The sequence below is a fragment of the Nelumbo lutea genome, chromosome 8, assembly GCF_056320005.1.
Source record: "Nelumbo lutea isolate HS-2025 chromosome 8, American lotus-T2T, whole genome shotgun sequence".
Taxonomy (NCBI): Eukaryota; Viridiplantae; Streptophyta; class Magnoliopsida; order Proteales; family Nelumbonaceae; genus Nelumbo; species Nelumbo lutea.
In genome coordinates, this window is record NC_142691.1 from 10700054 (window position 1) to 10844232 (window position 144179).

General features: G+C 39.3%; 6 protein-coding genes and 2 pseudogenes across 10 annotated transcripts; 5 read left to right on the top strand and 3 right to left on the bottom strand.

Annotated features, from left to right (window-relative positions):
* Positions 1-3664: 3664 nt before the first annotated feature.
* LOC148842674 (protein CfxQ homolog) lies at positions 3665-5699 on the top strand (annotated as a pseudogene). The gene is made up of 5 exons (XR_016103256.1): positions 3665-3757; positions 3853-3963; positions 4056-4359; positions 4844-4983; positions 5044-5699. The product of XR_016103256.1 is annotated as a protein CfxQ homolog (transcript).
* A 5531-nt stretch (positions 5700-11230) lies between these two features.
* On the top strand, positions 11231-32172 carry LOC148842675 (uncharacterized). 2 transcript variants are annotated; one of them, XM_088957723.1, is made up of 9 exons: positions 11231-11337; positions 11445-11621; positions 20675-21124; positions 29540-29650; positions 29732-29830; positions 29926-30036; positions 30129-30432; positions 30917-31056; positions 31141-32172. In XM_088957723.1, the coding sequence occupies exons 3-9, from the start codon at positions 20684-20686 to the stop codon at positions 31675-31677; spliced, it is 1743 nt and encodes a 580-aa protein (XP_088813849.1). In that variant the 5' UTR covers positions 11231-11337; positions 11445-11621; positions 20675-20683; the 3' UTR covers positions 31678-32172. The 2 variants fall into 2 exon arrangements, with proteins under 2 accessions (XP_088813849.1, XP_088813848.1); XM_088957722.1 differs by lacking the exons at positions 11231-11337; positions 11445-11621; positions 20675-21124 and adding an exon at positions 27445-27793.
* On the bottom strand, positions 24144-24758 carry LOC148842676 (protein CfxQ homolog; annotated as a pseudogene).
* A 6141-nt stretch (positions 32173-38313) lies between the features above and the next one.
* Positions 38314-86850, bottom strand: LOC148842677 (beta-adaptin-like protein A). Its single transcript, XM_088957724.1, has 11 exons — positions 86576-86850; positions 85969-86485; positions 77057-77181; positions 65496-65694; positions 54953-55181; positions 54624-54790; positions 54233-54442; positions 43724-43834; positions 43440-43616; positions 39621-40070; positions 38314-38823 (listed from the first exon to the last, which is right to left on the bottom strand). The coding sequence occupies exons 1-11, from the start codon at positions 86626-86628 to the stop codon at positions 38530-38532; spliced, it is 2532 nt and encodes an 843-aa protein (XP_088813850.1). The 5' UTR covers positions 86629-86850; the 3' UTR covers positions 38314-38529.
* Positions 86851-98745: 11895 nt separating this feature from the next.
* Positions 98746-118456, top strand: LOC148842678 (phox (PX) domain-containing protein). Of its 2 annotated transcripts, XM_088957426.1 has the most exons (15): positions 98746-99445; positions 104585-104981; positions 105067-105244; positions 105407-105546; positions 105639-106878; positions 106964-107064; positions 107140-107284; positions 107752-107820; positions 107960-108005; positions 108118-108476; positions 108691-108770; positions 108904-109039; positions 115676-115904; positions 117235-117317; positions 117985-118456. In XM_088957426.1, the coding sequence occupies exons 1-15, from the start codon at positions 99343-99345 to the stop codon at positions 118117-118119; spliced, it is 3441 nt and encodes a 1146-aa protein (XP_088813552.1). In that variant the 5' UTR covers positions 98746-99342; the 3' UTR covers positions 118120-118456. The 2 variants fall into 2 exon arrangements, 1 of the variants encoding a protein (XP_088813552.1); XR_016103194.1 differs by lacking the exon at positions 108691-108770.
* Positions 118457-119242: 786 nt separating this feature from the next.
* LOC148842679 (uncharacterized) lies at positions 119243-122876 on the top strand. 2 transcript variants are annotated; one of them, XM_088957427.1, is made up of 5 exons: positions 119243-119853; positions 120176-120213; positions 120677-120947; positions 121530-121816; positions 122261-122876. In XM_088957427.1, the coding sequence occupies exons 1-5, from the start codon at positions 119479-119481 to the stop codon at positions 122700-122702; spliced, it is 1413 nt and encodes a 470-aa protein (XP_088813553.1). In that variant the 5' UTR covers positions 119243-119478; the 3' UTR covers positions 122703-122876. The 2 variants fall into 2 exon arrangements, with proteins under 2 accessions (XP_088813553.1, XP_088813554.1); XM_088957428.1 differs by having other exon boundaries at positions 119248-119853; positions 120670-120947.
* Positions 122877-123030: 154 nt separating this feature from the next.
* Positions 123031-131846, top strand: LOC148842680 (P-loop containing nucleoside triphosphate hydrolases superfamily protein). Its single transcript, XM_088957429.1, has 4 exons — positions 123031-124149; positions 126788-126857; positions 127364-127526; positions 131269-131846. The coding sequence occupies exons 1-4, from the start codon at positions 123612-123614 to the stop codon at positions 131485-131487; spliced, it is 990 nt and encodes a 329-aa protein (XP_088813555.1). The 5' UTR covers positions 123031-123611; the 3' UTR covers positions 131488-131846.
* A 2962-nt stretch (positions 131847-134808) lies between these two features.
* Positions 134809-135732, bottom strand: LOC148842681 (large ribosomal subunit protein eL37z-like). Its single transcript, XM_088957430.1, has 4 exons — positions 135696-135732; positions 135422-135557; positions 135178-135279; positions 134809-135070 (listed from the first exon to the last, which is right to left on the bottom strand). The coding sequence occupies exons 1-4, from the start codon at positions 135696-135698 to the stop codon at positions 135027-135029; spliced, it is 285 nt and encodes a 94-aa protein (XP_088813556.1). The 5' UTR covers positions 135699-135732; the 3' UTR covers positions 134809-135026.
* Positions 135733-144179: the final 8447 nt, after the last annotated feature.

Here is a 144179-nt window from a genome sequence, read left to right on the forward strand (position 1 = left end):
GGTCAAAGTCGAGAATAGTATCTGTGCTATCTGACTTTGACATTTGAACTTAGAAGACTGCAAGTAGCTCTAGCAGTTTATTACCTGTATTTATTAGAAGCTTAGAACTATTGCCGTAATATTTTCTACAATAAGGCTTAATAAGAAATTGACTAAAGGTGCAACTTGGGCGGGCTGAGCCTACTTCGATTCAACCCGCATTTTTGAAGTGGCTGAGCAAAGCCCAAATTCCGAGATTTTCCATTTTTATGATTGAGCTTGAGCCTAGCCTTAGTTAGCTCGAGACCGGCTTGAATTCGGCCAATTATTCATGTTGAATTGTATATATACACACATATATGTATATGTATATGTATGCATACACATATGTATACACATACATGTATATTTATAAGTAAAACATATAAAATTTTTATTTAAGCTCTTTTCGGTATTATTTATCCAGGTAAATGTAGTTATCTATGTAATTGTATTTATTCATGTTCTTTTATTTCTCATGTAAATAAGGCAATGACCATTTTATCCATAAAAATCCATTATTAAAAAGGGTATTTTTGTCCCATTCAAGTGTTGGTAACTTCCCTCTAAGTGGGAATGTTATTTACCCACCTAGGAGGTGGGTATCCCTTACCTGGATAAGCAGTACCCAGGAAAATAAACTATCCCTAATCCCCACATAAATCTGAAAAAAGAACATGAGATTCTTGGTCAATGAGAACCGAAATTCCATTGACCAACCTTCCCCCCTCTCAAAATCCGAAAAAAGAACACCCCCCTTAAAGTTTTAAAGTAATGATAGTAAACAAGTTTAAGTTCATGCAACATTTTAGTATATTGGTCCTAATAGGTCCACTTGAGCCTAATTGACCAGCCTGAATATGTCAATTTTCAGTTCGGGCTGGTCCTGGGTTAGACAGGTTGGACTTGAATTTGGGCCCGGTCTGGGCTTGGGCTTTTTGTAGAGTAACGAATGAAATGATTCCATCTGACAAACTCTCAGGTACAGTTAGCGGTAGGGTGCAAGTTGGGCAATTTGGGGCGAGTTTATGGTTAACTCAGGCTCAATCCTAAAATTTGGGCTTAAGATCCGAGTCCAGATTAAGGTCAAGCCCAATCTCCCCAAGACCTCAACCCGAGTCTAATCCACACTGTAATTTTATGTTCTTGGGTTGGGATCGGGCCCGGGTTGGCCAATGAACACGCTCTACATACATACATATGTATGTAGAATAGATATTGTTGAACCGAGTTTCGGCTACCTAAAGGCTCAACAAGTCCGACTTATTGGGCCAAACCCAGCCCGAGGACTAAATTCAGCCCGTGTAAAATTTCGGGCTGGGCCCGCCCTACTTGCAGTCTTGCACCCCTAGTTAGCGGCCCTGAACAGAGAAGAGAAGAGCCTCTGACCCTCACATCTTGGTCCGGTTTTTAGGATTTCAGTAGCAGTTGGGAAATGCCGCCAGAACGCGGGAGACGGTTTTTAAGACTTATAAGACACCCTGCAACTCGGGGGTCGTCGTCGTCTTGAAAGTATGACCACGTTACGACCCGACACCAGAAAAAGAAAACTTGCTGACCAACATCACTCTCCCTCTCTTGCTTCTTGTTCTTCTTCTTCTCCCAGAGAGATGCGGTCGCCTCAAGATCAAAGCTTTGCATCTGCCAAACCTACAGCCATCCGTAGGTGTGCGCAGTCGGGTGATCTTCTCGCCTTTCAGACTAAGCTTCAAGAAAACCCGTCAATTATCAACGCCCCAAATGCCGTCGTAAGCTCTCTGCTCCCTCTCTCCTCCTCACACACATGGCATACATTCTCTCCCTAACATCATTAGGCGTTCCTTTTCTTATTTCTTGAATTTCTTTCTTTTCGGTTCTTGTGTATTTGTTATAGGCGATGATCTAATATGGGTTTTTATGTCGCCGTCGCCTCTGCTGCTTTTCTTTGAGTTTTTGGGGATGTTATGGTTTTGATTAATTATTATGCATTCGTTGTTTTGTGTTTCTTTAAAGAGGGTTCATGTTTTATTGTTTTACTCTGAAGGTCTTATGACTATAGATTCTAATATTTGGACGCATTCTGTAGGTTTGATGTTTCAGTTTCGTCTTTGAATTTTAGGTTCCTTATAGGTTTTCTTTGCTGTGTTGAACATCATAGAGAAAAGATCTGAAGGGCATATCGTTTGCATTGGTCTATTCGGTTTTCTTTTGTTTCTCTTTTTATCGTTTTTGAACTGTGATTCGAGGGATATTCTGAACTGCTTGTTTTCTTTTGCGTTCTGGATTTATGTAGTTTCCTAGGTTCATTCTTCTTCAGAAATTAGTTGCCATCATTTTCCCATTTCTTTTAAATACGCATCATTCTTTATTATTATTATTATTATTTTCATTTTCAAGCAGTAATGTCTTCTTTAAAGCAATGATTATTTGATTCATCTTTCACTTCTCTCCACCCTTAAGTGATTCTTTTATCTGAATTAGACAAAACTCTTATTCCTATTTGTCTTTCATTAGTAGGATCTAGTTTTGCTCACCAATTAAGTCCTCGAATGTACTCAATTTGGTTTTGTCTCTTTGTGTTTTGGAAATTACATATGATTTTCAGTTTCCATTTTTTCCCCTGCACAAGATAATGCAGATGAATCTCACGTTCTTTGAGCTTGATTTTAACTTAAATGTTTCAACTAAATCTCAAAGCTTCAGTACTTATCTGTCCCCATTGTCTTTATCTTTGACATAATAAATTAGAAACACATAGCTGTGAACCGAAAGGGTGGGTCCTTCCTTTAGATCATTGAAGCTTATGCCTCATAAGTTTCAATTCCTCAAGAAATGCATGGAATTAAAATGAGGAAAAGTATAGAAATACGAAAAAGATATTTATATTTTTATATAGGGAGATCATATATAATGATAATGATTGCTTAAACATGGATTGCAAGAATGTAAGGAGCACTAGAGAAACTCATCATATACTTACAAACCATTTAATAAGAAATTAAAATGCTTTAAATGTAAAATAAACAAGTACTAATATGTTGAAAACACATACACACAAATATAGCATCTGAAGATGTGACCACTGACCACCTTCAGCTGTGAAGAGGAAAGTCGATCCTCGAGGCATTTTTTTGATTCATCATTCATCACCTCTGATTGCCTCAATGCATTTAAAACATTGATTGCTCTGTAATCACAACTCACAAGTTGCACAAACAACAAAACAGGTCATAATTCACAAGCTAACATATTTTCTGGTTGTGTACCACTCCAGATTTTCTGTTTGTTAGGTTTTAAATTCTGCTAAGAAATTTTGATATGCCAATTTTGGATCTGGCTTGAAAAAAATCCACATTGAATCCACAGTTTTTCCTATGGTTTTATTCTTCTAGGTGAATCTTTGAATGAATAGGACAGCTAATTCCTCCTTTTGGATTCTCTTCTTAGTTATTTCTATTTCATATGCAGATAATGCAGACTCCATTTCATGTATCTGCTGGTTACAATAATGTTGAGATAGTTAATTTTTTTGCTCAATTGGCAAGGACCTGAAAAGGTCAAGTTGGAAGCTAAGAATATGGTCGGTAACTGCTTCCAGAAATCAACTACAGTGACTTTTCTCTGAATTTTGATCTCATGGTTCGAGATGTGGCTTTCTCAGTGTGGGGAAACTCCATTGCACATGGCAGCAAAGAATGGATGCAGTGAAGCAGCAAGGTTACTTCTTCATCATGGTGCTACTGTGGAGGCTAAAGCTAATATACATTTCCTTATTATTTTCCCTATTTGCTCTGTTTCAATGAATGTGAAAGTGTGCCAAAATTTGCTTCTTCTATTCATATTTTATTAATGCAGAATGGTATGACCCCTTTGCATCTTGCTGTATGGTCCTCACTCATGTTTGACAATTGTTTAACTGTGAAGATGCTTCTTGATTACAATGCTGATTGCAGTGTTGAGGACAATGTATGCTCAATTTATATTACATATCAAATTTAGAACTATCAACCAGCTTATGTTCAAACAGACTTAGTAAGAACTGGTTAAACATGCTACAGGAGGGAATGACTCCTCTAAATTACCTCTCACAAGGCCCAGAAAGTGAGAATTTGCGAGAACTCCTGCATGGGCATCTTGAAGAGCAGCAGAAGCACAGAACCATTGAAGCATGCAGTGAAACAAAAACTAAGATGGCTGAACTTGAACAGGAATTGTTGAACATCGTGGGGTTGAATGAACTTAAGCAACAACTACTTAAATGGGCAAAGGGAATGCTCATGGATGAGAAGCATAGAGCTCTAGGGCTTAAGGTTGCTGCACGGAAGGTCTCTCACATGGCATTCCTTGGCAATCCAGGAACAGGTAATTCGGTGGACAAGACATATATGGATATGATACATATAAGATTATGAGAGAGGCGTGTAGCATTCTGCAAATCTTAGTAATCCTCCTGCTCAATGGAGTCTTCTGGAATACATTTTAATCTCAAATCGAATTGTTAGAAAAAGGAAAAAATATAGATGGATGGTTAGGATTTTATGATTTTTTGTTTTAATTTGCATTCTTGTCATATCATATTAACTGAATTGCAGGTACCATCTCATGACTGGCATGCTGTACTGGGTCAGTAATGTATGGCATCTATTACTGAACATGGCATAAAATGTTATATTTGAATGATGGTCCTTGTGTATATTGTGCTCTGAATTTATTGACATTGTAACCTTCTTTTTAATTAATAGTTAATGATCTGATCTGGTAATTCATCATTGATATATGGGAAGACTTGAGCAACAAAATTGTCGTCACTGCTACAAAGTACTGAGAGCACTATTATATCTGTCAGGTAAAACCATGGTAGCTAGACTCCTTGGAAAAATGCACCATATGGTGGGAATTTTACCTACTGACAAGGTTACAGAAGTGCGAAGAACTGAACTGGTTGGAGAATTTGTGTGGCAAACAGGACCAAAGACCAGGAGAAAGGTATGCCATTTATGCCATCAAATTTTGTGATTTGAATTCTTTAATAGTCAAATGGATAAGTTGTAAAATCTCAATTGGTAAATAAAAGAAGCAGAAGGAGGAATTCTTTTTGTGGATGAAGCCTATCGGTTGATACCCTTGCAAAAAACTGATGACAAGGACTATGGATTGGAGGCTTTAGAGGAGATCATGTCTATGATGGATGTGGAAAGAAGGTTGTTATATTTGCTGGCTACAGTGAGCCAGTGAAACGTGTAATCTCCTCTAATGAAGGTTTCTGTACAAGTTCTTCTACTTCCGTGACTTCAGCTCTGAAGTATAGCTCAGATCCTTCATCTTAAAATGAAAAATCAAGCAGAGGAGAGCCCACTTTATTGTTTCAAATTACATCAATCATGTAGCGTGGACGCAATCACAGAACTAATAGAGAGAGGAACAACAGTAAAACAGCGGCAAGAGATGAACGGGGGTTTAGTGGATCCAATGCTTGTCGATGTCAGAGAGAATTTGGATCTTAGGCTTGATTTTGATTGTAGTGACACAGATGGTTTACCCACTATTACCTTGGAAGATTTAGAGGCAGGCCTTAAATCATTATCACAATGAGATGGGATCAATTCTCGAATTTACAAAGATGCTTGAAATGATTTCATTAACATCTTGTCACAATCTTCATAATTCAAGAATAACAGGGCACATCTACATAAGTCCATTTTCATTGCATCTCCAAATGATCTGTTTGCATTATTCTACACAATCTTTTATCTCTTGGCATTGTGCAGCCAGCCGTTTTCTTTTCTGTATGGACTTGGTTACAATCACAGCAGAAATGGAACCTGGACTATTTAGGTGGGGTCCTGTTACTTTAGGAGCTTTTTGTTTTAGGTGGTGCTTACAAATTCAACAATCTATTGAGTCCTTTGGAACCATTTTTGTCTTCGAAATTTATAATTTTGAGGTCCAGAAGCGGTCTTCTGCAGCAGCTGTTAGGACATTTCTTTCCAAATTTGTTCCCATTTTCTGTACACAACAGAGACATGAATAATAAGCAAATTGTTTAGTATTCTTCATTTTACATATTCAAACTCCTTTCCTTGTGCTTTTCTTTCTCTGTTTAATCAGGTTGATTACACTCTTCTGGAAACCAGAACAATGGTAATGTAACAAGGCTGCTCTTTTTTTTTATTTCTCTTTGCTAGCATCTCAGGGAAATGTTCACAAATGTTTTTAGAAATTAATTTGAAAACGATGCCTGACATGAAGTATTTAGCCTTAAAAAAGCAGGCGGTCATGTAAACATGATTGCATCTAGATTCTAGAGTATTGAACTGCAAGCTCATGTTGATTTCTTGATACTAAAAAAATTGATGGCCGAACTTAAAAAGTTAAAGCAACCAGTCTTGTGACAATAATTTCCGGCGGAGGTGCATGCTGGTACAAGCAACCAGTATTGAACTGCGATTACAATAATTTCCGGCGGAGGCATTCCTTTGTAGTTTATAAGGTTCACAGACGCTTACAAGCCCAAATGACCATGGACCAGTGATGGCAAACCAAGAAACAACCAGATAAGAGTTAAGGACAAGAAAATGCGATTACCTAAGATGCCCCATCCCCATAGAAAAATCAAGAATCCTCATCAACCATCAATAAAATAAAAGCAAAAACCCAGAAAAAATGATAAGACAGAGAAGTTTCTTCTGTGTTTTGTCCCCCAAAAGAGAGAAGCTTTGCCTATGCTGCAACCCTCATTTGGATCATGGCTTACAATAACTTCTGTTTTGTCCTTTGTGCATCGCGAGGGAAGGCAAACCATAGAGGCCAGATATCAGTTTGGAAGGAGTATAAACAGGGGCGGACCAGAAATTTTTTATTAGGGGGCCAAAACTTATGAATGGGCCATAGAGGACGAACCATTGGGTAGGAAGTGAAGGGGGTGGGGGGGGGGGGGGGGGGGAATCATGACTCCCCTGGTACTCTATACGAGGACCTGCATAGAGTACTCTATACTTCCCTGCGTCTCAATGCTTGATCACATTAGAATTAGATGCAGAAACCACAACCAAGAAAAAAAAAAAAGGAAGATAACTTGCAGAATGCAGTCTCAAATAGCTTCAGTTTCGCATCGCGGCACGATGCCCGGATGCCGTTGGACATATTAGTTAGTGAGCTCCAGTTATAACGGAAAGGCGGAGAATTCTAGCACGTAAACCATTTCTTAACACCATAGCTCTGTTACTTGTGGCCTTTTTTATACTCTCGCCCATGTCCTTTTTGGCTTTTCCCTCTACTTTCAAATTCTCTGAATTTACCAAAAGCCCTCGTCACTGCAGTCGCTATCTTTGTTTCACAAACCCAAAAGCTGCCTCAGATACAAACCTCTTCCTCTGCAGGAATTGATCTAAAAGTGTCGTTTCCAAAGAATAACATTTTATTGATATTTTCAAAGAATAACATTTAACAAGGAGAATTTTAGTGCTTCATTGGTCAAGGCTTCGCAAGGAAAACAAATATTCAGTTGCTAGGTTAGTCTACTTGCATATTTATCCAAACTAAGCCCAAAATATAATGCAACCAACAAAGAGAAATACCCGTTTTTTATTATGGATCTTGACGAAAAAACGTATTCTACAAAAAAATGTCCATCTTTTCTCTTCTTTTCTTCCAAGGGGCTCTGGGTTTCTTTGAATGAGGCAAATTGCATCAAGACTTCAAGTAATGCAAGAAAACAAAACTAGCAGCTGACCAAGGAAAAAGATGAGAGAATAAAAAACTCTATCCTCAATTGAGCCCATGGTGAGGAGAAAAAGGAATCATTACAACATACCAAACTTGGATAATGCAGATTGGAACAAAGCTGAGAAAGCCTGAGAAGTACTTTGATCCTCAGCTTTGATTTTTATCTGTGCCTTTGATGATGATGTATTAAAAATACATTCTACAAGAAAGAAACCTGCTGATTCCTCTGCTTTCTGTGCAAAAAAGAAGAACTTGAAGTTTGAAGTTTGACCACCTGAGGCAATGCAATGGATAGAATGACCTTGCATGTGCCGGATGAGGACTGGAGGAGTCGTCAATGCTGCAGCTCCTTGAGGGCTTATGGAGCATTCCTGCATGAATGGTAAATTGTTTTGACAAGATATCAATGTATGGAATGACTTGAACAAATTATTTTTTGGATGAATGGTTCCCTCAAAGACGAATTAGTACAGAAGTACGAGTAGAACAAATTAACAGAACCAAGACCAAGATAAAGGAAATACATCTCTGAAGTGAGGGATATCATGGCTAAATAATAAACAAATGCTTCTATAAGAAAGAAGAGAACAAAACAGCCCTGTTAGCGTGCACTAGGCACTGCAGTTTCCACTTTTTAGAAGGATAGACAAGAATTTGGTAAACTTCAGGTTTTAGCTATAAACAATCGATAAAAATATTATAGAAGTGTTGACTAGATACTTGAGGATCACAAAGAACGGTGGACTGATGATTAATTTGGTTGATCACAGAGTTATTCTAAACTTTTATTTTTCTGTGTTAACCAAAGCACTAATAGACAATAGATGACCTGACTATACGTGCTAATCATTGGTTGCATGGGAATCTTATTCTAAACCCTGGTACAGCTAATCATTGGAACATCCCAAAGATGGGAATCTTAAGTTCTTACAAAAAACAAAAACACATGCAACCAAACATGGAGCTTGGAAAGACATCCATCATGCACGCTATAAAAAAAATGGCAAAAATTTATCTATATTTAACAACATAGTTATAATGTTTCCTAAGAAGACCACCTGAAACTCAGAAAGCCTTGGGAGCTGCATTGGCTGCTGGTTTTGCAGATTCTCACCAGGTGCTTTTTGGCCAATCCATCAAGAAGTTGAAAATGTGCCCAATTATTTTAAGAAGTTATAGAATTTTTTTTTACAAGAGCGTTCTACTAAATGGTCATTTAACTGCAGGATGTCCATGATTGAGCCTTATTCTACTATAGGCTTTTACATTACAATGTATCTGTCGCAGAGCGTGTGGTGAATCCTCCCAAGCAAGCAGTTTCAGTCTTTGCTGAAACTCAGAGCGGTGAAATCAAAGATCGTATATTTGATGAATTGCAAACACTTTTTTTGAGAAGTAAAGATTGTGGAAATATTTGTTGCATGTTACATGTGAAACTACATTTTTTTGGTTATTATGTCAGAATTTCGTGCATGGAATTGTTTTCTTGGAACGATGTTTTTGTTTTTTAATTAGAGATTCTGTACTCTTCTCACACTCAGTATGCTGATCTTGAAAGAAATTTATTAGAGATTATATACTCTTCCCACACTGAAAATCAGCCTAGTCACCTCCTCACTCTTAGGCCAGTGCTAGATTTCTTCCTGATGTTTAATGACAGCTTCAGATCATTATCTGGTCAGCCTCCTGCGGCTGGCATTGGGGGAGTTATTCTAAACAGAGGGGGCTATGTGATTTGGGCTTACAGCGGTCCTGTTTGTGCTGTGGATGAGTCTGAAGCTGAAGTCAAGGCATTAGTGACTCGTCTGAGAATTGTTAGATCCCTTTAGGTGAACTCTATTCTCATCAAGGGGGACTCTAGGAGTGTTATTAATTGGGCCAAACATGCGGATAAGTGCCCTTGGAGGCTGGGTCACTTATTGAGATTTCTGAAATTTCTTCTCTCTTTTGTGGTTTTAGATGGATTCCAAGGGAGCTGAACTCAATTGCGGGCCTTTTTGCTAAATTTGGGGTGGATAGGAATTTTTTGTATAGTGAAAGCACTTTGCCCCCTTAAGTTGGGTGGTTTTTAATTGCTTTGTTTTGTTTGTGCTGTTTGTACATCCTCTCATGTACATCCCCCTCCACCTTTTTGCCTCTTTGAACAAAACAGCTACCTCTCAAAAAAAAAGAAAAAAAGAAAAAAAAACTAACATACTTGCACAACAACTGTTTGTGTTCAATTTCACAAATATGGGCCAGTGTTGCTAGCTCACCTTCCTAGAAAATTCCTCACCCTCAATAGAAATGCCCAATAACTTGCTTACCTCAACTTCCATGTTAACTACCTCTTCCCAAGTCTAGTTCACTCTGCACAGCATGAGTAACATCCATGATCAACTCCTTATCTTTAAAGGAATTAGTTGAGATCTCCTCACCTCTTCTATCTGTTTCATGTAAAGGCTTTGTCCTATATTTTCTGATTCCAAAAGCCTGGCTTAAAAGGTCTTTTGAACCCCCTCCAGCATCAAAATGTGGAAATTTACCAGCATGGTGGGATATCTACTTTTGGTCGTTTAAAGATGCTTAGTCCATAAAGCCTGTGTATATTCCTTGTATACTTTGGCTTGTTCTTAGTTGGTTGGATATTTCTTAGTTTTCTCCTTTTTGAGTCCACCTAATGTTTATATTTATTGGGCGGTGTATTTTTACTCATCTCTTCGAGTCATTACTGGAGGAGAAAAATTAGAAAGCCCTCTATTGAATTGAAGATTTTTTTTTTTGCATGTGTGATTCTTTACTCAATCTTGATCATGATATACCATTAAGGCCTAGTTTTCTTCTACTTTAATTTGATTATCTGGGAGTATTCAAGGCCTATCCAAAACTTCACGCGTCATAGTTCAAAGCTAGCAACTCTGTTGAGAATCTTTGGTGTTTCTTTTTATGGTCTTGCAAGCACAATGTGTAGTTGTAGGTTGTCTTGCATCAAATATAATCATGGATTGGTGCTTCAACCATAAAATCCAGCTACATATAACCTGATTTGTACATTTTCCTGATCACCCCAGATTGTACTACATCAATTACACTAGAAGGTTCTTCAGGAGTGAAAGAACAAATCCGATTTATGCTGATTTAGATATGCATTCAGTAGATTGAGTTTCTTGTTAAATAAGATGAAGATGCATCTTTTTCAAACTAGGAGCTATTTGGAGGTGGCCTTTGCTAGCAAGGCTTCTTTACCAGAGTTAATGCTAATCACTCTTTTGCATTTATTTTTATCACCAGAACTGTTTCATAAATCTTTTCTCTAATCATATTACAATTCATAAACAAGCCATGAGTTCATATTCTTGATATTCAATTTCATTGATATCTTCCTCCAAGAGAAAAAAAAAACTACTTTTGATTTTTTGATTTTTGATTTTTAGCTTTCCACACCTTCATTTTACCAGCACCAATCTCCAATTTATTGCATTGTTTACTTAATTTACTGTCTGAATAATTATGTTCTTGTTACAGGTTCGTTTGCATCTTCTCACTGCAGTATTGAAATGTTTCCTAAGAAGACCACCTGAAACTCAGAAAGCCTTGGGAGCTGCATTGGCTGCTAGTCTTGCAGATTCTCACCAGGTGCTTTTTGGCCTATCCATCAAGAAGTTGAAAATGTGCCCAATTATTTTAAGAAGTTTTAGAATTTCTCTACAGGAGTATTCTACTATATGGTCATTTGACTGCAGGATGTTCATGATAGAGCCTTATTCTACTATAGGCTTTTACAATACAATGTATCTGTCGCTGTGCGTGTGGTGAATCCTCCCAAGCAAGCAGTTTCAGTCTTTGCTGATACTCAGAGCAGTGAAATCAAAGATCGTATATTTGATGAATTTAACAGCTTATCCGTTTTATATCAAAAGGTGCTCTCTCTCTGAAAAAATTGCAAACACTTTTTTTGAGAAGTAAAGATTGTGGAAATATTTGTTGCATGTTACATGTGAAACTACATTTTTTTGGTTATTATGTCAGAATTTCGTGCATGGAATTGTTTTCTTGGAAAAATGTTTTTGTTTTTTTATGGAAAATGGTAACTTTCATTAAAAATAATGGATAAAGATTACAACTGCTACCATCCAAGGGCGGGATGGGGGATCCTTTGATAAAAATTCTCATAAACAGGCCCAAAACAACTCCCGCCTATTGACTCCTTGCTTAGCTAAAGCATCAGCCGTATCATTTGCTGATCTTCTTGCCCAATTAAACCTCACCCCAATCTCCCTTGCTAAGCTCAAGATTTCTCTTAGCTGTTGTCTGAAAAGCCGGGTGACCAAGCTTCTAGTTTGCAACCAGCCTATTACCAGTTCGGAGTCTCCCTCCACTTGTAACTGTTGCATTCCCCATTGCTTTGCCAATCTGAGACCTTGGAGTAAAGCAAAAACTTCTTCCCTTAAGGAGTCTCACACTCCTATAGGGCCTGAATATCGGGCCAGCACTCTACCCCCCTCTGAAAGCATCCCCTACACACCCGAGGGGCCTGAGTTGCCTAGAGAGATTCCGTCGAAATTCAGTTTCCCTCTAAAGCAAGGTGGCGGGCTCTAACTTTCCTAAACTGAAGGAAAGAAAGATGAGGAACCAGCTATGACATTCCATTCTCTAGTGAAGTCAGTAAGGGAAAAATCTTTAAAAGCTCCGAAGCTTTCAGCCAATGTATGATCCTGGTGGTGATGCCCTCTATAAGTGCTTCTTTGGATCTTTCCTGCCCTTGGAAGATCCTATTATTTCTCTCCTCCCACATTGACCATATAACAACTGCTCTTGTTGTTTTCCACATCACCATGCCTCTTTTCTTTGGTAACTGGAAGAAGCTAGAGTCAAAATGATTCCGCACACATGAAGGAGGAGTCCGCCAGCAACCAAAGAGAGAGGTGAACCAACCCAAATAGAAGAAGTAAAAGGACATGAAATAAATAGATGAGCTACTGTCTCACCACTCATCAAGCAAAGGCAACAAACATGTGGTGAAAGGCACCAATCTTTCCTTTTTCTTTGAAGTACGTCCAAAGTGTTAACCTTTTGGAGAACCACTTCCCAGCAAAAGGCCCTAACCTTTGGTGGGACAGGAGTATCTCACACTTATTTTGTAGGGAAAGGGGTAGGAACAACAACAAAACTAAGTAAAGCATTGAAAAATGAAGAGCAACAAAATAACCCTAAGGAGGACTATGACCATATTCTATTATTTGGGTAAGGCTGGTCTAGAAAAGCAGCACCCAACAAAGAGAAGAGCTCATCTGCAAAGGCCACTACTGTGTCCCTCAACCCTCTCCTCAGACCTAAGTCACAAGAACCCTCATTCACACGAATAGAGGAAATACCTTTAATTTGTTTAAAGAAAGAGAATACATAACCGGGAACCTATCCTTAAGAGTAGCGTCCCAACCTGAGTGTCTTCCCAAAACAAAATTTTGTTACATGGGCAAGCATCATACCTTTTTAAAGGTTGAAAAGATGGTAGGACTCCAACTATTGCTTTCCAGGGGGATAAATGAGAGGCCTTGGGGTTGACACCAGCATCCCATCCATTTGTTGCCATACCATGAATGCTCACAAACACATAATGCCACAAGCTATCTTGCTCTATGGGAAATCTCCATAACCACTTTCCTAACAAGGCCAGGTTTCTTAACCTAATATTACCAATGCCTAAACCCCCATCCTCCTGCTTCCTAGTGACAATCCCCCACTTCACTAGATGATCGTTTTTTGAATCACACGGTTCCCAAACAATGTCTCTCATCAGTTTTTCAATTTGACTTGCTACCTTAATAGGAATCTTGAAAGTGACAAGAAATATACCAGTAGGTTGGACAAAGTAGAGTTGATTGGAGTGATTCTATGTCTACCCCCTAGTGAAATGTAATTTCTCTTCCAACCTGCTAATTTCTTTGTGATTCTTTCCAAAACTGGGTGCCAAAAACTCTCTAACCTAGGATTACCCCCTAGAGGCAAACCCAAATATACCATAGGCCAATCACTTACCCCATAGCCTTGAATGTTGCCATAGGTAGCACCTCTTCTTCTTTCCTATTTATTCCCGCTACACAGCTCTTATTCCAATTGTCTTTTGTTAGAGCTAGCCGAATAAGGGTAAAGTCATTTTATTTCTGTTAAGTTATGTGCTTATGTGGCAGTCTTAATAGGACTTCCTGTCCCATACTTAAGCGGGGGCAGTTTAGTCTTTGTACTACTAATTAGAGGCTAATCCATATTAAGGGTCGATTGATAGGGTTTATTCTATCAAGTTCGACTATTCTCTTCATCTTCATCTTCTTCTTCTTCTTCTTCTTCTTCTTCTTCTCTTCTCCTGGTTCGAACTAGAGCAGGACGTTGCTCTCTAAATCTCCTCACAGATTCGTGACCTCATTTTTTTTCTTCTTTCTGGGCTGAAAAATGGAGAACACAGATTTGACCTAGGTCTGAGAACACCTCAGTTCTTCTTTCTCTACGCAGAACCTGACTGTTTTTTCAAGAGAACAACTTCAGAAGTGGATGGTTGACTGAAATCTCTCCATCGAAGGTCGGTTAGCTCTTTTTTTTGTGTTATTGGTATTTCTAGGTTGAAAGCCTTCAAAACCTGTGGGGACTTATCAGAACCTAGAGAACTAGGTTCTTTGTAGCCTTGGTTCTTGGAAAAAGGTCCAAGAACAAGCTGTATTTACAGTGGCCGAATGGTGTAAGGGTATGTTTGACCCCTTTTTTTTGTTGGTTTGTAGTTGTTTTGAAGCCCTTGTTGGTCACAAGTGACCTGAATTGAATGACAGGTTACTGCAGTGGCAGTAGTTGATGTTTTCTTTGGACTTGTAGTACCCTCTGGAAAGGTCAGACAGATCTGTACCATGTGTGACAGCTATGGTTGTGCGGTGGTGCTTGTGATGCTCAATCTTTATTGAACAGCTTCAAGAGGGCTTGTATGCAGTCAATGAGTTGCTGAATTAATGTCAGTGTGATTCATGATTTTGTGAAATCAGTAGTGGTGTGAACAAGAACAAAAGTTTGTGTACCTATCAGCTGTGTTTGGGGACTGCTGTAGTGTCTGGAACATCAACCTCCTAACAGCAGTACTTAGTTGGCTACTGGGAATTCAGATTAGAAGTAGCATTGTTAGAGCATCATGGCAGCAACTGGAGATGGTCGTAGTGATCAGAAACCTAGTGGTGATTCCCTCTAACTATCTGGGTGTACAGATGACTTCAATTAAACTTAATGGTGAGAACTATATACCATGGGCCAAGTCAGTGGAAGTTTTTCTCAAGGCAAAGAGGAAAGTGAAGCATGTGAAGGAAGATAAACCACATGCTGACTCTTCAGGGTTTGATGACTCAGAACAGGAAGATGCCCAAATCATGACATGGTTATGGAATAATATGGAACCCAAAATAAGTGCCAAGTTTATGTTCTTAGATACAGATAAGGACATATGGGAACATGCCAAGAAGCTTTATTCTGGGCAGCATAATACTACAAGGGTATATCAGCTCTATCAGGAGTATTTCGATCTGCAGCAAGGGAATAAAACCCTAGAAGAATACTATGTCAGTATGAAGTGCCTCAGAAATGAACTCAATGTCTATCATCCCCTCACTCCAGATGTTAAGGTTCGGTAACAACAGAGGGAACAACTAGATGTCACTAGGTTCTTAGTGGGGTTGAAATCAAAATATGAACCAGTTAAGGCCCAAATATTAGGGGGCTCTACTCTTCCTACACTTGAGGAAGTGTTTGCACGACTTCGTAGGATTTCTTTGGGGCCTATAGAGAACCCCACACAGTCTGACAGATCGGCATTTGTGATATAGCAAGAGGAGGTGGACGTGGTACTAAAGGGGGAGGATATGCCTCCCGAGGTGGTTGTGGTCGTTCCGTATTTGGTCGTGGTGGTGGTCGTGACTCAGGGGGAGGCCGTAGTAAAGGAAAAAGTAAGTCCACAAGGAAGTGTACCCATTGTGGCATGGACGGACATTTAGTGAATTTCTGTTATAATCTCTATGGCCCTCCTTCTACATGGGTCAATCATGCAGTAGCTGGTGGGGTTGATGTCAGTGATAACCAATAGGTAGATCTAACTCCCTCCACATCTACATCTATTTCCGGGAAGGAGATGGTGAGTGTACCACGTGATGAGTATGAGCAGTTCCTCCAGACTACTTCACAACATACTACTGCCACCCTTGCCCAATCAGGTATAGCTTGTCTGTCATCCAAACCCTCTCCTTGGATTATTGACTCCGGAGCCTCTGATCACATGATCGGGACTCCAGGTGTGTTCTCTTTCCTCTCTAAAACTTCCACATCTTAAACTGTTACCCTTGCCAATGGTTCCTCTTCTCCCATCTGTGGTGTTCGTAATGTTGACACGACTTCTCTTTCTTTATCATTTGTTCTATATGTCCCTAAGTTTCCATTCAATCTTATGTCTGTTAGTAAATTAACCAAAACTCTTAATTGCTCTATTACATTTTTCCCTTCCTTTTGTGTTTTTCAGGATCTCAAGATTGGGAAGAAGATTGGCGGGGGCATGAGGCTGGTGGATTGTATTACCTTGACAGTGGTGGTTCGTCAGTTGCACTTCAGACTTCACTCACTCCTCTACAGTGGCATTGTCAACTAGGACATCCATCTCTCAAGGCACTCAAGATACTGGTTCCGTCTTTGAGTCATTTGTTGTCTTTACAGTGTGAGCCATGTCAGTATGGGAAACATCGCCGTGTTCCCTTCAGTCCTAGAGTTGAAAGTCGTATGTTGAGTCATTTTGCTTTGGTTCATTTAGATGTTTGGGGCCCGATTAAAATAGAGTCTTATAACGGTTACAAGTATTTTGTCACTTTTATTGATGATTGTTCAAGGATGACATGGATTTATTTAATGAAAGAAAAGAGTGAATTATTTTCCATTTTTCAAAAATTCCATGCTGAAATACGTACACAATTTGGTGTTCCAATCAAAGTTCTTCATTCAGATAACGGCCATGAATACTTTCTTACTTCCTTTCAACAGTATTTAGAACAGCATGGCATCATTCATCAAACTTCATGTGCATCCACTCCCCAACAAAATGGGGTGGCTGAACGAAAGAACCGTCATCTCCTTGAAACTGCTTGGTCTATTCTTCATCATATGAGTGTTCCTAAACGATTTTGGAGTGATGTTGTACTTACTGCGTGTTTCCTTATTAATCGGATGCCCTCCTTCATTCTTCATGGTCGGTCTCCTTTCTCTATCTTGTTCCCCACCTTGTCTCCCTTTCCATTAACACCTCGTATCTTTGGTTGTGTGTACTTTGTTCACAATCTGAGTCCTGGAATAGACAAGCTGGATGCACGCTCTATTAAGTGTGTCTTTCTTGGCTACTCTCGGACTCAAAAAGGGTACAAGTGTTATAATCCCATTACTCGGAAGTGCTATGTTTGTCCTGATGTCACCTTTTTTTAGTCTTTCCCCTTCTTCTCGGGACCTGAAGTATCCGTGTCTTCACCTTTGCTTCCTCTTCCAGTCAGTGATCCCGTTCCGAGTGTTCCAGTTGGGGTTGACCCTTCACCTCCTCCAGTGTAGATCCCAACTGAACGACCACCGATTCGGCACGTGTATACTCATCGACAGACACCGGCTCCTCCAGCTTCTACCTTGTCTACGGATCTTGTTGTTGCTCCTGTCCCTGAACCTTCAGGACTTGATCTTCCCATTGCTTTATGAAAAGGTAAACGTAGTTGTACCCTCCATCCCATTTCCAATTTTGTTTCAGTATCTCGCCTTTCTGCTTCACATCGCCAGTTTGTTTCACTATTGTCATATATTTCTATACCTAAGAATGTCCGAGAGGCTCTTAGCTTACCTGGGTAGCGGCAGGCGATGGAGGAGGAACTCTCTGCCCTTCAGCATACTCACACGTGGGAACTCACTACTCTTCCACCTGGTAAGCATGTTGTGGGTTGTAAATGGGTGTACATAAATACTTGTCAGATGGTAGTGTGGAGCGTCTGAAGGCCAGACTTGTTGCTAAAAGTTTTTCACAGTTGTATGGAGTGGACTATATGGAAACCTTCTCAACAGTGGCTAAGATTGGCTCTGTCCATGTCTTAATTTCCCTGGCAGTTATGTATGATTGGCCCTTGTTTCAACTTGATATTAAAAATGCCTTCCTTCATGATGACCTTATGGAGGAGGTATATATGGAGCAACCACTTGGGTTTGTTTCTCAGGGGAGGATGGTAAGGTGTGCAGACTGAAAAAGGCAATTTATGGGTTGAAACAATCGCCTCGTGCTTGGTTTGGGAAGTTTAGTGAAGTGGTGAAGAATTTTGGAATGAAACAATGCCAGGTTGACCACTCAGTGTTCAGCTATGATTCAGAAGCCAGAAAGATTTTATTAGTGGTCTATGTGGATGATATTGTCATAACTAGTAGTGACAAATTGGGGATCGATAAACTAAAGGTCTTTCTGCAAAATCATTTTCAAACAAAAGACCTTGGGACATTGAAGTATTTCTTGGGTATAGAAGTTGCTAGATCAAGACAATTTGTAAACCTGTGCCAAAGAAAATATGTTCTTGATCTGCTGGATGAAACATGACTGTTAGGTGCAAAACCGGCTGAAACTCCCATGGAACCAAATGCTAAGTTGAGCAATGATACAAGGGAAATATTTGATGATCCTGGAAGGTATAGATAGCTAGTGGGGAAGCTGAACTATTTGACTATCACGAGACCAGACATCTCCTTTGCAGTCAGTGTGGTGAGCCAATTTATGCAGAACCCTCATATACCTCACTGGGATGCAGTTCTTAGAATTGTAAGGCACCTGAAGGGAGCTCCAGGCCGTGGGTTATTGTACAAACTAGGAGGAAAACTTGAAGTAATTGGGTATACAGAAGCAGATTGGGCAGGCTCTATGTCTGATAGAAGATCTACTACAGGTTATTGCACATTTCTTGGAGGAAATCTTGTGACATGGAAGAGTAAGAAGCAGATGGTTGTGACAAGAAGCTGTGCTGAAGCCAAATACAGAGCCATGGCACACACTACATGTGAATTAGTATGGTTGAGGAATCTCCTACAAGAAATTGAATTCTCCATGGATAGACCTATTAAATTGTACTGTGACAATCAAGTTGCACTCCACATCTCATCCAACTCGGTTTTTCATGAGAGGACAAAGCACATAGAGATTGATTGCCACTTTGTGAGGGAGAAGGTCTTTACTGGAGAGATAAGCACAGAACATGTGGGCTCAGGTGATCAGTGGGTAGATTTGTTTACAAAAGGCTTAAGCTTAGGGAGAGTGAACTATATATGTAACAAGCTGGGATTATATGACATATATTCTCCAGCTTGAGGGGGTGTGTTAGAGTTAGTCGAGTAAGGGTAGATTAGTCAATTTATTTCTGTTAAGTATGTGCTTATGTGGCAGTCTTAATAGGACTTCCTGTCCCATACTTAAGTAGGGGCAGTTTAGTCCTTGTACTACTAATTAGAGGCTAATGCATATTAAGGGTCGATTGATAGGGTTTAATCTATCAAGTTCGACTGTTCTCTTCATCTTCATCTTCTTCTTCATCTTCATCTTCTTCTTCTTCTTCTTCTTCTTCTTCTTCTTCTTCTTCTTCTTTTTTTCTCTTATCCTGGTTCGAACTACTGTAGCTATAGAACAAACAACTTTCAAATTAGAGACTAGGAATGGCAATTTTCCCCATCCCCGACAGGGACCTGACTTCCCTGACCCCATTAGGTCGGGGATGGGATTGTTTTGGTGGGGTGGGGACAGGGACGGGGATCAATAGGAATCCCTAATCGAGGTCGGGGTCAGGTATGGGGATTGAGGTCCCCACCCCACCCAGCCCCGATTATATATATTAAATATATATTATTATATTATTTGTATATATACATATATCAAAACATATTTAAAACATTATTTTTATTTTAAAATATTTATTTATTTTAAGTAAATTTATTTTTCAAATAAAAATTGTTATCTAAAAAAATTTTGGGGATTTGGGTCCCCATGGGGAACCCATCCCCGTCGGGGATCAGGGATGAAGGACAAGTTTTACCCCCAACGAGGATCGGGGATGGGGACGGGGAATATGATCCCAACCTTGAACCCGCTCCATTGCCACTCCTATTAGAGACCCTCTCGAAGTGTGTCACTAAATGTTTCAAATTCTCCATCTCCATTGGTTTCCCTTCACAAAATAGAATGATGCCATCTGCAAGGTGTACTATTTCTCAGTATCAGGCCTTCTAGTATTCCCGTGAGAAGAGCAAGTATTTTGTAATGTAAAGTCTTTCTATAATCTAGAGGATTTTTCACTAGTGCAGAAATCACAAATGACTTTAGGCATTTGTCCTCGGTGTATGATCAAGATGACAAAATTTAATGTTTCTTATTAGGGCGGTTCCTGATAAAAGATGCCCTTGTTAATAATAGTTGATATTTCTTAAAGAGTTCCCATTTCATCAGAGTGTAATTTGGCCATAAATGGTGGGTGTGCTCCATTTGTCACATAATGGGTTTGCCTAAATTATTACCCAAATATAAACTTCTAACCAGTTACAGGTTTAAATGTATTTTTTTCTTTATATTGGTTCTTCGTTCTGTGTTATAGCTATCTTCATCCATATTTTTTTGATAGATAAGTTATCTTCGTCCATATTTAAATGTATAAAGGATTTTAGGTAACAGACTCCATATCTTACAATCATTCCAACTTCCAAAAATACTCAATTAGTGGCTTTTGGCATTCTCGGTGTTTGAGCCAGACGACAAAATATAAACCTGTTTCTAAATTGAATATTACCATATGTTTCATTGTATATTCTTTCTTCTACTAGCTTATATCCTGGTTTTCCTTCTTTTTTTTTTGAATGCAAAGGGTTGCAAGAAAAATTACTGTCTGACTGGTTTAAGATCTTGCAGCCTTCTTACATGTTTAGTGATAAGGAACACCGGGGATCATTTGAGTTTTCGGAAGAACTTGGAAGTTTGTCTGTTGGAGAATCTGCAGAAAATGTAATTCCAGCCCAGAGGGTGGATGCAGATGACAATGATCTGCTGCTTAGCACCTCTGAGAAGGAAGAAAACAGAGCTCCTAGTAATAGTGGTTCTGCATACAGTGCTCCTGTATATGATGGTTCCATTTATCTTCCTGCTTCACAGACACAACCAGAACCAACATATCCCAGCCCAGCTTTACCAACTCCTGCTTCACAGTCTATCTTAGCCATTGATGACTCACTTGGTTTAGGTCTACCACCTGCACCTGCACCTGTACCACTGCCACCACCTTTAATGCTTAATCCAAAATCTGCATTAGATCCAACCACCTTCCAGCGAAAATGGGGCCAATTATCATTATCTCTGGCACAGGTTTGCTTCACTTCAATATTCTTAATTATAACTATGTTGTTAAATATAGATAAATTTTAGCCATTTTTTTAAAGCATGCATGATGGATGTCTTTCCGAGCTCCATGTTTGGTTGCATGGGTTTTTGTTTTTGTAAGAACTTAAGATTCCCATCTTTGGGATGTTCCAATGATTAGCTATGCCAGGGTTGATGAATTTGTCATCTTTAACTTTTTGTCATCATTGTTTTGGTTCTGTTATAAAATGATTTGTTCTTGTTTTGACAGCTGTGTTTAAGTAGTTCGAACCAGTAGAGAGTAAGGGAGAAAGAAGAAGAAAAAGGAAAAAGAAGAACAGTCGAATCTCATAGCCTAAACCCTATCAGTCGATCCTAATATGAATTAACCTCTAATTAGTTGTACAAAGACTAAACTGCCCCCACTTAAGTATGGGACAGGAAGTCTCTATTAAAACTGCCAATTAAGCACATAACTTAACAGAAATAAAATGACTAATCTACCCTTATTCGGCTAACTCTAACACACCCCCTCAAGCTGGAGAATATATGTCATATAATCCCAGCTTGTTACAAATATAGTTCACTCTCCCTAAGCTTAAGCTTTTTGTAAACAAATCTGCCCATTGATCACTTGATCCCACGTGCTCTGTGCTTATCTCTCCAGTAAGGACCTTCTCCCTCGCAAAGTGGCAAACAATCTCTATGTGCTTTGTTCTCTCATGAAAAACAGGGTTAGATGAGATGTGGAGTGCAACTCGATTGTCACAGTACAATTTCATAGGTCTATCCATGGAGAACCCGATTTCTTGTAAAAGACCTCTCAGCCATACTAATTCACATGTAATGTGTGCCATGGCTCTGTATTCGTCTTCAACACTGCTCCTTGCCACAACGGTCTGCTTCTTACTCTTCCATGTCACAAGATTTCCTCCAAAAATGTGCAGTAACCTGTAGTAGATCTTCTATAGACACAGAGCCTGCCCAATCTGCTTCTGTATACCCAATTACTTCAAGTTTTCCTCTTGGTTTGTACAATAACCCACGGCCTGGAGCTCCCTTCATGTACCTTACAATTCTAAAAACTGCATCCCAGTGAGATATACGAGGGTTCTGCATAAATTGGCTCACCACACTGACTGCAAAGGAGATGTCTGGTCTCGTGATAGTCAAATAGTTCAGCTTCCCCACTAGCCGTTTATACCTTCCAGGATCATCAAATATTTCCTCTGTATCACTGCTCAACTTAGCATTTGGTTCCATGGGAGTTTCATCCGGTTTTGCACCTAACAATCATGTTTCATCCAGTAGATCAAGAACATATTTTCTTTGGCACAAGTTTACCCCTTGTCTTGATCTAGCAACTTCTATACCCAAGAAATACTTCAATGTCCCAAGGTCTTTTGTTTGAAAATGATTTTGCAGAAAGACCTTTAGTTTATCGATCCCCAATTTGTCACTACTAGTTATGACAATATCATCCACATAGACCACTAATAAAATCTTTCCAACTTCTGAATCATAGTTGAACACTGAGTGGTCAACCTGGCATTATTTCATTCCAAAATTCTTCACCACTTCACTAAACTTCCCAAACCAAGCACGAGGCGATTGTTTCAACCCATAAATTGCCTTTTTCAATCTGCACACCTTACCATCCTCCTCCTGAGCAACAAACCCAAGTGGTTGCTCCATATATACCTCCTCCATAAGGTCACCATGAAGGAAGGCAATTTTAATGTCAAGTTGAAACAAGGGCCAATCATACATAACTACCAGGGAAATTAAGACACAGATAGAGCCAATCGTAGCCACTAGAGAGAAGGTCTCCATATAGTCCACCCCATACAACTGTGAATAACCCTTAGCAACAAGTCTGGCCTTCAGACGCTCCACACTACCATCCAACAAGTATTTAATAGTTTACACCCATTTACTACCCACAACATGCTTACCAGGAGGAAGAGTAGTGAGCTCCCACGTTTGAGTATGCTAAAGGGCAAAGAGTTCCTCCTCCATTGCCTGTCGCCCCCCAGGTGAGCTAAGAGCCTCTTGGACATTCGTAGGTATAGAAATAGATGACAACAGTGAAACAAGCTGGCGAAGTGAAGCGGAAAGGCGAGAGACTGAAACAAAATTGGAAATGGGATGGAGGGTACAACTACGTTTACCTTTCTGTAAAGCAATGGGAAGATCAAGTCTTGAAGGTTCTGGGACAGGAGCAACAACAGGATCCGCAGACAAGGTAGAAACTGGAGGAGGAGCCGGTGTTTGACGATGAGTATACACGTGCCGATCGGTGGTTGTTCATTAGGGATCTGCACTGGAGGAGGTGAAGGGTGAAACCCAACTGGAACACCCAAAACGGGATCGCTGTCACAAGTATGAGGTGTTTTCTTCCAAGGCTCAGTTTGGAAAGAGTACAAATACAAATATGTACAGTGTAAATAGATTCAAAATATAAGGTTTTGCATTACCATTGTTCTGCTTCTAGAAGAATGTAATCAACCTGATTAAACAGAGAAAGAAAAGCACAAGGAAAGGAGTTTGAATATGTGAAATGAAGAATAATAAACAATTTGCTTATTATTCATGTCTCTGTTGTGTACAGAAAATGGGAACAAATTTGGAAGGAAATGTCCTATCAGCTGCTGCAGAAGACTGCTTCTGGACTTCAAAATTATTAATTTCGAAGATAAAAATGGTTCCAAAGGACTCGATATATGGTTGAATTTGTAAGCACCACCTAAAACAAAAAGCTCCTAAAGTAACAGGACCCTACCTAAATAGTCCAGGTTCCATTTCTGCTGTGGTTGTAACCAGGTCCATACAGAAAAGAAAACGGCTGGCTGCACAATGCCAAGAGATAAAATAATGTGTAGAGTAGTGAAAACAGATCATTTGGAGATGCAATGAAAATGGGCTTGTGTAGATGTGCCCTGTTATTCTTGAATTTTGAAGATTGTGACAAGATGTTAATGAAATGATTTCAAGCATCTTTGTAAATTCGAGAATTGATCCCATCTCAGTGTGATAATGATTTAAGGCCTGCCTCTAAATCTTCCAAGTAATAGTGAGTAAACCATCTATGTCAATACAATCAAAATCAAGCCTTAGTTCCAAATTCTCTCTGGCATTGACAAGCATTGGATCCACTAAACCCCCGTTCATCTCTTGCCGCTGTTTTACTGTTGTTTCTCTCTCTATTAGTTCTGTGATTGCGTCCGCGCTACATGATTGATGTAATTTGAAACCATAAAGTGGGCTCTCCTTTGCTTGATTTTTCATTTTAAGATGAAGGATCTGAGCTAGTACTTCAGAGTTGAAGTCACGGAAGTAGAAGAACTTGGTCACCCTTCTACAGAAGCCTTCATTAGAGGAGATTGAACATTTCATTGGCTCACTGTAGCCAGCAAATATAACAACTTTTCCACAATCCATCATAGACATGATCTCCTCTAAAGCCTCCAATCCATAGTCCTTGTCATCAATTTTTTGCAAGGGTATCAACCGATAGGCTTCATCCACAAAAAGATATCCTCCTGCTGCTTCTTTTATCTACCAATTGGTATTTTACAACTTAGTTTCCATTTGACTATTAAAGAATTCAAATCACAAAATCTGATGGCATAAATGGCATACCTTTCTCCTGGTCTTTGGTCCTGTTTGCTACACAAATTCTCCAACCAGATCAGTTCTTTGCACTTCTGTAACCTTGTCAGTAGGTAAAGTCCCCACCATATGGAGCAGTTTTCCAAGGAGTCTGGCTACCATGGTTTTACCTGACAGATATAATAGTGCTCTCAGTACTTAGTAGCAGTGACGACAATTTTGTTATTTAAGTCTTACCATTTGTCAATGATGAATTACCAGATCAGATCATTAACTATTAATTAAAAAGAAAGTTACAATGTCAATAAATTCAGAGCACAATATACACAAGGCCCATCATTCAAATATAACATTTTATGCTATGTTCAGTAATAGATGCCATACATTACTGGCCCTGTATAGCATGCCAGTCATGAGATGGTACCTGCAATTCAGTTAATATGATATGACAAGAATGCAAATTAAAACAAAAAATCATAAAATCCTAACCATCCATCTATATTTTTTCCTTTTTCTAACAATTCGATTTGAGATTAAAAGGTATTCCAGGAGACTTCATTGAGCAGGAGGATCACTAAGATTTGCAGAATGCTACAAGCCTTTCTTATAATCTTATATGTATATCATATCCATATATGTCTTGTCCACCAAATTACCTATTCCTGGATTGCCAAGGAATGCCATGTGAGAGACCTTCCGTGCAGCAACCTTAAGCCCTAGAGCTCTACGCTTCTCATCCATGAGCATTCCCTTTGCCCATTTACGTAGTTGTTGCTTAAGTTCATTCAACCCCACGATGTTCAACAATTCCTGTTCAAGTTCTGCCATCTTAGCTTTTGTCTTACTGCATGCTTCAATTGTTCTGTGCTTGTGCTGCTCTTTAAGATGCCAATGCAGGAGTTCTCGCAAATTCTCACTTTCTGGGCCTTGTGAGAGGTAATTTAGAGGAGTCATGCCCTCCTGTAGCATGTTTAACCAGTTCTTACTAAGTCTGTATGAACATAAGCTGGTTGATAGTTCTAAATTTGATATGTAATATAAATTGAGCATACATTGTCCTCAACACTGCAATCAACATTGTAATCAAGAAGCATTTTCACAGTTAAACAATTGTCAGCCATGAGTGAGGACCAAACAGCAAGATGCAAGGGGTCATACCATTCTGCATTAATAAAATATGAACAGAAGCAGCAAATTTTAGCACACGTCCACATTCATTGAAACAGAACAAATAGGGAAAATAAGAAGGAAATGTACATTAGCTTTAGCCTCCACAGTAGCACCGTGATGAAGAAGTAGCCTTGCTGCTTCACGGCATCCATTCTTTGCTGCCATGTGCAATGGAGTTTCCCCATACTGAGAAAGCCACATCTCGAACCATGAGATCAAAATTCAGAGAAAAGTCACTGTAGTTGATTTCTGGAAGCAGTTACCCACCATATTCTTAGCTTCCAACTTGACCTTTTCAGGTCCTTGCCAATTGAGCAAAAAATTAGCTATCTCAACATTATTGTAACCAGCAAATACATGAAGTGGTGTCTGCATTATCTGCATATGAAATATAAATAACTAGAAGAGAATCCAAAATGAGGAATTAGCTGTCCTATTCATTCAAAGATTCACCTAGAAGAATAAAACCATAGGAAAAACTGTGGATTCAATGTGGATTTTTTTCAAGCCAGATCCAAAATTTGCATATCAAAATTTCTTACCAGAATTTAAAGCCTAACAAACAGAAAATCTGGAGTGATACACAACCAGAAAATATGTTAGCTTGGGAATTTTGACCTTTTTTTGTTGTTTGTGCAACTTGTGAGTTGTGATTACAGAACAATCAATGTTTTAAATGCATTGAGGCTATCTGAGGTGATGAATGATGAATCATAAAAATGCCTCGAGGATCAGCTTTCCTCTTCACAGCTGAAAGTGGTCAGTGGTCACATCTTCAGATGCTATATTTGTGTGCATGTGTTTCCAACATATTAGTACTTGTTTATTTTACATTTAAATCATTTTAATTTCTTATTAAATGGTTTGTATGTATATGATGAGTTTTTTAAGAGCTCCTTACATTCTTGCAGTCCATGTTTAAGCAATCATTATCATTAATATATACTAGTTCCAATACATAGTTAGGATGTGTTGTGGGTCACGGTGCGCTAATTCACCAGCCCTAATATGTCAATTTTCAGTTCGGGCTGGGTCCTGGGTTAGACAGGTTGGGCTTGAATTTCGGCCCAGTCTGGGCTTGGGCTTTTTGTAGAGTGACGAATGAAATGCGATTCCATCCGGCAAGCTCTCAGGTACTGTTAGCGGTAGGGTGCACGTTGGGCAAGTTGGGGCGGGTTTATGGTTAACTCAGGCTCAATCCTAAAATTTGGGCTTAAGGTCCGAGTCCAGATTAAGGTCAAGCCCAATCTCCCCAAGGCCTCAGCCCAAGTCTGACCTGCACTGTAATTTGATGTTCTTGGGTTGGGATCGGGCCCGGGTTGGCCAATGAACCCGCTCTACATACAGTCATAGGTATGTAGAATATATATAGTTTCACTGAGTTTGGGCTACCTAAAGGCTAAACAAGTCCGACTTATTGGGCCAAACCCAGCCCGTGTAAAATTTCGGGCTGGGCCCGCCCAACTTGCAGTCTTGCACCCCTAGTCTGCGGCCCTGATCAGAGACGAGTAGAGACTCTGAGCCTCACATCTTGGTCCGGTTTTTAGGATTTCAGTAGCAGTTGGGAAATGCCGCCAGAACGCGGGAGACGGTTTTTAAGACGTATAAGACACCCTGCAACTCGGGGGGCGTCGTCGTCTTGAAAGTATGACGACGTTACGACCCGACACCAGAAAAAGAAAACTTGCTGACCAACATCACTCTCCCTTCCTCCCTCCCTCTCTTGCTTCTTGTTCTTCTTCTTCTCCCAGAGAGATGCGGTCGCCTCAAGATCAAAGCTCTGCATCTACCAAACCTACTACCATCCATAGCTGTGCGCAGTCGGGTGATCTTCTCGCCTTCCAGACTAAGCTCCAAGAAAACCCGTCACTTATCAACGCCCAAAATGCCGTCGTAAGCTCTCTGTTCCCTCTCTCCTCCTCACACACATGACATACATTCTCTCTCTAACAGTCTCACCCATTTTTTGTTCAACAGCCTATGGTTTTACATTGTACGAAAAATGGATCATTAGGCGTTCCTTTTCTTATTTCTTGAATTTCTTTCTTTTCGGTTCTTGTGTATTTGTTATAGACGATGATCTAATATGGGTTTTTATGTTTCCGTCGCCTCTGCTGCTTTTCTTTGAATTTTTGGGGATGTTATGGTTTTGATTAATTATTATGCATTCGTTGTTTTGTGTTTCTTTAAAGAGGGTTCTTGTTTTACTGTTTTACTCTGAAGGTCTTATGACTATAGATTCTAATATTTGGACGCATTCTGTAGGTTTGATGTTTCAGTTTCGTCTTTGAATTTTAGGTTCCTTATAGGTTTTCTTTGCTGTGTTGAACATCATAGAGAAAAGATCTGAAGGGCATATGTTTGCATTGGTCTATTCGGTTTTCTTTTGTTTCTCTTTTTATCGTTTTTGAACTGTGATTCGAGGGATATTCTGACTCGCTTGTTTTCTTTGGCGTTCTGGGTTTTCTGTAGTTTCCTAGTTTCATTCTTCTTCAGAAATTAGTTCCCATCATTTTCCCATTTCTTTTAAATACGCATCATTCTTTTTTTTTATTTTTTTTTCATTTTCTAACAGTAAGGCCATCCTTAAAGCATTGATTGTTTGATTCATCTTTCACTTCTTTCCACACTTGAGTGATTCTTTTATCTGAATTAGACAAACCTCTTATTCCTATTTGTCTTTCATTAGTAGGATCTAGTTTTGCTCACCAATTAAGTCCTCGAATACACTCAATTTGGTTCTCTTTGTGTTTTGGAAATTACATATGATTTTCAGTTTCCATTTTTTCCCCTGCACAAGATAATGCAGATGAATCTCACGTTCTATGAGCTTGATTTTAACTTAAATGTTTCAACTAAAGCTCAAAGCTTCAGTACTTATCTGTCCCCATTGTCTTTATCTTTGACATAATAAATTAGAAACACATAGCTGTGAACCAAAAGGGTAGGTCCTTCCTTTAGATCATTGAAGCTTAAGCCGCATAAGTTTCAATTCCTCAAGAAATGCATGGAATTAAAATGAGGAAAAGTATAGAAAAACGAAAAAGATGTTGATGTTTTTATATAGGGAGATCATATATAATGGTAATGATTGCTTAAACATGGACTGCAAGAATGTAAGGAGCGCTAGAGAAACTCATCATATACTTACAAACCATTTAATAAGAAATTAAAATGCTTTAAATGTAAATTAAACAAGTACTAATATGTTGAAAACACATATACACAAATATAGCATCTGAAGATGTGACCACTGACCACTTTCAGCTGTGAAGAGGAAAGTTGATCCTCGAGGTATTTTTATGATTCATCATTCATCACCTCAGATAGCCTCAATGCATTTAAGACATTGATTGCTCTGTAATCACAACTCACAAGTTGCACAAACAACAAAAAAAGGTCATAATTCACAAGCTAACATATTTTCTGGTTGTGTACCACTCCAGATTTTCTGTTTGTTAGGCTTTAAATTCTGTTAAGAAATTTTGATATGCCAATTTTGGATCTGCCTTGAAAAAATCCACATTGAATGCACAGTTTTTCCTATGGTTTTATTCTTCTAGGTGAATCTTTGAATGAATAGGACAGCTAATTCCTCCTTTTGGATTCTCTTCTTACTTATTTATATTTCATATGCAGATAATGCAGACACCACTTCATGTATCTGCTGGTTACAATAATGTTGAGATAGTTGATTTTTTGCTCAATTGGCAAGGACCTGAAAAGGTCAAGTTGGAAGCTAAGAATATGGTGGGTAACTGCTTCCAGAAATCAACTACAGTGACTTTTCTCTGAATTTTGATCTCATGGTTCGAGATGTGGCTTTCTCAGTATGGGGAAACTCCATTGCACATGGCAGCAAAGAATGGATGCAGTGAAGCAGCAAGGTTACTTCTTCATCATGGTGCTACTGTGGAGGCTAAAGCTAATGTACATTTCCTTCTTATCTTCCCTGTTTGTTCTGTTTCAATGAATGTGGAAGTGTGCTAAAATTTGCTGCTTCTGTTCATATTTTATCAATGCAGAATGGTATGACCCCTTTGCATCTTGCTGTATGGTCCTCACTCATGGCTGACAATTCTTTAACTGTGAAGACGCTTCTTGATTACAATGCTGATTGCAGTGTTGAGGACAATGTATGCTCAATTTATATTACATATCAAATTTAGAACTATCAACCAGCTTATGCTCAAACAGACTTGGTAAGAACTGGTTAAACATGCTACAGGAGGGCATGACTCCTCTAAATTACCTCTCACAAGGCCCAGAAAGTGAGAATTTGCGAGAACTCCTGTATTGGCATCTTGAAGAGCAGCAGAAGCACAGAACCATTGAAGCATGCAGTGAGACAAAAGCTAAGATGACTGAACTTGAAAAGGAATTGTTGAACATCATGGGGTTGAATGAACTTAAGCAACAACTACGTAAATGGGCAAAGGGAATGCTCATGGATGAGAAGCGTAGAGCTCTAGGGCTTAAGGTTGCTGCACGGAAGGTCTCTCACATGGCATTCCTTGGCAATCCAGGAACAGGTAATTTGGTGGACAAGACATATATGGATATGATACATATAAGATTATGAGAGAGGCTTGTAGCATTCTGAAAATCTTAGTAATCCTCCTGCTCAATGGAGTCTTCTGGAATACCTTTTAATCTCAAATTGAATTGTTAGAAAAAGGAAAAAATATAGATGGATGGTTAGGATTTTATGATTTTTTGTTTTAATTTGCATTCTTGTCATATCATATTAACTGAATTGCAGGTACCATCTCATGACTGGCATGCTATACTGAGTCAGTAATGTATGGCATCTATTACTGAACATAGCATAAAATGTTATATTTGAATGATGGTTCTTGTGTATATTGTGCTCTGAATTTATTGACATTGTAACTTTCTTTTTAATTAATAGTTAATGATCTGATCTGGTAATTCATCATTGATATATGGGAAGACTTAAATAACAAAATTGTCGTCACTGCTACTAAGTACTGAGAGCACTATTATATCTGTCAGGTAAAACCATGGTAGCTAGACTCCTTGGAAAATTGCTCCATATGGTGGGAATTTTACCTACTGACAAGGTTACAGAAGTGCAAAGAACTGATCTGGTTGGAGAATTTGTGGGACAAACAGGACCAAAGACCAGGAGAAGGGTATGCCATTTATGCCATCAAATTTTGTGATTTGAATTCTTTAATAGTCAAATGGAAACTAAGTTGTAAAATATCAATTGGTAGATAAAAGAAGCAGAAGGAGGAATTCTTTTTGTGGATGAAGCCTATCGGTTGATACCCTTGCAAAAAACTGATGACAAGGACTATGGATTGGAGGCTTTAGAGGAGATCATGTCTATGATGGATAGTGGAAAAGTTGTTGTTATATTTGCTGGCTACAGTGAGCCAATGAAACGTGTAATCTCCTCTAATGAAGGCTTCTGTAGAAGGGTGACCAAGTTCTTCTACTTTCGTGACTTCAGCTCTAAAGAACTAGCTCAGATCCTTCATCTTAAAATGAAAAATCAAGCAGAGGAGAGCCCACTTTATGGTTTCAAATTACATCAATCATGTAGTGTGGACGCAATCACAGAATTAATAGAGAGAGGAACAACAGTAAAACAGCGGCAAGAGATGAACGGGGGTTTAGTGGATCCAATGCTTGTCAATGCCAGAGAGAATTTGGATCTTAGGCTTGATTTTGATTGTAGTGACACAGATGGTTTACTCACTATTACCTTGGAAGATTTAGAGGCAGGCCTTGAATCATTATCACAATGAGATGGGATCAATTCTGGAATTTACAAAGATGCTTGAAATCATTTCATTAACATCTTGTCACAATATTCAAAATTCAAGAATAACAGGGCACATCTACACAAGTCCATTTTCATTGCATCTCCAAATGGTCTGTTTGCATTACTCTACACATTCTTTTATCTCTTGGCATTGTGCAGCCAGCCAGCCGTTTTCTTTTCTGTATGGACCTGGTTACAACCACAGCAGAAACGGAACCTGGACTATTTTAGGTGGGGTCCTGTTACTTTAGGAGCTTTTTGTTTTAGGTGGTGCTTACAAATTCAACAATCTATTGAGTCCTTTGGAACCATTTTTGTCTTCGAAATTTATAATTTTGAGGTCCAGAAGCGGTCTTCTGAAGCAGCTGATAGGACATTTCTTTCCAAATTTGTTCCCATTTTCTGTACACAACAGAGACATGAATAATAAGCAAATTGTTTAGTATTCTTCATTTTACATATTCAAACTCCTTTCCTTGTGCTTTTCTTTCTCTGTTAAATCAGGTAGATTGCATTCTTCTGGAAGCAGAACAATGGTAATGTAACAAGGCTGCACTTTTTTTTTTCTCTCTTTGCTAGCATCTCAAGGAAAATGTTCACAAATGTTTTTAGAAATTAATTTGAAAACGATGCCTGACATGAAGTATTTAGCCTTAAAAAAGCAGGTGTTCATGTAAACATGATTGCATCTATATTTTAGAGTATTGAACTGCAAGCTCATGTTGATTTCTTGATACTAACAAAATTGATGGCCGAACTTAAAAGGTTAAAGCAACCAGTCTTGTGACAATAATTTCCGGCGGAGGTGCATGCTGGTACAAGCAACCAGTATTGAACTGCGATTACAATAATTTCCGGCGGAGGCATTCCTTTGTAGTTTGTAAGGTTCACAGACGCTTACAAGCCCAAATGACCATGGACCAGTGATGGCAAACCAAGAAACAACCAGATAAGAGTTAAGGACAAGAAAATGCGATTTCCTAAGATGCCCCATCCCCATAGAAAAATCAAGAATCCTCATCAACCATCAATAAAATAAAAGCAAAAACCCAGAAAAAATGATAAGACAGAGAAGTTTCTTCTGTGTTTTGTCCCCCAAAAGAGAGAAGCTTTGCCTATGCTGCAACCCTCATTTGGATCATGGCTTACAATAACTTCTGTTTTGTCCTTTGTGCATCGCGAGGGAAGGCAAACCATAGAGGCCAGATATCAGTTTGGAAGGAGTATAAACAGGGGCGGACCAGAAATTTTTTATTAGGGGGCCAAAACTTATGAATGGGCCATAGAGGACGAACCATTGGGTAGGAAGTGAAGGGGGTGGGGGGGGGGGGGGGGGGGAATCATGACTCCCCTGGTACTCTATACGAGGACCTGCATAGAGTACTCTATACTTCCCTGCGTCTCAATGCTTGATCACATTAGAATTAGATGCAGAAACCACAACCAAGAAAAAAAAAAAAGGAAGATAACTTGCAGAATGCAGTCTCAAATAGCTTCAGTTTCGCATCGCGGCACGATGCCCGGATGCCGTTGGACATATTAGTTAGTGAGCTCCAGTTATAACGGAAAGGCGGAGAATTCTAGCACGTAAACCATTTCTTAACACCATAGCTCTGTTACTTGTGGCCTTTTTTATACTCTCGCCCATGTCCTTTTTGGCTTTTCCCTCTACTTTCAAATTCTCTGAATTTACCAAAAGCCCTCGTCACTGCAGTCGCTATCTTTGTTTCACAAACCCAAAAGCTGCCTCAGATACAAACCTCTTCCTCTGCAGGAATTGATCTAAAAGTGTCGTTTCCAAAGAATAACATTTTATTGATATTTTCAAAGAATAACATTTAACAAGGAGAATTTTAGTGCTTCATTGGTCAAGGCTTCGCAAGGAAAACAAATATTCAGTTGCTAGGTTAGTCTACTTGCATATTTATCCAAACTAAGCCCAAAATATAATGCAACCAACAAAGAGAAATACCCGTTTTTTATTATGGATCTTGACGAAAAAACGTATTCTACAAAAAAATGTCCATCTTTTCTCTTCTTTTCTTCCAAGGGGCTCTGGGTTTCTTTGAATGAGGCAAATTGCATCAAGACTTCAAGTAATGCAAGAAAACAAAACTAGCAGCTGACCAAGGAAAAAGATGAGAGAATAAAAAACTCTATCCTCAATTGAGCCCATGGTGAGGAGAAAAAGGAATCATTACAACATACCAAACTTGGATAATGCAGATTGGAACAAAGCTGAGAAAGCCTGAGAAGTACTTTGATCCTCAGCTTTGATTTTTATCTGTGCCTTTGATGATGATGTATTAAAAATACATTCTACAAGAAAGAAACCTGCTGATTCCTCTGCTTTCTGTGCAAAAAAGAAGAACTTGAAGTTTGAAGTTTGACCACCTGAGGCAATGCAATGGATAGAATGACCTTGCATGTGCCGGATGAGGACTGGAGGAGTCGTCAATGCTGCAGCTCCTTGAGGGCTTATGGAGCATTCCTGCATGAATGGTAAATTGTTTTGACAAGATATCAATGTATGGAATGACTTGAACAAATTATTTTTTGGATGAATGGTTCCCTCAAAGACGAATTAGTACAGAAGTACGAGTAGAACAAATTAACAGAACCAAGACCAAGATAAAGGAAATACATCTCTGAAGTGAGGGATATCATGGCTAAATAATAAACAAATGCTTCTATAAGAAAGAAGAGAACAAAACAGCCCTGTTAGCGTGCACTAGGCACTGCAGTTTCCACTTTTTAGAAGGATAGACAAGAATTTGGTAGACTTCAGGTTTTAGCTATAAACAATCGATAAAAATATTATAGAAGTGTTGACTAGATACTTGAGGATCACAAAGAACGGTGGACTGATGATTAATTTGGTTGATCACAGAGTTATTCTAAACTTTTATTTTTCTGTGTTAACCAAAGCACTAATAGACAATAGATGACCTGACTATACGTGCTAATCATTGGTTGCATGGGAATCTTATTCTAAACCCTGGTCAGCTAATCATTGGAACATCCCAAAGATGGGAATCTTAAGTTCTTACAAAAAACAAAAACACATGCAACCAAACATGGAGCTTGGAAAGACATCCATCATGCACGCTATAAAAAAAATGGCAAAAATTTATCTATATTTAACAACATAGTTATAATGTTTCCTAAGAAGACCACCTGAAACTCAGAAAGCCTTGGGAGCTGCATTGGCTGCTGGTTTTGCAGATTCTCACCAGGTGCTTTTTGGCCAATCCATCAAGAAGTTGAAAATGTGCCCAATTATTTTAAGAAGTTATAGAATTTTTTTTTACAAGAGCGTTCTACTAAATGGTCATTTAACTGCAGGATGTCCATGATTGAGCCTTATTCTACTATAGGCTTTTACATTACAATGTATCTGTCGCAGAGCGTGTGGTGAATCCTCCCAAGCAAGCAGTTTCAGTCTTTGCTGAAACTCAGAGCAGTGAAATCAAAGATCGTATATTTGATGAATTGCAAACACTTTTTTTGAGAAGTAAAGATTGTGGAAATATTTGTTGCATGTTACATGTGAAACTACATTTTTTTGGTTATTATGTCAGAATTTCGTGCATGGAATTGTTTTCTTGGAACGATGTTTTTGTTTTTTAATTAGAGATTCTGTACTCTTCTCACACTCAGTATGCTGATCTTGAAAGAAATTTATTAGAGATTATATACTCTTCCCACACTGAAAATCAGCCTAGTCACCTCCTCACTCTTAGGCCAGTGCTAGATTTCTTCCTGATGTTTAATGACAGCTTCAGATCATTATCTGGTCAGCCTCCTGCGGCTGGCATTGGGGGAGTTATTCTAAACAGAGGGGGCTATGTGATTTGGGCTTACAGCGGTCCTGTTTGTGCTGTGGATGAGTCTGAAGCTGAAGTCAAGGCATTAGTGACTCGTCTGAGAATTGTTAGATCCCTTTAGGTGAACTCTATTCTCATCAAGGGGGACTCTAGGAGTGTTATTAATTGGGCCAAACATGCGGATAAGTGCCCTTGGAGGCTGGGTCACTTATTGAGATTTCTGAAATTTCTTCTCTCTTTTGTGGTTTTAGATGGATTCCAAGGGAGCTGAACTCAATTGCGGGCCTTTTTGCTAAATTTGGGGTGGATAGGAATTTTTTGTATAGTGAAAGCACTTTGCCCCCTTAAGTTGGGTGGTTTTTAATTGCTTTGTTTTGTTTGTGCTGTTTGTACATCCTCTCATGTACATCCCCCTCCACCTTTTTGCCTCTTTGAACAAAACAGCTACCTCTCAAAAAAAAAGAAAAAAAGAAAAAAAAACTAACATACTTGCACAACAACTGTTTGTGTTCAATTTCACAAATATGGGCCAGTGTTGCTAGCTCACCTTCCTAGAAAATTCCTCACCCTCAATAGAAATGCCCAATAACTTGCTTACCTCAACTTCCATGTTAACTACCTCTTCCCAAGTCTAGTTCACTCTGCACAGCATGAGTAACATCCATGATCAACTCCTTATCTTTAAAGGAATTAGTTGAGATCTCCTCACCTCTTCTATCTGTTTCATGTAAAGGCTTTGTCCTATATTTTCTGATTCCAAAAGCCTGGCTTAAAAGGTCTTTTGAACCCCCTCCAGCATCAAAATGTGGAAATTTACCAGCATGGTGGGATATCTACTTTTGGTCGTTTAAAGATGCTTAGTCCATAAAGCCTGTGTATATTCCTTGTATACTTTGGCTTGTTCTTAGTTGGTTGGATATTTCTTAGTTTTCTCCTTTTTGAGTCCACCTAATGTTTATATTTATTGGGCGGTGTATTTTTACTCATCTCTTCGAGTCATTACTGGAGGAGAAAAATTAGAAAGCCCTCTATTGAATTGAAGATTTTTTTTTTTGCATGTGTGATTCTTTACTCAATCTTGATCATGATATACCATTAAGGCCTAGTTTTCTTCTACTTTAATTTGATTATCTGGGAGTATTCAAGGCCTATCCAAAACTTCACGCGTCATAGTTCAAAGCTAGCAACTCTGTTGAGAATCTTTGGTGTTTCTTTTTATGGTCTTGCAAGCACAATGTGTAGTTGTAGGTTGTCTTGCATCAAATATAATCATGGATTGGTGCTTCAACCATAAAATCCAGCTACATATAACCTGATTTGTACATTTTCCTGATCACCCCAGATTGTACTACATCAATTACACTAGAAGGTTCTTCAGGAGTGAAAGAACAAATCCGATTTATGCTGATTTAGATATGCATTCAGTAGATTGAGTTTCTTGTTAAATAAGATGAAGATGCATCTTTTTCAAACTAGGAGCTATTTGGAGGTGGCCTTTGCTAGCAAGGCTTCTTTACCAGAGTTAATGCTAATCACTCTTTTGCATTTATTTTTATCACCAGAACTGTTTCATAAATCTTTTCTCTAATCATATTACAATTCATAAACAAGCCATGAGTTCATATTCTTGATATTCAATTTCATTGATATCTTCCTCCAAGAGAAAAAAAAAACTACTTTTGATTTTTTGATTTTTGATTTTTAGCTTTCCACACCTTCATTTTACCAGCACCAATCTCCAATTTATTGCATTGTTTACTTAATTTACTGTCTGAATAATTATGTTCTTGTTACAGGTTCGTTTGCATCTTCTCACTGCAGTATTGAAATGTTTCCTAAGAAGACCACCTGAAACTCAGAAAGCCTTGGGAGCTGCATTGGCTGCTAGTCTTGCAGATTCTCACCAGGTGCTTTTTGGCCTATCCATCAAGAAGTTGAAAATGTTTTTCCGGCGGAGGCATTTATGCTGGTACAAGCAACCAGTATTGAACTGCGATTACAATAATTTCCGGCGGAGGCATTCCTTTGTAGTTTGTAAGGTTCACAGACTCTTACAAACCCAAATGACCATGGGCCAGTGGTGGCAAACCAAGAAACGACCAGATAAGGGTTAAGGACAAGAAAATGCGATTACATTAGATGTCCCATCCCCATAGAAAAATCAAGAATCCTCATCAACCATCAATAAAATAAAAGCAAAAACCCAGAAAAAATGATAAGATAGAGAAGTTTCTTCTGTGTTTTGTCCCCCAAAAGAGAGAAGCTTTGCCTATGCTGCAACCCTCATTTGGATCATGGCTTACAATAACTTCTTTTTTGTCCTTTGCTTTTCGTGCATCGCGAGGGAAGGCAAACCATAGAGGCCAGATATCAGTTTGGAAGGAGTATAAACTGGGGCGGACCAGAAATTTTTTATTAGGGTCCAAAACTTATGAATAGGCCATAGAGGACAAACCATTGGGTAGGAAGTGAGGAGGGGCGGGGATGGGGGTGGGGTGGGGGGGAGCTCACAGTTGTATCAGAAATTTTTTATTTGCACTGTACATATTTGTATTTGTACTCTTTCCAAACTGAGCATTGGAAGAAAACACCCCATACTTGTGACATAAAGCATCACAATTAGCTTTTCTTTATCGACTAACAATTTCTCACAGTATTGCAATACGAGGAAGAAGACGCCCCGTACTCTTTCCAAACTGCTGCCTTGGGTCGATCAAGGCTTCGCAAGGAAAACAGATATTCAGTAGCAAGGTTAGTCTACTTGCATATTTATCCAAACTAAGCCCAAAATATAATGCAACCAACAAAGAGAAATACCCGTTTTTTATTATGGATCTTGACGAAAAAACGTATTCTACAAAAAAAAGGTCCATCTTTTCTCTTCTTTTCTTCCAAGGGGCTCTGGGTTTCTTTGAATGAGGCAAATTGCATCAAGACTTCAAGCAATGCAAGAAAACAAAACCAGCAGCTGACTCAATTGAGCCCATGGTGAGGAGAAAAAGGAATCGTTACAACATACCAAACTTGGATAATGCAGATTGGAACAAAGCTGAGAAAGCCTGAGATGTATTTCGATCATCAGCTTTGATTTTTATCTGTGCCTTTGATGATGATGTATTAATAATACATTCTACAAGAAAGAAACCTGCTGATTCCTCTGCTTTCTGTGCAAAAAAGAAGAACTTGAAGTTTGAAGTTTGACCACCTGAGGCAATGCAATGGATAGAATGACCTTGCATGTGCCGGATGAGGACTGGAGGAGTCGTCAATGCTGCAGCTCCTTGAGGGCTTATGGAGCATTCCTGCATGAATGGTAAATTGTTTTGACAAGATATCAATGTATGGAATGACTTGAACAAATTATTTTTTGGATGAATGGTTCCCTCAAAGACGAATTAGTACAGAAGTACGAGTAGAACAAATTAACAGAACCAAGACCAAGATAAAGGAAATACATCTCTGAAGTGAGGGATAGCATGGCTAAATAAAAAACAAATGCTTCTATAAGAAAGAAAAAGAACAAAACAGCCCTGTTAGCGTGCACTAGGCATTGCGGTTTCCACTTTTTATAAGGATAGACAAGAAATTGGTAGACTTCAGGTTTTATCCATAAACAATCGATAAAAATATTATAGAAGTGTTGACTAGATACTTGAGGATCACAAAGAACTGTGGACTGATGATTAATTTGGTTGATCACAGAGTTATTCTAAACTTTTATTTTTCTGTGTTAACCAAAGCACTAATGGACAATAGATGACCTGACTATTCATGGATGGAAAAAAGAAAGCAGCATATGGACAATTGGTTATTAATGTTAAGACCAATAAAAAACAAACAAAAAAAGAACAAATCATTTTATAACAGAACCAAAACAATGATGACAAAAAGTTAAAGATGAAAAATCCATCAACCCTGGCCAGCTAATCATTGGAACATCCCAAAGATTGGAATCTTAAGTTCTTACAAAAACAAAAACCAATGCAACCAAACATGGAGCTTGGAAAGACATCCATCATGCATGCTTTAAAAAAAATGGCTAAAATTTATCTATATTTAACAACATAGTTATAATTAAGAATATTGAAGTGAAGCAAACCTGTGTCAGAGATAATGATAATTGGCCCCATTTTCGCTGGAAGGTGGTTGGATCTAATGCAGATTTTGGATTAAGCTTTATAGGTGGTGGCAGTGGCACAGGTGCAGGTGCAGGTGGTAGACCTAAACCAAGTAGGTCGTCAATGGCTAAGCTACACTGTGAAGCAGGAGTTGGTAAAGCTGGGTTGGGATATGTTGGTTCTGGTTGTGTCTGTGAAGCAGGAAGAGAAATGGAGCCATCATATACAGGAGCACTGTATGCAGAGCCATTATTACTAGGAGCTCTGTTTTCTTCCTTCTCAGAGGTGCTAAGCAGCAGATCATTGTCATTTGCATCCACTCTCTGGGCTGGAATTACATTTTCTGCAGATTCTCCAACAGACAAACTTCCAAGTTCTTCCGAAAACTCAAATGGTCCCCGGTGCTCCTTATCAGTAAACATGTAAGAAGGCTGCAAGATCTTAAACCAGTCAGACAGTAATTTTTCTTGCAACCCTTTGCATTCAAAAATACATAAGGAAAACCAGGATATAATCTAGTAGAAGAAAGAATATACAATGAAACATCTGGCAATATTCAATTTAGAAACTCAGGTTTATATTTTGTTATCCGGCTCAAACACCGAGAATGCCAAAATCCACTAATTGAGTATTTTTGGAAGTTGGAATGATTGTAAGATATGAAGTCTGTTACCTAAAATCCTTTATACATTTAAATATGGACGAAGATAACTTATCTATCAAAAAAATATGGATGAAGATAGCTATAACACAGAACGAAGAACTAGTATAAAGAAAAAAAATACATTTAAACCTGTAACTGGTTAGAAGTTTATAGTTGGGTAATAATTTGGGCAAACCCATTATGTGACAAATGGAGCATACCCACCATTTATGGCCAAATTACACTCTGATGAAATGGGAACTCTTTAAGAAATATCAATTATTATTAACAAGGGCATCTTTTATCAGGAACCGCCCTAATAAGAAACATTAGATTTTGTCATCTTGATCATACACTGAGGACATATGCCTAAAGCCATTAGTGATTTCTGCACCAGTGAAAAATCCTCCAGCTTATAGAAAGACTTTACATTACAATATACCGGCTCTTCTCACGGGAATACTAGAAGGCCTGATACTGAGAAACAGTACACCTTGCAGATGGCAACATTCTATTTTGTGAAGGAAAACCAATGGAGATGGAGAATTTGAAGCATTTAGTGACACACTTCGAGAGGGTCTCTAATAGGAGTGGCAATGGGGTGGGTTCAAGGCGGGGATCATATTCCCCGTCCCTGTCCCTGATCCCCATCGGGGGTAAAATTTGTCCTCCATCCCTGATCCCCAACGGGGATGGGTTCCCCATGGGGACCCAAATCCCGGAAATTTTTTTAGATAACATTTTTTTTGATAAATAAATAAATATTTTAAATTATAAATAATGTTTTAAATATGTTTTGATATATATATATATATATATATATATATATATAATAATATATATTTAATATATATATACAACCGGGGTCAGGTGGGGTGGGGACCTCAATCCCCATCCCCGACCCGATGGGGTTAGGGAGGGCCGGGGATGGGGAAAATTGCCATTCCTAGTCTCTAATTTGAAAGCCAATTGGAAAAAGAGTTGTGTGGCGGGAATAAATAGGCAAGAAGAAGAGGTGCTACCTATGGCAACATTCAAGGCTATGGGGTAAGTGACTGGCCTATGGTATATTTGGGTTTGCCTATAGGGGGCAATCCTAAGTTAGAGAGTTTCTGGCACCAAGTTTTGGAAAGAATCACAAAGAAATTAGCAGGTTGGAAGAGAAATTACATTTCACTAGGGGGTAGACATAGAATCACTCGAATCAACTCTACTTTGTCCAACCTACTGGTATATTTCTTGTCACTTTTAAGATTCCTATTAAGGTAGCAAGTCAAATTGAAAAACTGATGAGAGATTCTTTGGGAACCGTGTGATTCAAAAAACGATCATCTAGTGAAGTGGGAGATTGTCACTAGGAAGCAGGAGGATGGGGGTTTAGGCATTGGTAATATTAGGTTAAGAAACCTGGCCTTGTTAGGAAAGTGGTTATGGAGATTTCCCATAGAGCAAGATAGCTTGTGGCATTAGGTGTTTGTGAGCATTCATGGTATGGCAACAAACGGATGGGATGCTGGTGTCAACCCCAAGGCCTCTCATTTATCCCCCTGAATAGCAATAGTTGGAACCATCTTTTCAACCTTTAATAAGGTAAGATGATTGCTCATGTAACAAAATTTTGTTTTGGGAAGACACTCAGGTTGGGAACGCTCCTTTTAAGGATAGGTTCCCGGTTATGTATTCTCTTTCTTTAAACAAATTAAAGGTATTTCCTCTATTTGTGTGAATGAGGGTTCTTGTGACTTGGGTCTGAGGAGAGGGTTGAGGGACTCAGTATTGGCCTTTGCAGATGATCTGTTCTCTTTGTTGGGTGCTGCTTTTCTAGACCAGCCTTGCCCAGATAATAGAATATGGTCAGAGTCCTCCTTAGGGTTATTTTGTTGCTCTTCATTTTTCAATGCTTTATTTAGTTTTGTTGTTGTTCCTACCCCTTTCCCTACAAAATAAGTGTGAGATACTCCTGTCCCACCAAAGGTTAGGGCCTTTTGCTAGGAAGTGGTTCTCCAAAAGGTTAACACTTTGGACGTACTTCAAGGAAAAAGGAAAGATTGGTGCCTTTCACCACATGTTTGTTGCCTTTGCTTGATGAGTGGTGAGACAGTAGCTCATCTATTTATTTCATGTCCTTTTACTTCTTCTATTTGGGTTGGTTCACCTCTCTCTTTGGTTGCTGGCGGACTCCTCCTTCATGTGTGCAGAATCATTTTGACTCAAGCTTCTTCCAATTACCAAAGAAAAGAGGCATGGTGATGTGGAAAACAACAAGAGCAGTTGTTATATGGTCAATGTGGGAGGAGAGAAATAATAGGATCTTCCAAGGGCAGGAAAGATCCAAAGAGGCACTTATAGAGGGCATCACCACCAGGATCATACATTGGCTGAAAGCTTTGGAGCTTTTAAAGATTTTTCCCTTACCGACTTCACTAGAGAATGGAATGTCATAGCTGGTTCCTCATCTTTCTTTCCTTCAGTTTAGGAAAGTTAGATCCCACCACCTTGATTTGGAGGGAAACTGAATTTCGACGGAAGCTCTCTAGGCAACTCAGGCCCCTTGGGTGTGTAGGGGGTGCTTTCAGAGGGGGGTAGAGTGCTGGCCCGATATTCAGGCCCTATAGGTGTGAGACTCCTTAAGGGAAGAAGTTTTTGCTTTACTCCAAGGTCTCAGATTGGCAAAGCAATGGGGAATGCAACAGTTACAAGTGGAGGGAGACTCCGAACTGGTAATAGGCTGGTTGCAATCTAGAAGCTTGGTCACCCGGCTTTTCAGACAACAGCTAAGAGAAATCTTGAGCTTAGCAAGGGAGATTGGGGTGAGGTTTAATTGGGCAAGAAGATCGCAAATGGTACGACTGATGCTTTAGCTAAGCAAGGAGTCAATAGGCAGGAGTTGTTTTGGGCCTGTTTATGAGAATTTTTATCAAAGGGGGGTCCCCCATCCCGCCCTTGGATGGTAGCAGTTGTAATCTTTATCCATTATTTTTAATGAAAGTTACCGTTTCCCATAAAAAAACAAAAACATTGTTCCAAGAAAACAATTCCATGCACGAAATTCTGACATAATAACCAAACAAATCTTTCACATGTAACATGCAACAAATATTTCCACAATCTTTACTTCTCAAAAAAAGTGTGTGCAATTTTTTCAGAGAGAGAGCACCTTTTGATATAAAACGGATAGGCTGTTAAATTCATCAAATATACGATCTTTGATTTCACTGCTCTGAGTATCAGCAAAGACTGAAACTGCTTGCTTGGGAGGATTCACCACACGCTCTGCGACGGATACATTGTATTGTAAAAGCTTATAGTAGAATAAGGCTCTATCATGAACATCCTGCAGTCAAATGACCATTTAGTAGAATACTGCTGTAAAAAAATTCTAAAACTTCTTAAAATAATTGGGCACATTTTCAACTTCTTGAGGGATAGGCCAAAAAGCACCTGGTGAGAATCTGCAAGACCGGCAGCCAATGCAGCTCCCAAGGATTTCTGAGTTTCAGGTGGTCTTCTTAGGAAACATTTCAATACTGCAGTGAGAAGATGCAAACGAACCTGTAACAAGAACATAATTATTCAGACAATAAATTAAGTAAACAATGCAATAAATTTGAGATTGGTGCTGGTAAAATGAAGGTGTGGAAAGCTAAAAAATAAAAAATCAAAAAATCAAAAGTAGTTTTTTTTTTTAATCTTGGAGGTAGATATCAATGAAATTGAATATCAAGAATATAAACTCATGGCTTGTTTATGAATTGTAATATGTCTAGAGAAAAGATTTATAAAACAGTTCTGGTGATAAAAATACATGCAAAAGAGTGATTAGCACCAACTCCGGTAAAGAAGCCTTGCTAGCAAAGGCCACCTCCAAATAGCTCCTAGTTTGAAAAAGATGCATCTTCATCTTATTTAACAAGAAACTCAATCTACTGAATGCATATATAAATCAGCATAAAACAGATTTGTTCATTCTCTCCTGAAGAACCTTCTAGTGAAATTGATATAGTACAATCTGGGCTGATCTAGAAAATGTACAAATCAGGTTATATGTAGCTGGATTTTATGGTTGAAGCACCAATTTGTGATTATATTTGATGCAAGACAACCTACAACTACATTGTGCTTGCATGTGTTAGACAGTTTTGTGTGCCCTTAGCTTCAATCTGATTTGATGTACTTTTGTTATTTAGTGGAAATAAATAAAGTGCATGTTTGATTCATGTTGTTTGGTTTAATTCTGTGTAAAACCCTAAAACTGGACATTTATAGAGACTCGTGTTAGTTTTAAATGTTCACAGCCGTTGGATAAGTCTGGGGAGATTTATCCTGCCAAGGCTGATACTGGTGTGCCACCAAGTGTTGGGATGGCCTGTCTCAGCCATCAGGGTAAGACCCGAGGCACATGCAGTATGGGATTACTTGAATCCTTGAACCGGACCAGATTTCCAGTATTGCCCTGGACCTTGGAGATAGATGGGCAAAACTGGAAAGTTACACCTGACCCCTAGACTCGATTATGACATTTCACTAGGTGTTGGATCAAGCTGCCTTTGATATGCCATTCAGTGAGATCCTTAGCGGGGATCAAAACCTGGGTATGTTGGGGCATTTTGAGAATTCATCTGAGTGGGTGATCATAGTGACAAAATCAGCCACTTTGTCGGACAAAGGGTAATAATCGGGAATGCACTCTCACTGATGGAAACCAAACTGCCGGCAGTTGATTTCAATCGTTGGAATTTTGTTTTGCAAAATTAATATATTTATATATATATGTACGGTTTCGAATTGTTTGCAAATGGTTTTAATTCCCGGGATCCATGTGAGAGGAGAGTGCGGCACTGTTCCTTGCAGCCGAGGGAGAGGTCCTCTCTTGTCGGGCAGTGCTTGATCATTAAGGGCTGAGAGGTTAAGTGTAAGACCATTGAGGATAATACCTGATGGGCTAATCTTGCACCTGCCCACAGTCCCTGGTTTTTATAAGATGGCTTGGCCCAGGGACCACTTAATGTAAGTGTTGGGCCCATAGGGTCCATATGATGGACTCAAGGGGTTCATTGAGTTTTTCAGTGAATTCGGCTGGGCCTTGTTTTAGAGGCTGGGCCGAACCCATGTGGCTGGTGTGTAGATCAATGCTTGGGTCCCACGCCATACAAAGAAGCCCAACTGGGCAGCAGATTGGAAAGTAACTAGACACTGAACACTTAATGGGCCAAAAGCCCATTTCGAGGTGGGCTGATATGATCACCCATCCTTGGGGCGAATTTGAGATTAAAGTTAGTAAAAGGATTGGGCCTTTAGCCTTATCCACTCTAAGAGACCAAATTCAAATTAGATTTGAATCTGGTAACCTCCTGATAAGATCAGGAGTAAGCTAACTCTATCTGCAGAAAGGATTTAGATTATCCCCTATCCAAATACTGATTTGGATTGGGATAACTCCTAAAAAGGAGATTTCTTAATCAAGAAGAAAGGAGGAGATTTCGAACCACCTTGAAGAGGTATAGGATATCTCCTGCGAATTGAGATAAGCTCTCATTCATACTCTCCAGAAAAACAGATATAGCAGTTCAGCCTTTTTCGTTTTGGAGATCTCCTCCTGCCGCTGCCATCTGCCATTGCAAGATTAGATCTTTGCAGAAAAGAAAGTCAAGAAATCTGTTCTTGACATCAGTCTTGCAAGAAAGACTGAAAAAGATTCAGTGTTTAGTACTTCCAGAGGATTCTTGTGAAGGATCTAGTGTGTAGGACGCACCCTGCTAGTTCTGTTCCATTCACAGCTGTGTCATCTTCAGCAGGAACGGATCTTGGAGCATTCTTTGGGCGTGAACACCAACTTTGGGAGATACTGCTTCTCCGGATCAGGTATATTCCTCCCATTTATCTTTTGGTACAGATCTGGTTTGATTATGGTTCAAGTAGGATCCTTGAATATTGTATTCTGAATTTAGGGAATATGATTCCCAGTTGGGAGAAGGTAGGAAATTTTTGAAATTTGCCCACCCATTCTGCAACCTTTATGGCGTCCATTAGATGGATCCTACCATTCTTTCAGAATGACCATGAAAAGAAACACCAAAGATTCTCAACGGAGTTGCTAGCTTTGAACTATGACACAAGAAGTTTTGGATAGGCCTTGAATACTCCCAGATAATCAAATTAAAGTAGAAGAAAACTAGGCCTTAATGGTATATCATGATCAAGATTGAGTAAAGAATCACACATGAAAAAAAAATCTTCAATTCAACAGAAGGCTATCTAATTTTTCTCCTCCAGTAATGACTCGAAGAAATGAGCAAAAATACACCACCCAATAAATATAAACATAAGGTGGACTCAAAAAGGAGAAAACTAAGAAATATCCAACCAACTAAGAACAAGCCAAAGTATACAAGGAATATACACAGGATTTATGGACCAAGCATCTTTAAACAACTAAAAGTAGATAATCCCACCATGCTGGTAAATTTCCACATTTTGATGCTGGAGGGGGTTCAAAAGATCTTTTAAGCCAGGCTTTTGGAACCAGAAAATATGGGACAAAGCCTTTACAAGAAACAGATAGAAGAGGTGAGGAGATCTCAACTAATTCCTTTAAAGATAAGGAGCTGATCATGGATGTTACTCAAGCTGTGCAGAGTGAGCTAGACTTGGGAAGAGGTAGTTAACATGAAAGTTGAGGTAAGCAAGTTATTGGGGATTTCTATTGAAGGTGAGGAATTAGTAGAAGATCAAGACTGTAATCAGTCTTGAATCCTAATAGATTTTAGGTTTACAAAAGCAGAAGAAAAGTGAGAGAAAGGAGAAGGAAGAGAAGAGAAACTGGAGAACACAAGGGGTTGAAAGGAGGGACAGGTTCTAACACATCTGCCGCCACCACTCTCTTAGTATTTATAGGTTATGTTTAGTACATAGAGGAAAGGACAGATCTGCCCTTAGTACTTACATCATAAATAAAGTAAATAAAAAACTGAAATAAATAACAACTGAATTAAGAAACTGACCCAAACTGACACTACTATAACTGAAACAAATAACTACACATGCTGTCCTACGAACACAGTGGGGACCACTGCTGTGGGGCCCACATCAGTGTTCTCTACACTCCCCCTCAAGTTGGGAGTAGATATCTATCATTCCCAACTTGGATAGGTCTGTCTCTAACTTCTTCCTTGGTACAGCCTTGGTGAGGATATCCACGAGCTGCATATTAGATGTGATATACGGAAGACACACTTCTTGTGATGTGACCCTCTTTCGCACAAATGTCGATCAACTTCGATATGTTTAGTTCTATCATGCTGCACTGGGTTGTGGGCTATATTAATAGTTGCCTGATTATCACAATATAGCATTAAGGGCTTTTCATAGTCAATACCCAACTCTTCAAGTAGTGATCTCAGCCATAAGATTTCAGCCACTCCATTAGCTATTGACATGTATTCCACTTCAGCACTAGAGCGGGAAACAACACTCTGCTTCTTACTCCTCCAAGATACAAGGTTACCTCCCATAAGGGCACAATATCCAGAGGTAGACCTTCTGTCATCAACACTCCCAGCCCAATCGGCATCTGTATAGACCTCCACCCTCATGTGATTATTGTTCTTGAGCAGTATACCTCTACCCAGACATCTCTTCAAGTATGTTAATATTCTCTCTGCCGCAAGAAGATGAGAAGTTTAGGGGAATGCATGTGTTGGCTAACAACATTAACTGCATAACTGATATCTGGCCGAGTGAGGCAGAGATATAGGAGCTTTCCAATCAACCGTTGGAACATAACTTTGTCTTCAAGAGGCTCCCCACCTTCTGCACTAATCTTGTGATTTTGTTCAATGGGTGTATCAACAGGCTTAACACCCAACTTTCCAGTTTCTGCCAACAGATCTAGAATATATTTTTTCTGAGAGATAAAAATCCCCTGCTTAGATCTAGCAACCTCAATACCCAAAAAGTACCATAGTGCACCAAGATCTTTCACCTCAAACTCTTGATGAAGGAGCTATTTGAGGGACTCAATCTCATGGCTATCATTTCCTGTCACCACAATATCATCAGCATATACTGCAAGTAGTGTCAGAGAGGACTCCACCCTCTTGATGAATAGCGTATGATCTGACTGGGCCTGTATATAACCAAACTTTTCAAGGGCTAATCTGAACCTATCAAACCAGGCTCTAGGTGACTGCTTCAACCCATACAATGCCTTGTCCAGTCGGCAAACCTTCTTACCTGTCTCTGTATCATAGAATCCAGGAGGCAACAGCATGTAGACCTCTTCCTGTAAGTCTCCATTCAGAAAGGCATTTTTAACATCCATCTGGAACAAGGGCCAAGAATGATTTGCTGCAAGGGATAACAGAACTCGAATGGTGGTCATCTTGGCTACTGGGGCAAAGGTCTCCAAGTAGTCTATAGCATAAGTCTGGGTGAACACCTTTGCGACCAGTCGGGCTTTGTACCTTTCAATAGAGCCATCAACATTATGCTTCACAGTGAACACCCATCTACATCCCACTGGTTTCTTTTCTTTTGGTGGGTCAACCAGTGCCCAAGTATTATTCTTCAACAGGGCATCCATTTTGACTTGCACTGCATCTTTCCATTCTAGAACTGATAAGGCTTCTTGCACTGTTCTTGGAATAGGAACATCGACAATGGAAGTGAGATAGGACCGGTAAGAGGGAGATAGGCGATCATAGGATAAGAACTGTGAGATGTTGTGAGCTGTAGAAGTGGTGCAATGTCGTTTCCCTTTGCGGATGGCAATAGGGAGATCAAGGTCATCCACAGGAGGGGAAGTGGCAACAGTGGAAAGTGTCTCAGTAGGCTCTGGATCTGGAGCCGCAAAAAGAACTGGAGCTGGTCGGGACTGCCGATGACTAGGATCAACCTGCCTGCATCACCTGTGATAGACTCTCAACTCCTGATCCCTCAGACCACCCTCACTACTACAACCTTCATCACCCAGTGGAATAGGTAAAGGAACAACCCCACTCCCACTGCGCTCCCCCTGAGGAAAGAAACTCAAAACAGCCCCACTCTCACTACTCTCCCCCTGAGGAGAAACCCTAGAATAATAGGGTGTCTCCTCAAAGAAGGTGACATCCATGGAGACAAACCTTTTCCCTGAAACCGGATCATAGCAGCAATAACCCTTTTGAGTTTGTGCATAACCGAGGAAAATGCATTTGGGGGCCTTAGGTTCAAACTCGGAATGCCAAGGCCCGAGAAGCTGAACGAAACAAGTACAACCAAAGGTTTTAAGGGGAACAATGAACAACTCCTCATCTGGGTATAGAAGGGAAAAAGGGGTTCTCATATCAAGAACCTAGGAAGGAACCCGATTAATGAGATATACTGCCGTGAGGATAGCATCACCCCAGAAGCGAATAGGTACATTGGAGGTAAACATAATGCTTCTAGCCACCTCCAAGACATGCCTATTCTTCCTTTCGACAACGCCATTCTGCTGTGGTGTATAAGGGCAAGTGCTCTGGTGAATAACTCCATGGCTAAGAAGGTAGGAGGTCAATGGCTTACCAAGGCATTCCTTTGCATTATTAGATCTAAGAACTTTGATTTTGGCCCCAAACTGAGTGAGAATCATCTTATGGAAGTTTTGGGTCAGAGCAGGAACCTCATCCCGAGAACGCATAAGATAGACCCAAGAAAAGCGGGTATGGTCATCAACAAACAGTAGAAAATATCTGTACCCACCTATAGAAGAGATATGATATGGCCCCCAAACATCAGTATGCACAATATCAAAAGAGGAATTACTCCTTTTATTACTCAAAGAATAAGAGGTTCTACAATGCTTGGCAAACTCACAACTCTCACACCTCAACTTTGATAACTCAACAAACTCAAATAAAGCAGGAAACAGACTCTTCAAAGACCTAAAAGACAAACGAACTAATCGATTATGCCAAAGCATAACTGGACTCACAAACTGAGAAACAAAAGACTTCTTATCCACTAACTCCTCCCGACGAGAACTCTCTCCAAGCAGATAGATCTCATTCGTCTCACGGCCAGTCCCAATCACCTTCCTAGTCTCAAAGTCCTAAAAAACACATCGGTTAGGGAAAAAGGTTACTGAACAGTTCATGTGTTTGGTAATACTACTGACTGAAAGCAGGTTAGTATCAAGCTTAGGAACATGCAAGACAGAAGATAAAGAGATAGTATCCGATAGCTTGATGTCACCCTTGCCTGAAATTGGAACAAGAGAACCATCAGCAATGGATACTCTATCTCGGCCAGAGGACAAGTGATAAGAAGTGAACAATGATAGCAAGCTAGTCATATGGTCGGATGCACCTGAATCTATTACCCAGTAGTGGTCAGTATTACCTGGAGCTGAAGCATGGTAAGCTGAGGCTCGAGTACTTGAATGTGCAAATGCAGATGTGGCAGGAGCTAATGGTGACTGAGATGGCTGAGCTGAACTCCCAACTTCCTTTTCCAACTGTATGAGGGCAGCCCAAACAGCGGCTAAAGTCTCTAGGGATGTGCCTAATGAGGATGTTGAATCAGTGTTCACGGCCACATGAGCATTACCCTTCTTATTTCTTAATTTTGCTAGGACCAAGTGAGGATATAGCTTCCAATAAGTATCTTTTGTGTGCTTGGGTTTCTTGCAATGTTCACATACCAGGTCCCGTTTATCTTCCTTCTTCCAGTCCCTTTCTGGATCACCCCCTGACTTAGGTTTAATAGCTGTCAGGGCTGGGAAAGGGGGTTGAGGCTGCACCATGACTTTCTTCCTGGTCTCTTCACTATGCACCAGGGAGTATGCTTGAGAAAGGGTCACACTATCTCCTGTCAATATCTGTTGTCGCACAATGTCATATTCTGAATTCAAACCAGCCAGAAACTCAAATACCCTATTTGTCTCGACTTGCTTTCTGTGAGTCTGTGCATCTTTGGGACTCTCCCACTCAAGGGTCTCTAGATGGTCAATCTCATGCCACAAGGATTTCAAGGTAGAGAAGTAGACAAAAACAGGCTTCTCTCCTTTGTTTAAGGTTGTTCACCTCACACTTCAATTCATAGGCTCTGACAACATTAAGGGGTTGGGAATAGGTTTCTTTCACAACATCCCGTATCTCTTTGGTTGTCTTTGCCCACAAGTAATTTCAACTGATATGTGGCTGCATAGAATTACACAGCCATGCCATAACCAAATAGTTCTCTTGAACCCACTTGGTGCATGTTGGGTCCTCCTTGGAAGGTTCTTTCACATCTCCCAAGAGGTAACCCAGTTTTCCCCTTCCTCCAATAGCCATCATGGCTGATTGAGCCCATTCCAAGTAATTTGACCCATCAAATCTCATAGTTGTAATCTGAAACTCAGTTTCAGATACACTACCATAGTTGTTGTTCCCAAAACTACTTTCTCCCTGACCTTTAAACTTCATCTTTGATCAAGAATCAGTGGCTACAAACTGTTAGAGCCACTACACCAGAAAACAGAGTGAAATCAATGCAGGTCTGAAATCTGATCTGAAACCAACACAAATCTGATCTGAAATCAACCGGCTATCATAGTATATGCAAGAAACCAACACAAATCTGATCTGAAACCAATTGGCAAGCACAGTATCAAGCAGTCTGTCAAGTTTTTATCCTCTAGAAGAGCAATTTGAGATGCTATTTTTTGAAACCACTGATGTGGGGCCCACTGCTGCGAGAGCAGAATTAGGGTTTCAACTGTAGGTCTGAAATAAGTGCTCAGTTGCACTCTCCAAGCAGTCTGTACAAGTGGGACCTGTCGTAGGGTCAATATGAAACCCTAAAACTGATCACCTCTGAGAGAAGGGGGGTTCGGCCCAACAGTCAAACCCTAGAAACAAACTTAAAACAGTTCGACCTCTCCTTCTAGATAGGTCCAACCTATCTCGACTAATTGCAGTCTCTGAAACTAAATAAAAAAGCTTACTTATGGATTTCGGTTTACTGCCTTCCAGGGTTACCTAAACCCTAACCTTCGCTGCTTCTTCCTGATTACCAACTCTCTGCAAGCTGCGGCAAGTCCTCAACTGCTGCGAACCTCTCCTGTTAATCTCCAAGAATCTCCGCCGAATACTTCTTCATAAGCTTCCAGCCCTAGCTAGTCCTCATGTGGTCGGCTAGACTAAACACACATGAGAAGCCCTAGATAGGCTCTGATACCAAGTAGAAGATCAAGACTATAATCAGTCTTGAATCCTAATAGATTTTAGGTTTACAAAAGCAGAAGAAAAGTGAGAGAAAGGAGAAGGAAGAGAAGAGAAACAGGAGAACACAAGGAGTTGAAATGAGGGACAGGTTCTAACACATCTGCCGCCGCCACTCTCTCAGTATTTATAGGTTATGTTTAGTACATAGAGGAAAGGACAGATCTGCCCTTAGTACTTACATCATAAATAAAGTAAATAAAAAACTGAAATAAATAACAACTGAATTAACAAACTGACCCAAACTGACACTACTATAACTGAAACAAATAACTACACATGCTGTCCTACGAACACAGTGGGGACCACTGCTGTAGGGCCCACATCAGTGTTCTCTACAGAATTTTCTAGGAAGGTTTCTAGAGAACTTGAAGAAAATGGAGGCCAACTCTAGAAGAAGAAAGAAGCATCTATAGGAGGGGCTGTTTGTTCTTCTTGTTTCAATGTCGTTATCAAGTATTTGCTTCTTTTCTTGGAGACTTGAGGGTTTTTTCGTTGTATGGGTGTACGCTGGGGGTGTTTGAATTTTCTTTCTGGGGGAGATTTCTTATCACTCCTGTTGTAATTCTTCCCGTCTTATTCTTAATGAATTTACTTTTTTATTTATCTTCAAAAAAAAATTCCACATTTTGGCAAGGAGACTCTTAAATTATGTTCAAACCACATGATCACTGTTGAACGGAAAATTGAAGAAGCTTTTCAGAGATGAAAATTAGAGAGTTTAGGCATGTTTTTAAATAGAAAATTGAAGATGCAAGTAATAGGCCTAAGACTATTCAATTTTGGGTTCATTGAGATGCAACTAATTAGGCCATGATTTTAGTACAGGTTGTTTGGCAATCAGTTTTATTGAAGCTGACCACCAAATCAGGGCACCAGAAGCTATCAAGAAAAATATCAAATGCTAATAATATATACTTGTTATATTTTCAACTTTTCCTTTCCTTTTTCAAAATAGGTACTATTCTATAAGAGTTCCCAAAGTTCACTTTTCTCTCTTGGAATAAAAGAGTATGTGTAAACAATTAGCATAATATAGCAACTGAACTTCAACAAACTAGTAATATATGCACTCTTTAACAAAGAAAAGCAACCAACACAACATGTTCAGACAAATTACTCTGGTATATCCAACATGATTGCTTTGAACAGCTGTTAAGAAATAAACATTTGGTTGAAATAGCTTTTGTTTCAACAGTTGTCAGTTTCACAAAATTCATCAGTATTTATCAGTGAATGGACTTGTCTGAATCCATTATGCCGATATGAACTATAACAGTCATAAAGGCAGCTAGAACCAATTTTAATCTACATTAAAATATGCTAAAAACAAGGAAAAATATGAAATAAGTAGGTCATGTGACCAAAAAAAAAAAAACCTTGAGAAGGTTTTGGACTTGTATCAGAATTTAGTTGTGGCGCCTATGGCTGTATCTAGGTCTTCAAAGAGTAATAATGGTTGTGGCAGGGGAGGAAGAGAGCTGTGTACTGTGTAGGTGTTCCCTGGTGTGCAATGTAGCTGGGGGTCTGGTTCTGCATTTCTTTTTTTTTCGTATACCAAGGGCTTAGCATTACCTTCTTTGTGTAGTCTTCCTTTGTTTCGGGGACTTCAAAGGCTTCTGTTCTGGACTCCGGACTGTCTCATCTTTGTGTATTTTCTTTTCTAATTCATTTTTTCTTTCTTGACTATAAAAAACAACTTTTTCTCTGACAACAACTCAATTACCTCTGCAGAATGCTCATCTTCCCAGTTTTCAACAAGACTTTCCAAAATATATGGAGCATCAGACATGTCCAAAGAATATTCCCCCAACATCCATATGAGAGCTGCCTTCGCCTTTGGTTCTTGAACATTTTTACTGCTGATATTCCCAACAACTGCAATGCAATCATGACTCCATTGAGGATATTTCCTCAAAAGATCTTTCACAAGTACCTGAATAAGAAAATTCCATAAGAAAGTAAACAAGATCATATGAAACTGAAAAACCGTATGTTTGAAAATCGCATAAACATCTATGACATTATACTTTTTTCTCTTCAAAGCTTCAAAATGAGATAATATTTTCCACATTGAAAACCTATCCAACTAGCAGAGAAAAGAACAAAATAATCACCAGAGTTTCTGCAGTCACATAGTCTTTCTCCATCTCTAGAAACTGAAGAAGCCTGTCAACAATTGCATTCACATCATACTGCAGAAGTGCAATTTTCCCAACGGCGTGAATTGACTCTCTTGCAATGGACACATCAATGTTTGCAACATATTCGCATAATTCCGTCACTGAAATGGATTCAATCAGACCATGCAACAGGCATACATGAAAATCTATCAATAAAGAATAATGCATTTGAAAAAGAACAATGCTTATGACCAAAGAAGGAATCACCAAAGAGGATGGATAGAAAAGAAAATTCATAGCATAGATTGAAATGGTCCGGTTACCAATTTCATATGTATTGCTCTCATTTGCCACTGCAGTCAGCATTTCAAGTTTCAGTTTCTTAACATAAGATGGTTCATTGTACTGGCAATAGAAGTGTTTGTAGTCTGAAGAAAATAGAATAGGTGCACGCATCACCAAGAGATGCAGGTGGCTTAATACTGCATAAGATAGTTCTTGACTTCCAGAGCTCACTAGGGTAAGCAGAGGGGCTTTTATGCGCTCATATACCTAAAGGCACAAAAACTTCCCATCAAAGAGATTATAGCAATATAATAATATAATTCTAGGCATAGAGTAGTCACCATGACAGCAAGCTGAGGAACCAAGTCAATGCCGGGGAAGCACCCCATAGAAGGGTGAATTTGTTATACCCCTTATTATAATTGTCCTGAACACGAAATTTATATGACAGAGAAACTTCATACCAAGCAGTTAAACAATAGATGATGCTAATATATTCCTTATCCAAAGATGATATTCTTTCATGTCAATAAACAACTTCTCTGTTCATGGTTTTTTCAGATTTTTATCTTCACGACCAGTAACAAAAATTATTTATTTAAAGAAAAACAAGGAAGAGATAGAAGAATTATATGGAAGGGGAAAACATCCTAAGACAAAGCATGAAAGCTCCCAAAACCATTAATCAAACAAGAATAAGGTCAAATATTACTGTAGGGAAAATGACTGCCCAGAATAAAATAGGGATCTCTGGGCACCATATTTGGTCACAAGGATATGCCCCTTCAGATGTGGCAAGGGAATCCACACATACATCTTTTCTCCCCTCAGATTGTGAAACCACCAACTATTACAGAAAAGTCAAGCTCAGTGAGGTAGGTGCTCAATGATCAACCTCTCAGAACCTAGTAAATTAGAGAATTTAATTCCTGGAAAAGAGTTGTGATCTCCCCTCTGCTGATGTATACATATATGATAAGTAGCCAGTAGAACCAGAGAGCTGTCAAAATGGAGATTGGTAGGACCTAGGCCAGGATGACAACAAGAGAAAGCAAATGTAAAATAGCTGGAGTGAACATTATTTTTAAGCAGCCAGATGGCACAAAGTTTGATGACAACTTGACATGTAAGCTAGGAGTAAACCAACAACCTCATTGTTGCAGTGTAATACATTTGTCAAAATTTGAACCAAAACTCAACAATAAACACCATTTTGTATACAACATCAGACAAATTCCAACACTCCCAACACAATACCCACTCAATTTTTTTTAGTGTGTATGTCAGCAACCAATGGACCTATTGATGTTCTAGCAACATAGCCAACACTGGCCCATATTTCTGAAATTGAACACAAAGAGTTAAAGGTTGTTGTGCAAGTATGATAGTTTTTTTTTTTCTTTTTTTAATTTTTTTGAGAGGTAGCTGTTATGTTCAAAAAGGAAAAAAGGTGGAGGGGGATGCACATGAGAGGATGTACAAACAGCACAAACAAAACAAAGCAATTAAAAACCACCCAGCTTAAGGGGGCAAAGTGCTTGCACTATACAAAAAATTCCTATCCACCCCAAATTTAGCAAAAAGGCCCGAAATTGAGTTCAGCTCCCTTGGAATCCATCTAAAACCACCAAAGAGAGAAGAAATTTCAGAAATCTCATTAAGTGACCCAGCCTCCAAGAGGACTTATCCGCATGTTTGGCCCAATTAATAACACTCCTAGAGTCCCCCTTGATGAGAATAGAGTTCACCTAAAGGGATCTAACAATTCTCAGACCAGTCACCAATGCCTTGACTTCAGCTTCAGACGCATCTACAGCACAAACAGGACCACTGTAAGCCCAAATCACAGAGCCCACTCTGTTCAGAATAGTTCCCCCAATGCCAGCTGCAGGAGGCTGACCAGATAATGATCTGCAGCTGTCATCAAACATCAGGAAGAAATCTAGCACTGGCCTAAGAGTGAGGAGGTGACTAGGCTGATTTTCAGTGTGGGAAGAGTATAGAATCTCTAATAAATTTCTTTCAAGATCAGCATACTGATCAGAGGAGAGCAACCAGGAAAAAATACAAGAAATTCTCTTTAAGGGCTTCCATCCTTGTGATCTTGTTGTCAAAAATTCACCTGTTTCATTCCTCCCATATACACCACTTAACAGCATGAGATAAAGTCTTCCAAAAGATTTTGCCTCTAGAACCCAAACTGCAAGAAGGCCACTGATTGAAGAAGCTAGCAACACTATTGGAAGGAGTCAAATAGAAACTAGAATCGAACACCAGATCAAAGAAGAATTGCCAAAGAGAACGAGCCATTTCACAATTAATTAACAGGTGGCCAATCGATTTGTCATCCTTCATACACGACACAAATATGGCGAGAAAGACAGAGAACCCTTCCACTTTCTTTGAATCATGTCACAGGTATTAATATGTTCCCAAACTGCCTCCCAAATAAAAAACAAAACTTTGAGAGGTACCACCTGAGGCCAAATTCTGTTGACCAAGAAGGCAGTAGGGGATCCCATAATAAGGTGGGTGAAGAAGGACTTGGTGGAGAAGATGCCAATAGGGGTAGAGGACCAGATACGTTTATCAGGAAGGTGTAAAGAGAGAAACACATCTTTCAAGGAAAGGAGAAGGGAGGAGACTTATTGGGCTTCAAAATCTGATAGCACTCTACGAAAATTGAAATTAAAGGACAGGCCTTGGTTGTCTCTGACCAAAACATCAGAAGCCAAGATATCCAATTTTAGGCTGTAAAGGTTAGGATAGGCAACAGACAAAGGTCGAGGATCCCACCAAGTATCTATCCAGAACCTGTTACGATTACCATTGCCAATCCTGAGTCTTACTAGAGGGGAGAAGAGAGGAAGAGCTTGCATAATACCTTTCCAAGGGTTGGTGAAAGAGAAACCGTTTGTCACAGTGTTGCTGTCCCACCTGTTATTGTTTCTTCCATATTTGCTTTGTATTACGGAGACCCAGAAGCTGTCTTGCTCCAAGGTAAAACACCATTGCCATTTCCCGAGAATAGCAACATTTCTTTCTAACAAGTGTCCAAGACCCAAACCTCCATCCTTATTCGGTTTGCAAACTATCTCCCAGTTAACCATATGCTCCCCTTTTTATCCCCTCCATCCCAAAGGAAGTCAGGTTGCAGCTTTTCAAGGCAAGATCTCACTTTAACAGGCACCTTAAAAATGGAGAAAAAATAAATAGGCAGGCTGGAGAGGGAGGATTTGATTAGAGTCAGTCTACCCCCTTTCGAAAGATAATTTCTTTTCCAGGAGTCCAACCTTTTTTCACATTTTTCAATCACAGGGTCCCAAAAGTTAGTAGAATTGGGGTTCCCCCCAAAGGCAAGCCGAGGTAGCTTAGAGGCTACTCCTCAACCTTACACCCAATGATTTCTTTAAAGGTATTCAGTTTTCTTTGGGGAACATGGATGAGTACAATGCTGCTCTTGGATAAATTGGCTCTTAAACCTATGACAGACTCAAAGCATTTCGAGAATTTTCTTCAAGTTCCTAAAGTAATTAATCTCACCTTCTAGAAAGAGTATGATGTCATCAGCATAAAGCAAGTGGGAAACCTGGATCTTTTCTCTAAGTACCATAAAGCCTTTTATAAGATTACTGGCTGAAGCAGACTGAAGGAGATAATCCAGTAAATCTGCCACCAAAGTAAACAGAAGCAGGGAGAGAGGACAACCTTGTCTCAGCCCTCTAGAGGCCTTAAAAAAGCCTTGGGGGCCCCATTGGTGAGGGCTGAAAACCAAGAAGATTGAACACAGTCTTTCATCCATCTAATCCACTTCTCCCCAAATCCCTTAAGTATCTAAGTATTCTAAAGGCACTGCCAGTCCACCCTGTCGTACACCTTTTCTAGATCAATTTTGCAAACTACCCCTTCTTTTCTTTTTTGTTTTCTATCTGCTACCACTTCATTGGCAATCAGAATCCCATCCACAATTTGTCTACCTCTGGTTAAGGCACTTTGAATAAAAGCCGCCACACCTCCAATCACTTCCTTCAGCCTATTAGCTAAGGTATTGGCCAAGATTTTATACAAGCTACCAAGAAAACTGATTGGCCTAATGTCTTTGATCTCAGCCGCACCAACTTTTTTTAGGATCAACTTAATGAAAGTTGAGTTATTGCCTAGATTTAACTTGGCTGATATGTGGAAATCGGAAAAGGCCTCCACCAAATCCAGCTTGACTATATCCCAATAATCCTCATAAAAAACCAAAGAGAAACAATCAGGGCCAAGGGCCTTATGTTCATCAAGACTAAACACTGCCTCTTTAATCTCCCCTTCACTAAAATCTCTCTCAAGCCATGACTTCTTATCTTCCAAGATCTTAGAGCCAGTCTATTCTGATAAAGAAGGTCTCTGAATTCTGCCCATCAAATATAACTTCTCAAAGAAGTCAACTATTTCTTCCTTGACAATAAAAGGATCCTCTGTCTCAGTTACCCACCACCAAACTAGAAATGAAGTTCTTCCTATTCCTAGTGTAGAGAACACTGATGTGGGCCCCACAACTACGGTCCCACTGTGTTCGTAGGGTAGAAGGTGTTCTAGTCTTCCTAGGGTTAGCTATTGGTCATTTAGTTGTTTCAGTTGTTATTTATCTCAGTCTTATTTTTTCTCTATTTGTTATGTAAAAACTAAGGGCAGATCTGTCCTTTCCATGTAATGAGCATAACCTATAAATATTAATTAAAGTGGTGGCGGCAGAACATTAAGCTTCTGCTCCTCCTTTTCAACTCTTGTGTTCTACTGCTTCTCTTCCCTCTTCCTCCTCCTTTCTCTTTACCTTTCTTCTTATTTTTGAACCTGAAATCCATTAGGGTTCAAGACTGATAACAGTCCTGAACTTCTACTTGGTATCAGAGCTAGGGTTTCTCATGTGAGTCTAGTCCAGCCGACCACATGAGAACCATCTAAGGCTGGAAGCTGAGAAAGTAGAGTTCGTCGGCTGGTTCTTGGAGATCTCCAGAGGATTAGCAGCTGTTTGAAGAATTGCCACAGTTGCAGCGAGTTGGTGATCAGGAAGAATCAGAGAAGGCTAGGGTTCGGGTAACCTTGGAAGGCAGCGAACAGCATCCTATTGTAAGTTTTTTATTTTCTGAGAGAAGTACTATCAGAGAAGATAGGTTGGACCTATCTAGCAAGGGCGGCTGAACCACTCTAGGGTTTATCTTTCTATTCTCTAGGGTTTTGTCTTAATCCTGCGGCAAACCCTAGTGCTGGACTGAACCTTGTGATCTAATACTGCGGCAAACCCTAATGGTTCTCTCCTCAACATTGATCAGTTTTAGGGTTTCATATTAACCCTACTACAACCCTTATCCGTACGGTACTGTCTGGAGTGTACGGCTGAGAATTTGCTTTTAGGACTGATTAAAACCCCAATTTGGCTTCAGCATATCAGATTGTTCTTCAAACTGTTTTTCAGTTTTCTTTTGGGGTTTCGAACTCTTCTAAGGGGGTGAAAACAGTTCGGACTGTTGCTGTTGTGTGTGGTTACTGATTTCAGATAAGTTTTATACCTGTTTCATGTACATCTACTGTGAGTACAGATTGGTTCTATACTGATTTTGTGATTGTGGTTGATAGTCCAAGTGCTGGTTTTGACTATAGTAACCCTAATTTTGAGACTTTTGGTTCTTGACCGAAATGGAGTTTAAGAATCAGGCAGAAGGCAGTATTGGGAACAGCTGTTATGTGGTATGTGGGCATTGTAAGAAACCCAAACACACAAAAGAAACATGTTGGAAGCTACACCCTTATTTGGTCCCGGCAAAGTTAAGAAGCAAGAAGGGTAACGCTCATGTGGCAGTGCATACTAATTCAGCATCCTCGTCTGGCACAAGAGGCACATTCTTAGAGACCTTAGCCGCAGTTCGGGCTGCTCTTATACAGTTGGAAGGGGAAGTTAGGAACTCAGTTCAGCCACTGCAGTCACCATTAGCCCCCGCCACATTTGCTTCCGCAAATTCAGGTACTCGAGCCTCAGCCTGCCATGCCTCAGCTCCAGGTACCACTGAACCCTATTGGGTAATAGATTCAAGTGCATCCGACCATATGACTAACTTGCCTTCATTGTTTACCACTTATCATTTATCTTCTAGTAGGGATAAAGTATCTATTGCTGATGGCTCTCTTGTCCCCATTTCTGGCAAGGGTGACATCAAGCTATCGGATACCATCTCCTTGTCTTCTGTCTTACATGTCCCTAAGCTTGATACTAGTCTTCTTTCAGTCAGTAGTATTACCAAACACATGAACTGCTCAGTAACCTTATTCCCTGACCAGTGTGTTTTTCAGGACCTAAAGACGAAGAAGGTGATTGGGACTGGCCGTGAGACGAATGGGATCTATCTGCTCGGGGAGAGTTCTCGTCAGAAAGAGTCAAGGGATAAGAAGTCACTTGTTTCCCAGAGTATGAGTTCGGTTATGCTTTGGCATAACCAATTGGGTCATTTGCCTTTTCGGTCCTTAAGGAGTCTGTTTCCTAATTTGTTTGAGTCTGTTGAGTTGTCCCAATTGCAATGTGAAAGCTGTGAGTTTGCTGAACATTGTAGACACTCTTATTCGTTGAGCAATAAAAGGAGCAATCATCCTTTTGATCTTGTGCATACGGATGTTTGGGGGCCATATCACATTCCTTCCATGGGTGGGTACAGATATTTTCTGTTATTTGTTGATGACCATACCCGGTTTTCTTGGGTTTATCTTATGCGTTCACGAGATGAGGTTCTTGCCCTGACCCAAAACTTTCACCAAATGATCCTAACCCAGTTTGATGCCAAGATCAAAGTTCTTAGATCTGATAATGCAAAGGAATACTTTGCTAAGCCATTGGCATCTTACCTTCTTACTCATGGGGTTATTCACCAAAGCACTGGCCTCATACACCTCAGCAGAATGGGGTTGCAGAAAGGAAGAATAGGCACATCTTGGAGGTGGCTAGAAGCATTATGTTTACCTCCAATGTCCCTATTCGCTTCTGGGGTGATGCTATCCTCACGGCGGTATATCTTATTAATTGGGTTCCTTCCCAGGTTCTTGATATGTCATCTCCTTTTTCCCTTCTATACCCAGATGAGGAGTTGTTCACTGTTCCCCTCAAAACATTTGGTTGTACCTGTTTTGTTCAGCTTCTCGGTCCCCATCACTCCAAGTTTGAACCCAAGGCCTCCAAATGCATCTTTCTTGGTTGCACAAACTCAAAAGGGTTATTGCTGCTATGATCTTGTCTCAGGGAAGAAGTTTGTATCCATGGATGTCACTTTCTTTGAGGAGACACCCTACTATTCTCGGGTCTCTCCTCAGGGGGAGTGCAGTGAGGGCAAGGTTAATATTAGTAGTGAGTGTGGAGATTTGGGTCATTTTCTTCAGGGGGAGTGCAGTGAGGGCAAGGTTAATACTTTTGGGACTGTTCCCTTACCTATTCCAGTGGGTGATGAGGGCTGCAGTAGTGAAGGAACTCAGGGGGATCGGGAGTTGAGAGTCTATCACAGGCGATGCAGGCAGGTTGATCCCGATCATCAGCAGTCCAGCCAGCTTCAACCTCTTCTACGGCTCCAAGTCCAGATATTAAAGTCCCAAGGCCCACAGAGACTCCTTCCATTGTTACTACCTCACCCCCTGCAGATGACCTTGACCTTCCCATTGCCATCCGTAAAGGAAGACGACATTGCACCACATCTATAGCCCATTGCATCTCCTAGTTTTTGTCCTATGATCGCCTATCTCCCTCCTACAGGTCCTATCTCACTTCCGTTGCTAATGTCCCTATTCCAAGAACAGTGCAAGAAGCCCTATCAGTCCCGGAGTGGAGAGGTGCAATGCAAGTTGAAATGGATGCCCTGTTGAAAAATAATACCTAGGAGCTAGTTGACTTGCCCAAAGGAAAGAAACCACTTGGATGCAGATGGGTATTTACTGTGAAGCACAATGCGGATGGATCCATTGAGAGGTACAAAGCTTGGTTAGTTGCAAAAGGGTTCACTCAAACTTATGGTATAGATTACTTGGAGACATTTGCCCCAGTAGCCAAGATGACCACCATTCGGGTCCTATTATCTCTTGCAGCAAGCTACACTTGGCCTTTGTACCAAATGGATGTTAAAAACGCCTTCCTGAATGGGGACTTGCAGGAAGAGGTTTACATGCAGTTGCCTCTTGGATTCTATGATACAGAAGCAGGTAAGAAGGTCTGCCGGCTCAATAAGGCATTGTATGGTTTGAATCAGTCACCTAGATCTTGGTTCGACAAATTCATACTAGCCCTTGGGAAGTACGGTTATGTATAGGCCCAGTCAGATCATACGTTGTTCATCAAGAGGGTAGAGTCCTCACTGACACTACTTGCAGTATATGTTAATGATATTGTGGTAACAGGAAATGACGGCCATGAGATTGAGTCCCTCAAATAGCTCCTTCATCAAGAGTTTGAGGTGAAAGATCTGGGTACACTTACGGTATTTTTTGGGTATTGGGGTTGCTAGATCTAAACAGGGGATCTTTGTCTCTCAGAGGAAATATGTTCTAGATCTGTTGGCTGAAACTGGAAAGCTGGGTGTCAAACCTGCAGATACACCCATTGAATAGAACTACAGGATTAGTGCAGAGAGTGGGGAGCTGTTTGAAGACAAAGTTACGTTCCAGTGGTTAGTGGGAAAGCTCCTATATCTATGCCTCACTCGGCCAGATATCAGTTATGCAATTAGTGTTGTCAGTCAGTACATGCATTCTCCTAGAACCACGCACCTTCTAGCAGCAGAAATAATACTAGCATACTTGAAGAAATGCCCGGGTAGAGGTATACTGTTCAAGAACAATGACCACATGAAGGTGGAAGTCTATACGGATGTCGATTGGGCTAGGAGTGTTGATGACAGAAGGTCTACCTCTAGATATTGTGCTCTTGTGGGAGGTAACCTGGTCTCTTGGAGGAGTAAGAAACAGAGTGTTGTCTCCCGATCTAGTGCTGAAGCTGAGTACAGGTCAATGGCTAACAGAGTGGCTGAAATTCTTTGGCTGAGATCACTACTTGAGGAGTTGGGTATTGAGTATGAGAAGCCCCTAATGCTGTATTGTGATAATCAAGCGGCTATTAATATAGCACACAACCCGGTGTAGCATGACAGAACTAAACATATTGAAGTTGATCGACACTTTGTACGAGAGAGGGTCTCATCACAAGAAGTGTGTCTCCCATACATCACCTCCAACATGCAGTTGGCAGATATCCTCACCAAAGTTGTACCCAGAAGAAGCTAGAGGCGGATCTATCCAAGTTGGGAATGATAAACATTTATTCCCAACTTGAGGGGGAATGTAGAGAACACTGATGTGGGCCCCACAACTATGGCCCCACTGTGTTCGTAGGGTAGAAGGTGTTCTAGTCTTCCTAGGGTTAGCTATTGGTCATTTAGTTGTTCCAGTTGTTATTTATTTCAGTCTTATTTTTGCTCTATTTGTTATGTAAAGACTAAGGGCAGATCTGTCCTTTCCATGTAATGAGCATAACCTATAAATATTAATTAAAGTGGCGGCGGCAGAACATTAAGCTTCTGCTCCTCCTTTTCAACTCTTGTGTTCTACTACTTCTCTTCCCTCTTCCTCTTTTCTCTTTACCTTTCTTCTTATTTTTGAACCTGAAATCCATTAGGGTTCAAGACTGATAACAGTCCTGAACTTCTACTCCTAGCATTAGCAAAGCTGTGAAAGAAACGGGTGTTATCCAGCAGGACACTAATTACTTAGTGTTATGCAGCAGGATAATGTTTTTTTAAGATTTTTTGGGCAGAGGGAGATCTTCATATGGACATTATTTCAGGTTTTCCACTATGTCAGAAATTGTCCAATAACATCTGATATCCAATTATGCGTGTTCAGTTAAAATACAAGATTTACTAGTAATAAAATAAAAGATAAATAGAGCTCAGTTGGCTTCCAACAAGGTCTCAAAATGAGAACTAATAGACCAATAAAACTGCAAGTTAAAATGCAGTATTTGTACATGGATGTTCTTATTTGATACTTAATACAATTCTTTACCCTTTTTTCACAAAAAAAAAAAAAAAAGAAAAGAAAAGAAAAAAGGAATAGAATACAGTCTTGAGATGGAAATTGATTGGTGAGTTGTGCATTTAGGCATGAGACCGGTTTCCTTCTTGGCCCAGAATATACACAATAGAAACCTTTTCTATCCATCTTCAATCATTAGGAAATAATAACACTAATAACTAAAATATGAAGCCTAAATTCCAATTCCCTGATTTGTGTGCTAATGATCATGGGGATTCTAAGAAGTAAGAACTGTAAAAGGCACCTAAAAATCCTACTAAAACCACAAAACTAACCCAAGGAAAATGGTTAAAAGATTTAATTGATTACAACTATAAGATACCCATGTATGACAGACATTCAAAATGACCACACAAAAAGCATCCTGATGTTTTGTGCATGCATGGATCTCCAATTGAGCAATTATAATATCCACCTTTTTTCACTAGTACTAGAAACGAGATGGAAAACAGAAGGATGATGATTTGATAAATATACCTGCTGATGTACATCAGTCATTGACAAGGTCAAATGCAAAAACACCTTGATTGTTGCCAATACAACAGCACCATTTGCATGTTGCAGTCTATCTTCAAGCAGATTCATAATGTCAAATATCTCACTGCTATTTGAGGGTACATATTTTCCTACCAAGTCGAGCACAAGGCACTGTGCCCATTCACTGAAATCCTTAATCCTGCAAAGATTATAAGAAAAACAGCTTCTATTAGTATAATTATTCAAAGACCTCAGATAAAATAAGGAGAAAAAAAAACTGTTTCTGTTATTGCTCATTTTCATAATTCCTAAAGATTATACAAAGTGAGAATTTAATCAAGAATATTTCAGCAAAAAAACTTAAATAAATAGAATCTACATAACTAAATTTCAATTGGGGAAGATGCAGACATTTGCAAAGTGAGAAATAAATGCAACAAGATGGAAAGCGTCAAATAAACCTAGTCTTGTAAAATGAACTTGACAGAAATGAATTAGTCTGTTTCACTATCTTTTTTTACTGAAAAATAAAAAAATAAAAATAGTTCAAGATTGTGTATATTGAAAATCAATATTATCAGCAAAAGAAATTTCAACGCTTTTGTTATCAGTAAGAAACTAAAGAGCTTTCACATTACTTTGATGGTTTAATTATAGAGTGAAATTTTCAGGTTTACTTGTTATTACTTGTGTTTTCATCACCATCATCAATGAAGAAACAAATTCCAACACAAAGAAAAAAGACAAATACAAGAGCTCCAGCAACCAAGGTTCAAAGTATCAATACAGGCCGGTGTATCAGTGCTTTTTTTGTGTGTTTTTTTTTCGAATCTGGTTCAGAGGGGTCGATTTAAGGCCTGGCTACCCTCTGAACCATGGTCTGACCCAAAACACCCCCTGTAGAGGCGTATCGGGAAGGCCACGATACAATACATATCGGCCGATGCGGGCCAATACGTAACGATATTTTGAACCTTGGTCCCAACTATAAAAAAGAGGGATATTCAGCTATCCAGTCCTCACAGAGAGGGTCAAAGCTGCCACAATTCACAAATGATGAAATTCACAATAAGCTTTCATATAGAAGGAAGATGGACACATGCAAACGAGAGAAAAATGTTTAGAAACAAAATTCAGGGTATTGATAATCAGAGGACCAAGTCAGCAAAGGAGTTCTCATTCCAGATTTTGCCAACTGGATCCTAAATACCCTGTTTTGGTTAAATGGCCTCGTGGGAGGGGGAGGGGGCCCTTTTTGCTTGGAGGAGAAAGGAAGTCAAGAAAGAAGCCTTGTTTTGGGGTTTGGGTACAAAGATCAGTCAAAACCTTCTGACCTTAAATGGTACTCTAACTAGAAGGGAAGCCTTGTTTTAGGGTTTTGACATACCAGGTTCACTTCATAAGTTATTTTTCTTCTATTTTAAAGGCAATATTGAGCACAATGCAGTAGTGCCTCCTCCAACTTCAAGGGAAGAACACCTTCACTTTTGTACTCTTTTTCTGCTACCATCAGTGAACAGCATTGACGTTTGTTGCTGATTGAGAAAAAAACATAGTTGGCAAACTGCCCATCCATTTCTCAGAAATAGATATAGAAGTTACCAGCATGGTAAAGACTGATAACACTCCCATGAATATAATAAGATAGGAAAGTCTTCCAAAAAAGTGGAAGATGCAACAACCTCCATATGCATCTGTGCATGGTTAATGAGAGAACAACCATGTACAGAGCCCAGTGCATGAGGCTCCCACCAATGTGGGGTGAGGTCTGAGGAGGGACAGATGTATGCAACCTTACCCTGTACATACAGAGAGGCTATTTGCAAGATTTGAACCCTGGTCACCCAGGTCGCAATGGAGCAACCCTGTATAGCATATATACATGTGTAGCTCTTTATACATTTTTTTTGGAAAAGGTAAAGTAATATTTATTGAAAAGAAATTACACATAGGAGGCTGAGATTGGTCCCAGAAAAGGCTGACTGATCAAATCAGCAATTATACATTCCACCATGAGCTAGAAAGAAAAACAGCTGACACATTACAATTTCTGAAATCCGCAGACACAGTCACCCAAGACATCAGCTTGCCCACTGTTTTCTGAATTAGCTCTTCCGGACTTAGAGTCCTGTTACTGAAAATCCTTCTATTCCTCTCAGTCCAGATGGACCAAATTACAGCAACTGGAATCATCTTCCAACAGTCTTCTTTTTCTTGGCTCCACAACTGAGCAGAATACGGGCAGTGGATGCACAAATAGTCGTGGATTTAGCACTACTCCCACATAGACTGCAAGACAGGTCCAACATCTGAATGCCCCTTCTCACTAGGTTATCTCTAGTAAGACATTTATTAAGAGCCATAGTCCAAACTAGGAAGTTGGCTTTAGTTGGGCTGGTTGGATTCCATGCTTGCCGATCAGGGAAATCAGGAATACCCCCCTACAGAGGTTAGAAGCCAGAGACTTGACAGAGAACACCCCATCTGAGTTCCACTTATCCTCCGCACTGTAATCCAGCTCATAATTCTGAAGACAGGTCAACAGATTCAAAACCTATCCACCTCCCAATCGAACAGGTTCCTTCGAAATGAAGGAGATCAATGAACTGAACCACCAGATACACTATACACTCTACAACTGAAGCCTCTTGATCCGAAGCACACTGGAATCGGAGAGGGAAGGAATCAGAAAGGGGTTCATCTGAGCACCTCCTTCCAGAATTTGGTCCTGCTACCATTGCCAACTTTAATTGCGACCCCAGCAAACAGAGTTGAAAAATTCTTCATTATCCCTTTCCACAGAGAGTTGCCCCAATTGGGAGGAGGGTCCCTCGTTCTCCAATTACTCCAATCCACACCATATTTGCTAGCAATGAGAGATCTCCACCTGCTGCAAATCTTCAAATACACTTGCAGAGGAGAGCAGAATTAAAAGATTTCAACTTCCTTATGCCTAACCACCCTTCAACTTTGGGGAGGCAAACTTGCTCCCAACTCACCAAGTGCACTTTTTTCTCCTCCTCCCAGCCTCTCCAAAGAAAACTCCTTTGAAGCTTTTCAAGCTGATATGCAACCTTGTTTGGCATAAAGAATAGAGACAGGAAGTAGGTGGGTAAATTGGAGAGAGTACTCTTAATCAGAGTCACCTTACCCCAAAAGAGAGGTATTTTGCCTTCCAAGAGGTCAACTTTCTTTCCATTTTCTCAATTACCGGGTCCTAAATTGCAAAAGAACCACCGCTCACCCCCAGAGGGAGTCCCAAAGACTTCTCATTAGCCAACATTTAATATAGAAAAGATTTGTAAGACCATCAGGCCCTAAAGACTTCTCATTAGCCAACAACTTGATTGTTGCTTTTATTTCCTCCTCCGTGAAAGATCTTTCAATAAGAGATGACTACACATCACTCAACTGATTAAAAGTGAAGATGATCAAGACTGCTATCAGCTTGGACACTAAGGAATTTTAGGTTCGAACAGAAGAGAAAGTGAAGAAGAAAGAGGAGAAAGTGTAGTGAGAGAGCAGTAGAACACAGGTTTGAAAGGAAGGACAGATTCCGAATGATCTGCCGCCACCGCTTCAATTTAATATTTATATGTTATGCTAGTTACATGAAAGGACATATTTGCCCTTGGTGTTTACATCATAACACTTAACAATATAAAAAACTGAAAAGTAAATAACAGAACTAGAATAACAGAATAACATAACAAATAGACTAGGTATATTTTACCCTACGAACAGAGTAGCCCCACATCAGTTTCTCTACACTCCCCCTCAAGTTGGGAGTAAATGTTTATCATTCCCAACTTGGATAGATCCGCTTCTAGCTTCTTTCTTGATACAGCTTTAGTGAGGATATCTGCTAGTTGCATACTGGATGTGATGTAAGGGAGGCATATTTCTTGAGATGAGACCCTCTTTCGTAGAAAATGTCAGTCAACTTCAATGTGTTTGGTTTTGTCATGCTGCACTGGATTATGTGCTATATTAATGGCTACTTGATTATCACAATATAGCATCAGAGGCTTCTCATACTCAATACCCAACTCCTCAAGTAGAGAACTTAGCCATAGGATTCCAGCCACTCCGTTGGCCATGGACCTGTAGTCTGCTTCAGTGCTAGACCGGGAGACAACACTTTGTTTCTTACTTCTCCAGGAGACAATGTTTCCTCCCACAAGGGCACAATATCTTGAGGTAGACCGCCTGTCATCAACACTCCCAGCCCAATCGGCATCTGTATAGACCTCCACCTTCATGTGGTTATTGTTCTTGAACAGTATACCCCCATCGGGCATCTCTTCAAGTAGGCTAAAATTCTTTCTGCCGCAAGAAGATGTGTGGTTCTAGGAGAATGCATGTACTGGTTGACAACACTAACAGCATAAGTAATATCCGACCGAGTGAGGCAGAGATATAGGAGCTTTCCTACCAACCACTGGAACATAACTTTGTCTTCAAGCAGCTCCCCACTCTCTGCACTAATCCTGTGATTCTGTTCAATGGGTGTATCTACAGGTTTGACACCCAGCTTTCCAGTTTCAGCCAACAGATCTAAAACATATTTCCTCTGAGAGACAAAGATCCCCTGTTTAGATCTAGCAACCTCAATGCCCAAAAAATACCGTAGTGTACCCAGACCTTTCACCTCAAACTCTTGATGAAGGAGCTGTTTGAGGGACTCAATCTCATGGCTGTCATTTCCTGTCACCACAATATCATCAACATATACTGCAAGTAGTGTCAGTGAAGACTCCACCCTCTTGATGAACAGTGTATGATCTGACTGGGCCTGTACATAACCGAACTTTCCAAGAGCTAGTCTAAATCTGTCAAACCAAGCTCTAGGTGACTGCTTCAAACCATACAATGCCTTATTGAGCCGGCAGACCTTCTTACCTGTCTCTGTATCATAGTATCCAGGAGGCAACTGCATGTAAACCTCTTCCTGCAAGTCCCCATTCAAGAAGGCATTTTTAACATCCATTTGGTACAAAAGCCAAGTGTGGCTTGCTGCAAGAGATAATAGAACCCGAATGGTGGTCATCTTGGCTATTGGGGCAAATGTTTCCAAGTAATCTATACCATAAGTCTGAGTGAATCCTTTTGCAACTAGCCGAGCTTTGTACCTCTCAATGGATCCATCCGCATTGTGCTTCACAGTAAATACCCATCTGCATCCAGGTGGTTTCTTTCCTTTGGGCAAGTCAACTAGCTCCCAGGTATTATTTTTCAACAGGGCATCCATTTCAACTTGCATTGCACCTCTCCACTCTGGGACTAATAGGGCCTCTTGTACTGTTCTTGGAATAGGGACATTGGAAATGGAACTAAGGTAGGACCTATATGTAGGAGATAGGCGATCATAGGATAAAAAATGGGAAATACAATGGGCTGTAGATGTGGTACAATGTTGTTTCCCTTTACGGACTGCAATTGGAAGATCAGGGTCATCTGTAGGAGGTGAAATGGCAACAATAGAAGAAGTCTCTGTGGGTCCTGGGACTGTAATGTTTGGACCTGGAGCTATAGATGAGATTTGAGCTAGCCTGGACTGCTGAAGATCGGGATCAACCTGCCTGCACCGCCTGTGATAGACCCTCAACTCCTGATCCCTCTGACCACCCTCACCATTGCAGCTCCCCCTCAACTCATGATCCCTTTGACCACCCTCACCATTGCAGCTCCCCCTCAACTCCTGATCCCTCTGGCCACCCTCACCATTGCAGCTCCCATCACCCAATGGAATAGGGAACTACCCCACTCTCACTGCTCTCCCCCTGAAGACAAGGACTTAAACCCCTACTCTCACTGCTCTCCCCCTGAGGAGAAACCCGAGGATAATAGGGTGTCTCCTCAAAGAAAGTGACATCAATGGAGATGAACTTCCTCCCTGTGACAGGATCATAGCAGCAATACCCCTTTTGAGTTTGTGCATAACCAAGGAAAATGCATTTGGAGGCCTTGGGTTCAAACTTGGAGTGATGGGGTCCGAGAAGCTGAACAAAACAGGTACAACCGAATGTTTTAAGGGGAATAGAAAACAACTCCTCATGTGGGTATAGAAGGGAAAAAGGAGATCGCAAATCAAGAATCCGGGAAGGAATCCGATTAATAAGATATACCGCCATGAGAATAGCATCACCCCAGAATCGAATAGGGACATTGGAAGTAAACATAAGACTTCTAGCCACCTCCAAGATGTGCCTATTCTTCCTTTCTGCAACCCCATTCTGCTGAGGTTATGAGGGCAAGAGCTCTGATGGATAACCCCATGAGTAAGAAGGTAAGATGCCAATGACTTAGCAAAGTATTCCTTTGCATTATCAGATCTAAGAACTTTAATCTTGACATCAAACTGGGTTAGGATCATTTGGTGAAAGTTTTGGGTCAGGGCGGGAACCTCATCTCGTGAACGCATAAGATAAACCCAAGAAAACCGGGTATGGTCATCAACAAATAACGAAAATTATCTATACCCACCCATAGAAGGAATGTGATATGGCCCCCAAACATCCGTATGCACAAGATCAAAAGGATGATTACTCCTTTTATTACTCAATGAATAAGAGTTTCTACAATGTTTAGCAAACTCACAGCTTTCACATTGCAACTGGGACAACTCAACAGACTCAAACAAAGTAGGAAACAAACTCTTTAAGGACCGAAAAGACAAATGACCCAATCGGTTATGCTTTGGCATAACCGAACTCACACTCTGGGAAACAAGTGACCTCTTACCCACTGACTCTTCCCGACAAGAACTCTCCCCGAGCAGATAGATCACATTCGTCTCACGGCCAGTCCCAATCACCTTCTTCGTCTCTAGGTCCTGAAAAACACACCGGTCAGGGAAGAAAGTTATTGAGCAGTTCATGTGTTTGGTAATACTATTGATTGAAAGGAGGTTAGTATCAAGCTTAGGAACATGTAAGACAAAAGACAAGGAGATCGTATCTGATAACTTAATGTCCCCCTTCCCAGAAATAGGAATCAGGGAGCCATCAGCAATAGATACTTTATCCCTACCAGATGACAAATGGTAAGAGGTAAACAGTGAAGGTAAGCTAGTCATGTGGTCGGATGCACCTGAATCTATTACCCAACAAGGTTTAGTAGTACCTAGAGCTGAGGCATGGTAGGCTGAAGCTAGAGTACCTGAATTTATGGTTGTAATCTGACCACCCATCTCAGAAACACTGCCATAGCTGATGCCTCCAAAGCTGCCTTCTGCCTGATTTTTAAACTCCATCTCGGTCAAGTCTTAAAACAACACTTGGACTACCAATCACAATCAAAAACAGTATAGGCCTGATCTGTATTCACAATGTATGTGCATAAAACTGGGATAACTCTGATCTAAAATCAACTAACAAACACAACAGTGGCTGTCCGTAGAGCTCTAACCCATTTAAGAGAGTTAGAAAACCCCAAAAAACTCTGAAAAACAGCTTAGAAGGAGGTCTGATTTGCCTTTGCAGAATTAGGGTTTTAATCAGTCCTTAAAGTGATCAATTCAGTTGCACAATCTAATCAGTACTGTATAGATAGACTTGCAGTAGAGTTAATATGAAACCCTAGAATCTGATCAATGCTAACAATAAACTTGAGGACAGCTCTAGATAGATCACAAGATTCAGTCCAGCACTAGGGCTTGCCGCAAGATCACTTTCAAACTCTAGTGCAGAAAGAAACAAGGCTGAGACAGTTCGGTGTAAAACAGTAGGGTTTTAATCACAACAGAACAATAGGGTTTGCTGTAAAACCCTAGTGAATCGAAGTGTAAAACAGTAGGGTTTTAATCACAGCAGAACAGTAGGGTTTGCTGTAAAACCCTAGTGAATCGAAGAGATGAAAACCTAGAATGGTTCAGCCTTCCTCTCCAGATAGGTCCAACCAATCTTTTCTTAGAAAAGTAGATGACTTACAAGAAAAGAATTGTTCGCTGCCTTCTAGGGTTACCCGAACCCTAGTCTTCTCTAATCCTTCCTGACCACCAATACTCTGCAACCATAACAAAACTTCCAACAGCTGCTAGCACTTCTGGCGATCTCCAAGAATCAGTCTGCGAACTCCACCTTTTCAGCTTCTAGTCCTAGGAGATTCTCATGTGGTCGGCTGGTATTAGACTCGCATAAGAAACCCTAACTTGGCTCTGATACCATGAAGATGATCAAGACTGCTATCAGTCTTGGACACTAAGGAATTTCAGGTTCGAACATCAGAGAAAGTGAAGAAGAAAGAGGAGAAAGATTAGTGAGAGAGCAGTAGAACACAGGTTTGAAAGGAAGGACAGATTCTGAATGATCTGCCGCCACCACTTCAATTTAATATTTATATGTTATGCTAGTTAATGAAAGGACATATTTTCCCTTGGTGTTTACATCATAACACTTGACAATATAAAAAAACTGAAAAGTAAATAACAGAACTAGAATAACAGAATAACATAACAGATAGACTAGGTATATTCTACCCTACGGACAGAGTCACATCAGTTTCTCTACAAAAAGAAAGGGACCTAGGAAAAGGTCTGAAGAACCAAGACTCCTTGTACAACTTTTTATAAAAGCTAGAAGCCACTAGCTTCATATCAGTCTCAAAGACACCCACCCTGCCCTCTCCGTCCAGCCCGGTAATTGTAGAGGCTCTAGCTCTGGCATTTTCCTTTTTGTGGAAAAAGTGTGTATTCCTGTCCCTCACTTTCAGCCAAAACACTTTAGCTCTTTGCCTCCATTTGATTTCGTCTAACACTGCCAATTTATCAAACTTCAACTTTGCCTGAGATCTTTTTAGCCTATGCTCCTCAGAAATAGGACCCAATTCTTCAGTTGAGTCGATTTCCTTTATAGTACTTAAGAGAGTCTTCTTCTCAGTATCTAAACTCATATTTTTCTCCAATTTCCATATCTTTAGTCTTGCTTTGATGACCCCCAACTTCTTTGCCAGAACGAATGAATTGGTACCCACAACCTGCAGATCCTCCCAAACAGACTTCAACAAAGGAACAAGAGTGGCATCCTCAAACCAGGCATTCTCTAATTTGAAAGGGGCTTTTGCTCTCTCTCTGACACCACAAACCAGCTAAATTGGAATGTGGTCTGAAACTGAACTAGGAAGGGCAATCCGCTTAAACTCTGGAAAGATATCTTCCCAATTAGGGGAAATCTTGGTTGCTGGTCCAAGTAAACTGACTACCGTGAAGGGGTAAGTCTTGGTCCAAGTACAGCTCTTTATACATCAGAATGAAAGAATAAAAGAAGAGTGAAAAGTAAGCTTCCACTTATTTGTTAAATGATTGAAATTGAATTTCTTGAAATCCTCCAAGATGGTAACCAAGAAAGATAGAAAGTTATCTCTCTATATTTAACTGGTCATAGCTTACGAGGAGTTGGTTCTCCTTCCAAAAATATGTAAATTGCATTCTTTACATTGACTCGAACAATTTGAAAAGAAAAAAGGTGGAAGATTCCATAAATATGCCCCTTCTTACCAAAACCCTCCATTGGCCATGAGGATACTAAGCCAAGTAAGTTCCTAAGAATGATCATTGAGACATAAAGAGAACAACAAAATGAGAGCATGCCTTATATGAGAAAATGCGATGTAATAATGTGTGCAATAATGATGATTCCACAATCCCATAAATAGAGCATCAGAGTATCTACTCTCCAAATCCCTCCTAGACGTTAAGAGATCGAATGTTAAAATCTTGTCCAGAACTCTCTTCCACACAAAAGATTTTGGATAGCACCTTGGCTTCCCATATCCACTCCACAAAAAATGAAACAGATGAATCACCTAGCTAGAAGCACCATATACAAATGACTTTAACTGAGAAATTACCACTAGGATTGGTTGTGCGTATTATTGGTACCATGCTACCCTGGTTGAATGGAGGTCCTTCAGAGACATGAGAGGAACATTTTCAAAGTAATGTAGATGCAGATTCCACACTACCACATCTTCAACAATTTCTTAACAGTCACGGCGGAGGCCTCTCTTGAACTCATAATTTAACAATGGATATATGTCACTGAACAGAATGGAATGGCAAATCAGGATTCATGTAGCTGACCCATATGGTTGGAACAAGATTTAGGTGATGATGATGATGATGACAATGGATGTAGGCCTGTCTTGACAAAGCCAACCAATAAATTGTCAAAAAGGTTGTCACAAAAGGGGTCATCCCCAGTCCAAAAATTTATATCTGATGCATCACTAGTTTTATATGCAATGCTTGTTTAAGTCAACCACATTCATGATGCTCTTCAATACACTTTCAACCATATGAAGATATGGATAGTACGGCCAATCCACTACTTACTAGCAACCACTCTCCTCCATATAACACCAGTTCCACTTGCCTAATAGGGCTACTTTAGTAACTCTAAGGGTCTAACTGTGTAAGACCCATCCCACCAGGTGAAAGTGCAAAGTTGATACTAATCTCCAAATAACTGTTTTTTTTTTTTTCACTAACCATGAGATGCATCTCACAGACTCTGCCAGTGTGAACTTGTCTAACACCACCAATCCCAAGCCCAGATAAATGAGGAGGGTTGTGTCAGGTTGGCAGCCAGCACTGAAACTTTTGCCACACTCTCAAGGTCATGGATCCTGATTTGTCTTTTCATGCTCACGCTAGGGCATTCCCTGAAAGTAACGTACTACACCTTAACCTCAGTGTACTGACAAATGGGCAAGGGTATGCTATGGACCTATGGCAGTCCATGGAAAAAACACACCACAACAACGCCCAGTTATGGTGATAAATAGGCAAGGGTTCCTACATCCTTTTGGACAAGGGAGGTAACAACATGGCATTCAACAGAATAGAATGGCAAAACAGGATTCATGTAGCTGGCCCCATATAGTTGGGACAAGGCTTTGATGATGATGATGAGGTCCATCTCACAGAAAATCACATTTAATTTTCTCCAAGGTGTTGGCTACCAAGATAGGAATAGAAAAATCAATTCATAGTAGGCCAGTGAAATGGAAAAAGCAGCCAGTATGTAAAAACTCCACCAGCTATACAAATTTAGAACGCTAAACCATCCATATGAAAAACAATATACAAAAAACAGCCCCAACATCTGCCAACAAAAAAGCTAAATGACACTCACTCAAAAGAAAGTAAATTTGTTTGATGATTAAACATGGATTTCTCCTTCAATGTAAGTGGGAATGAGCAAGTTCTAAGATATGAATATGTTTAGATTCATTCACATGTGAAAAATATAATTGCAAAAACCCATCAGAAAAGGATCTAACACAAAAGTTTTTAATGTCCAAATAATTTACATATAAGGAATATAGGTATTTACTAGTTAATACAATGTAGTAATTGCATGCATGCGTACTCCATTGTGTGTGCTTACACATTTAATTATTAAAACAAACAGAGAAACTCTGATAGTTCTCTCAAAAATGAAGGTCTATAAGTGCCTATGAACTATTGAGAGAGACAAAACCTGGTAGAAGCAAACCCATGCTTCCATGATTTACTCAATGAAACTTCACAATTACTACTTTCAGAACAAAGCATTTACCTATTCAGAAAATAATAAATTACTGGCTTGCTTAGCAAAGCTTCTCTTTCCCTGGATGCTTCCTCGGAGGTGCTTGCCTCCAAACTCCAAATTTCTTGCAAGGCAGATAAACAATTTGCAACTACCTGGCAAAGCATTACAGTGGAAGCAATTAATTTAATATGAGCACACCTGAATTTTCAAGGAATAAAGGACCAAAAAAGTAAAACATTATGTGCAGAAACCAATTTTCAGGAATCTCTTTTGTTTACCAATAATATTATAGTACAGCAAGACTCTATTAAGTAAATCAAGAAATGGTAAAATGGATATTTACTGGGTTACCAAAAAGACATTTTTTGGGTCATCACAAGGCAATTCATCGTATACCAAAGAAATAATCTTCAAAGCACCAATTTTTATTTGGAAAAACTTTTTGGAGGACCCAGGATCAGACAAGGGGGGATTGACAAACATGAGACAATAAATGGTTAGCTAAAATGTAAATGATAAACAATCCAAACGAAATGTGAAATAAATTTACCATCCTTAGGTAGAACTTTACACAATGGATATGGTCACAGTCAAGGATACATGTAAGGATGTCAACTGGTTGGGCTCGGTGCGAGCTTGGCCCAACACAAAACCAACCCGAAATAACTCCAACCTGAACCCAACCCCGCCCTGACTAAATGAAGAGGGAGTATTGAACCTGTAGAGAAGATGGGCCGAATGGCCCATAGGCTGTTACTGTATATTATCTTTATGTTCTTCTCTGTAATGGGCCTTATTCTGGGCCCATACTCTTTTATGTTCCTCTTTTGTAATTTCTTGTCCAGCTAAGGACCTCTCTTGTAATTACTAAAAGATTAACTTAATAAAAGTGTATTAGAGAGTTAGAGGGAGGTTAAGTTCGAACTCCTCATCCTCTAACCCTTCTAGCCGCAGCTCCCTCTTCTTCTCTAATCCTCTCTTGCTAGTTTTCTTTGTTTCAAACACAGTCCCTACTTCTAGGACTGTTTTTCAACTTGGTATCAGAGCAGGCCACTGCTTGGCGTGTCCCTCATGTGGTTCTAGTTCAGCCAACTACATGAGGAGGTTCTAGGGCTGAGGGTTTACAGTCATCCGCCTGATTCTTGGAGGTCATTGGAGGGTTCCCAAGCTTCTACACACTTGGAGAAGGGTTCGGTGACCAGGAAGAATCAAAGAACAAGTTACTTTGCCTGATTTAAAATCAGAGAAAAGGGTTTTCGAAGTCATCCTAGAGGACAAGTGTTCGGCCTGGTTTATTGTTCAAACCAGAGACTCTCTTGCTGTAAGTCTTTGCTCAGTTGTTTCTGGGTTAATTTTTTCACTGTTCTAGACTGTTAAAAGGTCCGAAGTTTCCTTGGAAATAGTACAGCTATTCGGCTATCCTCTAGTCTGATTTAATCCAGAGATTTCTGGGTTGTTTTCATTTCTTTTCTGGACTGTCAAGTAGCCGAAATACCTCTGGAATCACTACTACTGAGACTACTTCATTCGGCCACTGTTGCTGGACTGCTCCTACTCAGAAATTTCTGGGTTGCTTTGGAGGTCCTATTCGGCTGATTATTGGGTTAGGAAGTTGCTGAGACTGTTTTAAAACTAAGTGATACTAGTCTCATCTTCATTCCAGCCCCTTCTTGAAGGCTGAAACAGTAAACAGTGCCCTATACTTTGAAGGCTGAAACAGTAAATAGTGGGCTGTTAAGTATTGCACACTGAGTGTTCGATAAAAGGTCACTCAAGGATTGTGGTCTTTTGTCTTCCTCTTGGGGACATCGGCTGTTAGAATCTGAAATACCTTGTGTTTGGAAGTTGTTGGGTGTCTTTTTTGAAGGCTGAAATAGTAAAGAAAGAACTACCACCGAACTCTGCATGATGGATTTCTCAAACTTCGAAAACAAGAATACTGCTGAATATGGGCAGATTTTGGGAACCCCAACCGATTCTATGCTGGCTGTAACTACAGTCAAGCTTGATGGGACCAATTACTTAGCTTGGTCACAATCAGTGAAAATTCATATTTGTAGCAAAGGAAAATGGGGTTTTATTTCTGGGAGCAAGAAAGCTCCTTCAGAGGATGATCCATCTTATGAGAGATGGGTACAAGAAAACTACACCGTGATTGGGTGGCTTGTGAACTCAATGCAGCCACAGATCAGTCAACATTATCTGTGGATGAATTCGGCTAAAGAGATCTGGGATAGTGTTGCAGAGACTTATTCCCAAAAGTTGAATGTTGCTAGAGCTTACAAACTGAGAAGTGATGTGAAGAATCTAAGACAGGGGGAGAAGTCACTTGCAGCATACTTCTCAATCTTAAAATTTATATGGCAAGAGATTGATTTGATAGAGGCTGTGACTTGGGATACCCCTAAGGATGCTGAAACATACAGGAAATTGGTAGAACGGAATAGGGTATTTGAGTTCTTGACAGGGCTGAATTCTGAATATGATATTACAAAGAAAAACATCTTGTCCAAGGAAGATGTTTCATTGTCACAAGCATATACTCTGGTCAGTAGTGAGAAAGTAGAAGGCAAGTGCAGGTTCAAGGAGTTGGTATTAATGACCATTTTGCAAATATGGGAATTAAACCCAAAGGGGGTACAGAAGCTCACAGTGGCACAGGAAGGAAGGAAGTGGTGTGTGAATATTGTAAGAAGCCGAAACATTCAAAGGACAAGTGCTGGAAATTGCATCCCAAACTTGTACCTATCAGATTCCAGAAGAAGAATGATAGTAGAAAGACAGGAAGTGCACATGCAGCCACAGGCACAGATACAGAGGTTGAATCTACCAGTGCACAGTTGGCAGCCATGAAAGCTGAATATGAGAAGTTTGGAAAGATGATCAGTCAGCTTGAAGGTGCATCTTCATCATCCATCCCTTCTGGAAGTTCAGCCACCATTGCATTTGCTCACTCAGGTATAAGGGCTTCCGCTAACCATGCATCCACCTCAGGTAAACACAAAACCCCTTGGATCATAGACTCAGATGCTTCTGATCACATGACCAACCTTTCCACTTTATTTGTTTCATATGATTTACTTCCTGGCCGTGACAAAATCACCTTAGTTGATGGTTCTCTAGCCCCTATTTCCGGCAAGGAAACTGTCAAGGCTACAGACTCCTTACTCTTATCTTCCACTCTTCATGTGCCTAAATTAAATACCAATTTGTTATCTGTAAGTAGCCTGACCAAATCATTGAATTGTTGTGTAACCTTTTTCCCTTCTCACTGTGTGTTTCAGGACCTGAAGTCTCAGAAGGTGATTGGGAGTGGCCATGAAGCGAATGGAATATACTTGCTCGACACCCCTGGCCAATGCTTTGATCATCCCAAGAATGTTGCTTTTAGTTCTACTTTTTCAGAGTCTGTTAGTCAAATTATGTTGAGTCATTGTCGGTTGGGTCATTTACCTTTTTCTGCTTTAAGCCATTTGTTTCCAAAACTGTTTAAGGGAGTCAGTGTGTCCAGTCTCAATTGTGAGTCCTGTCAGTTGTCAAAGCATTGTAGAAAAAATTACCATGTGAGCAATAAAAAATCCTCTCTTCTTTTTCATATTGTGCACTCTGATGTGTGGGGGGCATACCATTTATCCTCTATGGGGGGTTACAGATATTTTATCTTGTTTATTGATGACTTCTCTAGATTCACCTGGATATACTTAATGAAATCCCGGGATGAAGTCCCAAGACTTGTGAGGCAATTTCATGAGCTTGTTCTAACTCAATTTGGTACCAGAATTAAGGTTTTCAGATCTGACAATGCAAAAGAGTATTTTGACAAGAGTTTATCCTTGTATCTTTCAGACATGGGGGTTATTCATCAAAGCTCCTGTGTTAGAACCCCTGAACAAAATGGAGTTACTGAGAGGAAAAATAGACATATTGTTGAAGTTGCAAGGAGCCTTTTGTTTGCCTCACATGTTCCCACAAGATTTTGGGGTGATGTTGTACTTACTGCTACCTATCTCATAAACCGTATGCCATCCAGGGTACTAGGGTTTAAATCCCCCTTCAGTCTTCTTCATCCAGACAAGGATCTCTTCCCAATTCCTCTTCGTGTGTTTGGTTGTACCTGCTATGTTCACATTCCAAGTGTGCAAAGACACAAGTTTGAACCGAAAGCCCATAAATGTATCTTCCTTGGTTACTCCCCCACACAAAAGGGTTATTGTTGTTTTGATCCAAAGACTGGCACCCAACATGTCTCTATGGATGTTACCTTTAATGAACTTTCTCCTTTTTATGGTTCCTCTCAGGATGGACATTGTCCACAGGGGGAGAGTCTGTCACAAGTTTTTGCTCTTCCTCTTCCTGTCCCAGTTGAGTCTCTTGACAAACCTGTATCCTCACCAAATGAGTCAAAGGAGGATCAATCACTTCATACCTCTTGTCCCAAGGATCCTATTTCTTTACCCCCTCGCCCTATCCATAATCCCAATGTGTATCAAAGGCAGAGATCCAGGAATGAGCAAGTGGTTTCCTTTACAACAGATGAAGCTCATACATTCCCAATCACATATGAGATAACAGGTACTGCTTCAACTCCTTTGGAATCATCTTTTCCAGACCTTGATGTCCCCATTGCTGTTAGGAAAGGGAAGCGGAAATGTATTGCACACTGCATTTCCAAACACCTTTCTTATGACCTGCTTTTTGCTTCATACTATGCCTATCTCTCTTCTGTTGCTTCTAACCCCATTCCTAGGTCTGTCTCAGAAGCTCTTGGGATTCCAGAATGGAGAGATGCCATGGAAACCGAAATGGATGCTCTACATGCAAATGGTACTTGGGAGGTGGTGGATTTGCCTAAAGGGAAGGATCCGGTTGGGTGCAAGTGGGTTTTCACCATTAAATACAGGGCTGATGGAACTATTGAGAGGTACAAGGCTAGGCTTGTTGCAAAAGGCTATACACAGACGTATGGGATTGACTACCTGGAGACTTTTGCCCCTGTTGCCAAGATGACATCTGTGAGGGTTCTTTTATTTCTGGCAGCTCACTTTGATTGGCCTCTCTATCAGTTGGATGTAAAGAATGCATTTCTGAATGGTGACTTACATGAGGAAGTCTACATGTGTCTTCCCCCAGGGATGTATGAGAAAGATATGCAAGGAAAGGTATGCAGATTGAAGAAATCTCTTTATGGTCTTAAACAATCTCCTAGAGCTTGGTTTGAGAGATTTAGAGCTGCACTTGTTAAATTCGGCTATGTTCAGACACAGTCGGATCATACTCTGTTTGTGAAGAAAAGTAGATCTTTGGCAGTGTATCTCATTGTGTATGTTGATGACATTATAGTGACTGGTGATGATGCCTCAGGCATTCTGGCTCTTAAGTCTTTCCTCTATACAGAATTTGAGATTAAGGATCTAGGGGAGTTGAGATACTTCCTTGGCATAGAAGTTGCTAGATCCAAGGATGGGGTCCTTATTTCCCAAAGGAAATATGTTCTTGATTTATTGTCTGAAACTAAAAAGCTGGGTGCAAGACCAGCTGCAACTCCCATTGATATGAGTCACAAACTTTCAGCTACAGATGGAACTCTGTTGGAAGACAAAGGGGTTTTTTAGAGACTTCTTGGGAAGCTTCTGTATCTGTGCATGATTAGACCAGATATTGCGTATGCTGTTAGTTGCATTAGCCAATTCATGCATGCTCCTAGAGATACTCATATGGCAGCAGCAGAACGGATTTTGTGTTATCTGAAAGGCTCTCCAGGGAAAGGAATCCTATTAGCCAAGCATGACCACTTGAAACTTGAAGCCTATACTGATGTTGATTGGGCTGGAAATATGGATGACAGAAGATCTACTTCAGGATATTGCAGTCTGGTGGCTGGTAATGTTGTCTCTTGGAGGAGTAAGAAACAATCTGTTGTGGCCAGATCTTCTGCAGAAGCAAAGTATAGGGCCATGGCACATGGGGTCTCGGAATTGTTGTGGCTAAGGTCCTTAATGGAAGAACTTGGGATTGATCATGACAGACCCATGATGTTGTACTGTGATAATCAGGCTGCCATCAACATTGCTCACAACCCGGTACAACATGATCGAACCAAACATATTGAAGTTGATAGACATTTTATTCGAGAAAAAGTCTCCTCCAGAGAAGTGTGCCTTCCATTCGTTACCTCTGAAGGACAATTGGCAGACTTTCTCACCAAAGGCATCTCCAAGGCAAGACTTCATCATGACATTGGCAAGCTGGGCATGATTGACATCTATGCTCAGCTTGAGGGGGAGTGTAGAGAAGATGGGCCGAATGGCCCATAGGCTGTTATTGTATACTATCTTTATGTTCTTCTCTGTAATGGGCCTTATTCTGGGCCCATACTCTTTTATGTTCCTCTTTTGTAATTTCTTGTCCAACTAAGGACCCCTCTTGTAATTACTAAAAGATTAACTTAATAAAAGTGTATTAGAGAGTTAGAGGGAGGTTAAGTTCGAACTCCTCATCCTCTAACCCTTCTAGCTGCAGCTCTCTCTTCTTCTCTAATCCTCTCTTGCTAGTTTTCTTTGTTTCAAACACAGTCCCTACTTCTAGGACTGTTTTTCAACTGAACCCAATCCAGCCCATCTCATATATAATACAATGTACACCTATACTCTACCAAGCATATATACACAAATGTTGCAGCATTGAAAAGTCAATGGATCATGTTTAAAAAGGATCCACCTCAACTCTAACCAGACCAAAAACCTAATTGGGGTTGACCTGATTCAACCCAATAGGGTTGGGTCAATGTGGGTTTACCAACCTGACCCATTGACATCCCCAGATACATGAAACATTTGTATGTGCACATGCACAACTGCACATCCATGGGTTTTTCCTTCCATCACCCCCCCCCACTCTTTCTTTGTTTTGGTTGTAGACAGTCTAATAGTATCTCAATCCCAACAATCTCCTCCTTTTTCTTCCACAATTGCATAAAAGAAATATGTTTATCCAAACCATGAATTATGCAGTGCAGATTATATGGCCTCTTGTTGTAAGTTACGATAGCTTTAGAAGCCACAAGGAGATTTAAGACTACCATTAGAAACATTTGAAGTGCCCAAATTTCCCAGTTTTGTAATTCTCTGCATCAAAAACTAACTTGAAATTCACTATCTTCAATGTCACTAATGGAATGGAAGCAGTAAAATCAAAACAGCCACAATTATTGAAACTTGAAAGTCAACCACAGCATGGGTGGCACTAATATTTAAAATAAGATAATAAAGTTGGAGGGTTTATATCATATCAAAGCTAAAGATCTTCAATGTTCTCAAGGGGAAGTCAAACATTAATTTTACTAATAAAAAAGAAAGAACTTTTTAAAACTTTTGTTAATGGAACTCCACTGTTTGTATAATTCATTGCATATTCTGCTTATAATTAATGAATGAACGTTTTCTTGGTTTCTTATCAACAAAAAAGCCTTGACCAAGCTAATTATTATTAGGGTGGCCCATTGGATTAAAACAGGAAAGGAGTTTAAGCCATCTTCTACAGAAGACATCAGTATAGGGTGGCATATATAGCTCTGATTCTACATCAACTAGACCTGCAATCTTGTTGGATTGGAACCTTCCCTTGCCAAACATGATATGCTGTATTGGAAATCCAAGTACATCGGGAATTCAGAAAGAATAAAGACAACATTATCATGCAATATTCTAGTCCTGTAAGGATTGCAGATATTGTTCAGGCTAAACTCAAAGAAGCCTATCCATGGAAACTAGCACAGACATAAATATGGGAGACAGGAATATGGCTGTTCGTTTCATTAGATCCTTAACACAATTATTAGTATGGATATCCAGTTTCTAAATAAGCCTATCCATGGAAACTAGCACAGACATAAATATGGGAGACAGGAATATGGCTGTTCGTTTCATTAGATCCTTAACACAAATATTAGTATGGATATCCAGTTTCTAAATATTGATAATTTTAATTAAACTCCTTAGTATAATTTATTAAAAAATATGTTTTACAAATTTCAAGGGTCTAAATGCCATGAAATACACTCTATAAGTGCCTGTGCAGTATTCACTGTCTTTATCAGGTTTGTATTGTGTCTGATACAAGGTAAGGTAGGCATGTTCAAGTATCTGAGTATCATAAACTGGACTCCTAGCTTTACTTCACAGACTGAAATTCACAAGCTCTTGTGGGTATGGCAATCTAGTGGGAGAGAATTCTCAAGTGGTAGTAGGGTGGATACATAGTAGTACTCGAGTCCTGGGCAAGATAAGCACAAAATCAGGGAAGTAAGAACAGAAAACATCATGGCTTGACTCACTGGCAGGGAAAGGACTAAGGAGTGAATAGAACTGGATCGTATTGGGTGGATAATCCCACAGGCTGAAAGCCTGAGTTATTTATGTAAAGGGTTGTTATGTTGGGGATGGGCAACTGGGGAGCTACCTTATTTTTCTCTCCTTCTAGGAAACGCATGTCAACATATTCCTTTCTGTACCCTTCTCTCGATTGCTTAAATTTATTTGGCTTTTTACACTTAACAGTGCATATCTACTGTTGAGATAAATTCTGATTTTAAGTTCAAGACAATCTCGAAAAAGATAGATTAGCGCATGCAGTTGCTGACATTCGACGGATTGTGCATGACAGCAAGTGTGCCTTGAAATGCATGATATCCAATTACGACAAAATAATTAAACTAAAGTAAAGATGGGATGGTCCCCTGAAGCAGCATTTAAATTTTAAAGTTCTCTTCATCTCAGAATTTGAATTACCGTCACCTTTGATTTCTATTACCAAAAGAAGAAAATAGAAAGAACCCAAAAGCAATATTAATCTGTTCCGTATTTCCCTCCTAATAACTTTCTGTTGACACTACACAGCTACCAACAGAAAACATGGGAACCAACGAGTCAGGAAAATGGTACCTGAGCATCTGGGTCATTAAGCATAAGAGCCTTGAGTGCGGACGGAAAATCGGCATCTATACACGACGACGACGAGATATGATACAGCTTCAGTACCCCAATGGCAGCAACCATCCTCACATAACTGTTGTGATCCTGCAAGCCCGATCCCAACGGACCAACTAGATACTCCACTAAATTTTCCACTCTCAGAGAACAGAGGCTCCTCAATGCAAGCCCCCTAATCATGGGATCCTCGTCCCGGCAGTCCTTCTGAAGAAAATTGATAGTAAGGAGAGCCAGATCCGGATTCCCTTTAGCATAATTCCCAACATAGAGATAACACATCTTCTTGAGAACAATGTCCGATGTCGCGGAGCACATCACCATCTCGCTAAAGAGCGAAGACACGTCGATGCCAACCGTCATGTATGATATGACCTTCTTGAAGAGCTCTCTCTTTGAATCGTCGGTTCCCGGCGCTCGACTCCCGGCGAGTTGCCGTAGTTGCACCTTCAGATCGGAGACTTCTCCTTTTCTGGTGAATCAAATTAGGGCTCTATAATGAGTTCGATTGACACAAATCAGAAAATTATAAAGAGTGTAAGTGGTGAAGAAATTAACTTACCCAGAGGGCTGAGAAGGAGACTGAGATCTCTGCGACTGAGCTGGAGGAGCCATGACTGATTAAGCTATCGACGATTTCAGGCGAGAGATTGAACGAAAGGTTTTACAATTGGATCGGCATGGAGGGAAAGAAATGAATCCCCGCGCAAACCTGGCAACGAGCTTCAGAGTTCAGACAAGAAAATGAGTTTAACGTATTAGAAGTTAGAACTGCCGAAAATTCTCAGTTCTCAGCAGGTCTAGACTCTAGATCGCCAAACCGCACCGAACCAAATCGAAAACGACGGTTTGGTCTGGTCTAACCTTAAAACAGCTTTAGAATTTCTCATATCATTTTTTTTTTTATTTGGTTTTTAGATTTTAGAACTTATATTAAGCCGTCCGTAAACTGTATTAAACCAAATTATTAATATTATGTGTATTAATGTATATAATATATAACATTATAGATATGCATATATTATATAATATATATAATACATTATATATGTTTAAACATATGTATTATGTATATATTCATTTAACATTTTATATATTGTCGTTGCTTATTTCAATTTCCAACTTGTAATTTAATGCCTAAGGAACTGGTATGTTTGGGAAAGTGTAAATGTAATAATAATAATAATAATAATAATAATAATAATAATAATAATAATAATAATAATAATAATAGGTGACATTGGTTAACATTTTAACTTTATATTTTAGTTATTTTCTTATTTATGAGAGCATGCATGTTATTGGGGATTTTTATTTGGGTTAAGCCCAATAGAGGCTCAAAGTACATTAGGAATTGGATCAAATTGTACTAGGATGGTTTGCACTGGTTGGATTTGATATGAAATTTTTCCAATTTATAATTTATTAGTTTGGAATGAGATCTTCTTTGAATCAAATCAAACCAGATAGTGAATACCCTTAGTTCCACAAATGGCTTACAAGGCTCGCCTAGTGAATAGTTGAGTGAGTGACCACGTAATAGCTATGTGACATATGTCACAGTTAATGTGCCTTTCAAACTTTTTTGCTTCGTTAGACATAAATTATTCATTATTTTATTATATTTGTCAAAATAATTAAAAATGAAAAACAATGAAAAAAGAAAACTTAAATGAGTCCCGACTCTCAACACATTTAGGTTTTTCGATTTCACTGTTTTTATTTTTTAATTATTTTGACAAAGGTAATAAAATAATAAATAACTTTTGTCTAACGGAACAAAAACGTTTAGATGAAAGACACATTAACTTAGACATGTGTCACACAATTATTACGTATTCACTCATTGTATTTACCTAACATGCCCACTACATTCATACCCATAAAAATAATATGCATCTGCTACCCACGCCCTATTCACATGACATCCCAGCAACATATCAAGAACATCTCCCATGAATGACAATATTCCAATGGGGACTTGGGGAAATGTTTTTGATGTAAAGTTGTATTGTATCGTGGGTAAGGTGTGGGTAGTGTCTTATGGGTAGCAGATTCAAGCTCACAAAAATAAGTCACGATCATTGCAGTTTGTGGATCGGTGGTTCCCACGATGGCATAACTTAAGTAAAAAGAATAAATGGATAAAGCAAAGTGCTAAAGCAACGCAAATTAATGCTGTTGGGGAGAAACAAATGTACACAGCCTTACATCTGTACATACAAAGAGGTGGTTTCAGCTTTAAAAAAAAAAAGAGGTTTCCAATAACTCATGCCTCACAGTATTGGATGTATTTAATCCATTCAACATTTCACATTTTAGTGAGTTTGTTTTTGTTTATCTATGACGAGAAACAGTTAAGGGGGCATTCATCAATGGTTGTTTGGTTTGAAAGAATTTTTTATTGATTTTTTAAATATTGTCCTAGACGGCCAAACTCCCACCTATGCTACCCCTTGAATTGTGATGTATTTCCCCACTTTCCACGGTTTCCAACTGTATGGACTCGTAAAAATCTATAGGTGGACTGAACAATAAAAGACCCAAAAACTTGAAACATAAATAAAGTTGGATTTGAAGTCAACCCAGTTTCTCTCACGAGTGCAAATGAAACTTGCATTCCACTGGGAGCCTTATTTTAAAGGAATTCAAATTACTAAGTACGTCTTAGCTTTTATCTCAATAGGATTAATCGATGAATATAAGGCAGCATTTGATTTGAAAGAAACATGGTTCAAAGTATCAATGCCCCTCTATCAATCTATGTATCAACAAAGGTGTATAGATACTTCCAATGATACTCTCCCTCTTGTTTTAGTTTTCTATATAATGAATTCCTGAAAACATTTATAAATAGGTGTATCGGGACCATAAAATTTGATACGAGGCATGTCATATCAAAATAGAAAGTTGAGAGAAAATTTATAAATCTTATTAACAATTTTCCCTCGACTTTCTATTTGTCTCTTATTTAATATCAAATCAAATATTATGCATTTGAGAGTTTCCTTGATTTATTTAACATTTGGAATCGGACCTCTCCAATTTTATAAACTCTGAAGCAAGGTTTCTAAAACCGAATCGGACAACGAACCGGTTAGGGGTCTGATTTCCAGGTTGAACAGTCTGACTGTTCAAACCGAACGAACGGTTAGTTTTGACAAAAAAATAAAAAATGATCAAACCATTGAACGGTTCGATCACCTGTGTTAGTGGTTTGCTGATCAAATCAATGATTTTTGGCAAAATAACGGCTCAGGAGTAAAATGGAACCGATCACCTAACCAGTTCCTGGTTTTTCTGGTCTAGTCCGGTTTTGAAAACCATGCTCTCAAGTCTCAAAACTAAAATGAGGTGAAGAGTCATCATGAGGGTGATAATTGTAATAATGGAAAACTATCACATTCATAACTAGTAGATAACTGCAGTAAATATGCTAAATAATGAATCTGCCCATGGCATCTAATCCTCTTTTACATTCATTAGTTATTGCAAACCAATTGGAGACCGAATCAGGCCCCCACAAGGTCCCACAGCACATCCCAACCATGTATTGGGAACATCTCCCGATACATCATCATTTCGGGTATTATCATCGGGAGATGATCTTAATACACAACGGGGATGTACTATGGGATGTTGTGGGGGGCTGATTTGAATTCAACCAATTGTGTGGGACTATATCATAAATTAAATAGTCATAAATTGGAGCCGTGTAGGATCCACATCAGAATTTGAAAAATTAGTGATTTTTTTCTTGTTTGGTTGACTGATTATGCCGATTTATGGGAAATCAGCTAAAAAAAATCAGCCCTTTTCAGGGAGCACCTTTTTTTTTCTGGTGATTTCCTGATCTTTAACTGATTCCAATTTTATGGCATCCAAGATAGCATTTAATAATAACTCTAATACAAAAATAATGGGCTATTGAAAATCAGTACCTAACAGATTCAAAGCCAATTTCTCAATAATCAGCTTACATGTCATAAATGATACCAAACAACAATTTTTGGTGATTTTTCAAAAATTACTGATTCCAGATTTCTAGATAATGAGCAAGGAAAAATCATCATCAATGTTAAACATCACCTTAATTACTCTTTATTAATTGTCCCTTTTGCTGCTGCCAAAATTTACAATAAAGTATCTATTGGAGACTCCCGTAGAGAGAGTGTCATAATGGCTATGAGGTGTCATATAGTTTGTGTCAGATTAAGTCGGTACCTCAACTATTGCAAAGCAGTTACGATCAAGTCGGGATATCAAAGCAGTTATGATATCCCGGAGGTATGGACTTTGACAGTCAAGTTAATAACACCAGAAGTAAAAGTGATGCATTAAAGAGCTTAATGATATATGATACAAGGAGAGGTGAGATGAAATAAGGTGTGAGAGATATAGGAGTGTATTAGAGTCGTGGTCATTGAATGCCAAATTGAAAAGCTTTAAAACGCTTTCTCATGTTGAATCTCGTTTATTGTTCACACCACCTGGGCTGACACCATGTGGTCGAGTGTTTAAATGAGGTATGTGAGTGTGTCAAGTACCACATGTCGTGAGATGGTATTAGGTTGGCTCGCTAAGCCAGGTTGACTGAGCTAAGATGAGCTCAGCCAAGATAGGTCAGTTCAGCCAAGTTGATTGGGTTCGTGTAAGTTTGGTTAGGTCGGTTGCGTCAGGTTAATTAGCCTTAGATGAACTTGGTCGGATTGGCTTGCCCACACTTCGATTTGGTATGGTATAGGGAATTTCAAAATTGAAATGCAGAAAAATAATAAAATGGCAATATTCTATTGAAAATTTTGTTATACCAATATTTAGAAAGCATCAATAATCATCATCATCTAAGTTTTGTCCCAATTATATGGGGTCGGCTACCTGAATTCTATTATGCCATTACATTTCGTTCAGTGCTATATCCATCATTAAATTATGGACCACCACATTCTGAGCAATATTAATTAAAAAATTAATAAAAAAAGGGAAAACACTTTAAAATTAAAGTATTGAATAAAAAATATAATATTATACGTATGTTTAAGGCAATGACCGATGTATACACGTTAAATAAATTTGTTTATAAAACATTGAATGTTGTCATTTTTAAGATTTCAATAAAACCATAGATGCCATTTTTCTTTTATATACTGAGACTATAACAATTTCGTCATACATGATAGATTTGGGTTGTAAGGCTATTGTGTATCATTAGTTGGTAAGGTGCCTAGCTTATTGGTAGGGCTGACAATGGACCAGATATTGGTCCATTTCCATCCAGTCTGGTATGAATAAGTTACTGATGGACCAGATCCAATTAAATCCAATGAATATTTTGGACCATTATCACCTGGTCCAATTCAATGTCTGGACCATCTAAACTGTTCAAATTGGTTTTAATTTAGATTGGGTCCAACCTAAGTCTGGTCCATTGACACCAATACTTTTATCTTATGTTAATAGACCAGATATTGGATCAATCCGACCTAATCAAATATAAATCCATTACAAATAGATCAGATTTAATAATCCAATAAATATTTTGAACCATTAAAATTAATATATCTGATTGATATATTCAATCCATTCAAGTTAATTTTAATTCGGACAAATCCAACCCAAACCTGGTCGATTAACACTCCTATTAATTGGTTGTAGTTGATAATTGAGATAAAATATGCTGTCACCGAGGTTGGGGGATGGTTTACCTCCATGGTATAGCCCCATGAAAATAAATAAGTTCTCTACAAAAATGCAATAGAATAGCATAGGCATCCGTAACATATATATGCTAGAAAATATACTCTAAAGTATTGATCATATTATCAACTTATCTAAGCCACGAGGAAAGGTCCCTAACTACCATCTCCGTCCTAGGAGAGTTATTATTATAATTGTTTCAACAAGGAAATGTAAAAAGGTAAATTCCCCTCACAAGTAAGCATTGCTCTATAGGATTGTTGCTTATCCATTTTGTATTTGAACTCATTCAATAAAGCATCAACAAGTAATTAGTTGTGTGATAAATTTTGAATGATAGTTTTACTTATCAATTTCAGTGGTACAATGAGCAGGGCCCTCTGTCCATCTTGGGGATTTTGTCTATAGAAATAGGGATTTGTGTACAAAGACAGGAGATTTAAGTGGTTTTACATATTGTCCTTATGTCTCAGTTTGGAAGGAATATAAATATAAATATCTAGAGTGCAAAATATTGTATTTTGTATGTATATGCACTGTATATATTTATATTTGTACTCCTTCCAAATTGAACCTAAGTGATACTAGTATATGAAGGTTATGCTACGCATGTGTTCAAATAAGTATTAACCATATATGATATGTAGTATTTGGATTTAACTTTTATGATCCACACAAAATCCAAAATAATTATCCACTTTATATATAATTGATAAGAGTCATGTGAAGGCCAATATCATAATTTTAGTATTATAGTATTATTGTTGATTTTCTTTAGGTTGTGTTTGGTTTGAAAGAAAATATAATGAATTTAGGTTTCCTTGTTTCTTTCTTTCAAACCAAACACGGCTTATTAAATGAATCAGCCTAGCTTATTCATTAGTAATTTTTTCAGAGAAACATTTACTAGTAAAATTAATTTGTTTCTCTCATAGATTTGTTTTGTAACTTTTCTTTTGACTTGAAAAGGTATTGTGAAGCATAATACTGATGGGCTTCTAGAGGAAACCCAGGCCCGGTGGGGTGGGGGGTGGGGGTGAGGTATAAGCTAATAAGAGATAGTAAAGAAAATTTAAGGGAAGGATGAGAAAACTCAGGAAAAGTTATAAGGATTTATCCTATGTATTATACAAAATGGAAGGTAAATCATATAATGACACTTTACTTATTTTTACCGAACACACTTGTGCAAAGTTGCAATTAGAAGTCATGGGCATCCTCTATATGTTGCCAAAAATTTGGTTCATACCAGTTCTCTTTATGTTATATGCATGCGGGAAAAGGGTTCTTAATTATGTTGATTTATCACTTATGTTCTTCCTGACATGGTCATATTTGCCACGTGGATAGATAATGATGTTTTCTTGGTATCCAAAATTCAAAATCTATGATTTAAGATTGCTCATAAAGGGGCCATATTCTAGAACATGTTAAAAGGTTCTCTGAGCCAAAAAAAAAAGGCCCTATCAATAAAGGGCAGCAACATGAACATGCTGGTCCATTTCATTAAAATGCCTGGCCCAACCAAATGACCCACAGCCAACACATGGCTGAAGAAAAGGGAAATTTTCTTGTTGAAAAAAAAAAGGATTGTGTTTGTTTGTATGTAATTAAACGGATCTTTTAATTTCCGAATTAATTTTCTTCTTTCTCATGGTAAAAACTTTATATCTGTCCCTTTTTAATTAGTTTATGTAAATGATAAAGAAAGTTTTCATTTTCCTTTATTTTGATTTTTGATCCATTTTCTTTAATTGTCAAATATGAAAAATTTTTCGCCCACACCCAAAGCACAAGCATCACATGTGCTGCACACAAAAAGGAAACAAACGGGCCTGGATTGGGGGTGCTTTAGGAGATGTGTTGAAAGAAGAAAGTTAAAAACAAGCAGTACCGGTCAAAACAAATCCATGATTGTGCTGAGCCCAACTGGAGAGGAGATGGAAACAAAGAAACATAAAAGTAGGTCTAAATGAATCGATACAAAAATGTACCCATGTGGATGTCAAGATATCTGGTGGTAATTTGGCTAAGTCCATCTCTTCATCTCTGATTAACACCATTATATATCATAGCATAATGCCGGCATATTGGGATCTAATTAATTTAAGCTTTGATACATATTTTACAGAGGGAATTGACTGAGAGCATGCAACCGAGCTGGAAATGGGTAGATTTTTGCACTTTCAGTTCACCAAACAAGCACATAAAGGTTCAAATATTTGCTTCCTTCCTATGGGGTTGAACCTTGGGGGACTTAAAGTGGTTAATGTCTGAATCTCCGATGGCTGACCAAGACTCCCAGGACAAAATCTTATGCACCAGAGCTTTTGACATTTTTCTATGCCCATAGACAACGCTTCTCCTTTGGACACGTGGCTAGATTCACCATAAGTGTCCATCAATGTTCGCACTGAACTTGTTCATAAACAAGACTAACAAATTAGGCTCTAAGAGAGAGTATTCTATTTGCTTAAGAGAAGAGGTATTGTATTATAGTTGGAGTCTCTAAGCACTTGTTCATAAACTAATTAGGCTCTAACAGAGACCTTCCTTTCCGTGTATTTTCTTTCAAACCAAACACAGCTTAAGGGGTGTTTGTCGATGTGAATGGATTTGTCAAAACAACTGAAATATCAGAAAAAAAAATGTTTGTTGATACAGCAGTTCTTTTTGTTTTAGACGATGAAAACATTCACATTGACAAACACACCCTAACTTATACTCGAAACAATTTTTGGGGAGGTTATTTTTTACATTGAGTCAAAAACAAGATTGTTTATGAATTCCGTAGTACAATTGTTAAAGGAAAGAAGAAAGCCATTGGTGCCATGTAATTGTCGTGACTTTAATGGTAAAAGTGCCGTTTGGTTGAGGTTATTTTTGACTTTGAGTTAAAATGGAATTAGCATGGCATGGATTCATAGGAATCAAGGTGGGCTCTGTTTGAAGAAATATCGAAATGATGTTTTGGGCTTTAAGCGGCGAAATCTCAAGTTCTCACTTCTCAACGCTCTCGCTGAAGTGGCAGTGGGATGGTGTTGGCTTGAATTTAACAACACCAATCTTTCACCAAACAGGTTCCAAGTTAGGACTGCAATTCTGCAAAGGATTGAATCTATTTGGAAATGGGCAGATTCAAATCTGATTAATGTACATCCGGATCCAAATCGAACTAAATCTTACCATCACAATATTATATATTATTAATATAATGAATTCAAAATGATTTAGCTGTCATATGACTTGTATGCAAATTTTAATGTACAGCTCTTTGGTGAAAATACAACTTTTAAACCAATTTATTAATAGATACAATATAAACTTTAAATATAATCAGGTGGGAAGGGGGTGGATCCATATTCAGTTCAATTATAAATGATTTGAACTCGTGGATTGAATTCAAAACCAGATAAACAATTAATTTGCAACCCTTATCAAGTATAAATATGATGCATTTCAACCCAAAATGCTTCAGGTTGGAATGCTAATGATACCCAATAAATTTCTTATATGGGCTTAAAATTTATTTATTTTTGATAGTAGAGAAAAAACTACACTGATTGTGTAGTTCTTCTATTTTTCTCTTATTCTCTAGAGAAAAACAAACAAATAAATAAAGAATCATAAATTTATAAGGAATTTGTTAGATAATAAAAACACGGTAAAGGATCTCACTTAACAACTTAAAGTTTTTAGGTTAGACAGTTCCTTGAGATGGATTCATGATCTGTTCTTCATAGAGTGCTCACACCGATTTTACAAGATGTCCCAATCACACGTCAAAAACATCTTTCATACATGTATTTTCCAATACATAGTGGGATATCCTATCAGGTATACACTATATGAGGAACAAATCTGGATTCCGTCTCACAATGCCACATAGCACATCCCGACCTTGTATTGAAAACGTCTACAGATCATGTCTTATCATCTCTCATACTATCATCGGGAGATGTTCCCAATACAAGGTCGAAATGTGCTATGAGGCATTATGGGGCGTCCCCTTGTGAGACGCAGATGTGAACTCTTGCTTGAGATGTATGAGACTTGTTTGACCAAGTGGTATAGTACTATAGTGTTTGATCTTTACACTCGCAAGGTATGACTTGGCAAATAATTGCCCAAACTTCTTTAAGGCCCAATGAAATTGTGCACAAAGGGGAATATTAAAGCCAACATGGGCTAATGCTTTTGAACCACCATTGACCCAAATGGTCAGACCGTTTGGCTTAGGAACCGTCTAGGCAACCAGCTCTGTTTTACCCCAAACTCGGTCATTGACAAAAAACCGTCAAATTGGTCAATAACCCGCCGACCTAGATGGTCGAACCATTACCCGTTTGACCCATTCAACAAATTTTTTGGCCTTTTTTTTTATTTATTTTCTATCAGAACAGACCATCCATTTGAACCGAACGGTCGAACCATCGACTCAGAAACCAATGGCCATAACGATTTCGATTATGGGTTGTTTTTTAAAACATCGACATGGGGGGTTCCATATATTTCCTTTAAGGAGATATCAATATATAACTGGAAAGAGCCAACATCTCCTCTATATATATAAGAATATAAAAATAGTTTTCTTCTAGCACACACCTAGTATCATAATTGGCCTAAGGAAATAAACAATAGTTGGATCAAACCCCTCATCTTCAAGTGGTAAGAGTACTTGAGGCTTTCTCTCTTTAGAGAGAGCCTTTCTCTCGAGGCTTCCTCAAGGTTCTTCTCTTTGTCTACCTTTCACCATTTCCTCTTCCACCATTGGTCCATTGGGGTGGCTCCCCTTGGGGAGTTCTCCATCTCCCTTTTCTTTTCCTCCTTTTCTCTCTGTTGCTGGCTTGCTGCCAAGGATGGGGCCAAGGGCAACAAGGTAAATCTTCTTCCTTAGTCGAGGTCGATGTGTCCAACCTGAGAATATGAGAGTATGTCAGAGGCCTTGGGTGTTATTCTAGGGGCAGAGACTCCGATGGTCAAGTTAGTCAAATGCTTCAAAGGGGTCAGACCAAGCTTGAGACAAGGGTTCATACAAGGTCACTCTAGAGCAAAAGAGCTAGAGAGCATTAGTGAGCATGATATCTTTACCTAGAGTTGGGCACCCCTATTTATACTTGACATTGCCTTGGAGTGGTTGGAGGTTAGCACAGTCCTAGGCCCTGCCATTTGTGCCTATATCACTCCCTCTAGTCATTCTCTTGTTTTTCTTCTCCCCTTCTTCCATCTTCTCACTCCTCTCCCCATCTTGATTTTTCTATTCAATTGTTTTAGTTGTTTACCTTTCTTCAATCCCTCATTGTTTTTCCCTCTCATTGCTTTTCTTCTTTGTTCTTTTTGTTCATTTCTTTACTTATGTTGTGTAGGGATTTTGGTATAGGGGGTGAATTCTTCTTTCTTTTCTTGTTGGGCGGTGGCCATGATCGTTGCTTTGGTTTGCCATCCATGGCTGTTTCCCAACTAATTTCACCGCCAGTTGCAGTTTTTGGTGGTCGTTGCAATTTCTTGGTGGCAGTTGCAGTTCACCAACAGGGTTCCATTGTTGGTAACGGATGCAGTTATTTGGGGCTTTGCCATCTTTTGCAGCTTTCTCTGTTCGTGCTATTTCTGACACTTCATTCTTTTCTTTGAGCATTCCGCCTATCTTTTTTCTCTTAGTTTTGGTGCATGGAGCTACACTGGATTATTGTTTCTTCTATTAGTGATATTTAATTCATAATTTGTCAATTGCAAAAGTTCTTAGGGGTGTCAAAGGTATTCGAAAATCCGATTTCGAATTCGAGATTCAACATAATTGAATCAAATTCGAATAATTCAAATATCTAACTGGTAAAGTTTGGATATCCTATTCATACTGAATAGTTAATTGGATTCAAATTCGGATATGACATGATTTGATTCGATAAATATTCGAATTTGATTGATTATTTAATTCTTATATATAATATATAAAGTTTTTAAATGTTTTATATAATTTATATATAATAATTAAATTATATAAATAATTTATATAAAAATAATTAAATTATATAAATAATTTATATATTTATATACTTTATATAAATAAAATATTTATTTTATATATTTATTAATTACATAAAATAATTAATTAGTCAAATTCAAATCAAATCAAATATTTGAATATTTAATCGGATTTGGATTCAAATATTAATTTTCAATATCCATCGAATATTGAGTTGGATTTTTTAATCGATTTTGAATTTGAATATTATCTAATCCGATTCGATCCGTTTATACCGCCAAGTTATTTCCTTCTTTTTTATCCACTTATATTTTTTTCTTTCTAAAAAATTGTCTATTGGCTTTTTAATTTGGTACTATTATCAATTCTGTGTATTATTGAAATATGCTTTACTGTTGACTCAAAACAATAGTATCATAATCGCCCCTCACAACCTGGAATTAGCAAACATTCATTCACTTTCTCGCTCTCGCAATTGAGTGGGTTTGCGAGTTGCGTCACCGGCAAGTGATAAGTGGGCCTCGTAGGGAACCGTGAGTGCGTATTAAGCACGGTGTGTAACGTAGACCGAAGTCTCTTTAGTCTTTACACCCAACAACAACAAATTTGTACCGGAGGCGGGAGGACGGGCAGGTAATGTGCTCAAAAATCAAAATATTGGACGCAATTACGTAGGCGGGCAACGATTGTTTCTTGACTTCTTCCTATTTTTGGACTTAATTATTTATTATTCTCTTTCCAGGGGAAAATTAAAACAATAAACTTACATTCTGAAGAAAAGGGTAAAAGAAAGTGCGATACAAATTTGTTTTTTTGGTTTGCTTTACAAATGTGCCGGACACAGCCCAGCCCTGCTGTAGAACTGTACAATATCGTTTTCAGGTGGGACCCATAACTGCAGTACACATGCTTCGATCACGATGTCTCAGATCTGTAGTGTAAGATGTATTTGTAAGGCTTGTAAAGAAAGGATGAATTTGTATGATTAGCATTTTCAAAAACACTAGAATCATTAGTCAATAATAAAAGCATTTTCGCGGAATAAGCCGAATGTACAGAGTTTAACTGAAAAAAGCAAAACAGTAAGAAACTCCCGATGCCACCCAAATTAATTTTTATTTTTCTCTCCTTGCTCTCTCCGGTCTCCAGCACAGAGAAAGCACGGAAAACGCCGAAACAAAAACCTACCAGCACTCGGCAGTTGAAACTTCAGAGACAGCAAGTATTACGAAAACCTAACAGTCCGCGCGTTGAAGAGCTTTGATTGCGCCCTACCTTCCATTTTCTGCTTCTATATTTTCTTCTTCTTCTTTTTGATTGTTGATTTCGCAGAGCGGATCGGGTTTGATTTCTGCGCTGGATATCGTTTGTTTGAGGAGTTTGGTTGTGTTGTTAGTGTGGATTGTTTGGATTCTGAATCAATCCGGATTGTCATTTAAGAAAAGTGATGTTGGTGATTGATCGAATCGTGGAGATGAAATGGTGCGCCAATTTGCAAGGTTTTTCAGAGTTTTTGTTTGCATCCTGTGAATGGGAAAAAAGAGAGGAAATGCTTGGGTTAAGCGTTTGATTTGATTCATCGAGTTAATTTGATTGTGAGGGAATTCCGTTGTGATTCTTATGGCGTAAACGATAATTGAGTTGCGGAGATGAGTACGGGGAGGCAGACAGTGCGGGACCTCGTCGAGGAAGCCAAGAAGAGGGTTGTACTGCTGCTCATCTGCGTCGTGGGACTGTCGTATCTAATGTCGTGTGAGTTATGAATTATGAACATCTGGTTTTGGTTTTTGAGAAATTTTGCCTTTACTGGTTTAAGTTTTCGTACGGCCAAATTCGGATTTGTATTATTAAGAATGTGGCAGCGTGATGAATTTCACTTTTGTAGTTGGTTCAATTTGGAATTGACTTAGGTTGATTCATGTTGAACAGCGGCTGTTAAATGACCTTTTTTTCCTCCCTCTCTCTCTCTCTCTCTCATTCCCTTTATTTTTCTTTTCCGATGTCATTATGCAGATTGTGAATTCTATGGCTCGGCTGCTCGTTCTTACATTTATTTATGCTATTTTATTAACACTTTTTTTTTTGGTACATAAACATCTAGTTCACTGTTTTAGTTAATTCTTTATCCTTCGTTCCCAATTAATTTTTTTAGACTGGTTATGCATCTCAACATGTGTTCGGAAGAAACTATCATGCCAGCTGCAAGCATGAAATGACCATAACACCTTGTCGGTCTCGTAATCCACTTGCTTGAACCTTTTTAAATCTCAAAATAACTTCCTCAAGAGCAATAGCTAGGATGTATCATCACCCTTGGAGTTCATTTGGTATTTGTTCAAGTCAGTTTTGAATTTATATCTACTGTAGATTTACATTCATGCTTAGAGTAGTCGTACAATACTACAGAGACTCTTTAGGTTTTGAACAGAAAATAAAAGAGAATGAGAAAAGGAGAAGAAGAGAAGAAGCACTCGTGGGAGAAGCTTTGGAAGAAGAGAATGGTTGGAGTGCTTAAAACAACCGCCCCACTCCTTAATTTATATACGTGGTTTCCTAATTGTAAAAGAACTTTAATGCTCACATGGCAATAAAAGTTAAGATTAAAATAAAACTAATTCTAGATAAGATAGAATAACTAATCCTAGATAAGATAGAATAAAACTTATCCTTATCCTACTAGGAAAGCTGATCCTAATCAATTAAACCTAAGTACATCTCAGGGTGTCACACAAATACTCTCAATGTGGGGTCCACAGTTTCCTACACCTAGAATGACACCACCGTTTCCATTGAATCTTCTTTTATGCTTGGCTAGGGTGAGCAGTTAGAGGTGTTTGTCTTGATCTTCATACGCACATATTGATAAAAAGTTTTACAATAGTAGAGCTTATATTGGCTAGGGTGAGCGGTTAGAGATGTTTATTTTGATCTTCATATGCACATATTGATAAAAAAATTTTATAACAGTAGAGCTTATACAGAAGCATTCAGGAGGATGATTCAAAGGGGATATGTAAGGCTTGAGCAACAATCCTATGTTGGAACTTGGAAATGACAATAAATTACATTTTCCTTCTATATTTGATATAAAAGTCCATTACCCAATGTTGGTCCCAGCTATCTGTGGTCTTGGGAGGAGTAGGCTGGATACGATCCCAATGTTGTTCCTTCTATATTTAATATCACCCTTATTTTTCAATAGAAGTCTTTTTACCCCTAATGATGCCTTTTGAAGGTCAGTCAAAATTGCTGTTTTTAAGTTAATGCCTTGGTTGAATTCTACCAATAAAGCAATCAAAGTATTTGCATCATGCTAGAACTGTCATTAGCTTTATTATTTAGTGCCACAGGGAAATGTTTTTTTATAATGTTTCTGGTCACCCTAGTATAAATACAATAGTTGGCGCCGCCATCCCAACTCCCTCCAGATAGATGTCAAACACTGCTAGACAGATTATACATTATTTGTGAAAAGAGGGGAAGGGAAAATTGCAGCCCCAATAGTATATGTTGATGACATAGTAATTACTGGTGACTGGAAAATTGAAGTTCAGAAGTTAGAAGTGTGTATTCCCTATGTTAGTTCTGAAGAGCAACTTGCTAACATTTTTGTAAGGGGTTTACATCACTTGTGGCACAACGACTTACGACAAGTTGGACATGATTGACATCTATGTCCCAACTTGGGGGGGGGGGTTAGAACTGTTATTACTTATTAGTTTTATTATTTAGTGCCGCAGGGGCACTGTTATAATTATAACGTTTTGGGTTGCCTTATTTTAAATACAATAGCTGGCGCTGCCAGCCAAACTTTTGGCTCTCCAAACTTGTCTTCTCTCTTCTCTTCTTCTTCTTCTTCTTCTTCTTCTTCTTCTTCTTCTTCTTCTTCTTCTTCTTCTTCTCTTCTACTGTTTTTCTTCCAAGATAACACATCACATTAAAAAAAGGAAATTTCTCAATTAGCTACCCTAGCCTAGTAAAATGCCTGAGCCTTTAGGTTCTACAGTCAAATTAGCCAAGGACTTCTTTGTGTTTGGTTTTCTTCCTTGATTTATATTAAGTGAGAGCTTAGGTAACAATCGGGCAGTACACATTAATGTTAAATGTAGTCCTAATTCTAAACTAACTCTTAGGTAACAATGTGGTGTGGATGATTTGGGAGGAAAGGAATGCAAGAATTTTCAATGGAAAGTGCAGACCAGAAGAAGAACTGGTTGAAACTATAAAGATAAAAGTTGTTCATTGGGTGAAAACACTTGAGCTGTTCCAAAGCTTCTTAGTGGCTAATATCTTGCGTGCTTGGAAAGAAGTGGCCTTTTCAACTAAGAAGAAAGAAAAGATAGGGATGGAATGGAAGCCTCCGGCTCCAAATGAGATAAAGCTGAATTTTGATGGCAGCTCCATAGGAAACCCGGGATTGGCAGGAGTAGGGGGTGTGTTCAGAGATTCTGCAAATAAAGTGCTGGCTATGTATTCAGGGTCTATAGGGGTTGGAGACTCAATAAAGGCTGAGCTTCATGCACTTCTGCAGGGGTTAAAACTAGCCAAACAAGCAGATATTAAAGACTTGGAGGTTGAAGGAGATTAAAAACTGGTGATTTCTTTGTCAAATTTCAGAGGTAGTGTCCCCTGGATTTATAGACACTCCTTGTGAGAGATTGAAAGTTTATCAAGGGAGCTTAATGCCACTTTCACTTAGATCAGAAGGACTGCAAATGGCGGATGCGCTAGCAAAACAAGTAGTTTACAGACAGCATCTTTTCTGGGCCATTTTGTAATTTTTCTTGTAGCTCTGTCTGTAATTTCCCGCTGATGTAATCTACTTGTTCAGATTAATAAAATTTATTCTTCTTTACTGATAAAAAGATATTTCTCTTCTTTCCCAGTTTCCTAGGTAGCTACAGGAAGTATAGTGAACAGAGAAGCTCTGATTTTTTTTACTTTGTTGAATAAGGCCATCTTATGGTTGAGCAATGTAGTAAAATGCCATCTGTTATGTTTTGCTGACATTCTACTCTTTTTTTTTCAAAGTCCGTGGGGCAGGCTACAACATTTCTAATCTTTACCTTCGCATAAGATTTGACTTTGTCAAGTTCTTTATGGTTCAAAATGCATGGATTTTTTAAACTGTAAAATCCATACAATTCCCATGTTCCCACTACAACTGAGTCCTCGTATCCTCATTAATGGCAAGACAGATTTCTGAGCTAGCTGATCTTGGGAGGCATCTGAAATGATATTTGCTTATGAAGCTAAGGACCATCTAATACAGCTGATTTAGCTAAACTGAATTGCATATAGGTTTGTCTTTTAGTGAATGAGCAATTAAGTGGGACATGAGCTCCTTAATTGATGAATGGCATGCTGGTGTGACAAGTTGTACACATGAAGTATGGCTTTCAAATTTCTTTTTGGTCTGCATTGCTGCATCTAATATTTGTTAATTTTCATGTATACAGAAACTTCAAACTTCAGTGCATGTAAAACATTTTTCATCAAGAATGTTGAAAAAAATGAAATAGGATTAGATCATTTTGGAGTTAGTGGACAAGACCCAATAATCCTTACCTGCAACAACCATACTGCTCATTTCACTCACTTTTATATCTATCCTTAATTATCTGAATTGGCCTTTATTTTTATCACTGTATGTGGTACAGGCATTCACTCGAAGGTATTAGATTATTGATGGAGAAAGATTTTAGACCTTCTAGATCTTTCCCCTAAAGGATTATAAAGAAACTTAGATTTAATTATAAATTTATAATAGTCATTGTTCAATTTAGATGCTGACAGTAATCAAATTAGATAACAAAGTCTGGGGTGAAGTATCAATGCTTCTGAACCATCTTCAAAGGAATCAAAAGAACTAAAATGTATCTTGAATAACTTGTAATATCACAATAACCAAAATTTTGAGCTTTCTGGTTTTCATCATTGGTATATTTTCCCCATTCTCCCAGATAGTTTTGATGTATTTCTTTGTATTATATGTTTTACTTGTTTCTAATTAGAAAATAGCATCCTGCTCCCACTCCAAATGGATTGATTTGGTGTGTATGCCATTGTTGTGTGCGTTTTTCTGTGTTTTTTTTTACTTTTATTTTTTAGTTTCTAGGCACAATTCTGATCAAGCAATATTTTCTGCTTGTTCCAGCAAACATATTATGGACATGCACTTTATAGTTTTGTAATAATGAATATCAATCATCAAAGTAAATTGTAAGCCTTGTCCCAACTTATGGAGTTGGCTACATGAATTCTGTTTCACCATTCTGTTCTGTTCAGTTTAAAAAGAAATTCTGTTGATTTGACCTATCTCTTGGAAAGGTTTGCAATATATGTGAAACAAATGAATGGACACATTATTCACAAGCAAAATTACTTTTCGGAGTCATTTTAATACCATTGTGGGCATTCGATTAGGTTTGAACTATGTCATGCGTCATTGATGAGTTGACAACACTTTCCCTAAATAGCACTTAGCACACTCAAATGCTGACAACACTTTTCAGCATTTGAGTAAATAGAGGAAATTATGTATTGTTTTCCATCCTTGCTATGCATTATTCATCATTAGAAACTTAATATTTCAAGGGAATAAGAAAATGTTGAGACACAGTACTGAAACTTGATGGTTAATGCTAGTTGAAGCTTCCTATTTTAGTTTAGTTTCTATTATCATCTGTCTTATCCTACTTAATGGTTGACAGCTCAAATTATATTCTTCAATTAGGGCCATCTAAATGCAATTATCCATTAAGAACTCATTACCTTCTTATTCTTTTTCCTCTTGTGGTTATGCTTCCAGCATTATCTACTGATGAATGTTAAATCTCCTGATGTTTTCTAGCCCTGGCTTGTATCTCACCATTGTTATCTCATTTCCAGTGACAAGCTCTTCTGTTTGGCTAAATTTGCCTGCTGCTGCCTCCTTGATTGTCCTTCTCCGTTACATATCGCTAGATCTTGAGACAAGAAGAAGAACTGCAACATACAACAGCAAAACACCCTTGGCAGACCAAATTTCTCAAAAGAAATCTCTTCAAGGTTACAAGGTTGTTCATGAGACATCTAATTGGAGAAGGAAGGTGAGCTCCCCTGTTGTTGAGGCTGCAATAGATCAATTCACCAGACATCTAGTTTCTGAGTGGGTGACCGATCTCTGGTACTCCCGCTTGACACCTGATAGGGATGGCCCAGAGGAGCTGGTGCAGATCATGAATGATGTCCTTGGAGAAGTTGCATGTCGTGTGAGAGAAATAAATCTTATTGATCTTCTGACCAGGTTTTAGTTTCAGAGTTATCATTTGTTGTCTTCCTCTACTCAAAAATGTGTCTATAAGGATTTAATTGAGTCTGGGATGATGCAGGGATGTTGCCAATCTTATCTCCACTCATTTAGAACATTTTCGTGCATGTCAAGTCAAGATAGTTGCACAACAAGGGGAAAAGCTAACTATCGATCACAGGGATGAGGAACTAAAGCTAGTTCTGGCTGCTGAGAACAAATTGCATCCTGCTTTATTTTCTGCTGATGCTGAGCACAGGGTTGTTCACTTTTCAAATCATTACCGGCTATGCAATCAGTTTACATATACACTTAATAATGCCTAAAAAAAAATAAAATCTCTAAATTTATTAGAATAATGAAGTTCATCTTCCTTTGATGAACTCTATAATAGTGATTTTTATTTATTTTGTATCACACAGGTTTTGCAGCATTTGATGGATGGACTTATCTCTTTTACTTTCAAACCTGAAGATCTGCAGTGCTCCTTCTTCCGTTATATTGTCAGGGAGCTTCTTGCTTGTGCAGTGATGCGGCCAGTCTTGAATTTAGCTACACCTAGGTATTTGTTGTTTGTGTTTTGCTTGTGTTTTGCTTGTGCTTTCCTTGTACTCCTTTTCTTTACCTAATTTTCTTCTTTATCTTTCATGGCAGGTTTATTAATGAAAGGATTGAATGTTTTATTCTTTCTCGTACCAATAAGGATAATAAAGGAGTTTCAGCATCAGCACAAGAGGCATCTGAATCTAAGGCAAAGGGATCTTCAAGGACTCGATCTGATCATTTTTCTGGGTTCCTTGATCAGTCTGTCACAGGTGTTGAACTTGTGCAATTAAAACATGATCATTCTGGGGTGACCTCAGGTGAACCTGTGAAAGAAAATGTTAATGAAGGATCTGTGTCAAAGGATCCTTTGCTTTCCCTTGATGCTCGATCTTCCCGTTCCTGGACTTCTTTACCTTCAAGTTCCCAAAGAAAAGACATGAAGGACACCCAATGGCATCGATCAGGAGAATGGGGTGATATGTTGGATATAATTTCCCGCAGAAAGACTCAAGCTCTTGCTCCAGAGCATTTTGAAAATATGTGGACAAAAGGGAGAAACTACAAAAGAAAGGAAACTGCAGGTCAGTCTGTTATACAAGTTTCAGAAAATCCATCATCAAGGAATTTTAATTCTTTGGATCACTCAAAAGTGTCATCAAAGCACAAGGATGGGATAGGGAAGCCTGGCTTTTCTGAGAGGACAACCATTTCCCCAGGACGTGATGGTGAATCCATGAAAGGAAACTTGCATGCCCATAGTGTTGCAAACAGCTTACTTCCCACTCCAGCTTCATCACATAAAAAAAAGGATGACCATGATTCCATGCATTTGGAGGAGATTGAATCAGGAAGTGGCAGTTCTTATCAAACTGATGATGATGATGAAAGCAGCAACGTGACAGGCCTTGATTCACCTGTGACTAAGGTTTGGGATAGTAAAAATAACAGAAATGCTTCAGCTTCTTATATACACCATCCTCTTGAGAGTTCTGAAGGGCATATAGGGAGAAAGACTGGTAAAGGGCATGTCCGCTACCAGAGAATATCTAGAACTCATTCAGGCAGGAAAAGGTCTCGGTTAAGCAGTAAGAAGGTGAACATGTGGCAAGAGGTTGAAAGAACCACCTTCTTGTTGGGAGATGGGCAGGATATACTAAATGCTTCAAAGGGAGATGTGAAAGATGAGGAATCTAGTGATGATCCCGATATAGAAAGCTGGGGTAGAATACATAGTGGAGCAGCTGCTTCTTCATCTGCACCATCTATATCTGAAGCTTGCAATTCATCTATTAACCCCCCAAAGAGTTCTTCTGTGTTGGCAGATTCATTTTTAAAGTTGAGATGTGAGGTAGTCATCTAGCTCCATATTTGCAATTTGTTCAAACATGCCCTGCCATAGAGATTTACCTGGAGAATGTAACTTCATATTGCAGGTACTGGGTGCAAATATTGTGAAGAGTGGTTCTGGAACATTTGCTGTGTACTCCATATCTGTTACAGATGCAAATAATAATAGTTGGTCAATTAAAAGAAGGTGCTCAAGAATTCATTTTCTCTGATTTAATAACCCTACCTTCTGTAACTCTTAATATGTCTCTCTTTCAATTAGGTTCCGCCATTTTGAGGAGCTACATCGGCGTCTTAAAGAATTTCCTCAGTATAATCTTAGCTTGCCACCCAAACATTTTCTGTCATCAGGATTAGAAGTTCCTGTTGTTCAAGAACGGTGCAAATTGCTTGACAAATATTTAAAGGTTTTTCTTGTAGTTTTCTTCTTTTGTTATTCCATTGCATTAGTACAATAATTCTAGCTTAGTATTGTTTAATTCTATGTTTCAGAATGTATCTATGGGATATACAAGTAATCTCAACTGAACTAAGCTTTATCTCAACTGTATGGGGTTGGCTACATGAATCCTGTTCTCCATTCTGCTCTGTTCAGTGCCAGAAAATTGTATCAATTGATACTTTGTTTAAGTTTGATCTAAATAGGTTGATAGATTATGCATCCTCTTGTGTTCTCATAAGTAGGGATTGGGATCGGCTATCTCAATATTTCCTACCCAAACACTAGGAATGGGATTTGATTGCACCTTGTATTTTATTTTATTTTTCTGATTGACATAACATTATACAATTTTGTTCTCTTCCTTGAGCTGCAATATTCCTACAATCATATGCTATGTATGCTTCAATAACTCCATGTGTTGCTCTTTTTCAGAAGCTACTAGAGCTGCCAACCATATCGGGTTCAATAGAAGTTTGGGATTTCCTTAGTGTTGATTCACAGGTTTGATAACCCCCCCCCCCCCCCCCCCCACACACACACACACACACAAAAATGTATATATCTATCTATCTATCTATCTATATACTTATCATCTCTGTTTTGGATTCTGCTCCTTACTACTATGTACTTTATGGTGCAGACATATGCATTCTCAAATTCCCTTTCAATCATTCAAACACTGTCAGGTGGGGCATGCTTACACCCAGTGTTTTATATACTTCTCTTTCCTTCTACATGCACTAACCTTTTAATTTTTATTAATATATATCCTTTTTCTTTTGACATTGAACTTCTTAGTTGCTCTTGATGATAAGCCATATGAAAAGTGTGCAAAGGTTCAGAATACTGTTGATTCTCTTCATGATCCCATTTCCTCTATAGAACAGAAGCTAAGCACTCAAAGAAAGGGAACTGCAATGCAGATGAAGCAGAACCTTTTAGAAGATAATTCAAGATTGAAAATGAGAGGAAGTTCTGGTAAAGAATATGAAAATACATTGGTGGATTCAGGAAGTGATTCAGATGGTACAACACACAAGAATTCTCCTTCCATCAGAACATCTGGGAAGGTTGCAAAAGAAAGAGGAAATGATGGTCTACAAGTGGCATCTGAGTCATTTCTTGATGTCGCTATGGACCCAACTATTCCCACTGAGGTATATAAATTGTTTCTATCCCACTTCAGTTCAATTCTCATTATTTCAGTAACTTTGTATGTCTGATACATAACAGTCTTTGTTATTATCTCCTGATGAGTGTGGGGCTTGTCATTCCTCACAGTTTTGCATGCTTGTCTGCTTCTCCAACAATGTTATACTCCTATCATGCTCATTCTCTTCATAGATTCGTTTTTCTCTTTGATCAATGCAGTGGGTGCCACCAAATCTGAGTGTTCCAATACTAGATTTAGTTGATGTTATTTTTCAGCTGCATGATGGTGGGTGGATCAGGTATACTGTATAGTATTACAAGTAAAAAGTTCTACCTTCTATAGAATGTTTTAATTTTTGTCTTTAGAATTACCATCATAGTCATATCAAGTCAATAGATTCTTCAGGACAGTATTTTTCATTTACCTTTCAGGCGGCAGGCGTTTTGGGTAGCTAAACAGGTGTTGCAATTGGGAATGGGTGATGCTTTTGATGACTGGCTGATTGAGAAAATCCAGCTTCTGCGGAAGGGATCTGTAATTGCTTCAGTAATCAATCGGCTTGAACAGGTGATTTGTTGGGCCATTTTTAATTAATTAAAGGAGATTGACATAATGTCTTGTGAGCTTGCATGATCATGCATACCTACATATTGGCTTAAGTAGAGTTCCACACACAACCTAATGCCACATGGAGGGATGATGTAGCTAATCTGAACCATTAACTAATTGGAAAATCCTTGGTTTATCCACCAGTTCAATCTCCCAATCAAAAATTAATGCTATACCCTACACTGCATTGGCCTTTCTCTATATGATAATAGTTGTCCAATGTTAGGCAAATATGGTTGGTCCTTTTAGGCTTCAAACAACATCACCATGTGGAGAATTTCTGGATAGTTAGAATTCATTAAATGACTTGACTAGCAAATTCCTCTTTCTATATATTAACACAAACATAGATAAATATGATATGTATGTATTTATCATTTTCTTTTTAATGAAAAATTTTCCTTATTCTTCAAAAAAAATGATATGTGTGTATTTATGCATGCATGCGCATATGTATGCATGCACATAATTATATTACCCAGACACAACAAGGACATGGCTGGATAAGGTGTTGGATATGGAATTTACACTAATGAATGTGTGGAGGATTTGAGAAGATCAAGGAGGAAAGGCTTTGTATGTAACAATGTAAGTTGTACTTACTGATAGGGAAAGACAAATTTTCTGGGAGGAGCTGGTTGAGATGAGAGGAAATTCTACTTCGCTTGTTTGCCATGGAAATTCGACTTCAATGTAGAACAAGAGCAATGCGGGACTTTTCAAGCTTATAAACTGTTTTGAGCTGATAGATTTACCTCTCTCAGGTGCAAAACTTACTTGGTCCAATAGTCAAAAGGACCCAGTTCTGGTGAAGCTTGATAGATTGTTAATCTCAGCTGATTGGGAGGACAATTTTCCTGGTAAAGCAAGAAGCATTACCGCATCCATTGTCAGACCACTGCCCCTATTCAGCTGATTTCTTGCAGACAAATCAATAAACATGCACCTTTCAGACTTGACAATAGCTGGCTTGAAGAGGAGGAGCTGAGGAATCTAATTGCAGAGAAATGGGATGATATTCATGTGGAGGGCACATGCTCTTATGTGCTGGCCAAAAAACTAGGGGCAATTAAGGCTGTCATAAAAAATGGAGGAAAGGAAAAGCTGCTTTAACCAAGCAAAATAAGTTAGAGTGCCTGGAGCTGATCAAGGAGGTGGATAGAATAGAAGAACAGAGACAGTTTTCTGAAGAAGAGAGAAGACAGAGAGACGAATCAAAGATCATCTTTGATAAACTAGCATACAAGGATGAAATAATCTGGTGGTAGAAAGCAAAAGTGAAGTGGTTAAAAGCAAGGGACAAGAACTCCAAATTTTTTCATAGGATGGCAAATGCACGCTGCAAAGTAAATAATATTGATAGGCTGGAGTTTGATGGTCAAATAGGGGAACAACCAAATGGAATTCAAACCATTGCCACAAGCTTCTACAAAACTCTGTTCTTGGAACCTTGGAAGAGATGGCCTCTGCCAGAAGGGGTTCAGTTTAAAACTTTAACTGAAACTCAAAAGGAGGATTTGGATAAACCTTTCTCGGAAGAAGAAATTTGGGATGCAATTAAGAAAATGGATTAGGATAAATCCATCCAGCCAGGGGGATGGATGACTGCTACCAATTTGCCTTCCTATGGATGTTCTCTTTGGAAAACTATAATGAAAACTCTTCCTAATGTCATAAAAGGAGTGGGCTTCAAGTTAGGAGATGGGGAAAGAATCTGCTTTTGGAGGGACAAATGGCTTGATGAGGCATCTTTGGAAGAGAAATTTCCTCGGCTATTCTCAGTGGCTAAGGATAAAGAGGCAATGGTGGCAGACTCCTTCGAGCTAATCCAGGGTGAAGTGGTGTGGAAGCCTACATTCAGAAGAGGTTTCCATGATTGGGAAGTGGATGATGTTGTAAATTTGCTGAGTTGCCTTAATGCATTTTTCTTTCAGTCCCATTCAGAAGACAAGTGGATCTAGATTTGGATTTTGGACCGCTGATGGAAAGTTCATGGTCAGATCTTTTGCTGAGAGTATGACTGTTAGAGGGCAACTGACTTCCCATATAAACAAATCTGGAATCCTCAACCTTCGTCCAAAATCAACTTCTTGCTGTGGGCTTGTGGGCTTCTGCACTAGGGAAATGTCTAACAAAAAGCAATATGGCAAAAAGAGGTCTTAGTTTAGACGACCTTAGCTGTGGAACCTGTGGTCTTGAAGAGGAATCCATTGACCATCTCTTCATGCATTGCACGATTGCTTGGAGAATCTGGTTTCACTTCCTTAATGCTGTTGGTGTTGTTAGTTGGGTAATGCCGGCACAGTGAAGGATTTGCTCAAGTGTTGGTACCTGCTGGGCTTATCAAAGAAAGGAAAATACATTTGGAGTGTCATTCCATCTGCAGTTATCAGCACTATATGGTCTGAGAGATGACAGGATTTTTAGAAAAGAGAAGAAAGAGCCAGGTGTGCTGATTCAGTGTATTGTAGCCAAACTTGCCTCTTGGCTTTCTACCATCCCTGTGTTTTGTAATCAGAACTTGTTCGTGATGCTTAATTCAGTCAATCTGTGGGATCTATGATCAGATCCTTAGAGGGTGAACTGATCTTTGGTCTCCCCCTTTTCTTGCATGTTTATCTTCATCATGAATAAGATTTACATTACCTCTTAAAAAAAAACAGAGTAAGTTGTACTTGGAGAAAGCTTGCCAAACATAAACAACTCCTTCGGGTCAGCTTACTAAAGCTGGTTTCTTTCACAACTTCTTGTTGTATCCATATTTTTCTAATTAAGAAATCATTTCAGAGTTATTGATAAAAAATGTTAAATGAATATATATACACATACATACATACATAGATACATATGTTTAAACATATGTATTATATATATTATATACATTAATAAATATATTATTAATAATCCGGTTTAATACGGTTTATGGTTTGGTCTGGCCTCGCCTTGGAAAGCTACTCATTGTGTTCTGCCTCAGGTTTTTCATTTCATTATGTATGATGTTTGCTTTGGGGATTCTGTTAAATTTTGGGAGGATACTTGGGTTGGCTGTTGCCTGCTAAAGGAGCCTTTTCCTTATAGTTGGTTTCATTGTACAAAATTGAGTCTGTATCAAGATTTATTGTTCCTCCATTACATGCTGTGGGTCTTAGTTGGGATTTGGTTTCCGCAGAGGCCTCAGGGACAATGAACTTTTGGCTTGTATGGATCTCCTACAAATCCTTCAAAATATTTGCTTGGACCATAATAAACCTGATAAGCGTATTTGGGGGCCCTGCCCTAAGGGTATATTTTCTTGTGCTTGGACCCCCAGTAAACCCGATAAACGTATCCAGACCTCCCTAATTGGTGTGTCTTATGCAAATCCAGTAATGAGAGTTGCTTTCATTTACTGATTTCCTATCCCTTTGTTGCAACTATGTGGCTTTGTTCTTCTTTCTTTGTTTGAGTGCGGGTGCACTTTACCAATTGAGGTTAATATGCTATTTGATCCTTCTCTGTTTACTTGGCCAAAGAAGGGAAGGACAATATGGAGATGTATCAGAACAGCCTTGATTTGGACCATTTGGGAAGAGAGGAATGCGAGAATCTTCTTAGAGAAGGAGAGAAGTAAGGAAGAAATCATGAATTGTGTGATGGTTAGGGTGATCCATTGGATCAAGACCTTGGAGTTGTTTTACCAATTTTCTTTTGATGATATTTGGAGGAATTGGGAAGCAGTAACTAAAAGTTCTAATAGAAAGGATAGAGTGGAGATTGTTTGGGTACCACCAATTGAAAGTTATGTTAAATTGAACTTCGGTGGGAGCAGCCGAGGTAACCTAGACCCTTCTGGAGTAGGAGAGGTTTTGAGAGATGGATAAGGTAAACTTATAGCACTTTTTTCTGGCCCTGCAGGTATGGGTGACTCCCTCAAAGCGGAATTGCTTGTTGTAATTAGGGATGCAAACGGATCGGATCGAATTCAAATCAGGGTATATTTGAATCTGGTCTGACACTGGTCATGTCCAATCTGATCTGATCCAAAGACCCGATCGGATCTGATAGGACTTGATCTGAATTTGAATCCTATCAGATCTTTGGATCTGATTTGATCTGACTTGTTTTCTTTAAAATTAGTAAATTATTAAAAGAAAAAAATAAAATATACCAATTTAAATAAAGAAAAAACAAAAAAATACCAGTATTTTTTAATTATTTTTGTCATATATATACATGTTTTTTATAAAAAATAAATAATATAACAAATTTATAAAATTACAGTAGAAATAATATATTTATAAATAAATAAATAACATATATATATATATGTATTATATATATTTATATTTATAAATATATAACACATTGGATTGGATCTTCTTGGATCGGATAGGGGGTGATCCGAATTCGACCAAATAGGATCGGATCTCTAGTGTTATATAAGGGGTGCAGATCACTAGTGAGCTAAACTTGGCAAATGTGGTGATCAAAGGGGATGTGATTAAAGAATTCAGAATCCATAATTTGGTGCTATAGGAGTGAAATGAAAAAATTTAAATGGCTTACCAGGAATATGAATCTGAGGATACAATGGGTGAGGAGATCAGCAAATGGGATGGCAGATGCTTTGACTAAGCAAGGGGTGAATAGGTCATTTTCATTCTGGGCATAATTGTAATCTGTGTTCTATTGATTGGAGAGGTAGCACCTCGTGCCTCTCTAAGAGATGCTTGTAAAGATGTTACATTAAGTTTGTTAATAAAATTTAAGTTATTTATCAAAAAAGATATGGAATTTACACCAAGGTATTTGACACAGTAAAGCACCCTTGTACAGGCCTCTAGGTTACCTTTCTTTCTATTTGCTAGAGAGGTCAAGGAGATCCCCCTACATGACTTGCCATATTTTGCTGTCTGGAGGAATTATGTGGATAATTTAAATTGCTCCATAAGGGATCCTTTGGGTTGGCTACCTGTTCAATTTTCCAGTCCACATCAGCCCTATATGCCACCTTGGGTTATTGTTTCCCAAATCCATTGGAAGTTTCAATACTAAGCTTTCTCAAGAAGAAGGACCATTTTGATCACATGGAAACAATTATGGGCTTAAATTTGGCCCATTCATGAGGTTAGTTAGAGGAGCTTGTGTGGCCATTTTTATCTCCAAAACAATTTTCTATGTCAAATATTCCTTGGTTATTTAACCTTCGTTGCTAAACAACCCAACTATATAACCTTCAAACCTGATTTGAAAATAAATAAAACCCATGGATATTATTAAAGTTACAATTAGAGATAAATTGGATTTTAAATATTGTCTTTGTTTAAATTGGTCCATGAATTATTTTTGTATAAATTTATTTTCTTTTTTTGGTAGAATCAAAAGTTTCATTTCCAAAATCTTGTATGGAAATAAATAAATCAATTGCCTCTTCCTTCTCATTTCTCCCTGAAAGAACTATCAACATCTTCATTTTCCTAGTACCTTGAATTATCTATGACATACATGGTCTTCTCCAACTCTGCCGGTGTGAGCATGTCTTACGCTGCCAGTCCCAAGCTTGGATAAAGGAGGATGGTTGCATCAGGTTGGAAGACAGCACTTAACTTTTGCCAAGCTCTAGTGGTCATGAATCTTAATTTGTTTTTACATGTTCATGTTAGGCAATCCCTTGGAAGTGACACACTACACCTTAACTCGAGTGTAGTGTCAAGTGAGCAAAGGTAGCTCTGAACAGAACGAAATGGTGAAACCGGATTCATATAGCCAACCTGACCCCATATAGTTGGGACAAGGCTTAAATGATGATGATTTTTTTTCTGATAATCTGCTTAAATGATGATGATAATGATGATGATACTCAATCTTCTCCATTGAATGTTTAATTTGCATTCAATGATTTGAAGTTCCAAAGAGAAGTGCTAAAATAAGCATAATACTGTACTAGAAAGTCTGAAATGTACTATAATAATTATTGATATCCAGAAAGAATAATTAAATAGCCCATGTAACAGTGGCATGCTTAACCAATCCAAAAAACAAAAGAAAAGGGCGTGCTTAAATGAGAGAGTAAAAGTTATATGAACTTTTTTCTTGTAGTTATTGTGCCCCAGTATCCATACACCTTTGCATGGTTGTTTTTTCTTTTCCTTAATAAAAAGTGAATAAATGTTTATGATACTTAGGCACATCATAGACTGTCATATTATTGAGTTTGCATTTAAAAATATATGTTTCTTGTTTTGCTAAGAATATGGTAGGAGTTCAGTATCCATGTTTGAGTTTCTTTCCCAGCACATATTTTGGTTGCCTGGGTTCTGCTGTGGGCCTGTGAATACTAGACTCAATAGTAAACTCGAACCTGTATATTGTTTTCTATTTTTGATATGATTCATGCAGAGGGACCACTGCTTGGTCCAGTGGTAAAATTCAGGCTGATATTCTAAGGAGATTTGAGTCTTAAGAGTGGCAACTTGTGCAAAAAAAAAAAGTCGAAGGGTTGATTCATATCTAGTCCACCCCTCCCAAGACCCTGGATAGTTGGGACCAACAACATAGGGTAATGACACTTTATATGATGCATGATCTAACCTAGCTTTTTTATCACTTGGATAGATTCTTTGGCCTGATGGAATTTTCATAACCAAACATCCAAAGCGACAAAGGCCACAACAATCTGTAGTACAATCTCAGGATTCACATCATTCTGGTCAGCCTACGCATATATCTTCACCTAAGAAAGAGAATACTCAGCAACTACATGGGAAGGAGAATATCTTGCAGGAAGATGAACAAGAGCAACAAGCTGCTCGACGTCAAAAATTTGTTTATGAACTAATGATTGGTAAGTCAGTGGTCCTACATAGTTTCCTACTGTTTACCTGTATTTTAATGATGACATTGTTATTATTGTTATTGCTATTAATTAATATTTTTTATTTGATTAGCGTTGGTGTGAAAATTTTAATAAATTCTCATGCATCATAATTCACTCAATCAAGTGATTGAGTTTGTATTGTTTTGGGTAGCCATTCAGGGAATCATATGATCTGTTTGCCTTAATTACATCTCCACAAGAAAGTAGAGAACGATTTTTTATTCTGACTTAGAGAAATGAATGCATAGAACAAAAGAAAAGAGCAACAAAGTACTTTAAAAAAGAAATTTTCATTTGCATTTATGTACAAGAATGAGAAGAAAAAAAAAGAAATACAATCGAGAAACTCTACAACAATACATTTCTCTCTTTCTTTTCTTTTTGATACAAAGAAGATTTCCTTCTCACTTGTTCCTTCACAATAAATTGTAGTCAATCAGATGAAATTCTGACTGTAGACAGCCTTAATCCTCTGGATTTTGTATACAAGAAGGGAACCGTAGTCAATCAAGTTGATTATAGATGGTTTTTATCCCTCATTTTCTTCATTTCCATTTGAAGGGAACCATAATCAGCCCTTAGGAATTAGACTGTAGATGGTTTAATCCCTAACTTGTTTTGATAGAGGGACCATAACCAACCAAGTAAAAACACCTGGTTGTAGATGGTTTATTTCCCTCTATTTCTTTTCTTAAAAGTAAAAATAAAAGAGAGAGGAAGAAGGATGCATAGCAGAAGACATATATAGGAAGTATTCATGGAGAGGACTTTCTTACTTGTATTAGTGAGATTTCTTTTCCTTCCCTGTCTTCCTTTGAGAACTTTTTTCTTCTCTCTTTCTTGGCTTTTCTTAAGAATCACTTGATAAACAATTTTCTCCAAAGAGGGCAGAGCCTCTAGCTTCCCCTTTAGGAGCTTAAATAGGGAACTCCTATACGGGACACCTGTTTTTTTAGTTTTAATCTAGCAGACTTGCCAACCTACTTAGTTGGGTTATAAATTATTTAAATATTATTTGGATTTAAAAAAAAATCCTTCAACAATCAGTAACATGTTATTATTATGGCTTTCCCTTTTTGGTTCTGTTTATCCATTGTGTTCTTGCATATAGGTTTTATTGACAGCTTGCCCTTAAAAGGTAGTTACTTATTCTTCTATTTCTGATCTGTCCTATTTTCATTTTATTTTGGTTTCCCTGTTGGTACTTTGTTGCGTTCAAATTCTTGTTGTAATTCTTTGAAGATTCCAACCTCTCCTTTTATTGCTAAGTTTTCAAGTTTCTTTTCCTTGCCTCCAGATAATGCACCAGCTGCTCTCGTAGGTCTTTTTGGTCGTAAGGAATATGAACGTTGTGCGAAGGATCTCTATTTTTTTCTTCAGGTACTTTTCTGTTGAAAAATGCAACTTCTAGGTCTTACTGTTGTTCTATTTTTTCTGCTATCAGGTTTCTTATGTAATATCTTTTAATTTTAGTGGAACTCCTTAGAAGGAAGATGCTGCTTCTCGATGTGCCACTTGAGTTTTCACTTCTCACTCATATTTTTTTCTTTTATTTTTTGAAATTGGTTCCTACCTATTGATAACATAAACCTGGCAAATTTGCATTACTTTTAGTTTTGTCATAGTAGAGAATGAGAATCTACTGAACTTCTGATTGCATAATTTCATTTAATTACTTCCAAAACACTAGATGGGGTGATAGGGTAAGCAACAAAGGAACTTCAATGTCCAAAATTGCATCTTGATTTTTCTGTGGATTATTTTTTTATAGCTTGATCAATCAATTATCATAATAGATGGAGTTGGCTGGCAGGGATGGCAACTCTTTTGACTAAAGTGCTTTTTGTTAAAAGTTCCTCCTCCCTTTTTCTGTATTGCTACTGCTACCTTTCATGGCTTCATCTAGCAGTGACTTTATATATATGTACAAGTATCACATTGTCAGCTAATGTCCCTAATTGTAAAGTAACACGCCACCATTTTGTCTCTTATCATTGCTTGTTGTTTGATGTTTCTCTGATGGTTTGTCTGCTCTTTTATTCTGCAGTCATCTGTGTGTTTGAAGCAACTAGCATTGGACCTTATTGAGTTGTTGCTCTTATCAGCATTTCCAGAGCTTGATTCTGTTGTTAAAGAGTTGCATGAAGAGAAGCAAAAGTTCGGACAACTCCAAGCACAATAAATGGTGTTTGTATATACTAAATATGTCAATTCTATTTCATGAGTTTCTTCATTGCACCACGTTGGCTCGGTTGGAATAGAGAAATCTTAAAGCAGTCTCAATTAGGGACCTTGGGTGGAATATAGTACCCTTCATTTCTTTTCATCATCTTTCCAATTACATGGTTTCTTGTTTGTTTGTTGTCATCACAAGCTTGCTGTAATTAATTATTATTCGTTCTCCTTGGTTTCAACTACTAACCAGGTGAGGCTCTGGATCCAAATTTTGTAATTCCCATTTTTGGGGTACCAAGGAAATATATAGAAATTATGAGCTTGATACAAGTTTTGTCTGAAAACTTGCTCTTGTTATCGTCAAGTGTCAAATCCAAACATTTCCAGATTCTCCCATGCTTTGTCGGAATGAAAGATTTTCAATCACCATACGCAAGGGATGCCAATTACTAATAGCAATGTTTGGTAACTAGTACAGATTGGTAGCTTTAAAATGTCCCAGAGGAAGGTTGAGGCCTTGAGGGGACGTGAATCAAGTGATTCGAGGCTTTCAAACAAAAGTAAAAAAGAAAAAGGAGTCTCCCGTCTCCCCACCGACCACTCTGCACAGCACTGCTGTATACAGGGTTGGAAATTTGAATGCAGAGAGCACTCAAGTGGGTGGTTCATCAGTCTATGGATTAAGGGTAACTACACGACATTTCAACTCTATATCAAATGTTGCACGCAAATACCTCTGGTGTTAATGCCACGGCGTCTGCTCATCTCTAATATTAAGCCTTGACGGAATTTCAAAAAAATCAAGAATCAATCAGTTACTGGGCCTGTGGCAGATGCGTAGAAGACTTTCTGTGCAGTTTATTTTCACTCCTGAATCAGCAATAAGGTGTCTTAATGCAGAAAGAAGGATCGAACGGTTTCCAGCCATTAGATTCTGCTGCATTGTGTTATATATGCTATACTCCACTCACTTCTTCCTTTCCAGCCGTCCGATGTATTTTTCGCGGCCGTATAACGGACGGTAGCTTCGGATTCAAAGATCCTCACTCAACTTCATGCTTACGTGCAAGCAAAATGTTCTAAAAAACATTCTTACTAGTTAAAAATAGGGTACTGCCATTTGTTTTTTCAAAGTGGACGTTACTTATACCGTTAAACGTGAGTGCAGCTTTTAGCAGCACCCTAACCGGTCTATAAACAGATTTTTTTTTGGATAGCAGCAGTTGTGCAAGGGGAGAGGAGACTATGATTGGGAGAGATCAATAGACCGTAGACCAAGCCTTCTCTTTCTTCTCTTTCCTGGTTTTCTGGGCTTCTCTGTGTTCTATTCGTCTATCTACTTACACAGTTACACCAGTCACCGGCTATGGTCTGTGGTGCTATCTCCATCTTGTCCTCCACATCTTCGTTTCCATCCTATTCCAATGACGAATCACCTTCGGCAACTGCTGCTGCTGCTACTACTACGACTACTACAAAGAGCAGATCATTGGAAGTCTCGAAATGGAAACCCAGAGGCGTGAAACAAGTTTCTTTCCGCTTCGCTCCCCGAGCTTTGGAGATTGGAGCTTTTTCGCAGAAACCAATCGAAGATGGTGCTTCCAATAACTTTCCTGAGAATAATTCCATTGCTGATTTCATGAGATTCCAAAGAGGGAACGGGGGGAGCAATGGTGAGTTGCAGACGGCAGTTGTTAGCTACAGAAAGAAGTTCCCGTGCTCTCTTCGGCCTTTTCTTCAGGTGTGTGCTGCAATTCTCTTATTTCTTCACCTTTTTTTTTTTTTTTTTCTTTTGTCCACGTAATGTTAGTATGGAAGCTATCGGCAACAAAAGAGTAGGATTTATTGAACATTTGAAGTGAAAAAGAACAACCCAAGAACCCGGGGGGGGGGGGACAAGAATATTGAAGACCTGTTTCAATTCAAGTGGATTTCAAAGGATTATGTTTCCTAAACTTAATCAGTTGCCTAGTTCCTATATATATTAAAGGCCAGTTAAGTAATAGGTTTTTTAACATTCTTCTTGAAGATGCTACTTATCAGCTGATGTTTTGTTTCTGCAGGTTGATTTGGTGTCCACAATACACATCGCAGATAAAGAGTATGCTTTTTTATCTGATTTGTTTTGTTTCCTTTCATATCTCACAGTGTTGTAGTATTAGATTTAAGCTGGATAAGAATATTTTCTTCTGTTGAAGGTTGGTGTGGTTTAAGTCGATTAGGTGTTTTTGTTTATTTCCAAAGTTAAACATTGTTGAATCATTCGTGGAAGGTTCAGGGAATGAACCAAGTCCCTTCCCATTTCCTCCTTGTCAAGATTTCTCTGAAGTTTGTTGAATCTTACAACCATCTTGATTCCCAACATCATTGTCATATGTTTAATCTCCAAACTTGCTCAGAACCAAGATTATTTTCTAGTTCAAACTTGTGTAAGAAAAGAGGTGATAGTTTGAAATTTTGTTTCGGCAAAATTTCTTGGCATATATTTTTGTTCTTCTGTTGTTGGATTTTTTTTTTTTAAATTACAAAATTCTAGTTTGAATGATGCTAATCTCAGCATGCAGGTATTTTGTGACCCTTCAGGAGGAACTTGAACACTATGACTGCGTTCTTTATGAGATGGTTGCTAGCAGAGAGAGCTTAGAAGACAGTAGAAACCCAACTGCTACCAAAAAACTGAAAGGTTCAAGATCACATGGATTCAATATTCTTAGATGCATTCAACGGAAAATGGCTCGAATTCTTACTCTTGACTTCCAATTGGACTGTCTTGACTATCAGGGTGAAAATTGGTACCATGCGGACCTTGACTATGAGTCCTTCAAGGTTCTACAGGTACCACTTTTTTCTATGATCAATATTCTCTATTTTAAAGTCTGTACATAAGCACACATGCATTGAGGATATTAAAAGCAATACAGCATCAATAGAAATACAAATCCTATATAGTTGGGAGTTGGGACAAGGCTTAGCTGAGTTGAGTTAACAGCATTAATGGAAATACCAAGGACGTTGTCTAATAGAGGCCTCCAGAATAGTTGACTATTTTATATTTATGATGGTACTTCTTGACCAGTTTACATAATAATTTTTATTTTTTATCTAGATAGGCAAGAAAAGTTGTATGATGTTTCCATCTATATGCAATAGAATTGCACGTTGAAGCAGCAAATGATTTCTCTCATACATAAGTTCCCCTCTCATTTCTCCTCTTCTTAGAGGCTGGTATAGTTTTAAAATTTAACTTTACAAGAGCAAATTTGGCATGAAGTGGTTAATTCTGGCATTAAAAATGTCTAAGCACAGTTAATTTGCATACAATAACATTTTTCTGCTCTTGGAATGTTAATAATGACACAATATCTATGGGTAGCCTCTTAGTTGATGTCTTTGATTATACTTTGTCATCTGTTTCAGCTGGAAAGAGGTGAGAACTTCTTTACATTTTCCAGAGAAATGAGCCTTAAATCTATGGAGGCCATAGTGCAGCCAGTTAGTAGTCCTGTAGATCTTGGTCCTTGGAAATCCAAGCTTCTATTGGCTTCCTGTGTGCTACCTATGCCCCTTGTTGGCCTTCTCATTATAAGAAGCATCTGCTTAGATCTGCGAAATGAGACATCTGAATGTCCAGAGGTCGAGGCACTGTCCATGCTTGATTTTGGTGCTGCAATGAAAGTTTTCTTGGCAAAGAGGATAACTTCTGAGTAAGTGTAAAGTCCCCCCCCCCCCCCCCTAATGTTCATAAAAACTACATGAATATCCCATGTGCTATCCAGGCTTAATTTTAGTGGTTTCTGAATTTACTTTAAACATAAAAATCATTCTATCTCCTTTTCCTGAGAAGAGGGCTAACGAATACTCGTTGCCTTTTAAGTTGGAAATTTACTACCATCATTCTACTCCTTGTCTGTAGTATTATAATTGTTTTGGAATGTATCTACATCAATCAATGGCTAAAAGTTAAAAGACCATTGGATCCAGTGGTGCCTTATTCACTAGTTGCTAACTGCTGAGATAAATTTGTGAAGTATTGAAGATGCCTTGCACTATTGATTGCCTGCTCTCATAGTCAGTTATCACATTTTTTGCTACAGTTTTTAAGGAAAGACATGTTTCTCAATGATCTAACATCTGTATTGCTCATGAAGGTTCACACAGGCAATAGCAGATGTGGAAGAGAAAACTGTTATCCTTGGTGAGAGGAACAAAGTTGCAATAGAGGCATTGAAGAGGGCCATTGATGAAGGACACAATAAGATTGCGGTGTTGTATGGGGGTGGGCACATGCCAGACTTGGGTAGGAGGTTACATGAGGAACTTGGTCTGCTACCATCACAAGTTCAATGGATAACAGCATGGTCCATAAGGAACCGGGAACTTGAGAGTCAATCATTCCCATTCCTGAAGACTTTAGCCAAACTATCAGGTTGGCCACTGAATAGGTACCAGACTGTGGCATTGCTCATCTTCTCCTTAGTCCTGGCATTTGATCTCTGGCTCTGGGAGCTCTTTTTCAGCACTGCGTTGAACTGGGTCTCTCAGGCTGCTTCTGAAGTTTGTCAATTTATTGAGAATGCAAAGATAGTATAATAATCTCCATGGTGCAGTGTTTAAGTTACATTATTTTTAACTAAACATGGAGGCCTCCTGTAGATACCTGTATAAATAACTAAAGATTGTAAGCCCTCCTGATTTAATAAGCATTAACCATTAGAAGCATTAAAACTCCTCGGCAGATAAAAATTTTGTTGCTTTTGTCAATAATCTTCAGATGCCTTAAATGTGTAATTTGAAGATTAGAATGTTTATGCTTTGAGTGAGCCTATATCCTGGAGGCTGAAAATTCTAATCTCAGGTTTTGAAATGGCTAAGAGGGCATAGATATCAAAACCATCACCATTGAATCAACAGACGACAGACTTGATGGTGGCATGTTGTCAACTTGTTATTGTGGTTAATTCTTATTGTCCAATAAACAGAAAGGGCCTATTTGTATAATTCTCGAAAATATTGAGGGGGAAATTTTAAGAAGTTTAAAAAGTGAAGGGCAAGTTAAAGCATTTGTCGGAACAAACAGGGGAGGGTTGAGTAATTTACCCAAAAGCAAAATATCCTTTTTGCTCGAAGAGGGTTCATGTTCCATTTGGCTTAAAATGGTGAAAAATCTACATTGCTAGTCGCTTGAACAGATTCTTCGCTAACACGAACCAGGAGGGAACAATGAATTTGTCATGATTTCATCCACCCTCTTTGCCGGTAAAATTGAAAACCACTTCCCCTATACAAAGCATTGTCTCTAACATTACTTGAACTATGGAGTATTGAGAAGCTTTTTGAATCTGCTTCTTGCCCTTCTACTACCAGCTGACATCTCTTCCCTTTTAAAAGCCGCTGCTTTCCATAAGCTTGGTGCCATAACAAGCTTAACCTCCTCCTCCTGCCTAAGCATCGCTAATATTTCCTCACGGAGTGAAGGAATAAAACCAGTAGACTTGAGACATGACGTTTCTCACTCAACTCCCGCGTTTCTACACCCCCTTCTCCGTCCCATCGTCTTCTCTTTATGCCCATCTTTTCCTTCTTCCCAAAACAAGATTGTCCACTACTTCTACATACAGTCGCATAGCCAAATCTGCTATCCCCTCACAATCGCTCTCAATTTCGCACTTTTCTTCGATTGCCGAGATTTCAGAAGATACCCAAAGCGATATTCACAACCATTTGGTGATTCCAGAGGAACCCCAGATTGAAATTCCCCTCGAAAAACTTTTTGTTCCTCCGGAAACCGATATTTCATCTGGGTCTACTCCGCTGAGCACTAGGGTGTTGAAGGGTTCAAACATAGTTCTTAGCAAGTATGCAAGGGACGCCCAGATAACGCAGGCGGAGTTTGTGAAGAGCAGTACGCGGACGGAGCACTGCCCTTCGGATGGGCTGCCTGAATTTGCTCTTGTCGGCCGGTCAAATGTTGGAAAGTCGTCACTGCTTAATTCCCTAGTTAGGCGGAAGCGGCTTGCGCTCACTTCGAAGAAGCCTGGTTGGTAGCCCCGTCTCTTTCTCTTGCTTGGTTTCTTCAACTTTTACTGAGATTAGTTGCAGTGTATCCACATGCCTAAAACTCTTGGTAGCAACTAGTTAGTGTGATAATTGGTATATTCATTTTTTGCCATTAATTACAATGACACAAGCTCTTGAAAAGGTAGACATTGGATAAACTAGTTTTTCATTTTCTTTATTTTTTAAGCAACAGTGGATAAGCTAATTCCTTTTGCTGGGAATAGGATTTACATGAGGTGGTAGGGTAGTCGTTTATATTCTTTATGCAGATTGGCTTGAGTGATGAAAAAGAGTGAAGAAAAAAGTATTACTAAAAGCATGAAAAAAAATGCCAGATGAGATAATGAATTAAGATGCAATTTGGAAGATCAAATGAATAAAAAAATGCACACAGAAGTGAGGATGCAGCCATATTGAAACAGCTCATATGATAATGGTGAGATTTTTTATGTTTCAATTGATTCATTAAAACATATACCCACCACCAACATCAACAAGTCTTGATAGTTTCACTTGAGAACCACGAGCTTGAGATGAAAGAAATAGCTTAAGTAGAATGATTAAATGAGGAAATGTTTTCATGTAATTAACAGAAGCATGTGGGGACATGGAAACTTGGACGGAGACAGGAAAAAGGTATTGGGAACTAGCAAAAACATTAAGGGACACATCAAGGAATTGGGCATGGAGTCATGATGTATTGTTAAATTCCTGCTTGCTTAGTGGAATTAGATTTATCCAATAGGTCTTGGTTGTGGGAATATCAATTTTACATGGGACTCATCTACATGAATCCATAAGTCAACGATGTGTTTCATTGGCCATGGAAGGCAACTTGTTTCCTTTGTGAAACTGGCCTTTGCAGCTTTGAGTCTGTTGACTATGTTATGCTTGGACCTTGAGGGGGAAGCGAATAGGTATCTAGACTTCGTCATTTTTTTACAAGTATGGATATACTCTATTTGTCTTATATCCCAAAGACTTCCCTGGTGATTTCTCCTGTTTTATTGAAGGTCAGGTGGTTCCGGGGGCTGTATATGAAAGTATAAATATGCATCTAATACCCTCCCTGTCTCCCAGGGACCCGCTACATGATAATATATTTTGGGGCTCAATAGGACCACAAATTTCCTTCTAATGCCTTATATTCATAGGGAAACTTTTAGCTTTAAACTCTTGTTACGTAGACAAAATAAGCCCTTCTTTGATGGCCTTTTTTCAAATGAGACTTTGGGCGGTTCATATAACTTGGGTAGGCAATGGAATATAAGGTTGACATTTGACTAGGTAGTGAATATGTAGCAGGTCCAAAAGGTCTGTAATTCAATGGACTATTCAGATTAGCCAGAGGGTTTCTCCACATGGCAGAAACAGGAAACAAGTTTGGTTGTTGAGGGAGATTTGCTAGTTGAGCTGAACAAGAACTTCCTTCCCCCAACAAAACACATGCATGCACACGAATATATACTATTTCCTCTCTCTGCACATACAGGGACTGCATCACAAACACACAAGCACAATAGAAGCTTTCTAGAGCCAAAGTGGTCTACTGGAATGATTATAAAAAAAGGTCTATTGGAATTATTTATCAAATCCCTCCATGGCATCATTCTTGGATGCGCAACCCACCTTTGTTCTTTATTCTTTTTTTTTTTTATTCCAGATTGGAAAGAAAAATATTGATGGAACACAAGAAGGTTTACCTCATTTTGTATATTTAGTTTATTTTTTAACTTGCATATGCTTCTATACCTACTATATCTATGTAAGGAAAGATGAAATTATGCATTCATCTTTGTAATCTATTGGTCCTACAATTTGCCTTGAGTAGCTATTCTGAAGATAGTAATGAAGTTATGGTAGAGTTTCAAAAGGTTCAGGCGGCATGTTAATAACCTGGAAAATTTATCAAAAAAAAAAAGGTTAATAACCTGGAAATTGGATCTCTTACACCTAGCCTCTATCTGGTAAACCTATCAAGACAAAAGGAAGACCATCATTGGATATGGACAACAGTATCAAAATGGTTACGTATCAAGGAAGAAAGAGGCACTTTTCCTAATCATCCCAACTTATGTTGAAGGAACCACAAGCATCAAACCTAATTCATTGTCCAAGCATAATTTGTAGATAATCTTGGAAGTTTGTTAGGAATATATGTTACGTTATGTTTGATTGATGATTCGGAGATTTATTCCGAATAAATCATGGACCATGACAATGTATCATGTTGCTTAAAGAAATGTTGGCTACAACAGCTAAATGCCATGTATGATCTTGAGAGGATTGCCCGTGTCTTAACAACTTGCTTAAACTCCAATTCTTAAACCTTGAATTTTTCCCTTCCTGAAGCTAGAAATTTTGTTCTTTGGGATCATATCTATCCTACAGTGCAGCAGTGTAGCCTTTTTTTTTCTGGGAATTTCATGGGAAATCCCCCTTTCAGACATTTTTCAAATTTCAGCATACATTTAAAGAAGTAATATTACTCTTGACCATAATATTCTTTCAGCCTTTGAAAAAAATATATATTCTTTCAGCCTTGAGCTAGTTTTTAGTTCTTTGAAATGTTCATGCCTATAAGGTTAAGCGCATAAGAGTTCTTTCTTTACTTGCAGGGAAGACACAATGCATCAACCATTTCCGGATAAATGATAGCTGGTACCTAGTGGATTTGCCTGGATATGGGTAAGATCAGCAATACAATTTTTATAATCTGCACTTCTCTCTCTGCCATTGGGATATTCAATAATGTTGACAAGGAAACTGTGAATGGCATGGTTAATACCTCTTAGTTAGAGTCGTAAATGTTTATAACTGGAGATATTTCAAGCCTTCTAGGGAATGCTGGAATGGGAGGTGTGGGGCCTCTCTTAATCTCCTCAAGTTTACTTTTGTTTTTAGGGCTTGAGCGCATACATTTGTATACATTTCTTTCGATATCATATTTCGAAGATGTGACAGGAAAAAAAAAAAACATTTTAAAATTTCTGAGATTCCATGTTGTTCCTCTTTTTATTCTGCTTATATATGCACTTACATCTTCTGAAATTGCCCAATCTTTCTCTATCCTGAATACCAAAAATGGCCATCATTATCTGTAGCTATTCTATTATTTATTATCCATTACTGTTTTTGTATTATTATTATTTCCCATTCTTATAACTAAAAACTAAGCATATATTTTGATGAAGATATGCAGCTGCACCACAGGAACTTCGCACAGATTGGGATAAATTTACCAAAGACTATTTCCTCAATAGGTCAACACTTGTCTCTGTATTCCTCCTTATAGATGCAAGCATTCCTGCAAAAAAGATTGATCTCGAGTATGCCAGTTGGCTGGGCCAGAACCAGGTAAAATTTATTTGTTTGTGATGTAACTGTTTTCGGCCACGTACCAATGTTTTGTGATGTAAAATTTTTTGGTTAAGTACCTCGTTATTTGACCGGGTGGTGGCGTGCCTTAGTGATGAGTTACTTGGTGGTGAACTGCCTACTGGCGAACTGTTTGGTGGAGAACTGCCTGGGGGCGAACTGCCTGGTGGCGAGCTCCCTGGTGGCGAACTGCTTGGTGGCGAACTGCTTACTAGGCGGCCGGTGACTTAGAGAATGCTGGAGCTCCCTGGTGCGGCGCAATCCGGCTGCCCTCAGCATGAGGTGGTCTTCTTTCCTTTGTAGGCAGCGGGAACTGAGGGACCTACGAGAACTCCATCTTTTTCTCCTCTTTGTAGGTGGCGGGAGCTGAGGGACCTCCGAGAACTCCATCTTTTCCTCCTCTTTGTAGGTGGAGGGAGCTGAAGGACCTGCGAGAACTGAATCAGAGGTCCCGGGGGTATTTTCCCGGTGGGGGCTCTCCGACGCTTAAGTTAGCACTCTTATTATAGAGATCTTTGAAGATAATATGAGAGAGCTAGAGAGCAGGGTTACTTCCCTTTTTTCCTCCCCCTCTTCTTTGGGGGTGAGGTCTTTATATACCGGAGTCCTTGCGGATTAAGTGGGTGAAAAGCCTCCAAACGGTGGTGAACTCCTCGAGGTCGTTAGGCTGACACTTGTGTCAGACAGCCAGGTCGGCGCCTGGGCCGGGTTGTCAGGGGGCCGCCTACGTCAGTCGGCGGGTCAGTGTCTAGGCCAGGTCGTCAGGTTGGCGCCTGTGTCAGTCGACAGGTCAGTGTCTAGACCAGGTCGTCAAGCTAGTGCTTGTGTCAGTCGGCGGGTCAGTGTCTTGGCCGGATCATGCGCTAGGCTGGTCCAGGTCGGCCAGGTCGCGCAGGCCGCACGCAGCTCGCGCAGGCCGTGCGCAGCTCACGCAGGTCGCGTGCTAGGCCGCGCGCGTGCCGCGCAGGTCGCGCCAGGCTGGCCAAACTGGTGCCCGGGTAGGTCACCAACTTCGTAAGTTTGTTGGCTGGGTGTTTTCCTAATTGTCACGAGGTGCCACGTGTCACAATTTCATTGGAGGGCCAAATCTGCCCTCATCAATAGCCCCCCACTCCCGAGCTGATAATAACTCAACGAAGGGAGTAGATTTCTTTTGGCCCATAAGTCGATGAGCTAGTAAGTGCTGATCCAATTACTAGTGTGGCCCGTAGGCTTTGGGAGCAACATGTAGTCTACTCTTCTTTGACTTTTGCCCGTGTTGGAGAGGCGACCGGGTCTTTAGTAGTAATGTGGTCCGTAGGCTTTGGGAGTGACCAGTGGTCTACTCTTTTCTAACTTTGCCCGTGCCGGAGAGGCGACCGGGTTTTAAGTAGTAATGTGGCCTATAGGCTTTGAAGTGACTAGTGGTCTACTCTTTTCTGACTTTGCCCGTGTCGGAGAGGCAACCGGATCTTAGGTAGTAATGTGGCCCATAGGCTTTGGAGTGACTAGTGGTCTACTCTTTTTTGACTTTGCCCGTGCCGGAGAGGCGACCGGGTCTTAAGTAGTAATGTGGCCCGTAGGCTTTGGAGTGACTAGTGGTCTACTCTTTTTTGACTTTGCCCGTGCCGGAGAGGTGACCGGGTCTTAAGTAGTAATGTGGCCCGTAAGCTTTGGAGTGACTAGTGGTCTACTCTTTTTTTACTTTGCCCACGCTGGAGAGGTGACTGGGTCTTAAGTAGTAATGTGGCCCGTAGGCTTGGCCTGCATCAGCTTCGTAATGCCGGTCACCTACTCCTACAAGAAGCTACTAGGGGCTCGACCTTCGGGGGCTGCACTACTAACTTTAGGTTGCCAGCTCACACGGGATCCTTGGAAGGCTCAACCGGTAAGGGCGCCTATGTAGTCAGTTGGCCGCCAACTCCCGCGGAAGCCACGAAGAGCTCATCTTTGTGGGGGGGACCTTACGGAGAGGACTGATGTGGCATTATCTGAATTGAAAGTAAGGTTGGTAGAGCTACTTAGTCCGTTAGCTCCCTGCATAGTCTCTGAGTTCATAAAAATGTAAACTATAAAGCGATAGCTTCAATTTCTAAAAAGTGAGGACTTAGTTTTGACAAGATGAGAACTTAGTTTTTGTAGGATGAGAACTTAGCTTTTTGTAGCGTGTTCCCACAGACGGCGCCAATTGATGTAACCGTTTTCGGCCACGTACCAATGTTTTGTGATGTAAAATTTTTTGGCTAAGTACCTCGTTATTTGACTCGGTGGTGGCGTGCCTTAGTGATGAGCTACTTGGTGGTGAACTGCCTACTAGCGAACTGCTCGGTGGAGAACTGCCTGGGGGTGAACTGCCCGGTGGCGAACTGTCTGGTGGCGAACTGCCTGGTGGCGAGCTCCCTGGTGGCGAACTGCTTATTAGGCGGCCGGTGACTTAGAGAATGCTGGAGCTCCCTGGTGCGGCGCAATCCGGCTGCCCTCAGCATGAGGTGGTCTTCTTTCTTTTGTAGGCAGCGAGAGCTGAGGGACCTGCGAGAACTTCATCTTTTCCTCCTCTTTGTAGGTGGCGGGAGCTGAGGGACCTGCGAGAACTCCATCTTTTCCTCCTCTTTGTAAGTGGCGGGAGCTGAGGGACCTCCGAGAACTCCATCTTTTCCTCCTCTTTGTAGGCGGCTGGAGCTGAAGGACCTGCGAGAACTGAATCAGAGGTCCCGGGGGTATTTTCCGGTGGGGGCTCTCCGACGCTTAAGTTAGCACTCTTCTTATAGAGAGCTTTGAAGATAATATGAGAGAGCTAGAGAGTAGGGTTACTTCCCTTTTTTTCTCCCCCTCCCCTTTGGGGGGTGAGGTCTTTATATACTAGAGTCCTCGCGGGTTAGGTGGGTGAAAAGCCTCCAAGTGGTAAGACTCGTCGCATCCTGTCAGAACCGGGGTACGGTGGTGAACTCCTCGAGGTCGTCAGGCTGGCGCTTGTGTCAGGCGGCCAGGTCGACGCCTGTGTCAGCCGGCAGGTCAGTGTCTAGACCAGGTCGTCAAGTTGGCGCTTGTGTCAGTCGGCGGGTCAGTGTCTAGGCCAAGTTTGTCGGTGGGCGCCTTATGGGCGGCTTGGCCGGATCATGCGCTAGGCTGGTCCAGGTCGGCCAGGTTGCGTAGGCCGTGCGCAGTTCGCGCAGGTCGCGCCAGGCCGGCCAGACTAGTGCCCGGGTAGGTCACCAACTTCGTAAGTTTGTTGGCTGGGTGTTTTCCTAATTGTCACGATGTGCCACGTGTCACAATTTCACTGGAGGGCCAAATCTGCCCTCATCACTTTGCAAAATGCTTGTAAGCTTTGCCTACTGACACACGGTGGACTCATGAAAAGACACTATAAGACAAGGTTGGAGTTGGACATGTATTCTTCATGGTCCCGTATTGTCTGTAGGGCAAAGAATTCAAGGAGTTACAGAAAGTTAATGTTTACTAGCATTTCTCTATCTGGGTTATGTAGAAGAAAATAACATAATTTTATTGTTTCAAGAATCAAGTAATATCTTTTTTATATGGAAAGTTTTGACAGACTTTTTTGCCCGCATCATTACCTCTCTATTCATTGTTCATTTTTCTACCAGACAGAGAAAGTATGTTGCATTGGTTTGCTTTTATTTGATGAAGCTGTCTTCTTCACTTCACTCATGATTAGTTGCAGGGAAGATGTGTAGTAACGCTTAGTTGATTTTCTTTCCTTTTCTCTACATTCCACCAGATCCCCATGACATTGATCTTCACCAAATGCGATAAGCGGAAGAAGAAAAGGAATGGAGGGAAAAGACCTGAAGAGAATGTGCAAGACTTCCAAGAGCTTATTCGTGAGTTCTTCCAAGTAGCACCACCATGGATTATAACCAGCAGTGTTACCAATCAAGGTCGCGAAGAAATACTACTGCACATGGCTCAGCTTCGAAATTACTGGCTCAGACACTAGGGAAGTCAGTCGGGCTTTTTCTCTATTCATCCTGCTAGTCTTATTAGAAGAGTGCCAGAAAGTGCTATTGTAATTTGGGTGGTGGGATGATGAATGATGGCAATGCTGCCATGAACCTTAATATTCATTATATGCTGCTCAGTGCTCCCCACAGATGTCACCTTATAAAATGTTTCTGGCACTGCATCTGCATGACCCAGCGTCAGAGACTGATTATCCCTCTTTAGTTGGCCCCTGACATGGACGGAGCTGCTGCTAATTTTGTTACACAATCGTCCTCTTCGTTGTCGGTGTAGTGTAATCACTGTAGAGATAATAGCATCAAGACACCTTAGAAATGAACGTGTTGCGGGCACTAACTATAGTTTTATACTTTTTTTTTTAAGTGACTAAGTAAAGCTTTAAAAGGTCCAATCCAAGCAGACGCAGGAGACTCGTGCATATTTATTTGCCTGCAACTGCAAAGCCGATTGTGCAAGCAAAATACCAATACGACAATACCGGATCTCGTGCTGTATTGGTATTACTATTACCTGGGGAAAAAGACAAGCAATAACCCCCCCGTGGCAAAGACTTAACCAGAACCAAAGGAGCCTGAAAGGCTGAAACTTAATTTCGCAATCTTGTTGTCCATGTATACAAATGCTGGCTGGGCCAAGGTGGTTTAAGTTCGTTATCACTTATCAGTCCCACATCTGACATCTCCCTTAAATCCTCGGCTCCTGAGTAGCCGCCTTCAATTTCAACGTAGGCTTCTAGGCAGGTTCAACAAGTCGAGCATTCTGGGGGTATTATTATATGTTCATTAGCGGAAATAGTTGACTAGTTCATGAGACCCCTGGCTTAGAGTGAATTCGCTTCTACCAGTGTCAAGGTGTTAACTTGGATCAAATACCGCATGTTTGGGAGGTTACGGGTTTGGGGGATGAGTTACCCCTACCCCCCCTGTTGGGTAGCATCATGGAGCCAAAAGAAAATTTGAAAAAACATAAAAGCCATTTTAATTGTGATGCAATTATTTCATTTTTTTGTTAATGCCCCTATTTTTGGCACTAGCCACCCAAGTCATTGATCAGGTTGAACACATCATCTACTGAGCTATAAATAGTTTAACAGCTACGCTATGCCATCATTACCGAATCAAGGTTCATTCAAGGTATCATACCCATGCTAAATGGTTTTTTTTTTCGAAGTGCACTAGCACACATTCTTTGGTCTCGGTTAGATTAGATCAAGGGCGTTCAGAATTTTTGGGTATTGATACTTTGAACCAGAGTAGACCCAGACACGCACTACGGTTTCTTGATCAAATCATTAACCATGCCGAGCATGCGAAAGAGCTGAAGCTGATCACATCAATTCGATAGTAAAATGATTAATGGGGTCAACTGCTCCGCTTGAGCCCCTTTATTAGCTTTATGGTTGGCCTGAAAATCTAATTACGGTTCAGCTCACCTCAGAATTCTTAACCCTATCGTGGAATGAATCTTGACCATGAATGCACTTCTCTAACAAGGTAAGCAACACATCGCAAGGCTTAACTCACGACAAAGTCTAAGAGCTCAAACACCCCAGCCATTTTCTATTTCTATGCTCCGTCATCTGTTTTAATTATTTACAGTAACGTAACTTTCTGATCTAGCATTTAATTAACATTCATTCTGACATAGTATTCATTCACGATGTAATCTGCATTATGCCGGCAAAAGACATGGCTGCAATGCGCAACGGCAACAATTTCAGTCGTAGGCCGTAGCCCTCGTAGGCAGGCCCACTCCAACTAATCCTCCGAGCAAAGAGCTTGGCGAAAAAATGTGACATTCAATGAAGCCAGTTCAACTTAGACTTTCATTATTAAGATCAAAGCCTCAGCACAGTACAGAACAGATGATACACAAGATTTCTCATACAAATGACTTCCAAAAGCTTAGCTGATGTATGGCTTCGATGATGATTCCTCACACTTGCTGATTTTATGAAAATCTGTGATTATTGAAATAATTTTTTGTTATTATTATCATTTCCCGTATGCCGATTTTTTAAAAATCACTTTTAAGATTGTTAGGCAATGATTTTCAAGAGATTATTTTTCATTGGATGATGATTCCTCACACCTCACCCCTGCCACATAGGATGCCAACTCACCCAACAAAACTGAAGTTGCTTGAAAACCAGGGAATCACCGAATATGTATTTGGTTCCATTGGCATTTATTGAAAAAACACCACATACACAGGTTGCATTTATTGTATATGAAACAACTGTTTGGTTTCACCATTTATCAAATAAATGGAAGAAAACTGAAACACTTTGATTTTTGTGCATGGGACATTTAAGAAAACATCAAATTCTTGTTTCCCCTGACAATGCTGATGTGGAACACTTTAATAGGTATTAATCTGAGGTGGAGAGTAAAGAACTTTTAGAATGAAACCCTCAATCCCTCACCCATAAATGTGAACAGAACCAAACACCCTCCAAATGTGGTGATCCCCCTCACCCAAGCCAATTTCAGGATCAATTTTTTGCTGATTTCCCAAAAATCGGCATAATTGGCCAACCAAACATGAAAAAAACCATTGGTCCTTCAATTTGTGTGGATCAGACATGGCACCAATTTCTGGCAAATCAGCATCAATGCCAAACATCACCTTAATTTCTTTCTTAAACTACTTTGTCATGCAAGCTCCATGGTCCCCATCCAACTAACAAATAGCATTTATCTTCCATAGTCCCCATCCAACTAACAAATAGCATTTATCTTCCATGATCAATCAATAATCAAATATTTGATGGTAGAATCAAACAAAGTCCATTAAAAACACCTCATTTTCAAACGATGCAACCTAGAGAACTTGGAAACAGACCATTTCTCCCAATATGCAAAGATATAATCACTAGAAAGCAAGAAGAAAAACCCGATGGATTCACTAGTTTTAAATTTAGAACCAGCAGAATGAACATCACACTGATGAGAAAAATCAACTTCCCTACAAACATTCTTGTTTCCACCAAGACTACTCATTCAAATCAAATCTTCCAACCCCTAAGACATCCCTCACGTTTAAGACTTGATAACATTTTTCAATACCGACTCATGGGTCCATCTCGAAACTCCCAGTGAAACATCAATATTTCACCATCATTTTTATCCAATAACACGTTTTTCAACTCTACCTACTTCGAACTATCCAATATTTCACCATCAATAGTCCCTCCGGAAACCTACACTGCAATCACTCGCAACTGATTGGCCACGTAAACATACATATATGCTATTAATAAAATAACAAATGCAGAAGAGAAAGGTAAGAGTAAAGGTTGATTCTGGAATTAGACATGCAAATTGTATTTCAAAATGAAAACCAATTGCTTCAAATAATGAAACAAAGATTAATAAAAGTAGTAAACAATTAATCTCCAGTACAAAACTTCTACTGCTAAAAAACTCATCGGAGAGGATCTTAAAAACCAGTATTCATAATTCAGATACGACTGAAGCTAGAACAGACACTACCAAAATTACGTCCACATACACCTTAAGAAGCGGCGGCTCCCTTCTTCCTTGGAGCTGCTTGAGTACCTGAAAAATAAACACAGTAACAACATTAGCTTATAAAGTAAACCAATCAAGCATACCTCAGCAGAACAGAAATCCTGAAGAATAATGAAAATAAAAGGCCGGATTACCTTCTCTGAAGTTACTCTTGAATCTGCGCGGGAGATGGCGAAGGTACCTCATCCGACCTGTTCCAGTGGTCTTCCTCCGGATCGCCTTCACGCTCCAGTTATCTAATACAACAACCAAAAACCGCAATTGATCAGGAGAAAATAAAAATGAATCCAGCGCAAAATTAGATCGAATGGCCAATGCTCAAATAGTAATCGGTGTCAAAAGAATCTAAATGTGTGAGTAGATCAATCGCTCGCTTACACTTCCTGATACGGCTCGAAGGGAACCCGCAAGCGGCGCATGTGCTCTTCTGAAGGTGAAAGCTGCGGCGCCCGCACCTCACACAGAGAGTGTGAGTCTTGTTTCTCCTCTTACCGAAGCTCCCTGTCCCTTTTCCCTGTTTGCATCAAATCAAAAGTTAGGGTTCATACGATTCCTGAACAGCAGAAGAGGAATAGAAAGAGGTAGATTTCCCTAACGATCGGAATTTGGAGAAAATCAGTGAGATGGAGAGATTAGAAAGCGACGAACTCACCATTGGCACGGTTGCTCAGAAACCCTAGCTTCGCAGGAGGTTGCTCTACTGGATACGTCGTATTTATATTGGAAGGACGGATCGGGGTTCTAGGGTTGGAGTTGGAGAGGTCTGATATGAGCGCATTTTAGCTAGGAATCGCAACTCGGGGCCAGAGTGGGTAGACTACATACTTGTTTTCTTGATCTGGGCCTAGGCCCAAAATCTGGGACAAATCATTCGGCCCAATCCAATCCAGTAAAGGTTTTCGCAAGTTGAGCCAGCCACGTCTCTCCATATTCACAGGACAGGAAACCCGGGAAATCATGGTTTTAAGTAGCGGATCAGGTTAGGTCGGGTTGAGGTCAACCCTGACCCAATCTTAACTGTTGAACCCCCAACCCTAATTCTAAATCGGGTTGGGCTCGGGTTGGCACAATTTTTCAACACTATTTTTTTGAGGTTAGAAAAAATTTTAATATAAATTACAGACTGCAGCGCTATATTATGAAGGGTGGTGATACTTAACCACTCAAACTTTCATTTGCAGCAAAGGCCTACACAGAATTTTCAACAAACACCTTGCCCCGCCATAAGCGTCTTAATTAGGTGCTGTTTGGAAAGTATAAGTGTTTATTGGAATAAATCATTTATTTGTGTTTGGCACCAAGCTTTTTCAGGTGCTTATTTCATGTTGGGTGTTTGGTGTTTTTTTTTTTTTTTCTTTTCAATAAGCACTTATCCATTTAAAAAGATAAATTTAACCCTCATTTTAAGAGTGCCACATCAAGAAGAATGTTCACCAATTGCATGCACAAGTTTCTGATTCAAGCTTGAAAAATCCCCTAACAATTTGGAAAAAGAAATTGGTATTCACAGGAAAAAAAAAAAAAACAGTAATAGAGTTGGACGACTGTAGTGGTTGTTCGGTTGAAGATGAGAAAACAAAAAAAAAAAAAAAGAGTAGAGAATAATGTTCATCAAATAGGGACAACCCTATGTTCTTCGAGCAAAGGGCACTATTTGGCATTTTGAAATATAATAAATGGAGTGTTTTGGGGATAAACTTTGGCTGTTGGGGGCCAACAATCTCTGCTGTTGAGAACATTTTTTGGGAATGCCATGTTATTATAGAGTGGGGTAAAATAGTAATTATTCTTTATTTCTTTTTAACCATAATCATAGACATGGGCGCAAATTGGTGAGTGTGTCCAGCCTAAAAATTCTTTCAACTGCATAGACTGTTGGCCCTCAACAGCCAAAGTTAATTCGTGTTTTGGAAGGTAAAGTTCAAATATAAAATCGAAATTCCGGACTTCTTGAATAAGCACTTATTTCAAACTTATTTCCTAAATGCCTATAAATGCTTATTAGTGTGGTTACTACGCAAAAATAATATTTTTAAGCATTGTCAAACTTGGCCTTGAAGAAAATCTTTCAATAACCCATATAGCTAAAAAACGTATTGAGCTTCTAGGTCATGTCTTTAATAGATATCCCGATTTACCATGACTATTGGAATATTAAATGAATAATTTTAGGCATGGAAAGACGGGAAGTGAAGCTTCTTAATTTTCAACCATTTCAAGCTTCTACAAGCTTTATGGGATGGAGGTGTTTTCGGTTTCCCATCGTTTATTGCGAAACATAAGAATATCAGTTGACTTCAAAAAAATTGTCATGTGCATGTTTAAATATTGTAAAACCTTAAACTGCCCCTATATCATTTTAAGAGACCATTTTCGTAGAAAATTGATAAAATGCAACCAAAAGAAAATAAATAAAAACAAAATACAAAAAAATAGAAAATTGCATAGTTTAATAAAAAAAGAGAAGGAAATAATGAAAATACTAAATTTTCAAAAAAAAAAAAAAAGCTTGACAGAATATAAAATACAAAAAATTGCAGGCAAAGAAAAAGATACAAGTACATAAAGATAGAAAAAAATACAAAAGAACACATAACTTTATGTGGACATTTTTGTCATTTTATCTTTATCATTAAGGCCATCAACAATGTAAAAGCAAAGTGTTGAATGTGAAAGTTCAAGGTGAGTCTTTGTCACAAATGAAAATCCATGGTCCAAGTGTCAATAATCCACAATATAGGGTGGTAATCTATAATTTATCCGTTTTTTTTATCAATTACTTTAACATTATTATATGTCCAAGACAAATTCATGGTGCCTTGGGAGTATAATACATATTTACATTAGAAAATGCCTACCTTTGAATTTAAAATTGTTGATACATAGTTGGATTTTAATTTAATTGATTTGGAACGACCAAAACTAATCATGTCATCATTATAATTAGGGCACGTATATAAATCCAAGCATTAAATAATTGATTTGGTTTGGTTTGATATAGGTTTTATTGCATTTATTCAAACCACTACCATTCCTAGATCAATTAGTAGGGGTGAACATAGGTGGAACTGGAACCTAATTGGTTTTAAGTGGAATCTATTCTTTCTTTACCCCCTTTTCCAAAAAAAGAGGAATTTGTTATTTAAAAACTTGATTTTTAATGATAATAATAATAATAATAAGGTCCAAAATTTATATTTTTTATTCACTAAATTGAGTAATTTAATTTGTATATTGTCATAATATATTAATATAAAGTCCAAAATTTATCATTATAATTTAAAGTTTGTAATTATTACCTTTTACATTACTTATTATATTCAAATATTAAATTGAAGACACATGATCAAACCATTTAAGTGACTAAGTGATCAAGTGAGACTATGTTCTTTTTGTAACCATTAGTGCTTGGGTTCAAATCTTTACATCCTCAAAGTATTTTAGGATTTTTTTCAAGGCAAATTTGGTTTCAAGGCTGGTTCCACCAAGGTCAACCAATGCTGGTTCTTTGAATCGATTTGGTAGAGTAAACCCCTAGACCCTAGAATTGGCTTGGGTTGGGGTTGGTTCCAAGAATTTAGAACTAAACCCCACTCTGTAGCAAATATGGTAGGGTTGGTTCAAGGCCAACACATGAATAGTTCTATTTGGTTATAAGTAAAACTTATTCATTTGCTTACGCCCATCGATCAATAATTGATGACCCAATAGTCAAGATGGTCACTAGGTACCTCTTGTTTGGGTGGTGCCCTAGTTGGTCGGAGCTGCCATATGAGTACCTTCGTGGCCAACGCCCTTGGACCACGTCAGCGCATTGCTCACCTACAAGTGTGGATAACTACATCACTAAACCTCAGATAGAAAAGAAGTCCTGCACAAACAAGGATAAGCAATGCCTCCCAAGGATAAGTGCCCTTGCCAGTGAAGGTGGAGCTCCTTGAAAACCTAGGTGGGGGGCCTTATCCTAATGACCATGTAAGGAGTGTGTCTAAGTACAACTTAGACACTCAATTATTTAAAGGCATCTCTCCTCAAGGTAAAGGGGCTTCAACTATTGAAACTCTCTAAGAGTTCCAGCTTTCTTGGTCACTTACTATTCTCCTCGACTCGACCCAACTCAGCCCGACTGACTACATCACCCCATTATTGACTTGAGCATTGGAGTGCCTTCCTAGGGACCTCGTCCTCTGACCTTTGACTCTTTCCTGTTTGTAGATCTCCTTGGTGCACGACCTCATCCTTTCACCTTTGCTTCGTCCAATTGGTAGGATTATCTGTTGTGTGTTTAGTTTGGCACACCCCGAATTGGACAACGTCAGATTGGCATCGTCTGTGGGAATTAGAACAAAAATCCTATTTCTAATTTTCTCTCTCCTTGTGCACCGAAAGAGATCATGCATCCCAAAAACACCTTCGACTGCTTTGACGCTCACTCCCAATCTCGGGGATCCCATTCTTGACACAGCTCTCCCCCCGTGAAGTTCAGTCACAAAACTAGGTGAATAGTAAAGAATTCAACACTTTACAGAAGAAGGTTGACGGCCTCATCCTGACGATAAAAGCATTGGGGTAGTAAGGACTTTCCCCTACAGTAGTGCAACCAGCTTCATGGGTGCCTATAGTGGTTGATCCTCATGTCGATGACCCAAAAGGAGACCCACAGATCCTCCGATACTTCTTGATGTGTTTATCATACTGCACACACCAAGTGCTCTCCATGGTGACCTGGTTGAACTCTAACGGCCAAACACAAATACTTCGGATTCCTAGCTTAGATTTGGTGAAGCAGGAACGATGTCCTCACCACTCATGGCCCGAGGATGACCAACGAAGACCGCTTCATGGTGTCATAATGGCCTTAAGGAGCCAAGGACCCATGGCAATCCCCTCGACCTAGTGTTGAAGGAAGAGTCGGCTGAACACCATGGCTGACCCATTAAGGAGTAGCCGACTAGCTCCAAGATGACTAGGCTCCACCAACCCCCCTAAGAAACCTATGAGCTTGGAAGTACCTCGACCAATTAGGCTTGGGGGTCGCCTAAGCCACCAAGTCCGAGACCTCGACCAGCATAAGACCGAGGATACCTAGCCATAAAGTCTAAGACCTCAACCATCCTAAGACTTCGACCACCTAGTTATCAAGCCCGAGACCTTGGCCACCTAGCCATCAAGCATGAGACTTTGACCAACATCAAACCGAGGCCACCTAGTCATGAACTCCACAACCTTGACCATCATAAGACTTTGGCCACTTAACAATCAAGCCCGAGACCTTGGCCCACATAAGACCGAGGCCACCTAGCCATGAAGTCTGCAACCTCGGCCATCCTAAGACTTTGGCCACCTAGTCATTAAGACCGAGACCTCAACTAGCATAAGACCGAGGCCACCTAGCCATGAAGTCCATGACCTCAGCCTTTGTAAGACATCGACCATCTATCCATTAAGCCCAAGACCTCAAGCAACATAAGATCGAGGGCACCTAGCCATGAAGTCCACAACCTTAGCCATCGTAAGACTTCGGCCACCTATCCATCAAGTTTGAGACCCCAACAACCTAGCAATTAAGTCTGCAACCTCGACCACCTAGCCATTAAGCCCAAGACATCAGCCAGCATGGGATCGGCCACCTAGCCATCTTGACCTCAGCTATTGTAAGACTTTGACCACTTAACCATTAAGCCCAAGACCTCAAGTCAACCTTACCTTCAGTCTCCTCGACCTCAACCAACTCAGTCACACCTTTGGTCTCCTCGACCTCACCTTTGATGTCCTTAGCTCGACCAACTCAGCCTCACCTTTAGTCTCCTCAACCACGGCCAATTTGGCTTCACCTTCGGTCTCCTCAACCTTAGCCAACTTGACCTCACCTTCGAGCTTCTCAACTCGACCAACTCGGCCTTACCTTTGGTCCCCTCGACCTTGTCCAATTCGACTTTACCTTCGGTCTCCTTGACCATGGCCTCCTTGGCCTCATATTCGGTTTCCTCAACCTCGACCTCATCTTTGGTCTCCTTGACCTCAGCCATGTTGGCATCAATCTTTAGTACAAGCTCGACAACCTCTAGTTGAGGCCACGACTCAAACTCACTACTCGAAGAGGAACTATTGGAACAGGAAGAAGGAAAAAGAGGACGAAGAGGAAGACATCTTACCAAAGCAAATAGTGCAGAACACCTGAAGCATTAAACCTGGTTTGACTAAGCTTCGACCATCTAGAGAAATCTACTAAGCTCTTCAATCGAGCACTTCATGAACTCTTCCATTGCATCACGATTAAGCACCTCACTCCTCGCTTTAGAATTGGGAGACTAGTGTTCGAGTAGTGCCCTAGTTGGTTGGAGCTGCCATGTGAGCACTTCCGTGGCCAACGTCCTCAAACCATGTTAGTGTATTGCTCACCTACAAGTGTGGATAACTATGTCAATGAAGACCTTGGATAGAAGCGAAGTCCCATAGGGAAAAGGATAAACACCGCTTCCCAAGGATAAGCGCCCTTGCTAGGGAAGGCAAAGCTCCCTGAAAACCTCAGTGGGCGGCCTCATCCCAATGATCCCACAAGGAGCGTGTTTAGGTACAACTCGGACACTCAATTATTTAAAGGTATCTCTCCTCAAGGTAAAGGGGATGCAACTCTCAAAATTCTCTAAGTGTTCTAGCTCTCTTGCTCACTTATTGTTCTCCTTGGCTCGGCCCAACCCGACACGACTGACTACATCACCCCATTATTGACTTGAGAATTGGAGTTCCTCCAGTGGACCTCATCCTTGGATCTTTAACTCTTTCCTGTTTATAGATCTCCTTGGTGCATGACCTCATCCTTCCACTTTGGCTTTATCCAATTAGTAGGATTATCTGTTGCATGTTTGGTTCGACACACCTTGGGTTGGACAACATCACCTCTTTAAACAAGAGGTGTGGGGTCAAACCTATGGAATTGCAAGATTTTCATGGTATGGCGAATAGGCCTCATGTACACCCTTCTTTTGCCCCACCCCTAATTCTTGGATCATAAAGGACTTGAACTCCACACTTGAAATCTAATTAGAATCAACATAAAGAATGAATTAAAATAATCAATTTACCTTATTTGTCCAGAAGTAATGCTAAGGCTGTCTTCGAGTTGTTCTCATCTAACCTTAGCTTTCATGGAAAATTCATTTATGGTCTATTTGGTTTCTGAGAAATAGTGGGATGAGATGAGAAAGGAATAATTTATTTTCTCATTTTTTGGTCCATGTGTTTGTTTGTTGAGACCTACTATCCTACAGAATATGCTTCTAGTGTTTGGTTGATGAGACGAAGGGATGAAGAAATACTACAAAACTAGAACAAATCCATGGGAAAAACTCTAGGTTTGGAACAAACACATGTCTCTAGCCAGATTTAGAGTGCCGAAGTTAAACCAGAGGACAAGAGTAGTAGATCTAGAACACATGTGTCGTGTTTCAACTCATCGGCGAGGAAAAACTAGTCCAACCGACCATGGTTGGATGGGCGATTCAATGAGTTGAGGGCTGACCATGCTATTTAATACTTTGCAGATAAACAACCATCGCACGAAATCTTCAGAAACGTTACCTTCGCTGAAGAAGACGAAGACAATAGCATGTCCTTGTTGTTTGAGATCTGCAGACAATAACTGCCGGAAATGAAGATAATAACTTGTCCTTGTTGTTCATGGTGTCTTCACTGGAGAAGACGAAGACAACAACCGCTGGAAACATTACCTTCGTCGGAGATGAAGGATACAGGTGGTCTGAGTTCGGACTGTTGTAGAAGTGGGAGATGAGAATGGTCCACCCCTTGATAAAATTTTCTCACTATCATCGCACAACTTTTGTTTCTCAGTGGGGTTGCACCTATTTGGTGAGACCACACATCCCATATTTTGAGAATGCTATTCTCATCGCATCGCAACATCTCTCCCAAAACAAGCATGAGAAAATAAGAATATTCGCCAAATGTTCCTATTTTCTCATCCAAGTTGTGCGAACCAAACGGATTGTTAGTTATATTGATCGTAGGAGATTGCTGGTTCATGTCTCCTCAGAGCTTAGTTATGCGTCTTGGTTTTGTAATCAAGCAGCCCACCTACTTGCTCAATATGCTACTAAGCATAATACCTCAATGACAAAGGTTGCATTTGATATCATTGCCATTTCTTATTGACACATTTGTTGTTGATCTCACGCTCATAATCTAATACACATAATTTCTTAAGAACTTTTGATTCATTATGAGATGTAATTCACAATCATAATCTAATACACATAATTTTTGAAGGACTTTGGTTTATTCTGAGATTGATGAATGGAATTTGGTCTTTCCACTAAAAAAGTCGGAGATTCCTATTTGTTTGGTTTGGATGGAAATTGAAATAAGATTCCATAAGACATGTACAACTCCTAGGGAGGATTGACATTGGGTAAAAAGAGACAGGTTTTGGAGTTTTTAAGCCATTTTTTTTAGATTAGTTGGAATAAGATTCCCATTCCCATGGGGGAGGTTGTAATGACTATTCCCTTAAATGAGACTATAAGAGCATTTTTGATGTGATAATCGATGGAAAAGTCAACCGATGGAAAGATGCAAACCTTACACTGAGAGTGGAGTTTTACACCAGTTCGTATTTATACTAAAAATCAACGCATGCAAAGGCAAACCGATGGAGTTTTACCTCAATTTGCATTTACATGCCATTTCACCACCGGGAATGGGAATCTCATTCCAATTTCGATTCCATTCTCCTATTCCTAGAAACCAAATGCACCCTTATTTTAGCCAAACGGCCTCAGTTATATAGGATGCTTCTTCATTGGTGAGTCAAGATCATCTAAACATAACACGTGGCAAGTTTGGTTTCTACAGCCCGTTATATTCTTTCCTGGTGGCCAACGGAGAGCTGTTTGATGTGATCATGTCGTGTTATGTAAAGTCAACCCCAGGAAGTTTAAGATCGCCTACCATCAAGTCGATCATGCCAAGGTAAAAGGTACATATAATATCATTTCTAAAAATTTCAATCCAACGTTGACAGAACGACAACAAAACAGCATCGTCACATTATCCAACTAAAAAAAAATGTCACATTCTTTATTCAATTGCTATAAGGCTCATACAAAAAAGGATCATC

Bases quoted from the DNA above. Each gene is read 5' to 3' on its own strand.
- LOC148842675 (XM_088957723.1), top strand. From the start codon at position 20,684: ATGTTTAGTGATAAGGAACACCGGGGATCATTTGAGTTTTCGGAAGAA. The intron at 29,651-29,731 runs GTGGGTAACTGC...TGGCTTTCTCAG, and splicing joins AGTTGGAAGCTAAGAATATG to TATGGGGAAACTCCATTGCA. The intron at 29,831-29,925 runs GTACATTTCCTT...TTATCAATGCAG, and splicing joins CTGTGGAGGCTAAAGCTAAT to AATGGTATGACCCCTTTGCA.
- LOC148842677 (XM_088957724.1), bottom strand. From the start codon at position 86,628: ATGGCTCCTCCAGCTCAGTCGCAGAGATCTCAGTCTCCTTCTCAGCCC. The intron at 86,486-86,575 runs GTAAGTTAATTT...TTGATTCACCAG, and splicing joins TCTCCTTCTCAGCCCTCTGG to AAAAGGAGAAGTCTCCGATC. The intron at 43,835-54,232 runs GTAATTGAGTTG...TTCTTGTTACAG, and splicing joins AAGATGAGCATTCTGCAGAG to GTTCGTTTGCATCTTCTCAC.
- LOC148842678 (XM_088957426.1), top strand. From the start codon at position 99,343: ATGAGTACGGGGAGGCAGACAGTGCGGGACCTCGTCGAGGAAGCCAAG. The intron at 99,446-104,584 runs GTGAGTTATGAA...TCTCATTTCCAG, and splicing joins ACTGTCGTATCTAATGTCGT to TGACAAGCTCTTCTGTTTGG. The intron at 105,547-105,638 runs GTATTTGTTGTT...CTTTCATGGCAG, and splicing joins TTGAATTTAGCTACACCTAG to GTTTATTAATGAAAGGATTG.
- LOC148842679 (XM_088957427.1), top strand. From the start codon at position 119,479: ATGGTCTGTGGTGCTATCTCCATCTTGTCCTCCACATCTTCGTTTCCA. The intron at 119,854-120,175 runs GTGTGTGCTGCA...TTGTTTCTGCAG, and splicing joins CTCTTCGGCCTTTTCTTCAG to GTTGATTTGGTGTCCACAAT. The intron at 120,948-121,529 runs GTACCACTTTTT...CATCTGTTTCAG, and splicing joins AGTCCTTCAAGGTTCTACAG to CTGGAAAGAGGTGAGAACTT.
- LOC148842680 (XM_088957429.1), top strand. From the start codon at position 123,612: ATGACGTTTCTCACTCAACTCCCGCGTTTCTACACCCCCTTCTCCGTC. The intron at 126,858-127,363 runs GTAAGATCAGCA...ATTTTGATGAAG, and splicing joins GTGGATTTGCCTGGATATGG to ATATGCAGCTGCACCACAGG. The intron at 127,527-131,268 runs GTAAAATTTATT...ACATTCCACCAG, and splicing joins GTTGGCTGGGCCAGAACCAG to ATCCCCATGACATTGATCTT.
- LOC148842681 (XM_088957430.1), bottom strand. The intron at 135,280-135,421 runs GTAAGCGAGCGA...TTGTTGTATTAG, and splicing joins TTCGAGCCGTATCAGGAAGT to ATAACTGGAGCGTGAAGGCG. The intron at 135,071-135,177 runs GTAATCCGGCCT...TTTATTTTTCAG, and splicing joins CAAGAGTAACTTCAGAGAAG to GTACTCAAGCAGCTCCAAGG.